At 40.2% G+C, this 144,179-nt stretch overlaps 2 protein-coding genes and 1 pseudogene across 6 annotated transcripts; all 3 read left to right on the top strand.

The window, feature by feature from the left end:
- The first annotated feature begins 66,356 nt into the window (after positions 1–66,356).
- ARHGAP11A (Rho GTPase activating protein 11A) lies at positions 66,357–88,180 on the top strand. Of its 2 annotated transcripts, none has more exons than XM_012465317.2 (12): positions 66,357–67,197; positions 70,364–70,434; positions 73,793–73,889; positions 74,470–74,723; positions 75,346–75,509; positions 75,747–75,893; positions 78,598–78,672; positions 79,485–79,652; positions 82,491–82,620; positions 83,428–83,536; positions 85,278–85,416; positions 85,759–88,180. In XM_012465317.2, the coding sequence occupies exons 1-12, from the start codon at positions 67,069–67,071 to the stop codon at positions 87,342–87,344; spliced, it is 3,069 nt and encodes a 1,022-aa protein (XP_012320740.2). In that variant the 5' UTR covers positions 66,357–67,068; the 3' UTR covers positions 87,345–88,180. The 2 variants fall into 2 exon arrangements, with proteins under 2 accessions (XP_012320740.2, XP_064230894.1); XM_064374824.1 differs by having other exon boundaries at positions 67,109–67,197; positions 73,822–73,889.
- Positions 88,181–90,897: 2,717 nt separating this feature from the next.
- On the top strand, positions 90,898–143,907 carry SCG5 (secretogranin V). 4 transcript variants are annotated; one of them, XM_012465372.2, is made up of 6 exons: positions 90,898–91,024; positions 92,796–93,028; positions 128,271–128,420; positions 132,839–132,948; positions 139,390–139,443; positions 143,523–143,907. In XM_012465372.2, the coding sequence occupies exons 2-6, from the start codon at positions 92,803–92,805 to the stop codon at positions 143,616–143,618; spliced, it is 636 nt and encodes a 211-aa protein (XP_012320795.1). In that variant the 5' UTR covers positions 90,898–91,024; positions 92,796–92,802; the 3' UTR covers positions 143,619–143,907. The 4 variants fall into 4 exon arrangements, with proteins under 4 accessions (XP_012320795.1, XP_012320770.1, XP_012320768.1 ...); XM_012465347.3 differs by having other exon boundaries at positions 90,898–91,083; XM_012465345.3 differs by having other exon boundaries at positions 90,898–91,083; positions 132,836–132,948.
- On the top strand, positions 109,982–110,785 carry LOC105726083 (translationally-controlled tumor protein-like; annotated as a pseudogene).
- Positions 143,908–144,179: the final 272 nt, after the last annotated feature.

The raw sequence follows: 144,179 nt of genomic DNA, 5'->3' as shown, positions 1-144,179 counted from the left end.
ATTTTTATCTGAACATGATCTACTTTATTAAGCCCCATAGCACAAAGAGCAGTTAGTAGGGTGGTGCCAGCGGATGTCTATGGAGACTGGGATAGAATGGCTGAGTGTGTGAGTGCGCAGCTGGGAGCAGCCATGGCAGTAAGGTAAGTAGAAGATAGGCACTGGGGCCGGGCGCAGTGGCTCACGCCTATAATCCTAGCACTTTGGGAGGCCGAGGTGGGTGGATCACCTGAGGTCAGGAGTTCAAGACCAGCCTGGTCATCATGGTGAAACCCCATCTTTAAAAAAAAAAAAAGAAGAAGAAGATAGGCACTGGGAAGCATTAAAGGATAATTTTTAAAAGAGGATGTATTATGACTTATGCAGTTATAGAATGAACATGTGTCAAAGATTTTATTTAACGCTAATTAGTGAGGTAACTAGTAAGATGTTACAACCTGCTCAAATGAGGATAGACAGAGATTTATATTTGCATTGGCATAGACAGACAAAATCCATTTGCATTGGCATATATAGAAATCATATGGTCAAGAAACATTTGCATTGCTATTGGTTTTCTGCAACTTAACTTCTATCTCCATAGAGGTGGAAAATAAGCTTTGACAAAGACAACCAAAGACTAGAGTAACCCAGATAGTTGAGCTAGACAGGACACCCACTAACGTCTATTGTTGCCCAATTCAAAGTCTGCTAAGTTTTCTTAGTAGAAGAATGTAAGCTAATGGAAAGATGTGCTCCAAAAGAAAGACTAGAGAATGCTGGAATAATATTAATCCTAATGAGCACTTACTGAGCATTTAGCATATGCCAGAAAATATACTAGGCCCTTTACACACGCTATTTTATTTTTCTTAGCTAGTAAGGAAGGTATTACAGACACAAAATGGAGACTCTGATATTAAGTAATATGATCAAGGGCACACTGCTGAGTAGGACTGAAAATCAAATTATCTCACTGGATTGTAGTAACCTACCATCCCTACCTCCAACTGTAGTTTCTATATTTGAAGCAACAATAAAGTTGCGGTTTTTAAGGTCACAAATCTCCAATCCCAGAACTCTTTGCACTTGCCACTTTGCCTAATAAATATCGTGGTGAAAAGAACTGAATCAGCCAACAGGAGAGAGAGTTCTACTCTGTCATTATCTAGCTATGTAAACTTGGTCAAGTCAGTTAACCACTGAGATGTTACTTCACTTTTGAAATAGGGAGAACATATCAGATCTACCTGAGTCATAAAATTCTCTGAAAATCAACAGGTAAAATATGTGTGAAACACTTTGAAAATATGAAGTCCAGTGTCGTTATTAGTGTTGTCTATTATTGGGTTTTGAAAGTGAAAAGTGAAGGCAAACACTGGAAATAGGATATCTAATTGCCATAGAAATCACTTAAAAATGTTTATTTATTTATTTATTTATTGCAATAGACAGTAACTTCTGAGAAAAGAGAGTATCTGAAAACTGAAAGGCCCCATAGGAATGCCAACAACATTTCAGAAGTTTTCAACCCAAATTAAAGATGAAAAATGTAAAGTAGATGATAAGCAGAAGTAGCTTCGGTACCTAGGGTCTCTAGTATTTAATTCGTGGTGCTCTCTTGGGGCAGCTTCTGATTCTGATCTAATTGCCTCCCTATGGATCTTACTGGCTCAGGAACAAGCTGAGCCAGCAGCTGTAGTGCAGCACTCGGCTCTCAGATCAGATGGAGGGGATGTACCTGTGGTTCACAAAAGCATTCTACAAGGTGTCTCTCCTGCTAAGGTAGAGAGAACTTTAATAAGCATCTTACCAAACTAAGCATGGAAGAGACTGGCTTAACCCTTCCTAAACATTCAGCACTTTCATTCCCTCCAGGTAGGACAATGCCAATAGTTTGCAGTTCTTGGTCTGGTGGGATTGCTGATTCTGTTTTAGTCCTCATACATTATACATGATAAGTATAAAAGGAATTCATTTTTTTCTGATAAAAAAGAGTCCTTTAATTTTAGGAATGAGAATCGTAACTTAAGTTGTGGTAAAAAACAAAAACTCAACCTGTTATCTTTAAATGCTTTTGGGTTTCTTTTAAGTGAATGAGGTCATGAAGAAGGATGAGTAAAAATCTACTGCTGGCACCTAGTAGTAATTCAACTTTGTGAATTTAAGGAAAGCACCCACTTCAGGCAAATTGCCAAAAGGTGACCCCACTGGAGATGACAAAGGGCATAGTCAACCCTCAGATGAATTAGAAAAATGTGCCCCTTCCTGTGAGCTGCCAGGGACAGAGACCTGGCCCCGAGAGTGGAGGCAGAATTCAGCCCCACCCCTTCCTTCCTCCTCAAACTCATTTACTGCATGGCAGGGCCCCAAACAACACATTTTACCCCTCTTTGCAAAACAAAGTCTATTTCTTAGAATTCAACCTTCTTAGAAGGTCAAGCATGGGAAATGGAGGGCTGTGTAAATAATTACATCTTCTTCCTACTATAACATCATAACTAGCACAATTATGAAAGATCGCTATGAAAATAATCATCATAAAAATGATAATAATGTACTTTAAAGAGGAGGAACAGGTAAGGAATGGCATCAAAGGCTGGGGGCTGAGTAAACTTTAGGAAGAAAAGTTCTTGGCTGGTGGCCACCCAGCTTCAATATCCTGCTGGAGCGGCACATGCATAATTTAGAACTGATCCCTTTCCCTCACCTCTGTTGCCACTTGCCCACACATTTATAGTAACAGATTATACCTAGGCAGAGCTTGTATTGTACAGTGCCAAGTACTGTACATATATACTGACATGAACTGTGAAGTTGCTATCCCCACTTTACGGACAAGGAAAGTGAGACAGAGAGAGGTTAAATAAACAGCCCAAGATTGTAGCTAATGTATTAACCCCACAGCTAAATGGCTCTCCTTAAAGATCTGGAAAGCTGCTGCAAGATGCACTGTCAGAGATGAGGTCAAAAGGAACCTCCTTTTCAGTGATCCAGTATAGGACATTCGTTTAGGCATGGAACCCTGGGATCTGTCATAAATTCTGAAACTTTGAACAAACCATTCCACTTCCACTTCCTCATCAATGAAAGGAAGGCATTAGATGGCATGTTCACTTCCAGCTCTAAAATGCTGTGACTCCACTTTACATGCAAAATAGCTTGTAGATAGCCTTTAGTGTCATCTGAGTGTAAATACCACATCTACCTTTTTGAAGGCATGAGGCCTAGCTAATACTCAATTTACCCATCTATAAAATGAGAATGATAATAATATCTACCTCATAGGGTTATTGAGAATATTAAATAAGAGAATAAATATAAAGCCTTTAACATATCATTTAGTTTTAGTGATTAGTACATAGTAAGTGTTCAGGAAATTTTCCTTTATCACTATCATCATCATCATCATGTGTATAGGTGCTACTTGCCAAGGTGCATCAATCTTAATTCCCTGCAGATGCAATAAAGAGTTGGCATGCTTTATTTGGTTTGCTCTTGTAAAACTGACATTTCAGAGACTTTGGGTAAAGTGACCATTCAAAATAAATTCCCGTGAATTACCCCTACATGCTTCTGCTGCATGGTCTGTAGAAAAAGAATTCATCAGTATTTCTAGGAATATCCCCAATCATAATCCTAAGACTCCAGCCCCAAACAATAACTCGCAACTCTTCAGCAATGAATTACAGGAAGACACACTCTCTTTTCAGCTTTTTGAGAAATTGCACAATGCTATCCTGCTCTTCAGTTTAATTATCTATCATTTAGGAGCAGTACAATATTGTAGAAAAGGCACTGAACTGGAAATGAAGTATGGAGACTCAAATTCCAATCCCAGATTTGCTACTAAGTAGCTCTGTGACCTTGGCCAACTCATTTGCCCCTTCTGTATCCACTTTCCTCCAACAAAATGTGGGGCCTGTACTAGACAGGCTTTATGGTTTCTTCTAAATCCAGGCTTTTGTGGTTGACTCCTAGTAAGTGATTTCATTGTTCTCATGACAGAGTGTAATCTCTTTACCTCTTTCCTCCAGCTCAGGGTATACCCAAATGCCTGAATTCATACCCAGAATCAAGGGCTTCCGTTAAACTCCCAGAACCTTGCTTATACAGAAACCACAGGTCATTAACAAAAGAGATCTCCTGCTACTACTATTGGGAGGACAATGTCAGGGCCATTGGAGATTGAAACCTGCATCCTGAAGAGTCTGTGAGGATGGATAGAATTTCAACACCTACAGTCTCCAGAAATAAAACTGCTGAAGACATAAAAAAATTATTTAAACAAAAGAATGTGGCTCTAATATGTTGAAATTGCCATGGAAACTCACACCAGGGTCATATTATCACTGGAAAGCAAACATCTGAGAATTGCATTATTATGTCTTCTGATTTTCCAGCAGCTGATGAGCTGACTGCTTCAGAAGAATGAGGAGGCAGAAGTCAATACAGTCATAGCAAATGTCTCCTTCTTGTCACTGCTCACCCACACCACCTCCCCATGTGTTGAAAATACCTTGTGGCTGAGCCATCCATGACTGGACATAACCCTTCTTTGAGGGAGGAGGGGGTGTTTTTCTATTCTTGCCCTGACTCATCTAGTGGGTAGGTGTCCAGAAAGCTGGGAGCCCCCTTGGTTTGCAGACATATCACTTGTGGTTCTAGGGACTACTTGAACCTTATAGGAGAGGGAGGCTGGAAAATGTCTTCATGTGCACCCGGGAAGAGGCAGCATGGGTGAACATACAGCAGTGACTGTCCTTTAATTCAGGCAGAGATTCAACATGTCATGAACATATGGGCCAAATATTTTGATGTATGGCTTCCTTTCCTCCTTGAAGTTTGTTTTAATTTGATTCCACCTATGCAAAAGTAACTGAGTTTCCTTGGGGGGTGTAAGGGAAGGGTTTCCTCCTATCAATACTACTATAAATTAATTTTTATTATATAGTTTTTATGACATAAATATATAAAGAAGTCTACTTTGTGCAAAACATGGGCAGGAAGCAGGAAAGGCTGTGGATATAAAGACAGTCCTTTAAAAGAATTTGCAATTTTTATGGGGAATCAAAATGTGCCTCAATAATAAGGAGAATCAGACAGAGGAGTGCTGGATATACAAATGATCAGCCTCGATATTACAAATAGGATTCTGATGATGCAAACCCACTCTTTTAAAGCTTGCTTTTTTAAAAAAGGTAATGTATCCATATGATACAAATTCCAGTAGGAACAAAATGTTTTCAGTGAAAAGCCTCTCTATCTCCCTTTCTCTTAGCCTTCCAGTTCTCATCTCCAGATGTAACCACATTTATAGATTCTTTTATAGTCTTACAATGTTTTCTATACATCTACGTACATGCTTGTATTTTCTTCCTTCTCGTTTTCCTTAACTTAAAAATATACCTCGGAAATATTTCCATAGCTGTATATATAGACTTGCTTCATTCCTTTAAATCAGGTAGGTAAACTATAGACCACAGGTCAAATTCAGTCTCTACCTGTTTTAGTAGATGAAAGTCTTATTAGAACACAGCCACATCTGTTCTTTTATGTGTTGTCTGCAGCTGTTTTTGTGCTACAAAGGCAGAGTTGAGTAACTGTGGCAAAGATTGTATGGTCTGCAAAGACTAAAATATTTTTTATCTGGCCCTTTACAGAAAAATTCTGCTGATTCTTGCTTTAAATGACTGCCTAGCTGGGCATGGTGGTGTGCAAGTATACTCCCTGCTACTCGAGATGCTGAGGCAGGAGGGTCTCCTAAGGCCAGGAGTTCAAGACCAGCCTGTGCAACATAGAGAGACTGTCTCCAAAAAACAAAAAAAAGACTGCTTAAATTCTGTATTCGAATATGTCATAGTTTATTTTAGTAATCCCTTATTAAAGAATATGTAGGTTATTTCTAATCTTATGCTATTATAAATATGGCTGCAATTGATATAATAATATGTGTCATTACTTGGAACCCACCCAAATGCCCATCAATAGTAGACTGGATAAAGAAAATGTGGCACATATACACCATGGAATACTATGCAGCCATAATAAGGATGAGTTCATTTCCTTTGCAGGGACATGGATGAAGCTGGCAACCATCAATCTAAGCAAACTGACACAAGAACAGAAAACCAAACACTGATGTTCTCATTCATAAGTGGGTGTTGAACAATGAGAACACATGAACACAGAGAGGGGGAACATCACACACTGGGGCCTGTTGTGGGGTGGGAAGGCTAGGGGAGGGATAGCAGGGGATGGAGGGATTGAGGAGGGATGACATTAGGAGAAATACCTAATATAGATGATGGGGGGATGGATGCAGCAAACTGCTATGGCATGTGTATACCTATGTAACAATCTTGCATGATCTGCACATGTACCCCAGAATTTATAATACAAATATGTGTCATTCTCATACATGTGCTTATATCTGTATAAGTCCCTAGGAGTGGAATTGCTGAGCAAAAATGTCATGGGCTTTTTTTCATGGATGTATTTGTTAATTTGGTCTTCCTAGTATCAGTGATGTTAAGGAAGCCAGAAGACAAACCAACTGTAAGAAGCAATTGAGGACTGTCCTTTTAGGAGAGGAAATGAAGAACACTATTTCAAAGACAAAAGAATGGTGGTTCCTCTCAGTCATACCCCCAGAATTGGAAGCAGATAGATGGACAATGCATAGGGTAACGCCATTCAAATGAATCTGTGGATATATCCACATTGGGAAACCAAGAACATTCACTCCTGTTAAGGTCATTCTTTGTCCTAATTGCAAACTCCTCACCTCCCTCCCTGTTTGCATTTCCTAAAAAGAGCTGTGTCAGAGCCTTAGATGCAAACATGGGTGGCTGTTGGAACTACTGCTTTTAGAGGCAACTGCGTAGTAGATCACCGAGGGCACCAAATTTGGCTTTGTGTGGACAATTTGCTCAACTTCAACATTAGCCTGAACAGGTCCTTTTGGGGCTTTTGGTTCCCTAGCCATTGCAAGGCAGTTTGAGCTCATCCTTAGGAGGGAGAAATTCTGGAATAAACAAGCATCATTGATGCTATAGACATTCACCTGTAGGAGACTCAGAAGAGTTCACATCTTCCTGGAGTGAGAGCTGGAATCAGGAATAATTCAGACCTCTACTTTCACCTGCTGACTCCTTGTGATGTGCCAGGCACTGTGTTGGGGTAAGTATATACAGATGAATGACAGAACGTGGCCGCCTGCCAGAGGAACTGCAGGTCTATCTGTTTCCCTTCACAAGACCGCCGGTCTCACAGCATCGTGACGGGTAACAGACCTGCAGTTCCCAAACTATCTTTTAATTTTTGGAGAAAACATAGGAATCCTTGACATCTGTCAGACAAAGTGTGAACAACTAACCCAAAGTAGTTCACAGCTTCAACATTAGATCACACTACATCCCTTTTGATAACGCCATATGTTTGCAAAGCTAAGTTTTCAGCAGTTGCTTTGCTAAAAATCAGGTTTTGTGCAAAACTTAAGGTGGTGCTGTCCATTTAATTCCAAGTTTGAGAAGCTCTTGCATGCCCAATGGCTGCACCTATCCATTAGTCAGTAATTGTGGTTATTTAAGAATGAAAAAAATTATTTTTTTCCTTTCAATATATGCATATTTTTCTTTTCAAACAACTACTCACTTGTTAGGACAGAGATATTTATGAAATTGTTTGGACCTAAGCACCTAAGAAATGGAACTGGTAAGTGTTTCTTTTGGTCTCTGTGTACTCTGAAAAAATAACTAAAACATGAAGGACACTGTGAACTGAAAATGCTTGGGCACTTCTGAGATGAACACTTAACACTACTTACACGTTTTGTGACCTTGGAAGTTTACTCTTCAAGCTCAATCTCTGGCTCCACAACTGTAAAACAGGGATAGCAAGACTTAGGAATTATTGTGAAGGTTAAATGAGATAATGCAAGTGAAGAATTAGTGCAGAGCTTGGCACATGGTAAGAAATCATTCAACACTGGCTGGTACAAATCCACAGAACCCTGGCCACTATAAGAGAATTAGTATTTAACCCTAATTACCCTAACAACCTCAGCCTCACGTTCATTTTTAAGCCTACAGCTTGTCATATCAAATGCTGTTGCCATGGTGCCTGCTGTAATATTTGGGATCAAGCAAATCATTCTGAAATCAGGAAATTAACAAACCCCCTGAGGTTTGTCGAGGTACTATTCTAATGACTTCACTGTCAGTCTTTTGTTAGGGTTTTCCACCTTATATTAGTTCAGAGATTGCTTATTCTGTTTGGTTAAAAAAAAGTCAGGGGGAAGGTGGTGGTAAATATAGTGATACTTTAGGAGGAAGTAAATTTAGGATAAATTTAGGATAAATTGCAAGTAAATTTAGGATAAATTGCATCAAAATTATTTTCTGGAGTTTGAGAATATTTCTATGTTTCATATTTATAGAAACGTATTTCTATGTTTCTAAAAGCTCTCATGACTTGCTACAGTATGATTTTATTGGACTTGAGTTTTTTTAAAGCTAATTTTGGATCAAAGATCATCTTCCTTTTGAAAGATAAGTTTATAGTAAGCTTCATGACTCCTCATTTAAAAAACAAAAAATTTTATTTTGGCTACGACTCTAATTTCAAAGCATTCATGAAGATGGTTGTTTCCATAATTAGCCTTCCTGGCCTTTCAGCAAAGCTAGTAACTCTTCTGCCATTTCCAGATGAGTACTAAGAAGTTACTAGGCTTGCTAATTTTAGGAAAGACGGACCACAGTTAAATAAAGGAGGGGAGAAAGTCGACACTCCATTTGTCTAGATTAGTTGTCCTCATATGGGGAGGGAGAAGGATTTTGCTCAGCAGGGGATGCTTGGTAATCCTGGGAGATATTTTTGGTCATTGCAGCACATGGACCCAACGTAAGGGTGGGGAGCTGCTCCTGGCATCCAGGGAGTAGAAGCCAGGGATGCCTAAACATCTTACCATGCACAGGGAACTCCTTACCCTCACGCACAACCAAGAATTATCTGGCCAAAAATGTCAAGGATGATGAGGTTGAGAAAACCAGACTAGTCTAGATATTATCTCTTTTCTTCATTAAGTTACACTTTAAGAAAATGCTTTCTTGTATCTCCTCTTCAGAACTATGGGGTTCTTTTGAATGCTGGCTTTGGAGATTAGAAGTAATTAGTAGCTGCAGAAAAAGATCAGATTTTCTCCAAATCTGTGGTCCTCAACATTTCTGCACATTAGAGTCACCTGGGAGAACATTCAAACTATGTCCATGTCCGGACCCTACCTTCAGACCAATTAAATCCAAATCTCAGGAACGAAGTCTTAATCACAGTGTGTTTCAAAGTTTCCCAAATGATTCTAATGTGCAGCCAGGGTTGAGGACCATGAATCAAATATGAGAAAGGTTATTTTCTATGCCCTCCATGCACGCACAAAGAGAGAAATCAATTTTGGGAGGGGAATATAGCGATGTCTCTGTCAATGTAGAAATGCTTTTTTATTTTCCTCCAGGGGTTATGTTGACTATTTGAATCAAGAGTTATTTGAGATTTTTTTCATTCATGTGGCTTGATAACATAGGATATTTCACTTTTTGTGAATGATCAATGCATGGCCAAAATTTAGGTATCTACAACTTTTCGAGGGTTTCTGTAATCTTCTTTATGAAATTACAAGGGAAAAAGAATTATGTAGCCCTGCTCCAGTATCTCAGAGCTTGACTTTCACCCGTACTTGAATCTGAAGAGGACAGCAATGTTTCTGCTATGGATCTCATGCCACTATTGAACCTGGAAGCTTCTGAGCATCCTGAAAGGCAAAGCAAGGTTTTTCAATTTACTCTCTCTTTGTCCCTTTCACCCCCACTCACCACGCCCGTAGCAAATACTAGTCAAGCAGATGGTTTTGGTGTGATGCCCTGGAGGTTAACAGATGTGAATTCTAATGGAATAAGAGGACAGACATTTTCTGTTGCTGCATTCAAACCAAGCACACGGTCTGTCCCCCAGAAAGACAAATGGTGCTTTAATATGGATGACTTTAAAAAATTCCATGCCAGGGTCAAAAGATTTATGAGTAAGGGGAGAAAAAGTAAGAAACAACTGGACATCACAGGAAATGAACTATTTTTAGTAAACCATCTATATCTTATGTCCAAAGAGTTGGATATTAACATGATAAAACGGGTTCCAAGAAAATGAAAGGCTCAGCACTCAACCCCAAAGAGTAGGTAGCATTTATTGCCGCTTCATGTCCAATGCCCTTCTTGAAGTGAAAGTGTCCCTATAAACCTTGTAAAATTAATCAGAAAAAAAGGAAGAGAAACAAAAATAAGCCAAGCTTGCAGCATGCTCAGCATTAATCACTTGGTCAGCTTGCTCTCTGATTGCTTCCACATAGTTGTTTGGTGCCTATTGTCCTAGGTCAAGTAGACCCTTGATTGTAGTTCCTCTTAACTGCTCTATAAATAGCTAAAACATTAAAAAAACGTTGTTTACTACTTAAAATATTCTTTTGGGTCCTGCATCCCAGTGAAACTAATAACATCATCTGGTCTAAAGGACCCCACTGATGTCAGCTGATCTGAAGGACCTCACAAGGAGGTGACTCACCGAAGAACATAGTTTCCACATCCTGATGATTTCATCCTTCTAACCCTAACTAATCAACAACCTCAATTTTCCAGCCCCTTGCCCTCCATAATCTCCTTAAAAACTTTAGCCCAGAACTCCTCAGGGAGATAGATTTGAGGTCTCCTCCCATCTCCTCACTCCACTTCCCTGCAATCATTAAACTCTTTCTCTGCTGCAAATCTTCTTGTCTCAGTATATTAGTCTGTTATTGCACAGCAGGCTAATAAATATAGGAACCTCTTGGTCCTGTAACAGAACCCTAAATGTTTGGAAAATAGGTTTCAAGAATCCAAGAGTTTTCTTTTAATAAATCTCTTCAATATATGCTGTCATTTCATTCTAAGCAGTAGGTCTAACACTATTTTGATCATCTGAGTAACTACCTTACAATTAAGTTGGCACTTATTATCACTACATGAGGTTGTCTGTGTGTCTGTATGCAAAACCTGCAAAAGACAAATGATGTTACAGAGTGTTGCTCTAAGGATTGGAAAAAGATGGGAGAATGGAGTCATCACATGGCACCAAGCACAACAATCCTACAACGTTTACTTTATAAATGGATACACTGCACAGATACCAGTTGTGTATACTCCACCTCGAGACAACAGGTTATTAACAGTGACCAGAGCCACAAATAGACAATAGAGCATTCTTTTATTCCAAATGTAATTCAAATATTTGATTATTAGGTTACTATGATTTTGTAATTTCTACTTACGAAAACATACATTCTTTGCTTTAGCATTTTTGTTTTAAAATATAAAAATAAACAATTTAGAATTATACCAGAGGCTGGCCAGGTGTGGTGGCTCACGCATATAATCCTAGCACTTTGGGAGGCCGAGGCAGGAGGATCACTTGAGGTCGGGAGTTTGACACCAGCCTGGCCAACATGGTGAAACTCTGTCTCTACTAAAAATACAAAAATTAGCCGTTTGTGTTGGTGGGTGTCTGTAATCCCAGCTACTCGGGAGGCTGAGGCAGGAGATTCACTTCAACTCGGGAGGCTGAGGCAGGAGATTCACTTCAACTCAGGAGGCGGAGGTTGCAGTGAGCCGAGATCATGCCACTGCACCCCATCCTGGGCAACAGAGTGAGACTCTGTCTCAAAAAAAAAAAAATTATACGAACCTACATCTTTCTAGCATTAAACCCTAAATCAGCTGTTTGGTTATGAAAATCATAATTTATCATAATTGGGGTTTATAAATTTAATTTACATTAGTCTTATGTTTTGCTTGTACTTATTGCACAAGTTTCTTTTGGTTTTACATAAGAGCCATAAGCATATTCATATTCATATTTAGATACTATCACAAAATGTTAGTAATTGCTGCAATTCTGTGAGCATTCTTTTTTCCTTGATAAAAGATTCACAAGTTGGTTGATTTTGAGAAACACAGGACTAGAAGATTTTCTTTGAAACTAAGCAGGTTGAAATCACATATTTAGACTCGATCTGTGCTGGGAGTCTGGGTGAGTCAACTTAGACTTACAGTTTCCACTCTGCTGAGAAAATCGGAAGACAGATTTTACCCATCTTTTCCTGCCTTGACCAGAAGGCTAATGGCTATACTTCCTTCCCAATACCCCTAGATGGGCCTGCTGAATACTTGCTCAGGAAAAAAAGAGAAGAAACAAAGTAGTTATATAAATTTTAAATATGAAAATAACATTACAAACAGAAAGAATATAGATTTTAATCTTTATTTTAAACTAATGGTATAGTTTCAAAACAAATGCCCATAATTCTTCGATCTAAAATCTCCTGTAACCTGTTTCACTTCATCATCTCAGCTCCCTGCAAAGTCCTCCTAACCAAATATTGTGGGGCATTCTTAGTCTCACAGATGCTCACAAAGATGCCTGATCTGGTATCGTGTGTTGTTCATGCCCTCACTCCCCTCTCTGCAGTAGCTCTGTAGTAACCAGTCCTCCTGTCACGGCTGCCACTGTGCAGGACACTGCTCCCAATGCTCTGGGCTGTTGAGATCAGAGCAGTGAAGTAGAAGAGAATACCCTCCCCTGTTTTTATGTAACAGTCTGTTAGCAGAACACCAAAATACAGTGGACTTGTGCTTTAGTGTCTTACAGAATTTATTTTGAAGGAAAAGAAAAAACAAAGTTAATTTTTAACCTACAATTCTCTATCCCTAGGATTAAGAAGTAAAATTATTAGATCAAAGGTAGAAAAAAAAAACTATAATTTCAAGGCTATATGAGAATTTAACTTCCAAAAGATAGAAACAATTTATAACATTGTATGAAAATTTGAATGAAGCAGTTTCCTATAGACTTGCTGATACTTAACTCTTAAAAAATGATTTTACTGTTTGGGCATGGTGACTCATGACTGTAATCCCAGCACTTTGGGAGGCTGATTTAGGAGGCTGCTTGAGACGAGGGTTCAAGACCAGCCTGGGCAACAATAGCTAGACATTGTCTCTATAAAAAATTAAAAAATTAGCCAGGCATGGTAGTGTGTGTATGTAGTCCCAGCTGCTCAGGAGGCTGAAGCAGGAGGATTGCTTGAGCCCAGGAGTACGAGTTTGCAGTGAGCTGTGATCATACCACTGCACTCCAGCCTGGGTGACAGAGAAAAACGCTGACTCAAATAATAATAATAATAACCACTTTAGTCTATTTTCATTATCATAATTTATATTTTTATCTATTCACATTAACTAGGAAGTTAATAGTAAGGTCAAAGTCACAGAAACTGATGGTAACGTAGATGATTCTTGTCATGAAAAGGTAATTTGGGCCGGGCATGGTGGATCAGGCTTATAAGCCCAGAACTTTAGGAGGCCAAGGTGGGTGAATCACTTGAACCCAGGAGTTTAAGACCAGTCTGGGAAACATGGTGAAACCCCTTATCTACAAAAAATGCAAAAATTAGCCAGATGTGGTGGTGTGTGTCTGTAGTCCCAGCTACTTGGGAGGCTGAGGAAGGAGAATCGCTTGAGCCCAGAAGGTTGAGGCTGCAGTGAACTGTGTTCATGCCACTGCACTCCAGCCTGGGCGACTGGAGTAAGACCCTGTCTCACAAAACCAAACAAAAAAATCACAAAGGTAGTTTGCATCCGGCAAAATGCAAGTGACTATTACCCTGTAGATATTAACCTGTTTTACACCTGCTAAGCAAATTCACCTCAGCATTTCCAATGGACTTACATATTTGACTGCTCTTTGGATTCTCCTTTGAGCCAACTGCAAAATCTTCATTTCCTCATTAATTAATAAGTGAAATATTTGACGTGCTCTTTTTATAGCAATGTCAAATATTTTACTTATTAATTAATGAGGAAATATACAGTATTTATAGGTGACTGTATTTACATATACCTTTTTAAAAAATCCTTTAGTTCATGTATGTAATCTCAGCACTTAGGTAGGTCAAGGTAGGAGGACTGCTTGAGGCCAGGAGTTCAAAACCAGCCTGGGCAACATAGATCTGTAGAGATCCCATCTCTACAAATAAATGAAACATTAGGGGGCATGTTTGCACATGCCTATAGTCCTAGTTACTCAGGAGGCTGAGGTAGGAGGATCACTTGAGTCCAGTAGGTCGAGGCTACAGTGAGCTATGGTCATACCACTGTCCTCCAGCCTAGGCAGCGAGCAAGACTCTGTCTAAAATGTGTATATCTGTAAAATGTAAAATTTACATGCACACTCACACATCCTTTAATATAGGATTCCCTTGATTATTCTACCAAAGACTGAAATGCTATTTTGCTGTCCTTAGACGGGGTTCAAGAAAGGGGGTTAAAGGGGTGAGAAGGAAGTGGGGAGCACCCTGATTTTTCCAGATTTTAAATCCAGTGGTGGTATAGTGAGAGGAAGACTCCAAGCATGGTGGGGAAGGGAGGCAGCAACCACAGGCTTCTCCAAAGGAGCCTTCAGGGCCAAGCTGAGCCTGTTAGAGTAGGTTGTTAGTCAAGCATGAGCAGGACAGGAGAGGACCCTCACCCCCACCTCCACCCCAACCCCAACCTGATGGATGTCAGGCAACCATCAGATGATGGTCAGGCAGTGGTTAAACTGTATCTCTAAAATAACAATTGGTCACAGCTGGCTACAGGGAAAGGCAGACTCCCAACAGTTAGAAGCAGCTGCAGCGGCAAAGCCACACAGGTCTGCAGCAACCTCAATTCTTGCCTCCTCAGAAGAAGGAATTTGACTGAGGCAAAAGGCAGAGTGAGAGACTGAGGCAAGTTTTAGAGCAGAGCAAAAGTTTATTTAAAAGTTTAGGCTAGGTGCGGTGGTTCATGCCTGTAATCCCAGCACTTTCAGAGGCCCAGGCGAGCGGATCATCAGGTCAAGAGATTGAGACCATTCTGGACAACAAGGTACAACCCCCCTCTCTACTAAAAATACAAAAATTAGCTGGGCATGGTGGTGCGCACCTGTAGTCCCAGCTACTCGGGAGGCTGAGGCAGGAAAATCGCTTGAACCTAACAGGCCGATGTTGCAGTGAGCCGAGATGGCTCATTGCAACCATTGCACCCCAGCCTGGCGACAGAGTGAGACTCCGTCTCAATAAACATATAAAGATTTAAAGCAGGAACGAAAGGGAGCAAAGTACACTTGGCAGAGGGCTAAGAGGGCGACTTGAGAGATTCAAGTGCCCAGGTTGACCTTTGGCTTGGGTTTTATATATTGGCGTGCTTCCAGGGTCTTGCGTCTCTTCTCCCCTGATTCTTCCCTTGGGGTGGGCTGTCCGCATGTCCAGTGGCCTGCCAGCACTTGGGAGGAGCTGCATGTGTAGTGTATTTACCGAAGTTGTGCGTATGCTCATTTGAGAGGTTTTTCCCTTACGCGTCTAGCATTCCTAGACAAGGGTCATCCACCAGTTAAACTACGCCATTTTTGCCTCTTAGTGCACATGCTTGAGCCCATTCCCCCAATTCCTCATTTTTTTTTGAGAGGGAGTCTCACTCTGATGCCCAGGCTGAAGTGCAGTGCCACCATCTCAGCTCACTGCAACCTTCACTGCCCGGGTTAAAGTAATTCTCCTGTCTCAGCCTCCTGAGTAGCTGGGATTACAGGCATGCACCATCACACCTGGCTAATTATTTGTAGTTTTGTAGAGACAGGGTTCCACCATGTTGGCCAGGCTTGTCTTGAACTCCTGACCTCAAGTGATCTGCCTGCCTTGGCCTCCCAAAGTGTTGGGATTACAGGTGTGAGGCCCTGTGCTCGGCCCCAATTCCTGAGCTCTTATCTGGAAACTGCTGATAGCCAGTTTCAGGTGTTTCTACCCATTGAGAGACTGCTGTTCCCTGGCACCAGCTGTGACCAATTATTATTCTAGTGAGACAGTTTAATAACCATCTGACCATCACGTGTTGGTCACCTGACATTCCTGGGATGGGGGCCCTCTCTTGCCCTGCTTGTGTCTAACTACCTATTCTAACAAGCCCAAGAAGAAGTTAGGTAAGTGGGGGGTACAGAATGGAGGCAGTGAACGGAAAACTGTGTTTACAAAGGCCACAGAGGTTTCATGGGTTGAGTTATGTGCCCCTCCAAAATTCACATGTTAAAGTCCTAACTCCCAGTACCTCAGAATGTGATTGCATTTGGAGACAGGGTCTTTAAAGAAGTGATTAAGTTAAAATGAGGTCATCAGACTGAGCCTGAATTCAATATGGCTGGTGTCCTGATGAGAAGAGATTTAGATACAGGCACAGAGGGAAGGCAGCATGAAGACACAGGGAGAAGCCAGCCAGCCATAAGCCAAGGAGAGAGGCTTTGGAAGAAACTAACCACTGCTGATGCTTGGATTTCAGACTTCCAGCCTCTACAACTGGGAGAAAATACACTTCTGTTGTTTAAGCCACCTAGTCTGTGGTACTCCGCTATGGCAGTCCTAGCAAACTACTGCAGGGAGAAAGAGCTTGGGACTCTTGGAAAACCAAAAGTAGTGCTGAGAGTGCTGCTATGTGGTGCCAATCTTACTTTTCTCCAATATCTAGGTGCGATGAAGTGATTCATCAATAATATTACTCAGTACGTACTGAAACATTAGTTCCTGCCATGTCTACTGCAAGTTCAGTGCTTCCTGAGCTCCCATAGGCATTTTTGTTGTACCTTTATTATAAAATTTCTGTCCTATGTCAAAACTATCTCTTTAACCCACTGTTTCTGCTTCCCCATCACTAAACCATGAGCCCCTCAAAACAAGGGACTGTGGTTGTATTAATATTTCAGTCTTTGTATGTCTGGTACCTAACAGATAGGTGGCGCTCAACAAATGTCTGTGGATCAAAGGATTTAATAGGTGACTAAACAAGTGGGGAAAAGCTACTTAACACCAAAATATAACTTGAAGGAGGTTTTTTTTTCCAGGGAATTAGACATGACTAATTAGAGTTATATATTCACCCTTTAAGTCAAGGTTGCGGTGACAGCTAGCTTACAGAGTGGAACTACTCAAGAGTCATTGCACATTTGCCCAACCCTGGTGAGATCATCTGTGCCCTGCCCTAGAAAGCTTTTGGAGGTAAGATGCTTTGAGGTCCACTGCCCTGGGAAATCTTCTATGGCCTCCTGTCTCTGGGATTAACTTACTGTTTAATGCTGGCAAGGGAGATACTAACTGAAGTTAAAGCTTTGCTCACTCAGACACATTTGTTGTTAAAAGGTTATCTTTCCCCTTATGATTTCTCTCTCCTTGGGAGCTAAATGCTTGCTACATAAACATTTTACTCCAAAGGGGATGGCAAACATTTTCTAGTAGTAAACACTTTAGATTTTGTTGCAACTATTTAACTTTGCTGTTGAAGTGCAAAAACAGCTGCAGACAATAGTCAAAAGAATGGGCATGACTGTATACCAATAAAATGTTGGACACTGAAATTGAAATTTCATATAATTTTCATGTCACTAATTCTTTTTTAAAAATTTTTTTTCCAGCCATTCAAAAATGTAAACACTATTCTTAGTCTGTGAGTGGACAGTACAAAATCAGGTTGCAGGTCAGATTTGGTCTGTGGGATGTAGTTTGCCTACGGCAGCCCTAAACCAGTATCATCTTCTCAATCTTGTCTATTTCCCACCACATGTATTTCTTTTGCTTCAGTCAAACTAGAATATTCAAATGTGACTGTTTATAGGAAGCAATAGACTTTCTCATCAGTCCTTTGCAGTTCAGTGCGAATGAAAGGCTGGGGAGAAAATGAAGATTGAGGATGCACAAAAGAAATAAGAAGACAAAGACTAGTTTAATCCAACAAAGCCTTGCCTACAACCTGCAAGATAGATAGGTTTTTTACTTTTCTTCTTGCTCAGCTCAAGTTGATTTTTTTTAATTGAAAAACAATGTCCTTGTTTCTCTCGTCAGAGTAAATGCTACTATTTCAGATAAATCTGGGAAGGTGTTAATGTTGTCTTGGGCCAGCCACATGCTTCTGTGTGTGCCACTTTCTGACCTCAAATTCAACCCCATGAGAGGTTGGTCTGAGTCTCAGTGTGAAGGAGAGAGGACTCACAACCCACATGATCTGGTGTTGTGCCAGTCTGCACAGAATTAGAAGATGGATTATTGTGGATTTGTGTTCTTTTACGAATTAGGGCTGGCACTGGCTTAGCTTCAGCACAGTGAGGTATTAACTGAAATGCATTTCTATCTTAACAGCCGCATCCCATTTAGCCTTGGTGACTTTGGAGTGACTTCCAAAGCAATCTCATCAGAATGAGTTGGCAGATTAAGGCTAACTTCATGTCAGAACTGTAGGCAAGAAGAAATGAAGGGAACCATAATGGTGTTTCCGCTGCAAAAATAAACAAATAAATAAAGCCAAACGGTGTGAGGTGGGCTAACGAATGTTGGGCGAGCTTTCAAATTGATCTTCTTTAGTCAACTAACAGTAAGAAGATTCAAACCAAGACAAGGTACAAATGCTGCCACTTGTGGCTGGCTGTGAACCACGCTTGGGGGCTCTCTAGGTTCACCATCAAGTCTGACTTGAGGCCTTCTCCCCTTTCTCCTTCCCTGTTTGGTCAATTCACTACATTTAATCACAGCAAATCTGAGCACATGCACAGAGTAGGGCTCCCTTTAGACAGCCCTTTAATTCATTTGAGAAGTCACTTCATTTCTGGGAGCCTCAGCTTCCTCATCTGCAAAATCGGGCTTAGAGTTCACATCCCAGGATTGCTGTAAGGGTTACAGGAGATACCATGTGTGAGGACACGATATAAACTCTACAAATAATAGCTTTTGATGTGTCCTTTCCATGCTTACTGACTTGAGGAGAAAAATATCTCATTTCCCCCATTGGGAGCTGCAGAGTGGAAAGTTGAGTAAGTTACCCAGGGAAGAATTGCTTTCTAGTTGTCTTCCTGCCTCCTGTCCCCACCAATAAACACTTATTAAATGATGTATACATTCAAGTAGGAAATATTTGATTTACAAAAACATAAATTTCTTTTTTATTTCTTTTTAAGAGACAGGGTCGCACTCTGTCATCCAGGCTGGAATGCAATGGCATGATTATGGCTCATTGTAGCCTTGAACACCTGGGCAGAAGCAATCCTCCTGCTTCAGTCTCCCGAGTAGCTAGGACTACAGGTGTGTGCCACCACACTAACCTATTTTTTGGAAAGATGAAGTCTCATTGTGTTTCCCAGGCTGGTCTCAACTGTCTGGCCTCAAGCTCCAGCCTTGGCCTCCCAAAATGCTGGGATTATAGGCATCAGCCACCACTGTACCTGGCCCAAAAACATGCATTTCTTAAAGGATCAGAACTGAAAATACTTTTTTCTGATTTTTTTTTCTGATTCAGTTCAAATTTGTCAGTTGTCTCTCATTTTTATATGCTCCATCCTTGCTAGGCCAATTCTTTGAAGATCACCTGTCCTATACTACAAACACACACACAGTCCCACACACACACACTCACACATACGCACACACTCACACACATACACTTCCCAACACACTGCAATGCAAATAAGCAGTACACACATGAAGAATCAGTCTTACAAATAGACAGGCTTGGGAGTTACTCACATTCTGTAACAGAATTGCCAACAAATCTTTTCTGCTATAAAATACCTCTTTACACGTTTGAGATGTATACCCCGAATCCCACCTTCATTTAAACCATAAAATTGTCCCTTTTCCAAAAGAAATATGCTTTAGATAGGTGATATTTTGCTCCAGATATTAATAACTTCATGTAAATTTCTTCATTTTATCTTATCTAAAGTAGGCAGCCAGGAGCTGCTTTGAGCCTATCAGAATGGGGGAGGCAAAGAAATAGGGGCTATGAAAAGAAGGGAGGAGAATACCGTGTCCAACATTGGTTATCACAGTTATATCTTGACTATCCCTGTCTATTCACATACTCTTTTTAACAAATATTGAGCACCAAGTGTAAATTGGGAGTCTTGATTGTAAGCAACACATCAAGCAGATTTAAGCAGAAGAAGACTGAATTGAAGGGATATTGAATAGCTCACAGAATCACCAGAAGACTAGAGAATAAAGCTTAGAAACAAGAAGGAGTAAGGAAGACTAGGGTGCATCCAGGACCACTGGCAAAGGCACACCATAAACCAACTGAGGACACTGCTGGTGCCTCTGCTGACTCCTAGGATCCCTCTCTGGATGTGCCTCTCACTGCCCTACTGCTGCCCTAGAAACTCTCCCCCCATGCACTCTTAACTGTCCCTGCAGCTTTGTGTCTAGTGCACCCTGGGGCCTTCTCACCTGGTTGAGCAGGCCCAGGTCGCGTGCCTATGTCCTACTGCATTGCTGGGGATGTAAAACTGCAATGGTTTTATATTTTGAGTGAGAAGTATGCCCTATCTTACACCAAGATTCATAAAGTAAATAATTCCCACAAATATAGAAAGTGAATGAGATGGTAGACAGCCCACAAAATGACGGATGATCCTGATAGGGTTTGGATGTTTGTACTCTCCAAATCTCATGTTGAAATGTAATCCTCAGTGTTGGAAATGGGGCCTGATGAGAGGTGATTGGATCATGGGTGTGGATCCCTAAGGAATGGCTTAGCACTATGCCCTTGGTGATGAGTGAATTCTTGCTTAGTTAGTTCCCATGAGATTTGGTTGTTTAAAAATGGTCTGGGTCCTCCACCTTCTCTCTCTTGCTGTCACTCTCACCATATGATGTGCCTGCTCCTGCTTCACCTTCTACTATGAGTAAAAGCTCCCTGAGGTCTCACCAGAAGCCAAGCAGGTGCAGTTACCATGCTTCCTGAGCAGCCTGCAGAACCATAAGCCAATTAAACCTCTTTTCTTTTCAAATTACCTAGCCTCAGATATTGCTTTATAGTGATAAAAAATGGCCTAATTGCCTGTGTCAGGCACTATGCTTAATTTCAGGCATAAAATATAGTCATGGTCCCCAAGGAACTGAGTCTAATGAGAGAGACAGACATGGAAATGGAAAACCACAGTGTCACGTTCACAGAGTTTAACATAGGTATAAATAGTGCCATTGCATCCCACTGGAGGGAGCAACTGAGTCCCTAGCAAGAGGAGAAAGGCACAGTGAGCAGATACCATTTGAAATGAGTCTTGAAAGATCAGTGGGATTTGTCTTCTGCAGAAGGGAGGGAGGTAAAGGCTTTGCTGTGTGTAGGGCAAGTAGGAAGGGAAGCTTGTACAGAGGTATGCAATCATGAAAAGTGAACAGCTCAGTATTCTTGGTTACAAACACCTAGCTCTGATTCTAGTGAACTTAATCCAAGAAGTAACTTATGACATGAGTGACTGGTAGCTCAGATCAACAGAAAGTCTAGGAACCAGTGATTGAAAACTAGCAGGATCCAAAGGAAGCCAAAGGGGTGGAACCAGAGCCAAGGCCTCTCCCCAGGGGCAGCCTGCCAGGACCCCAGTGTCGCTGGACATGGACCTCACCACTGCCTTGCATCCTGAATGCTGCTGTCACTGCCACCAGCAGAATGGATTCTCAGTGGCCTCTGCATCTGAAAAGTCCTGAGCCAGAGCACTCAAGTGACCAAATCACATGGTGCCCCCTTGCTTTCAGTGCTGGGGACCGGGAATGTCCTTGTCCTCTCACCCAAACTCACAGCCTGGGAATCACCCCAAATAAGTAAGGGGTTCATAAGCTGAGCAGACAAAAAAAAAAAAAAAGAAAAGAAAAAAGACAGACATCCCCTCCAAAGGATGTGGCCTAATCTGTGAACATTGAGAAATTATATTTGTTAGATCCCAGGGTGCAAGGAACAAGATGAGATTAGAGAGGGAAGGAGTCAAGTTTTGAGGACTTGTGTAACCACCTCATGTGTTTGAACTTTCTCCTGTAGGCAGTGAGAGTCAGTAACAATGAGAGATAGTAACAGCCAAGTTACTGTTTTGCTTTTTCCAAAAAGATAACTTTGGTGGCCATGTAGACATGGAACAGAAGTGGAGAGAGATGAGTGTCTGTTAGCTGGAGGGTCAGCTAGGAGCTTGTTGCTGTATTACAAATGAGATGTAAGGAGAGCTTGGGCTAAGGCAGTGGTTGGGTGGTAGAGGGAAGAAGCTGAATGCATAGATATTTCTGAAATTAAAATCAATGGGATTTGATAAACTTAGGTTACACAGATTTTGTCAGTGTCATTTATCGGCTCGGTGATATTGGTGTGGAGAATACTGTGGAGGACCAGGAAGCAGCTGGAGATAAAGAAACCTTATCTTCCCTACTTATCTATGCCTACTCCAGGAACTGGCATAAATAGGCTGTGTGGCTTTGTGTTTCTCTCACCAAGGACAAGAGCCCAGTGTACTGGGGCTCCCTAAACACTTTCAGCTGCTGAGCTGCACATGCCTAGGAGAGGGGCCGACCGATGGCTTGGCATTGCCTTGCTACACTGCAGTGAGCTCTGAATTTGCTCCACAGTCAGCTCATTTTAGACAAACAAGCAGCCTTTCATTCTCACCAGTCTTGGTCTGTCTTCCAGCTTTCCATCAGGAAGGGAGCTAAAAACATAAGGCAGATGGGTCTGATAAGCCCCAGGGAGAGGAGAGACTCTGGGACCTCAGAGTCTTACTATATCCCCTATCATTCATTTTAATTGTTAATTTAATTCCTACTTCTGACAGAACCCTGTACTGGATTCTATGGGGGTATCAGAAGTAAAACAAGACATCAATGTCACCCTAAAGAAATTCCAGCTGAATGGAGGAGACAAGGCATGAAGTCAAGTTAAGAAATGTCTGTTAACTGTGTATTGTGTTCCCAGCACACTAGAGCATAATTACAATGCTCATATGTCATTGCATGATAGCACCACAAGGATAAGTGATGAGGATGTGAAAAATGAAGGAAAGCAAAGTATGGGGCAAGAAAAATCAGAGAAACTTATTCTTAATCTGAGCCTTGAAAGAAATGTGGGATACAGATTCTTCAGTAGGGAAGAATAGGAGGAGCATTCCACAGTGGGGGAATCTCAGAAGCAAAGGCACTGAGACAGAGGCGAACAGGCAATGGACAAGAAACAGGGCAGAGACTGGCTTTACTCTAATTGGGCGGCGCAATGATAGGGTTGTGAGAGATGAAGGTGGAGAGTGCGGTGGGCCTGGCTGATGAGGAACTTCGAACATCAGGCTGAGGGATTTCTGATGTAATGTTACTGAGAGTTCCTATGTGAATGATAACACGTCCAACTGATATCAAGCAGGTTGATCAAGGAATTGATCTGCAGCATGGCCCAGGACAAGAAGAACTCAAGATCTAACCCCTTAGGGAAATGGTATAGTAATTTGGGGTTGAGTAGTCAAAGGCCTGGAACAGAGTAATGAATGTTTGATGAAGGAAAAAAAAAGTCAAATCTGGAAAGCATATTGAAGGAAGGATGAGTAGTGAGTATTCCTTAAAGAATCAGGGTTTGGATGCAGAGTTTAAAAAGTTAATTCTCGGACTTCCAAGAGCTTTGGAGAATGGTAATGCCTCTGATGATAATAGAGAAAAACCAAGAAATATTCATCAGTGTGGGGAGTAAAGACTTAGAAGGTAAGATTTTGAAATGTCCTGGATGGAAGTAATAAACAACTCTTCTGTATGACCTGAACAAATCACTGCTGAGAACTACAGGTGGTTCTAGCCTAACTGTGAACAGAAAGAGGAAGTTTTATGGAGAAAGAATTATACATCATTTTCATGCTTGCACATTTGATGATAAGACCCTAAAATATTTAGGCAACATGCCTAAACCTGTACACTAGCCCATCATTTCATATTAATCTCTTACATTTGTGACCCACTTTGTATTTTTCAAAAAGATTCCCAATATTATTTCCTGTGAGTTTATAACGACTCTGTAAAATAAACAGGTCAGACATCTCTGAGAATTATTTCTGTTAGAGACTGATGTGCAGGAAGGTGAAGTGACTGGTCCAAAATCACATAGCTAAGAGCACTGGTCTGTTGATTTCTGCTTGCGTATTTTTGCCATTAACCCAGCTGTCCTTCCTCATATGTTATGGTAATACTAATCCTTATCTTATTGTAGCATTACTGACAGCCTAGTATGGCCTGGCTGCTTGTCTATGATTATCCCTTTATATACACTGCCTTCTTTAATTCTCCCATCAACCATGTGGTAGGCATTATTTTTATCCATTTCACAGATCAGAAAACTGAAGTTCAAAGAGTTTTGGTAACTTATTCAATGCTAGATGCCTGTAAGTGGCGGAGGCAGGATTTTAGCCGGGCCTGACTCCGGAGCCTGTATCCTTTATCCCACCGTCTACTGCAAAGTACCACCTCTTGTGACATTGTGCTTGTGTGAACTAAGTTGCCCCTTTGGCTTTCTTTCCTTGACTAAGTAAATCAAATTACTTTAGTTTTCCTTATACGTTCTGCAATATTATCCTTTAGTAATACTTTTGTTTTGTTTTGTTTTGTTTGAGATAGAGTTTCATTCTTGTTGCTCAGGCTGGAGTGCAATGATGCAATCTCAGCTCACTTAAACCTCTGCCTCCCAGATTCAAATGATTCTCTTGCCTCACTCTCTCAAGTAGCTGGGATTATAGGCATCTGCCACTATGCCCAGCTAATTTTTGTACTTTTAGTAGAGACAGGGTCTCACCATGTTGGCCAGGCTGGTCTTGAATTCCTGACCTCAGATGATCCACCCACCATGGCCTTGCAAAGTGCTGGGATTACAGGTGGGAGCCACTGCGCTCAGCTAGTAATACTTCTTAGTATCCTCTGGGACTTAAGCTCAAGAACTCAGAACTAATTGGGATAGGTTGCTGATGAATAAGCATATATATACATATGTGTATATATATATCCACACATGTATATTTATACACACATATGTATACAGATATATATACACACACACATGTATACAGATACATAAGAATATATTTCTAGAAACTTAAAATTTCAAAATAAACAGCAGGTAAATACAGGTGTTTTCTTTTGTCCTTTTAATGTGTGGGCCTACAGAGAGGTTAAATTTTACTGATATATTTTAGATAATGTGAACATTGAGATAAGCTTAAAGAAAGAGAAGGAAGGTATTAATAATGGGCTAGCAGCAATGTGCAATGTGTTTTAGACACATTATCCTGTTTAATCTTTACACCAACCCTATGAGATAGATATTATGCATTTTATATATGAGAAAACCAAAGCTCAAAGAAATTAAATTACTTGTTGCGATTTCATAAATCTAAAAAAAAAGAGGCAGAGTTGGGACTTGAACTTAGGATAGTCTGGTTTCCAAGCTCATGGTTTTACATTATTTGACACCACCACCATATCAGTATCTATGATAATTTTAAAAACAGCCTGCATAAACATAGTGTCACATTGTGAAATGCAGCTGGATTCTGGAGGCTATAGTCTATAACCAAGGGGCTTATGATGTTGGGGGATTTTTTTTTTTAATGATGGAAAGTGTTATGATTTAAACGTATTCTCCAAAAATCATGTGTTAGAAACTTAATCCCCAATGCAACAGTGTTGAGAGGTGGGGCCTAAAGAGATATGATTAGACTGTAAGGCCTCGGCCCTTCTGAATGGCTTAATGCCATTATCAAAGGAGTGGGCTCCTTATAAGAGAATGAGTTGAGCGCTCTCTCGCTCTCTCTTTTTTTTCTTCTTTCACCCTCCCTTTGCCTTTCCATCATGGGATGAAGCAGCAAGAAAGACCCTTGCCAGATGCCAATCCTTCCATCTTGGAATTTGCAGCCTCCAGAATGATAAGCCAAAAAATTTTTTTCATTATAAATTACTGAGTCTATGGTTGTTTTTTTTTTTTTTTAATTAAGACAGGCAAATGGCTTTGGGGAATCATCGGACCTAATGCAGAGCCCTGTTGTAACTAGGCTTCAAGGAACTGGTACTACAGTACCTGGATCTGTGGTGAACAGAGCTCGCGCAGGTACTAGTAAAGCTAACGTTCCAGGGGCTGTGCGCACATGCATGCCCCAGCCCCACTCCCTTTTCTTGAAGCACAGCACATTTGGCACCTTCTGAGGCAAACCTAATGCCAGCCAGGAGCCCAAGGGCACGGCAGCTCTGCAGCTCAGGCACACTTAACCTTTCTCAAATTGCGGCAAGGCTAACACCAAGCCTGTGCTTCCCTCCTGGAATCTACTGCAATGAATGAACTGACACCTAGTAGTGGAGGCAACAGGGAAGCATTCTCTTTTTCAGTCAGGTTTAGAAAAATCCCAGAGGAGAACTTGATTTTTAAGAAAAGAATTTTGTCATATCTTCCCGCTGTATTGTGAATGGAATCAGCAGGACCTCCATCCCTGCTCAAAGGATGTCAGTTTCTCTGCTGACAGGAAAACTCCAGGAGGGCTTGGTGTTTCTACTACAAGGCCTCACAGTCCCAGGAAGCAATCCAAGCACCACCCTAGTGCCCGTGAGGCAACACTACCTACCAGGGGTGCGACAGCTGTCTTCCAACGTGTGGAAGGCTGTCATGGGAGTCACTGCCGATTGTGTGGCTCCAAGGGGAAGAATAAAGACCCACGTGTGAAAATTACAGAAGGGTTTGTTAACTTAATCTGATAAAGGTCTTTGTAAATCTATTGCAGTCAAACAGTTGACAGGCAGTATGGTGATAGAAAGAACACCTATAAAATGGTTCCAGTTGTAAGCTTCTAGAAGCCAATAAAGACTTGGCTATCTTGAGAGGGTAAAAAGGATTCTTTACACCAAAGGATCAGAAGGCAAAGAGATGTTAAATGCTTTTTAACATCAAGAGGGTTCTGCTGTGGGAACAGCACAAACCTGAGGAAGCCAGAGTAGCCATGGACTGAAGATCTAGGCAACACAACCTCTGCCAGAGCCAAAATGTAGTCTGCCCTGATCTGTACATGCCTTGGCTCAGACATGTTCATTAACCTTTCTGCCTTCACCTGTGTGACCTGCCTGTTTCAGCTGTCTGCAACTTATCTGGTGCCTGCGTAGCCCTGCACTATATAATGTCTAACCTGACTCTTCAAATTGGCACTGTCTCAGTACCCTGAGTTTACAACCTGGTCCAGAGGAGTGGTTAGACCTGGCCTAAAATTCTGAGTGGGGGGTGAGGAAAGTAGCCGCTGACATTCAGAAGCTGCCCTGGTACTCTCTAGTAAGTTGTTATTCTCCTATTAGACATAAATAACTTCACAGATACCAGTGTCAAAGGAGGTTACTTTGAGATCAGGATAAATGAGGCTATTTCATAATTCTATCTAAGCATAGACAAAAACAAGGTCATGGTGTCATTTCAAACACCCCTCTCCCAGCCAAAATAAGTGACTGCTACTTCTTTTTTTTTTTCTTTCTTTTTTTGGAAATAGAGTCTAACTCTGTTGCCTTGGCTGGAGTGCAGTGGTAGCAATCTCAGCTCACTGCAACCTCCACCTCCCAGGTTCAAACACTTCTCTGCCTCAGCCTCCCAAGTAGGTGGGATTACAGACACCCACCACCGTGCCTAGCTAATTTGTTTGTATTTTTAGTAGAGACAGGGTTTTACCATCTTGGTCAGGCTGGTCTTGAACTCCTGACCTTGTGATCTACCTGCCTCAGCCTCCCAAAGTGCTGGGATTACAGGCGTGAACCACCGCGCTCAGCTGCAACTGCTACTTCTTTGCCAGCTACGACTTTATACTCATTCTAGTTTCCTCTCCCATCAGATACTCAATGATAGAATTGCTCCTGCAAACAGCATTTAATCTAGAGCGAATTTCCTGCTTCTTTAGGCCCTCCCCAAACCACCCAAAGAGCAAAGCTTATATAATAGGTTCTTCCTAACATTCTCTAACTGAGTCGCCCGAAGGTTCTCTGTAGTATGTGTTGTCCTTCTCTGCAATGTATAGTAAACCCAACTTGTTCAACTACAAGTGTGTTTCTGATGCTCTTTTGCTGGAGTGTACTGACAACTGTTTGTGTAGAGAATGAACACCAAACCTCCTGGTCACCTTTATATTTTGCTTTAAATGTAGAGATAGCTTCATAACATTGTCACCATCCAACAGACTTAAAACCGATCATATTCACACTAACCAGTCTCCTCCAGTGCCCATTTCCACAAGCTGGCCTTTCCATAGTCATGATTCTTCCAAGCCATGCTACACGTATCTGGCAGACTGGTTCTCTTAAAACCCCTCTTCCATCGGGATGTGGGGTAGTTGATGACTCTCATAGAATTATCATTTTTATGGTATGCTTGTTAGCTTTTTTTTTTTTATTTCAATAGGTTTTTGGAGAATAGGTGGGTATTTGGTTACTTGAATACATTCTTCAGTAGTGATTTCTGAAATTTTGGTGCACCCATCACTCAAGTAGTGTACACTGTACCCAATGTGTAGTCTTTTATCCCTCACCCCATCTCGCCCTTTCCCACAAGTCCCCAAAGTTCAACGTATCATTCTTATGCCTTTGCATCCTCATAGCTTAGCTCCCACTTATAAGTGAGAACATACGATGTTTGGTTTTCCATTCCTGAGTTACTTCACTTCGAATAATGGTCTCCAAATCTATCCAGGTTTCTGCTAATGCCATTATTTTGTTCCTTTTTATGGCTGAGTAGTATTCTACAGCATATATTTATATCACATTTTCTTTATCTACTTGTTGATTGATGGGCATTTGGGCTGGTTCCATATTTTTGCAATTGTGAATCGTTCTGCTCTAAATATGTTTGTGTAAGTATCTTTTTTGTATAATGACGTATTTTCCTCTGGGTAGATACTCAGGAGTGGAATTGCTGAATCAAATGGCAGATCTACTTTAAGGAATCTTCATACTGTTTTCCATAGTGGCTGTACTAGTTTTAATTCTCACTAACAGTGTAACAGCATTCCCTTTTCACCATATCCGTGCCAACATCTATTATTTTTTTATTTTGGTCATCCTTGCAGGAGTAAGGTGGTATTGCATTATGGTTTTGATTTGCATTTCTTTCACAGAATTATCTTTTAACCATGATAAAGATAATTAAAAGCAAGAATTCCACATGCTTGGCTATTGTCTCATTACCCACACAGTTGTCATTTCATGCCCACTGACCCTTCAAACTGTGACTGGTTTGGGAAGTCTCCCCCTGTTAATTAGCATGGCTTTCCTGGGGTTCCTAGAGTAACGAGGAAAACAGGAACAGGGTAAATCTTCCAAATCTTAAGATTTACTAATTCCTGTTATTATGGGAGCAAAACATGAATGTCTCTCTCCTTGCTTAAAGTAGGGTGTCTTCGTTTATATAAGTCACCAGTGCCTTTCTCTAATTGCAAAACTTCCTAGTCCCCTCACAGTTTCAACTCTTTTTCACCTTTCTAACCACCTGTTTACCAAGGAAAGCAGCAGGGCAGGTAGCAAATGAGAATTAAAGAGTCAGCCTGTCAATACTACTTTTGCCCCCAATCTGTAGATACTTGTCTTAAATCCTTCTCCTTGAGAACACTCAGTGACATAATTTAAAAAATTCCCCAGCATAACTCAACTTCTGGCACCAAGGTTATCACAGGCCTTCCTCAAAGTCCAGATTCAACAGATCAGACAACTGCGAACCTTACATAAACTCTAAGTATTAACTAAACAGAAGCCAAAAGCAAACAATTCTAACGAAAAGGAAGCCAAACCTGAACAGGCTGCTGTATTGAGTGAATAAGAAAATGCAGAATGATGTAGGAATATAAATGTATTTAATGCTGGAGAACAAACGAAGGGAAGAAACATTAACCTGCAGCTTTAGTTCTAGTCTTGTCTGCTTAATTGAGGAGCTGAGAGTACATTTCCCAGTTTATTTGACATGCATTCAACTCAAGCACGTGTCCACTGTTTGTTTGAGACTAGTGATATGGCTCCTAATTCCTGGGAACCCATGAAGGCTCTTTTTGCCTAGAATAAAGGAAACTCAAGGGGCTGGTTCCTTGACTCCTTTCCCCGGGGTCTATTGTGAGTTGGCTCTTAATCTCTCCACTGCATGGACCTCAGAAACTAAAGCCAAAAGCAAATCTTCTCCTTAAAACTTGGCCACAAAAGCTTCTTTTTTCTTAGACATCACCCTGTTCCTGCTAGGCCCCAGGATGGAAGGCAGGACTCTCCCCAAAGGGTACAGCCGAGCCTCTATAAGAGTTTACATTACTTCAGCTTTTGTCATATGCCAGGTACTATTCTGAGAACTTTATGTGCCTCAACTCATTTAACTTTCACATCCACTCTATAAGACAAATACTGTTATTATCACATTTTACACACTGATAAACTAAAGTATAACATTAAATAGTTACAGGTAGTTAGGCATGAGTGGGGCAGGAGAGGGCTCTTCCCCACCCACTAGGAATGTTGGGTGATGGTTTTGCAATTACTGCCTGTCTAAAAATGATAAATTAGCAGCCGGCGCCAGGGAGGTGCCATTTCCTGGTGGTCCATACCTGTTGCCCTGAAGTGTTAATTGAATGCAGGCACAGAGAGAAGCAAAAAGGAGCCTCTGAGAAAATTTCAGGTATTGGGCAAATGAGCCCAGGCATGTCCACTAACAGACAAAATGAAGGAGTATGACCTTCTGGGAATACTCCCCTTGAAAAGGGAAGAAAGCCTCAGATGGGCATGCATACAACTTCCTTAAACACGCTATGTGTGCTCACTTCCCAAGGGTAAGTGGGGCAATGCACATGTAGGCAGCCCATCAGCTCAGGCAGCATGAGCTAACTTTATGGCTCAATCTGGGAGCACCCTCTCCAGAGAATCCCTGATCTCCCAAAATTTGGTCAAGATCTAAAGTTTATTTTGCTGTACAACTCCTTTTTGTTGTTGTTGTTGTTTTGCTTTGTTTTACTTGCTTCCAACAAGGAAGGCATCATTTCCTGTTTCCATGACGATGGAATGCAGATTACTCCTTTATGGAGTTTTAGCTTGCTCCCAGCAGAGAAGATGAGTTCAAGTTTTTTCCTGCTTCTAGGATGGTAGAAAGCAGTCTTCAGGCCAGTCACAGTAGCTCATACCTGTAATCCCAGCACTTTGGGAGGCTGAGGTGGGCAGATTACCTGAGGTCAGGAGTTCGAAACCAGCCTGGACAACATGGTGAAACTCCATCTCAACTAAAATTCAAAGATTAGCCAAGTGTGGTGGCATGTGCATGTAGTTCCAGCTACTTGGGAGGCTGAGGCATGAGAATCACTTGAACCCGGCAGGCAGAAGTTGCAGAGAGCCAAGATCGCACCACTACACTCCAGCCTGGGAAACAGAGCTAGCCTCTGTCTCAAAAGAGGAAAAAAGGAAAGCAATCTTCAGCCTGAGACCCATCCCTAGGCAAGTAGCTGAATTGGGGTTTTGTCTTGGCTAGAGTTTAACAACCAGCTAGTCTTAATATCTCCTTACTGTTAGCGCACTCAGTAATCATATTGTTGGGGTATTTTTGTTGTTGTTATTTGTTTCAGTCTTTCTCCCACCAGATGTGACCAACTCTACCTGACTCAGTCAAATCCAAGTGAGAATTCCAAATTATGGGTAACAAGACCTCTCTAATTTGGCTAAAATTCCTTGCAGCTGCAAAAGAAAAAAAAAGAGACAACAACAACAAAACAAACGTGCTTGATTTCTGTGTTTCATTCTTGTCTTTAAAAAACAATTGTTTTTTCATTTACTTTTCTTTCACTCTATCCCTCCTTCCCCCTTTGCCATCTGCACTAAAAAAAAAAAAAAAAAATCTAGAGAAGGCTTCTAATGACTTGAACCCCTTTAAAGAATTCAGAACAAAGATGTCCCTCACTCCCTTTTGGGGTGTTGTTTTCTTTGTGGAGTTTCAAAAGTCATGGACAGATTCTTTTTAGGTTTAAAGCTCTGTTTTCCTGCATTACGTGACCTAACCTCTTTGGCTTTGAGGTACCACAGGTGAGCTTGCGCTGTGAGAAGATTTGACCTTGAAATGTATTCTTTAATAAATAAGACATAGATATTAGTTTAAATGGCTACATTTTAAATTTAGTAAGATTACCATAACTTTTAATCTTGTGGCTTTAGGCAGTCTAGTCCACAGGCAGTAAGGTTTGTTATCATCTTTGTTTCAAAGCTAAACTATACACTAAGTTCCTCCCAAAGTTAGTTTGGCCAATGCCCAGAAATGAAAAAGGACAGCTTGGAGGTTAAGAGCAAGATGGAGTTAGTCAAATCTTTTTCACTGTCTCAGTTATAATTTTGCAATGGTGGTTCTATAACTTTAAATGAGGACAATCACAGTTTTCATAAATAATCTAGGTAAACAACTATTAAAATTAAATAAGTAAATGTGATAGGATAAATACTTATAGACAAATTTGTCATAATTTAGAATCTAAAGTTACATTAAATTAAAGAATAGATATTTCATTATTTGGATATTTTCCAATAAAAATATAATTGTAGGAAAACATCCTTTCTAAAAAAAGTGTTCTTTTAAAAAAGTTGAACAATTTTTGTCTAATTCAAAGTTTATTATTATAGGTGTTTGATGGCACAAATCCATGGCTGAACATGGTTTTAAAAAAGTCTTATCTGAGATTTCTCCTATGGAACATAGTTCCATCAAAGCCAGTTTAAAAGCCTATGTAAAAAAATAATTATTCTCACTGCACTATATACAAATAATTAGGTCAAGCATAATAAAGCAAACCAGTCATACCTTGATTTGTCTTCAGTATAAATGGGAAACTGGAGAGATAAAAATTATGTTTCAAAAGCTATAGTACATCTGTTGTTAGATTCTAGTCTTGCCTAATGATTTTTCAGTTTTTATTATTTCCCACAGTTTGGACCAAATTCTAACTTTTCTTGGCTATAAGTCTTCAAATTAAGGTTTTCAATTATTTTCATTTTCCCCATTTTTCCTAATTTAGAATCACTGAAAAATAAGCTTTGCTTTCATAAAGCCCTGCAAACTGAAGCTAGACAACTTAAACTCCACAAGAAAATAACAGCAACCTATTTACATACATAAGCCATTTGCATACCTGCCTACTAATATATGGACTTCAGAGTAATGTGGCCTATATCACTTTTCCAGGATTATTCTTTTGTTTGTTGTTTTTCTCCCTTCCTCCCCTTGTTTTCTCTTATAAGACATCAGACTTTACAACCTTCTAAAAGTGAGCTTTCCTAGTAACTCAGGTCTGTAGACCCCAGGATGAAATTCTTTTCTTGCGAATCAGGACTCACACAGTGAGCCTTTATTGATGCTGCTCACTGTTCCTTTCTGCTATTCTGATTCTTTCTGGGTTCAGTTCAGATCTCCCCTCTCAAACCTGATCAACTCTTGCAGCCAACACAGATATCTCTTATGTCTCTAAACTTCTTTAGCACTTTGGTCTATACCACACAGGTTAACACAAAGTTATATAATATCAGGTCACACTGGTTTCCACTCACTTTTGTGTCCATCTTGTGGCCCTATGAAGATGATAATTCCTTTAGAGCAGTGAGAGCCCCCACATCTTTTTGTAGCATGTGTGTGTGACAAATTATATAACACAGTGGCAAATGAGTTCTAGTCAGTCAGTTAATTGTTTGGATCACCTTATTTTGGTATGTGCTACACATTAGGTGGATGTTCTAGAAAGGTTTCCAAGTTTCTCTAAACATTTTCATGAGGTTTGAAAATAAATAGCCACTCAGTGTTACATGAGCATAATCAGACAGGACAATCATTTGGAAATTTCCCAGTTGTTCCACACTTAATGTGTCCTTCAGTGACTGAACAGTGATGGGAGGGACAAGGAACATTAGTGCCCAAGCTTCTCTTGCTCTCGTGCTTTTAGAGGCTCTAAGAGTGCTCTCCTAAGTAATTCCCTCAATTGTGGTTCATTAACAGCCATTAACAATCCCCTTTTGGCCTTAATTAATTACCTTGCTTTGGAGTTAGAGGGAATGGTTGTCAAGGGCATTATTTGCTCAATTACCCAAAAGCCATAGATAATGCGTGGTAATGAATTAGAAGATGGAACACCATCCCTTCTATAATCATGCAACTGTAAAACCTTGTTCTGCTCTTTAAGTTGTGTTACATTTATCCTTGGAAAGAGCTTGCTTTCAGGGCAACCCTAAATAGAGAGAAAGGACGTAATACCTTCATTTTCCTTCCAGTTGAAACACCAAAATTCCACATTAATGGTAAGACAGCTTTTTAGATAATTTAAGGACCAATTACTGAGGCCCCCTGCTGTTCTCTTTTCTTTTCTTTCTTTTCTTCCTTCCTTCCTTCCTTCATTCCTTCCTTCCTTCTTTCCTTCCTTCCTCTCTCCCTCCCTCCCTCCCTCTCTTTCTCCCTCTCCCTCCCTTTCTTTCCTTTTTTGACAGGATGTCACCCTGACAGCAGTGTGATCGCACTAGAGTGCAGTGCGATCGCAGCTCACTGCAGCCTTGACCTCCCTGGCTCGAGTGATTCTCCCATCTCAGCCTTCCAAGTAGCTGAAGTAGGTAGGACCAGATGCATGTGCCACCACATCCAGCTAATTTTTTATTTTTTGTAGAAATGGTGTTTTGCCATATTGTGCAGGTTGGTCTTCAATGCCTAGACTCAAGCCATCCACCTGCCCTAGCCTCCCAAAGTATTGGGACTGTAGGCCTGAGCCATCATGCCCAGCCTCCTACTTTTCTTTCATTGTCTGCCACTCCTCCTGCTTTTGGCTATTTCATGGCTGTTTCATAGCTGACTTCGTCCATAGGCTAGCTATTTCTTATGTGCTATAATTAGATTTCAGCTTATAGGGCCTCCTGTTGTAAACTCACATATTTACTATGTTTACTTTTTAAAATCATGCTCTATTACAATTGGGTTTATACTTTCAAAGGAATTCTTTCTTCTTTTTCAAGAAAGAAGTAAAGTAATCTTTATTAGAGAGGAAGCAGATCTGATCCTATTTGAGATAATTGCTAAGAAGATAATTGGTGTCATGTTGGAAATATCAAAGTTTCCCAGGATGAAGAGCTAAGGTTAAAAAGAAGTAAGTCAGAAGCCAGGTACCTCTTCTCTTCTCTAGAGGGAAATGTAATCATGGCATTCCCTACTGATATATTTGTATATGTGACTGAGATTGTTCTCTTTTTACTTGAACCAAGGGAACAGAAAGGAAATCCTTCTAATTATATCAGAAGTTGTCAGTAGTTTGTGGCTTCCTTCTACTCACCTATAAAAGATTTTGAACTGACATTGTCTCAGAATCCTAGAATTATGACATTTCTTGGGGCTATGGGTGGGGAGTGCAAAAATGGGGTTGGGTTAAGCAATGGTTGCAAACCACTTTAGAATTTACACCACTTGAAATGTTCTAATTGGGCTCAATTTCTTCAAATAATTATAATAAAATACTGTTTAAAATTGTATGATGTGTATAACAGTAGAGGCCTATCGACTTGCATTGCTAGTACTGAGGAAAGCGTTCCTAATTTTTGTAGTGTGTGTTTCAGTGTGTGTTATGTGTGTGTGATTGGTGTATAAGTGTGTTGCTTGTCTAAGTGTGTGTATGTGTGTGGGGTGCATACGGTGTTTTGGTGGTGGTGGTATGTGTGTGAGTGTGGCTGTGGCTATGTGTGTGTCATTGAGTGTGAGTGTGTGTTGTGTTTATGGAGCTCAGAAAGTAACTTCTGAACTGAATATTGAAGGGTGAGCCAGGAAGGTAAGAAGGATTAGGACCTTCAAGAAGAATAAATAGCACTTTAGTAGCACACTGGACAAACAGAAGCTAGTTCCTGCTAAAGGGTAAAATGTAAGCTAAGAGATGAGGTGGCATGAATGGATTCAGGCCAGGTCACAACTGGCCTGTGTGTCCGTTTCCAGGCAAAATATATCAGACGTGAGGGACAAAGTAGCTAGTTTTGTTTTGGATCAGTGATATACTATTAACCTGGCAGTGTGGAACTTGCCCTTCTATGCTGAGGCTTGGGAAATCATCCCTGAATCTATCTGCTCTCTGCCCATTTCCTTGGTTTCCCTACTATAGGTGCTAACCTTAACCAGTTTGTTTAGACTTACTGGATTCAAACTTTGCTCCATTTACTTGGACTGCTGATTTCTTCCTGGCTTGGCAGACACTTTAGACTCTGACTCTAGCTTGCTAACTGTGAATCTGCTTCTTTGCAGCTGAGAGGCAGATCTGGATCCCTTCTTAAAATAGTAAATTTCTGGATCATTCCCTTTGTGCATACTTTATTTCTGTATTTTTCATATCTTCCTTTTCAATCAAGAGTTCATTCTGGACATTCTTTTCCATCCATGACACAAACTTTAAATGCCTCTGCTTACCTACTTGAATAAGAGGTTTTTAAAAACCCAAAATACAAAACAAAACAAAAAGCAATTGAGGCTGGGCATAGTGGCTCACGCCTGTAATCCTAGGACTTTGGGAGGCCAAGGCAGGCGGATCACTTGAGGCAGGAGTTTGAGACCAGCCTGCTCAACATGGTGGAACCCCATCTTTACCAAAAACACAGAAAAAAAAATTAGCTTGGCATGACGATGTACACTGGTAATCCCAGCTACTAGGGAGGCTGAGGCAGGAGAACTGCTTGAACCTGGGAGGCAGAGGTCACAGTGAAATGAGATCACATCACTGCACTCCAGCCTGGGTAACAGAGTGAAACCCTGCCAGAAAACAAACAAATAAAAATACAAGTGAATGAAAAACTATGTGCCACTGCAGACCCCCACAACACCATTGCCATTTAGGCCAAAAGGTCTCATCGTCAATATTCCCCACTTCTCCATCAATCATGGGTTGGCACAGCTCTTCTTGAATATAGAAACATGAACTTAGAATCCATCAATGTTCCTCCAGTTCTAATGTCTTCATGACTTTATCCCTGGATTGACTTATCTGCAGGCCATAAATGCTACTCACAGTGAAAGATAAATAATACTTTTTCCATGATTTCTTTTCAAATTTTGGATGCCTGTAGCTCATTTTTCTGCGTCGGAGGAAACTATGTTGACATCCTCTCTCATAGAAAGAGTAAACTGTCACCAGGAACCCCCCCAGCTACCATTCCTGGAGGATGATGAGTGTTGATAACATTTACTAGGCATCAAGGTGTCATCAACCCAGAATGCTTGCTTGGAGCTCCCTCATTCTGGGTTGTAATGAAAACAGACAGACTTTCTGACTTCAATCGGCATTTGACATCTAAGAACCTTGACTGTTGTATTGCAAGGCAATTTTTACTTCCCAGTTTCTATTTCATTGTATCGTAACGCCTGGCTCAGTTTTAACAGCTTCACCACTATTGCAGGAGGCATGGCACACTACCATAGCACCCCATTTCCAGATGAATCAATGTACCTGCAATTTGAAGAACGACTGGACTTGTAACATGATGGGTTTGAAATGACTTATCTTTCATGGGTAGTTGAAAGAAGACAACTCACTTATTTTCAGTTATGTGGGTTTGGGTTAAAGGTGCTTGAAGAGAAACATCCTACCCATTTCTAATCACATAAGAACTCCATTTCAGTTCTGCCTCCCTCTTTCTCTCCTTCCCAATCTCTTTCCTTTTTTCTGTTTAATTTATCTCTGTAAACTGCCAAATAGTGTGGCAGATGGATGGATATTAACTAAAATGTTACATATAATTTGTGGATTAAAGAGAAAGTTATCTATAACACTGACCAAAACACAGCTGCCAAGAAGGAAGACCCAAAGTCCAGAGAAGATAGGTGTGAGGCTCCAGAGAAAGTTGGGGAGGATAGGACTAGGGGAGAAGGGTTGATGTTGGAGACTTAAATTATGGGATCTGTGTTTTGAGATTCTACATTATATACCCAGTTGGGGAAAAACAACCTTAAGCAACACCTGCACAAAAGGGTCAGCCTCATAGATTGATTTTTCAAAAGTTTATGAGGCCTTTCTTATCTATCCATCTCCTTGTAAGCCCCAGAGAATAACTTAGACTTTTTTTTTATTATGGAGATGAAAGGGTGAGAGGCTCTACAAACCCATTTCAAAAAGCTTTTTGCCTTCTCTACTTTCTTTTTTGATGTTGTTTTTGTTATTTTCATAATTAGGGGTGTGAGAGGACAGCAAGGTAAGCTTTGAAAAGCCCTAATGCTGGATGTGCGAGCTCACACCTGTAATCCCAGCACTTTCGGGGCTGAGGGCAGAGGATTGCTTGAGCTCAGGAGTTTGAGACTAGCCTGAGCAACATAGTGAGGCTTTTTCTCCACTAAAAACAACAACAACAAAACCCAAAAACAATTAGCCAGGTGTGGTGGCATGCACCTGTCGTCCCAGCTACTTGGGAAGCTTGAAGGGGAGAATTGCTTGAGCCTAGGAGGTCGAGGCTGAAGTGAGCCATGATTGTGCCACTGGACTCCAGCCTGAGTGACAGACTGAGACCCTGTCTCAAAACAAAACACAAAGAAGAGAAAATGAAAGAAGCCCTAAATTTCAAGCAATTCAATTAGGGCTTGTAGTAGCCAGTCTCCAGGATGGCCCCCAGTGATTCCTTGCTTCATTGTCTTGTCCACTCTAACACTGAATAGGGCTGACCTAAAACCAACAGGATTGTTTTGGACTGAATGTTTGTGTCTGCCAAAATGTATACATTGAAGTCCTAACCCTCAATGTGATGGTTTTAGAAGGCAGGTCCTTCGTGAGGTAGTTAGGTTTAGATGTGGTCATAAGGGGACAGCCCACATGCTAGGATGGGTGCCCTTATAAGAAAAGGAAGAGAGTCCAGGGCTTCTTCTCTCTGCCATGTGAGGATACAGCCAGGAAGAAGGACCTCACCAAGAACTAAATCTGCCAGCACCTTGATCTTGGACTTCACAGCCTCTAGAACTGTGAGAGATAAATGCCTATCATTTATCTAGTCTGTGGTGTTTAGTTATCGCTTATAGCCTAAGCTGCAGAAATGATGGAGTGGGACTTCCTAGGCTCAGTCTTAAAAGACATTGCAGCTTCTATCTTGCCCTCTTTCTAGAATCTGCCTATGGGGAAAGAAGCTGCTGTGTTATGAGGATACTTAGCCTCTGGAGTAATGAGATGTACTTTAGCAATGGAATATGCTAACACTGAGCCCGCCTTTTGTAATGACAACATTCAGATGGAGCTGGGTAGCAGTTGCCCCTTTAGGTGGACCATATATTCTGTAGTTTGTAGACTCCACTGGCCCATTTAACTCATTTCCATTTCTTTTCTAGTCATCACAAGTACTGAAGTTTGAATCCTTGTACTGGGCTGTGATCTCCTCTAGATAAGGGGTTCTTTTTATGGCTCTTGCTGTTCCCAAGTGGCTTACTCTCTGGCATACAGTAGGCCCTAAGTAAATGCTCATTCATTGGTAAATGTGTACTAATGATAATTTTTGTACTGCAGATTTTTGCACCTATTTACCTGTACAAAGTGTACTAAAAGTATGATTACTGAAACTCATATGTGGTTGCTATTGTGACAGTTTCCCCTAAAACTTAAATGCCTCCTTAAGTCCCTTTTGAATTTATGTCTACTCTTTTAGCCCTTATAGCTGAAGTTACTAAATGTCCTTTTCCTGGAGTCAGTATAAACTCCATTGTTCTTTTTTTAAAAATGCATATATTCAACATCTGTCCACTTTAAAGAACTAGAAATAATAGATTCCGATTATGGTTACATGGTTTTGTTCCCTAGTAAAAAGGAAAAAAAAAAAGCCTTTTGGAGCGATGTCTGATTCCAGGTCTATGGTAAGAAATGTACAAGATGGCCCGGAGCAGTGGCTCACGCCTATAATCCCAATACCTTGGGAGGCCAAAGTGGGAGGATCACTTGGGGCCAGGAGTTTGAGACCAGCCTGGGCAACACAGCGAGAAGGCTTAGCCTTGCCCTACAATTTCTTTTTTAATTAGCCAGGCATGGTGACATGCACCTGTGTTCATAGCTACTCAGGAGGCTGAGGTGGGAGGATTGCTTGAACCCAGGAATTTGAAGCTGCAGTGAGCTGTGATTATACCACTGTACTACTACAGAAAAGAAAAGAGAAAGAAAAGGAAGGAAGGGAGGGAGGGAGAGAAGGACATGGAAAAAATGTACATAATGGACCTGGAACATCTTGCCATATGAGAAAGCAAAGAAGTTATTCAAGATGATTTTATGGACTGCGTGTTTCTGTAACCCTAAAGTAACCCCCAATGTGATGGTATTTGGAGGTGGGGCCTTTAGAGGTAATTAGGTCATGAGGGTGGAGCCCTCATGAATATTAGTGTCCTTTTTTTCTCTCTCTTTCTCCTTTTCTGTCTCAGGGATGAAGCCCTTAGCAGGAACTAAATCAGCCAGCACCTTGATCTTGGACTTCCCAGTCTCCATAACTGTGAGTCATAAATTTTTACTGTTTAAGCCACCTTGTCTATGGTAGTTCATTATAGCAGGCTGAGCTGATTAAGAAAACTATCAACATTGTAAATAAAAAACTCAGTAGTCTTCCACTGGACAAAATGGGACAATTTGAATATTGAGGAGACAATGAATTGAAGCATATCAAATATGCTAAATCCATGAGTTCATAATGATAATAAGAACCACAAAAGCACAACAACAAAAATAGAACCAATTTTGGCAGATGCTAGGAAATAAAACAATTGGTTTGAAACTGGTAAATAGAAGAAAGAACACAGTCTTTTATGAACTGCGGGAAAGGTTCTCTTTATGGGAGTGTCCCAGCTAGTGTATGAAGAAGTAATAATAGAAAATCCATATTTTGCAATTTCTAATAAAATAATGGATTAGGGCAAAGATGACCAGTGCCTGCTAACTTCACAAAAAGAGAGGCAATGAGATTTTACTTGTCTCCTGATGGAACTATACAATATACACAATACCACTTAGGAAGTGTTATTGCCAAAAACCTGAAGTCGAATCTATTAAGCCTCTAGATCTAAATACCAATTTACAAGGTATAATACAAACAAGAGAAACTTAATAAACAGCACTGTGGCATTGCAATCGACAAGATCAGTCTGAAAGACATTTAATATATAAGTTGCGAGACAATCACCCCAAAACTTGGATGTAAAAAAACAATGGATTATTATTTTTCACAGTTTTGTGGGTTGGATGGGCTCAGATGGATGGTTCCTCTGCTGATCTTGCCTGGGGTCACTCATGGGGCTGCATTGAATTGGGATGATGGCTGAGTCTGGAATATCCAAGATAGCTTGTCTCATATATCTAGCAGTTGGTGCTGGCTGTTGACTAGGTTTTCTTGATTTATCCTTCTCTAGGCTTGATGAGGAAGAAATGGAAGCTACAGTCTCTTTAAGCCTAGCCTTGGGCTGGGTGCTTATTTAAGCCTTGCTTTGGTCTGGGTGGCTCATACCTGTAAATCCAGCATTTTGGGAGGCTGAGGTGGGCAGACCGCTTGAGCCCAGGAATTTGAGACCAGACTGGGCAACATGGTGAAACCCTGTCTCTACAAAAAATACACAAAGTAGGTGGGCATGGTACATACTTGTAGTCCCAGCTACTTGGGAGGCTGAAGTGGGAGGATGGCTTGAGTCCAGGAGGCTGAGGTTGCAGTGAGCCAACGTTGTACCACTGCACTCCAGCCTGAGTGACAGAGCAATACTCTGCCCCACCCCCCACCAAAAAAGTGCTAAGCTTTGAAGCTTTGAAAGTCATACATCATTGCTTCCACTGAGTTCCATTGGTCAAAGCAAATCATGGGGTCAGCCTGGATTCAAGGAGAAGAAAAACAAAGTCCACCTATTCATGAGAGGACTGGCAAAGCCATGCCTCAAAAAGTCACCCAGGTTGGAGACAATCTATGCCTCTATTTGAATTCTTTTGGGAACAAATGTAAATATGATCAATCTTCTAGATCGCACTAACATATAAATTAGTTCTTTCCCTTGTTGGATGGTTTTAGATGTTAGAAATGTCTTCATTATTTTGCGATAAAATCTGCCTCTTTTAAACTCATATCTGTTTTCACTCACATATCCTTTAACACAGCATAGCATAAGTCAATACCTGTACGTTTCTATATCAAAAGGCTGAAATAGCCATATGTCTTCTCTTTTAGTTTTTAGGCCTGTACCTCCAAGAGTTAAAAAAGATTTCCAAAACCCTGTACCACTTCAGTAGTGCTTCTCCCTTAGTGAACTCAATGTGTCAATATATCTCTTATAAATGTGGAGTCCAGAACTAAATAAAAAGACCCTAGAAGTTGCCTGATCAGTGCAGAACAGAATGGGATTATGACTGCCTATAATTTGGAAATGTCCATCAAATAAAATGGTCTAAGGCTGTGTGTTAAGTTTTTGGCAGCTGCATCAGGCTGTTGGTTCAATATTTAGTGAGTAATAAAGAAGCCAAGTTTTGCTTTATAATAGCCTGATATAAATACATATTTGTGCTAAGCAATTTACCATAAATATCTCTTCTTTGTAGAACATTATACGGGAAGACTTATTTTAAAAGCATTTTCTGACTTTTTTTGCTCAGGACTTCAGGCATGCAAGATGACATACATAAATGGGCTGACCAAGCTCTAAATTAAACAGAAATTCAACAAAAATGGAGCTTTACTGCCAAATGTGTATTTCCTGAAATTGTGAAACAAAAAACTTAAGACCAGGAAGAAAACTTAAGGATCATCAAGTAAAACACAATTGTTAGACTGCTGGTGAAACTGAGGCTCAGAGATGTTAAGTGACTATCCCAGTGTCACACAGCCAAATGGAACTGGACTGACGTTGAAACTGGGCCTGAAGACCTGCAGCAAACATATTGTAAATGACACCAGGCTGACAGCATTATTATCTCCACCTGTGTACTCCAAATTTCTCCCAGTATCCCAAGTTCTCTATAGTATCTAAGACTGGAAAGGAAAAGGCTCCCCCAATTCCCTGTCTGACCCCTGACTCTCTCTGACTTTGGCAAAATTCTCACACCAAAAGCATTCCACCTTTTGGATTCTCCTTTAATAAACATAACAAATTGTTTATTTTTCTTTTTTAAATGTATGAAGTGGAGACGGTTTACATAGCATGAAGTTGCCCCTAAAAATTTGTGAAAATAACAAATGGAAGGAAATTGAGAAAAGGTAGTACCCTATTTTGAGGGGAAAGCTAGATAATGTATTAAATACTCAGACTGTTGTGGGGGTGTGTAGTGAAATGTGGAAGTGCCAGAGTAAAACAATACATCCTTTCTGGGGGGAATATAATGGTGAATAAAGAGATGTTATATACCTGCACTTATAATGAGATATTTAAAGAAATATATCAGAAAGTGGCATCTAACATGTATGCAAAAGGATGAAGACAGAGGCACAGTGTTAAATTTCAATGAAATTGTTTTTCTTGTTACAACTATATTCTTTAAACAGACTATCCTGGTGGTTCCACTTCAAACCTTTCCACTGCCGATGGTCAGCATACCCCTGTCAGATTTTTTTCCTGCAGTACCACTTTACCTGGTCACTCTCCTGCTTAAAGGCTGAAAATGGCTGAACTGTCTATGACAAGTCTTTGCAAAGCCACATTTCTCATTCAAGGGTCTCCCTATTCAGAGCTCACTCTATTCCTTCCCTTTTAATACTGTATTTCCCAGCAGAGGGTTGCTCACTGTCTTCCGTATGTCAGTCTTAATCCTCCTTGATTCAGCACGTGTTTTACTCTCTCCACAAGACCTTCTTGACCAATCCAGCCCAAGCCAGTCTCATGCTTCTTAAATCTGAACTCTTAAGTCTGGCTGCAAATCCAAATCTGATAGTGTATTCTATCCAGGACAATAGTTCATTGTTCTTTAATTCATGCACGTATGCTACATTGATATTCCCACCTAGATTGTCTAGGGTCTTAGGCTTATGACTGTGGACAGTCTGCGCTATCATAATGCACAAATGAGCTGATAGAATTCTAAAGGGAATATTGACAGGCCAAAGGAAAATAGCAAACATGCAATAAAGTAATTAAATAGAGGCTAGGCTGAGGAGAGACTGTAATCTGGCATTTGAACAAACAAAACAAGAGGCTTCTTTTTGAGACTACAATATGAAGCAGAAATAGAACATCCCAAGAGCTTATTGTTCCATGCTTGTTTCCAGGGTTTTGGAGGAAAGAGCATTCCTCATGAGCCCTTAGAGAAAGTGAATTGGGCCCATTCTGGATTTCAATAACCATCACTAACTGAGTTAACTGTTGACAATATGATGTCCCTGTTTTCATTTGTGATAGATCAGTTGTCTACTAATTCTTTTTAGTGCCCACTTTGACTCTGAAATGTGTTCTGTTTATATGATAAATTATATATGGTCATCCTTTATGGGTAAGTTGGGGTAACCTCTCTATAGGAAATATCTTTCAGCTGGGAACAGAAAACCAAGAAAGAGTTTCTCAGGGTGATGTGCTGAAGGAGACAGCCAAGTCTCAGTGGTCCCGTAGTAAGCTCATGCAAAAAAACAAACAAGCAAGCAAACAAATCAAAAACAAGATTTAGTATATTATTACAGGCATTTGTGTCACACACAAACACACATACAATCAGCCTAGGAATCCTACGCCATCCCCCAGTCTAAATGCATGAAATTGACTCCATGCCTAACCTCTTCCTCCAGATTCTCTCAAAGGGTCTTCAAAGGTTCTTAGCTCTTGTGATTTCTCCCATTCAGACTGTTTCCTCCAGGAATTTTCTTTTACTTGGTGCCATCTGCATAAACACATGTGGGCCCAGGATGGGGACCCCCTCCAGTGCAACAGACCCACCCTCCTCCATTTCCTGCCTCTGCACAGAAGGGAGAAAGATATTTTCTTTTCTCCTTAGCAAACTTACTGACGGTCAGAACTGGGTGCAAAATGAAATTTTGAAAGAGCATCTGTAATGAAGAAGATAGTCAGAAAGTAACAGTAGCTCAAGGAAAAATAAAATCTTTATGTGAAATAACAGGAATCTAGAGAAGTAGCCTCTCGGATGCTATTTTTATTTTCAGCATTTCAGGGTAACACAGATTGAGTTAATGATGTTTTCCTATAGCTCCAAGGCAACTCAGAAATGGCAGGGCTCAGACTAGCAGAGATGCACTTCCTGCAGATTTGAAAGAGGTGAGGAGCCAAGTCTGGGGTTGTGCTGTGTCCCCAAGCTACAGATACAGAGAAAAGTAGTACCATATCAGGGATTTTCTATTCCACCCTAGGCACGTGGCAGTTTGCACAGACCCTCTCTTGTCAGCTTCACCACTTTGAATCAGCTGCTTCATTTCCATGGCTAATAGGCTTTTATATTGAAGTAACCCCAGAGGTTCAATGATGGAAAATGAGCCATATCAGAGTAGGGGACCATTTAAAAATCCTGAATTCCATTTCACCCATGATGTTTATGTTTTCCATGGGAGAGATAAAAATGTGTAGGTTCAAAAACAGGAAATTTCTGAAACCCGACTGGAATAGTTTGAGATGTTTCTTGCTGTTAAAGAACTGTTAAAGACCAAGGAATTAGCTCAAAGCGAGGTCTGTTTTTTGGATGACTGGTAATTGTTATTAGGAGGTTTTATGTCAACCTATTAAACTCAATGAAGATTGGTAGAGATGCTTTGAAGTTCCAGCTCTTCTTTCCTCTTTAGATACATTTTCTCAACATATGCCTTTTGCAGCATTATTTAATTTATCAACATTGTTTGAACTCTTCAAAATCCTGACACGTAGATGCTTCACCAGCCTCAGCATGTGCATGTGTGTGTGTGCATACTGTCATGGACACACTCTGACAACTGTCTATAAATTTTTGAGATAATTGTCTACCTTGCAGTTACAGTCTTTAGCTTGTAAGACCCCAGAGAGATACTTCTATGTCTGTTAATACTGAACCCTTTTATGTGATACTTTAAGCCTGATAATAGAAATAGGGAAGGGTAGAATACCTTTCCTGAAATAGGAAATAGAATTTCTTGCTTATTCATATTATAATTCACATTGTCCTATTTTGTTACTGTATTTATATGTTATTTGTACTATAATCCTTTTTAACAAAGAAAAACATTTAAACAGATTAGATAAAAACCTTCATCCTGATATGGCCTATAAAAGCCTGAGTTATGACTGTTTAGTCTTCCCATGCAGCCCTTGGCCTCCAGAAAGTATCTAGGCCATGTCAAAGGCATTCCCTTTCACTGATTTTTTTATTATCATAAAAAACACATGCATAAAATTTACTGTCTTACCATGTTTTAAGTGTACAGTTTGATAGTGTTAAGTATATTCATATCATTCTGCAAACAATCTCCGGAATATTTTTATCTTGCAAAACTGACACTCTACACCCATGAAATAACAACTACCTGTTTCCCTCTACCCCTCCAACCCTGGCAACCACCATTCTACTATTGGGGTTCAGAAAGCATTATCCCAAAATGAAGGTCTCAGAAGCAACCTCAAAAGCAAAAGTCTCTCTGACCAGTCATAGAAGCCAGACCGCTTTTCCCCAAAGCCAGTCATAAAACCTAAAATTATTATTCTACCATGTCCCCTGCCTTTATGTGTAAAAACTGGCCATAAAGAAATTATCTGATCTAGCTTATTTGACTGAGGGTCATAAGATACCCAGTTCCAGAGACGGTCCTGCTCCATATCCAGAAGGAAGGAATGCTGCACAGAGAGGCCAAGAAGAATCCAGACAGATGGGCCTTGCTGGGTCTCCCCACTCAGTCTATTAGCAGTAAATCATACTCTTTTTGTCCAATCATATTTCTACACAGGTGTCTTTGTTGTATCTAAGCATAAAAATGATCAGTTTCTCTTGTATTTTTGAGTGTTCTTTCTAAGGCTCCCAAGTCATGTAAAATGATGACCAAATAAATTGTATGCCTTTTCTCCTATTAATCTACCATTTGTCCCCAGTGTTCAGCAAAACTTCAGAGGGCAAAGAGGAAGTTTTCCCTTGGCCCCTACACTAGCTTCTGTTTCTGTGAATTTGACTACTTTAGATATCTCACAAAAGTGAAATCACTCATTGTCTTTTTGTGACTGGCTTATTTAATTTAGCATAATGTCCTCAAGGCTCATCCATGTTACAGCTTTTTTTCTTTTTTAAGACGTCTTTTTTTTAAGACTGAATGATATTCCCTTGTGTATATATAAACCATATTTTGTTTATCAGTTTATTTGTCAGTGGTCATTTGGGTTGCTTCCACATTTTAGCTCTCATGCATAATGATGCTATGAACATGGGTGCACAGCTATGTCTTTGAGACCCTGATTTCAATTCTTTTGAATGTGTACCCAGAAGTGGACTTATTGAATCATATGGTAAGTCTACTTTTAATTTTTTGAGGAAGTGCCATATGATTTTCTATAGCAGTTGAACTGTTTTATAATCTCACCAACAGTGAACATGGGTTCCGATTTCTTGACATCCTTGACAACACTTGTGATTCTCTGTTTTTCTAATAGTAGCCTGCTTAATGGGTATAAATTAGACATTTCTGAATAGCAAATTCTACAACTTCTATTAGGGCCTTTTCAGTGTCCTATAATTGTCACTATTGAAATATCTCACTCTGTGTTTGATCATTGCTTCATTCAACCTTTGTTTAGCACCTACTTTGTGGTAGGGATAAGGAGATACCAAGACTTTTTAAAAAGACATCTTGCCTGCCATCAGAGAACTGACAGTCTCACCAAGGACCGGCCTTCAAATACATAATCATGTGTTTATATGTGATATAATTCATTACACGTACATCACATATGTGATGTGATAAGTGTCAAAACACACTCAGGTACTATGTGACAGAGCATTACTGAGGAGGGGTGCTTAACTGCCTGGGGAAGAAACACCAAGGAGGTGGTGGTTGAGCTGATTCTTGAAGCATAAGTTTCCTAAGACAGAAAGAGAAAGACCTAAGGGACTTGCCTGTGCAAAGGTACAAAGGGAAGGACAAACATTCAAGTTTAGAAAACCACAAGTTGTTTCCTATGGACATAGGATTCTCCAGGGTTTTGTCCTCCATTTTCTGCTCCCATTCTGCACAGTCTGCCTGAGTGATGTCATTCTCTTCGAAAACTTCATGTATTAATCAGTGGCGACTTCCAAATCTATGTAACATAGGATGTCTGGTGGAGTGTGACAAAGGAAATAGCAGAGTTGATGCCAAAATGTAGTCAAAAGCTGAGTATGAAGGGCTTTGTGTGGCATACTGTAGAAGAGGATGTCACTTCCACTATCAGGGAATGTAACAGGGTTGTAGGAAGGGTGGGGAAGATGAGACTGAAGACGAGAAGGACAACTCAGACATTTCAACTGTTTGTATAAGGGCTGAATTAAACGTGTTGTTAATGTATTACTAGATCCAAAAGATACTTAGGGGATGAATATATGGGCTCTGATGAGTCATTTGCTGACACATAATGGAAGACAAGGAATTCAGGATGACTTGCAGATTTCTGATTGGGGAAACTGAGTGGATGGTGATGATATTAACTAAGTGAGAAAATAGGAAGAATAGGCAGGCTCTTGGTGCTCCTTGGGGTGGGGACATCAGAAGATGACAAAGACATAGAAGAGGTTCTGAAGGACCTATACGATATACAAAGAGAGATGTTTAGGGGAAGTGATTTAGAGGGGGTGTCCTAAAGCTCCAGAATGAGGTTCAAACCAGAGCAATATAGATTTGGAAGTCACCACTGATAAGTAAGTGAAGCCATGGGAGGGAATGATATCACTCAGACAAACGCAGCACAGAAGGATAAGATTGAGGACAAACTTCTGGGGAAGCCCAGCATTGACAAAGCAAGAGGCACAGGAAGGGATCAGAAGACAGCGAAAAGAAAAGAGTCCTCTTATTGGTCAGAGAAGTGAGGTAATGACTGACAACTGTCCAGTGAACTCAGCAATCAGGTTCTTGTCATGTCAGAAAGAACACTTTCAGTAGATTAGTAGCCTTCACTCCCAGACCGCAGTGACCTAAGAGAGGCGAGGAACTGAAAACTGCAAGTGTGGAATACTCTTTCAAGGTGCTTGTGAAAGAGGAGGAGAGGGTAGGAGGCAGTAGCCTGAGAACTGGGTTTTTACGTTTTACTTTTTCCTTTTGTTTTTCTGAGGTGAATATGTTTTTAGACTAAGTGATGGAACCAGTGGAGAAGGAAAAATTGGAACTGGAGGAGAAGGAGGAAAACTGATGAAACAAGAACCTGGAGTAAAGAACTGAGTGGGCTCAAAAGGGCAAAAGGAGACTTCAGCATTGGGCAAAAAGAGGTTCTCGTCTTTCTCAAAGGCAAAAAGTCAGAAGAGATGTTGTGGCGTACACACCGCTCTTAGGGACGCAAGTGAAAGCATTCCTGCTTGCAATTTACAGCAATCTTAATTCTCAGCAAAAATGGAAAATGGATCAACATCTTCCTCCACTATTAAAAAAACAACAGAAATACAATCCTATTGACTATTTTTTTATTTCTCTCTTACCGTGTGAATGTCCCAGGTCTTTTGTAAAAATTACCTTTTGTTTGAAAAATCTAAAAGCAATAGAAGGACTCTGGAGGTCTTGCTCCTTAGGAATTCCCAGCAAAACAGGAATCCTGAGTTCATCGATTGCAAGGTTGCTAAGCAACCATATAACTAACATTATCTACCAAAATGGCCTGACACTGAAAATAACCTTACTGTAAGTGCAAATGTAACTCCATGCTTCACATCGATCCCTCTCCTCTTTGCCTCCACAAATTTGGTGGTCTTTACAATAGGGAAAATTTGCCAAAAAACACAAAAGATATTTATTTCCTTAACACTAAAATGTGCTAAGTCATTTAGCCCATGATATAAAAAGAGTTCCTATATTCATTCCAGAACGGAAACCCAGGAAATTCTTATGAGTTGTTAGAATGATTTCATTTAGAAACACTCCCATCTATTACACAGTTACATCATGTATTATTGCTAGGGAACAATAGAAAAGATTTACCATAGAGAATTGTAGTCAATTAGGACTTAAGTATGAACAATTTTTATTAGCTTCAATAGGCCATTTTTTTTTTAGCATAGAGCACAATAAGATGATAGAGAAACACAATATTTATTATTTATGCTATTTACTTTTTTTTTTTTTTTTTTGAGACAGGGTCTCACTCTGTCACCCAGGCTGGAATGGCAATCACAGCTGAATGCAGCCTTGACCTCCTAAAGCTCCAGCTATCCTTCCACCTTAGCCTCTTGAGTAGCTGGGACTACAGCCGTGTGCCACGAACCCAACTAATTTATTTTATTCTGTTTTTTTTTTTTTTCGTAGAGATAGGGTCTCTACTCAGGCTGGCCTCGAACTCCCGGGCTCGAGTCATCCTCCCACCTCAGCATCCCAAAGTACTAGGATTACAGGTGTGAGCCACCTAGCCCAGCATTAAAATTCTTGATAATGTTACTTTGTAAGACTGAGATTTGTAACATTTAATGTTTACTGACTGCCATTTTTTCTAGAAAACAGTTTTTCTAAGGTGGATTGTGATGCTCAAGGGAATGGAAAGATTGCTAATATTGATTGGGTATCCACTGTAGTTTGAGAATCTTGCATAAATTTATCTTCTAAACCTGTGAAATATTTATTATCCGTAGCTATTGAACACATCTACCTTTATTCATTTAGGGAAGGAGAAACCCACTAGAGTTGCTTCCAGGTGTATGTGTGGAATCCAGGATAGTCCCTTTTCTTTTTTCTATGTTTTTTTATTAATAGTAAGACATCATTTCACTCTGGAAGGCCATGTGATCTCAACTAATTAAACCCTCACATTATTCATCAATGCTTATAACTCATCAGGTACTTCTTATTTTATTTATTTATTTATGTTGGGACAGGGTCGCTCGCTCTGTCGCCCAGGCTGGAGTGCAGTGGCGCCATCACAGCTCACTGCAGCTGCAAACTCCTGGGCTCAGGTGATCCTACTTTAACCTCCCAGGTACCTGGACTATAGGCACATGCCTCCACCCCTGGCTAAGTTTTGTGTTTTTGTAAGAAGGGGCTTTACCATATTGCCCAGGCTAGTCTCCAACTCCTGGGTAGAGCTCAAGCAATCCACCCACCTCGGTCTCCCAAAGGACTTGGATTACAGGTGTGAACTACTGCTCCGGCCTCGTACTTTCTAATATTATGGATGCTTTCTTACTTGCTAAGCACTTTCTCTTACTTGGAATGTTTTTACATTCTCCCCACCCCCAGTGATCTAATTCCTACTTTCTCTTTAAAGCCCAGCTAATATTCCACTTTCTCCATCCAGCCCTCCCTAACAGTCCCAAAACACCTAAATTGCCTAATGTGCTAATCTAAAGCCTTCATTAAGACCAGTAACAAATCAAACCTATCTTATCAACTGACAAAACGTTCTGGAACCATGGCATGTCAATGAATAAGATAAGAAGTCCTTCTATCACTACTTGATCTTCCGGAACTGGAACATACCAATATGGATAAAAGACCTTCAAAGCTGCTAAGATGGGTAAGAAACAATGCACACAGCATACCATTAAGGCAAAGAGGATAGTATTAATCCTGTATGAAGAGCCAATGAAGATGCAATTGATGAGTGGACATTTCATTGAAATGAAATCAAAAGCATTTTCCTTCTCTGACATAACAGAGTGGAACTGTCTACTAAGAACACAAAACTGACCAGCCCGACCAACATGGTAAAACCCCCTGTCTCTACTAAAAAGACAAAAATTATCCGTCCGTGGTACCACATGCTTGTACTCCTAGCTACTCAGGAGGCTGAGCCACGAGAATCACTTGAATCCAAAAGGTGGACATTGCAGTGAGTCAAGAACGCACCACTGCACTTCAGCCTGGGCGACAAAGCAAGACATTGTCTCAAAAATAAATAAATAAATAAAATAAAATAAAGAAAGAAAAGAAAAAGAAAAAACACAAAACTGATTATCACTCTATGAGAATTAAATGAATATGAGGGAGAAGTTGGAATAATCTGACCTGTTGGTGGTCTTCATCTTTCCGACAAGAGATATCTCATTACACAATGTATTCTCATTTGTCTCAACTGGATTATTCCCCTCAAGGCGATGTCCTTTTCTGCATCTTTGTGTCTCTAATGTCTAGCATGGGAACTACTCAATATATATTTCAGGTTGTTGACAATGATTGCTGCTGTCTATTCCCTCTAGGTAAGGGTTTATGCATTCAAAAGGCACTTTGCCCTAAGACCTAAATAGACTTTGGAACATTAGCAAGCATCCATCTAGAGGTAAATAACTGAAATCCCAATGGGGTGTGTGTGTGTGTGTGCATTCTGGAACATTTTGCACAGGCATCAGATTATGTTCCCACAACCCCTCTTCATCAAAATAAAGACTTTGTACATCTGAAATACAGTTTGTGAAAGTCAAATTGTTATCCCTGTAATATAGAACAGCCTTTAAAAAGGTACTTCACTGGAATTAAATGATTATTTTTAAATAGGCATCCAAAAATAAGAAAAAAAAAATGATTTTAGCATAATAAAATCGATTTCACAATTGTTTCAAGAAACTTGGAAAATAAAAGTCAAACTGGAAAACTGTGGCCATAAGAATGCATGGAGGTAGTTCATTTTTCTCACCTCCTGTAATTTCTGATCAAAAGTGAATACCTTTGTGACCTACAGGTCTGTTTATTTGCCCTCCATTATACACTGAGATGTTAACGTTTAATGAGCTCACATGGATTCACTGGCTAATAAAAAAGAATAGATTTCAGGACATTGTGCCCTGTTTATGCACAAAAATTACCCTAAACTGAAAGCTGTTTTGTGTTCCTTTACTCCCCTCTGCTGGTAAATTTTAATATAGTTCTTAATTTTTTTTAAGTCAAATTGATAGAAACATTGTGTTTTTAAAACCGTAAGAAAAGTAATGTTGAACATCACAAAAAATGTATTTAATCTTTCCCAAAACCCATTTCTTTCCATTTGAAATTTTCAACGTTATTTTTCAGAACAGGTCATTGATCCGAAAAATTTGTTTCTAGTGTCCAGATATGTTTTTGTTAGGGTCCTCCTCCTCCCTCCTTATACTTGACACATGGTCAAGATAATGAAGCCAGGTGGAAAAGGAGGTATATTTTGGCAAAAAAGAAAAGAACAACTGAATTAATTTACAAATTGAAATAATACCTCAGCATTCCTTGTTTATATTAAGGTATTTACATTGCCAAGCATTCTCACATGTCTCATTTATTTGGTACCATGGGATAGGTATGCACATTGTAAAATCTAGAGCTTTATTCTTCTAAAAAGTAGGAAAGATCACTAGGCTTAGCCCCGGGTAAAATTCTGAAATAGACTCAGATTTGTTGCCTCTGAATATTCCCTTTTTTTTTTTTTAACCATTTCCCTCTCTGAGCCCCTCACTCTCTTCCTCAGATAGCCCATGGTGTAATTCTATTAACTTCTCTCTTTAGAAAATAAAGTACATAAAACAGTTATTCACAATGGGCGTCTCATATCTCAGGATAATTTGTATTTTGAAAGAAAGTAAGAACTAAAACCAAAGCAACCAGCCCCTAATAGGAAATTATGGAGATCACTGAGGGAGGCATTTTCAGTTGCTACTAAAATCGAAAGGTGATTGCTGTCAAGACTTCTCCAAAAGTCACGTGTCCCCGATGGGAAGGGATGGCAATCAGCGTGTGTGTGTGTGTATGTATGTATTAGTTACACTAAGTATGGATTTTGGAGACAGGCACATGCAGACTGGAAACTCCGCTTTGCCATGTAACACCTTAGGACTTTGTACAATTTTCTGAACCTCTCTCAACCTCAGCTTTCTTATCTGTAAAATGGGGATAATGCCCAGTTCATAGATATGTTGTAAGGCATATTACTGCCATATTGTATCCAATAAATGCTAATTCTCTTACCACCTCTTCCCTTAATGGGGTTTCTGAGATGGAAAAATAATTTAAGTTTTATGAAAGATTAGACAATAACACCACTAATAATTTCAGTCATGAGGTTATACAGGTGAATAAGCTCTGTATAGGTAATTTTTTCTTAGAAATGTCTCCAAATCAGGTCCCAGAGCTGCCTCACCTCAGAATTCCTGTAGGTATAGGGCACTCTGTTCCAGATGTGAGAGGGAAACATATGACATAGCGTGATATGTTTTCCTCTGTCCACTCTTTTCCTAGGCTGTGGAGCCACTATTTTAGTTAACAACCACTTCTGCTTGGTATGTGGGTACACAGGAACAGAGTCTTGGCAGAGCTGTCCCTGCTGCATGGTTAATGGAAGGACAGATCACGTTTTGAGCCAGTCAGCATCATAGAGCCATAAATTATATGACCAATGTTCTTGAGAAACCATCAGCATTACCCTAACCGTCAGGCTGGTTTCAAATGTGTGAAGTCTCACCAGCTGGTTCAATTTTCACCCATCTCTAGTTTTTCCTTAAGTCTTCAGGAAAGGTTTCAAAGCAATAACATCTCCCCATCATGTCAAGTTCCATAGAGACAGAAGTCCATGAACACAGAAGGCAGTTCAATAAAGGTAAGACTGCTGAATGAATCTAACTGTATTTTAATTTTGGTGGTAAAAATGCTTTGAGGTAGTTCATTTTTGTCACCCCCTATAAATTCCGATTAAAAGTTAAAGCATTAGGAATGTAATGCCTCATATGTTCTGTGGAGTAAAATGAGGTACTTTACTGTGATGACCTTTTCAATATTCGGTCATTTGACTGATCCTGGAGCTCTCTTGCGTTTACAGTATCACTGACCTCCGCAAAATGCACACAGAATAAATAGATAAACACACTAAACTCTGCAAGGGAAACTTGCAGATAAGGGTCCCCACACCACCATGTCAATCTAGCAGGTAAAGGGGGCTGTTGTCCTTTTCCCTGGTGTTAAGCATTTGGAGGTGAAGTTCAGCAGATAAGGCTTTTGCTGTTCTGAGAAGCAAGAAGAACAATCACATTCAGAAGATCCTGGAGAAGAGTTTTAGTGGCACCGTACATGGTACACATTGTATAGCCTTTCTCCTAACTTTCAGCATTTCATCAGCTGTCAGAATTTCCTGAGAGCTGAGACTTTTGACTTTGTATCAGCTAAAAGTATCTGTAATAAAAATAGTTAGCATTTATCAAGGTGTTTGATACTGAGGTGTCTGAGAATAACATGATCTAAGTAAGAATATTACACAGTTCACGTGATTCACATAACAACTCTTTGAGATAAATACCTTAATAATTTCCATTTTATAGCTGATGAATTTGGGGCTCAGACAAATTAGGTAATTTTTCCATACTTAAGTGGTAGAACTAGAATTCAAACCCAGGGCATCTGACTTCATTCTCCATGGTGGCCATAAAAAAATGCACCAGTCAGATTTCCTGCTGCAAAGAGCATGGTTGACTGAAAGCCCTAGCTGCTGGTCTCTGGATCCATCCCTGCCTTTGCACTCTGGGCTGCCCCAAGCCAACGGCTGAGGGTTACTAGTGCTGGCCCATTCCTGTTGGATGCAGAAATCCTCTAAAATGGGACTTTGGTGGAGAATGCCCTATCAACCTGTCCAAAATTTCTTAGAAGGATGCTGAGTTTGAGGTTCAATCCTCCTTCCTTCCCTTTTCTTTTCACAGACGTCTGAACTACATCATGATCTTAAGGCTCTCCCTGCCTACTTCTGCACCTTCCTTTACCCTTCACAGCACTTTCTTCCAGTACATCTCTTGCACATCTAATTATGTCTTGGCGTCTGCTTCCTGGGGACCCAAACAACACACTACTCCTGTGTTATTCTGGAGAGTGGCATAAAACTCTCTATCCTTGTTGGCTTACTCCAAGGGTCAAGTAAGAATTGCCAGTGACATTTTGGATTGGTGCAATATCTGTCTTTGGAAGGTGTTCTGATGGTTTCAAACCATAATGTCCTTCATATCCATTCTATCTTTTCATTCTTTTAATGCAAAACATATATGGTCTACAACTAAATACAAATTTTTTAGGTCTGTGGGATCACAGAAACCTGTTTGACTAAAGCTTGGTGACACAGTATGAATACAAAGAAAGCCCAACAAGTATCAGAAGAGCAGCCCTGAGGGGTATTCTCAGTGGGTTTATATGAACACACTGAAGCGTACACCAAAGCTCATTCCCCAAACACCAGCACCAAAGTGCTCTGAAATAATCAGGAAAAAAATTCAGATAGTCCCTAACACATGATCATTCAACTTAACCGATTTTTTGACTTTATGATGGTGCAAAGCTATTCTCTTTCTCATTTTCAGTATGGTATTCAATACATTACATGAGCTATTCGACACTATCATAAAATAGGCTTTGCATTAGATTATTTTGTTCAACTGCAGGCTAATGTAAGTGTTCTGAACAGGCAGGCTTACAACAGACTAGGCTAAGCTATGATGATCAGTAGGTTAGGTGTATAAAATGCACCTTGGCTTATGATATTTTCAACTTACAATGGGTTTATCAGGGTGCAACTCCATCATAAGTTGAGGAGCATCTGTGGTTCAGCAGTCAGATACTAGGTATCTAGTAATCTGTGTAATTCCATCCTTTTATTGAAAAGTCCCAATGCACAATAGAGTACTAAAGGCTCCTAGAGATCCTGTGGCAAGGAAACTGGTTTAAGTCCCCCTCTTCATTTGACAAAGAGCCTGCTTTCAAACATCTCACGGAACTGGGGATCTGGAGTCAATGCATGGAGATACTTTGATCTCTAGGTGCCCCTGCCTTTCTCTGACCCCAAACCTAGAATCTTTTAATTTTTATCCTCGAGGCGTTTTCTTGCATTTTTTGTTTGTTTACCCTACTCTATAAGAGTGGTGGCTGAAAGCTTTTCTTGTTAATAAGAATTTGTCATTTGCTCAAAAAGAATTCACTGTAATCTCAGCACTTTGGGAGGCTGAGATGGGTGGATCATGAGGTCAGGAGTTCAAGACCAGCCTGGCCAAGATGATGAAACCCCGACTCTACTAAAAATAGAAAAATTAGCTGGGTGCTGTGGCAGGTGCCTGTAATCCTAGCTACTCAGGAGGCTGGGGCAGGAGAATCACTTGAACCCAGGTGGCACAGGTTACAGTGAGCTGAGATCATACCACTACACTCCAGCCTGGGCAACAGAGTGAGACTCCGTTAAAAAAAAAAAAAAGAATTCACTGAGAACTTTATTTAAAGTGCTGAGCTACACTCTGCGGGAAGTGAACATGAACCTGGCCCCTGCCTTCTGGAGGGACTTAGACCTAGAGATGGAAAGGTAAGGTGTGCAATAGATCATCAAACAGGGTTTGTTCCTGACAAGGGCCCATGTGTTCTACCTCAGAACCATCAGGGAAGGCTTTATGGAAAAGCCACATTTGTGCTGGCCTTCCAGTGTCATCTTCCCTCCCTACAGTTCCATTTCACTTTCCACATGGAAAAGGCTGGGGACAAAAGACAATGGCCTAAGTTCAAATGTATTTTTTACTCTGGCTTATTAAGTGGAGAAACCAAGCAATGTTTTGTTGTGCTTTACAATAATCAAATTAATTAAACAAACAAAAAGGAGAAAGCTTCCAGCAGAAAGCATCATTACTTTTTAATGATTATAAAGTAACATGTGTATCAGTTTACTAGAGCTACCATAACAAAGTACCACAAACTGAATGGCTTAAAACAACAAAATTTATTTTCTTACAGTTTTAGAAACCAGAAATCTGAAATCAAGCTGTGGCAGGGCCATGCTGCCTCTGAAACCTATAGAGGCAAACCCTCCATCATCTCTTCCTAGATTCTGGAAGTGCCTGTCGATCCTTGGTGTTCCTTACAAATGCAGCACTTTAATCTTCTACATTATCACGTGACATTCTCCCTTCATGTAGCTGTGTCTCTTCTCTTCTTAGGAGGACACAAGTCACATTGAATTAAGAGGCCCACTCTGCTTCAGCATGACCTCATTTTAACTGAATTAATTACATCTGCAAAGACTTTATTTCCAAATAAAGTCACACTCTGAGGTACTGAGAGTTAGGACTTCAATATATCTTTTTGGGGAACACAATTCAACTGATAACAATATGCTCATTATAAAAAATTCAATGGTAATAGCAGAAAGGCACAAAGAATATAAAAATCACTTGCAGTGTTATTGATTGAGATAACCACTGTTAAATGCCTCCATTTTTCTTTGCATATACACATATAAAGTACAACAATTATATATACAATTTTCCGTCTTGCTTTTCCTCAAGTTATATCCTGTACATCTTCCAATCAGTAAACAGATATCGTATATGTAATTGTTACACAATAATTTATCTAACCCAGCTTCTACTGTCTATTTCTTAGCCTCATAAAAGAAAGAAATCCTCAAATGTCTATGTACTTAAATATTTTATTTAATCATTTTTTATCTATCATTATTTTTTATCTCATTTCCCCACCTGCCAATAAAAGCAACTGAAATTTCTTGCTTCAGCAAGAATGTGTGTGTGTGTGTGTGTGTGTGTGTGTGTGTGTGTATTTAGAGAGAGAGAGAGAGAAGAGATAAATTTTTATCTCTTTCACCCACAAGTCCCAGAAGGCTATTACCCTATGTTTGACATTTTTTTGTCAGTCATTTCAGAGTTGACTGTTCACAAGTCCTGGCCTATTATTTTGGATACCAGCACAGCCTACAAGGCAACCTTAAGAGTAAGAGAAACCCCTGTTACCTGAAAGACTAGACTACAAAAAATTGTCTAGTCAGATGATCAAGTTTCTCCTCTGGATGCTTTCTATTTTTTGTTTATTTAATTTGCATGTTATAAAGCAAAACAAAACATTGCTTGGTTTCTCCACCTAATAAGGCAGAGTAAGAAACATTTTTAAACTTCGGTCATTATCTTTTGAGCCTAAACCAGGGCTTCTTAAATCTTGATGTACAAATTTCCTGAGTATCACAAAAATGCAGATTCTGATTCAGTAGGGCCTGAGTTACTTCTTTTCATGCACCATATAACAATTTTCAGTCAACAATGGACCATATATAAATACATATTTATGATAGTGGTCCCATAAGATTATAATGGAGTTGAAATATTCCTATTGCCTAGAGATGTTGCTCTAGCAGCATCACTGTAGCACAATGCACTACTCACATATCTGTGGTGGTCTGTCAGGAGGTATTCCAGAAGAAGGCATCGTTATCATAGGAGATGACAGCTTCTTGTGTGTTATTGCACCTGAAGACCTTCCAGTGGACAGAATGTGGCAGTGGGAGACAGTGATATTGATGATCCTGACCCTGCATAAGTCTAGGCTAATGTGTGAGTTTGTATCTTCGTTTTTGTTTTGTTTGTTTTTGAGACAGGGTCTTGCTCTATCGCCCATGCTGGAGTGCAGTGTGAGATTTCAGCTCGCTGCAACCTCTGCCTCCCGGGTTCAAGAAATCCTTCTACCTCAGCCTCCCAAGTAGCTGAGACTACAGGCACATGCCACTATGCCTGGCTAATTTTGATATTTTTTTGTAGAGGCAGGGTTTCACCATGTTGTCCAGGCTGGTCTCAAACTCTTGGACTCCAGCAATCCACCTGCCTTGGCCTCTTAAAGTGCTGGGATTATAGTTGTGAGCCACCATGCCCAGCCATGTCTTAGTTTTTAACAAAAAAGTTTAAAATATAAAAAAAAGGAGAAAAAAATCTTATCAAAGATGGATAGAAAGAAAATATTTTTGTACAGCTGTACAATGTGTTTGTGTTTTGAGCTGTTACTACCAGAGTCAAAAGTTAAAAAAAACTAAAAAGTTCATGTAGTAAAAAAGTTATAGTAAGCTTAGTAAGCTAAGGTTAATTTATTACTGAAATTTCTTTTTAAATAAACTTAGTGTAGCCTAAGTATACATTGCTATATAAAGTCTATAACAGTGTACAGTAATGTCCTACGCCTTCACATTTACTCACCACTCACTGACTCACCCAGAGCAACTTCTAGTCCTGCAAGCTCCACTCATAAGTGCCCTATGCAGGTAAAATTTTAAATCCGTGGCCGGGTGCCATGGCTCACGCCTTTAATCTCAGCACTTTGGGAGGCTGAGGCGAGCGGATCATGAGGTCAAGAGATCGAGACCAACCTGGCCAACATGGTGAAATCCCATCTCTACTAAAAATACAAAAATTAGCTGGGTGTGGTGGTGTGCGCCTGTAGTCCCAGCTACTTGGGAGATTGAGGAAGGAGAATTTCTTGAACCCAGGAGGCGGAGGTTGCAGTGAGCTGAGATTGCACCACTGCACTCCAGCCTGGGTGACAGAGCAAGACTGTCTCAAAAAAAAAAAATTCTGTTAGATACATAACTACTTGCTATTGTGTTACAATTGCCTTCAGTATTCAGCACAGTAACCTGCTGTACAGGTTTGTAGCCTAGGAGCAATAGGTTATACCACATAGCTAGGTGTGTGTGTGGTAGGCTACTCGATCTAGGTTGATGTAAATACACTCTGATGTTTGCACAATGACAAACATGCCTACCGATGCATTTTTCAGAAGGTATCCCTGTCATTAAGAGACACGTGGCTATAGTTTTCAGGAAATACCTATGCCGTTGGTCTAATCTATGCACCGTATTTGAATAGCAAGGGTCTAGTTTAAAGCACTGTTTAGGGAAAACCATTGGCCCTTTATCTTAAGTTGGGTTGCCTGAAAAACAAATACTGAGACAGAACTTTCCCCATAGGAGGCTTACTTGCGAAGGCTCTTAGAACAACACAAGTAAAGGAGCAAAAGAAACAGGATTGGACAGCCTGTGAAACAGTTGCCGCTGTCTCAGCTGCCCCTTCAGGAAGCTCTAGAGCTGGGAGGTCCTTCAGTTGTCTTGAGATAAGGGGGCTAGGCCTATGAAACCCATATTAACCAGGCATGGAAGGTAGACTGCCCAGGGGAAGGCATCACTTGGGGTGAGGCAGGTCCTTTCCATGGAGTAGTTCTCAGAGGTGGTTTGGCTGTGAGCCATGAGGAGCCAACACTCCTGCAAGTGGGGCGAGTGAACACCTCAGCCTGGAGGGGGATCTAGGTGAAGCCCTGCAGTGTCTACTACTCTGGTGATAGCCCAGTGACCTAGGAAACCATGGTACTAGTTTCCATCTTAGTCCACATTTAGGACAGAATATGATAGACATTTCCTCAAACATTTCTGTTGTATTAATAAATGAAGCAGTATGTCTGCGGAGTGTGCCAGGCCCTAGAGGCAGTGATTCTAGGAGCAATCATTTTGATTTTACAGAAAAAAAAAACTCTGACCTAATTTGAAATTTGCACATATCATCTTATTTCAAGCAGGAATCCAGGTAAAAGGTAAGGCCCTCAGGAAGGACCCTTGGCAGACACTTTATGGATTGTCTTCACAGAAACGAGAGCTAACGTTTAAGCTTTCTTCACTTTTTTTCATTATTTTTCTTTTTTGTTTATGACTTGATAATTTCAAATGAACTGTCTTTGGGTTCACTAAGTATTCTGCTTGATCAAGACTGCTGTTGATCCGCTTTAGTGAATCTGTGTATTTTAGCTCCAAAATTTCTGTTTGGTTCTTTATAGAGCTTCTGTCTGTTAAATTCTTATTTTGCTCATGCATTGTTCTCCTAATTACATTTAATTGTTTTTCTGGGTTATCCTTTATAGTGCTGAGTTTCTTTAAGATGATTATATTGAATTCTTTGTCGGATAATTCTTAGATAATTGGTTTTTTTTGGGGATTGATTCCTAGACATTTTTTTCCCTTTATTGATTCATGTTTCTCTGTAACATGTGCCTTGTTATTTTGTTGTGATTTTTGCATTTAAAAGAATAGCCAGCCCCCACTCCCCCGCCAAAAAAAAAGGAAAGAAAAGGATGTGTGCCATCTAGTGGCAGTAACTAAAAGCACAGCGAATGCTTAACCAAAGATTTCCCTTTTCCTAGTCAGGGAACTCAATGAGGCTTTCAGTATTGTTTTGCTACTTTTAGAAGTAGGTGTGGGAGTTCACTAAGGGAAATAAAATTACAGTGTCTAGAGCTGGATAGCTGTGTAAGGAAACATATCAAATTAGATCCATTCTTTCTACACTGGATGAATTTCAAAATTTAAGGACTGGTCGCAGTGGCTCACGCCTGTAATCCCAGCACTTTGGGAAGCTGAGGCAGGCAGATCACCTAAGGTCAGGAGTTCAAGACCAGCCTCGCCAGCATGGCGAAACCCCATCTCTACTAAAAATACAAAAATTAGCTGAGTGTGGTGGCATGCACCTGTAGACTCAGCTACTGAGGAGGCTGAGGCAGGAGAATCATTTGAACCCAGGAGGTGAAGGTTGCAGTGAGCAGAGGTTGCACCACCGCACTCCAGCCTGGGTGACGGAATCTCAAAAATAAAAAAAGTTCCAAATTTAATATGGATCAGAGATCTAATATTAAAAAAGAAGACATAGCAGTACTAGAAAATTAAGTGCTAGAATTCACAAGAGTGAATTCCTTTATAACTCAGGAGTGGGGAAAATACTCCTATCTATGATCAGAATTCAGAAGCTTTAAGGGAAGAGATTAACCATAATTTAAACAAACAAAAAAGAAAAGTAAAAACAAAGGCAAAAAGTCTAAAAAATATGCAACTTAAATCATGAGGGGCTAATATATAAAAAGTCTCTAAATTTTTTTTAAAGACCATCCTGATAGAAAGTATGTGAAAAATAGACAATTTAAATAAAAAGAAGTAAAAATTGCCCTTAAACAGGTGAAAAGATTGATTTATTGCACTGCTTTCCATTTTAAAAGTTGCATTTACATTTTATTATTATTATTATTATTATTATTTTAGATGGAGTCTCCCTCTGTCACCCAGGCTGGAGTGCAGTGGCATGATCTCAGCTCAGTGCAACCTCCACCTCCTGGGTTCAAGCGATTCTCCTGTCTCAGCCTCCTGAGCATCTAGGATACAGGCATGCATCACTAATTTTTGTATTTTTAATAGAGATGGGGTTTCACCATGTTGGTCAGAATGGTCTCAAACTCCTGACCTCAGGTGATCCGCCCCCCCGGCCTCCCAAAGTGCTGGGATTACAGGCGTGAGCCACTGTGCCCCTCCTTATTTTGTATTTTAAACATGTTACACATTTATAGGGTTCCAAGTTTATATATAAAACAAGATATATTCAGTGAGGTCTAGCTTCCATTCCTGTCTTGTCCCTCATCTGTTCTTGATCGTCTCCCATTGTTCACCATTTTTATTAGATTGTGGTTTACCTTTCTATTGTTTATTTTTGAAAATATAAGTAAGTTCCGTTTGTACATGTATCTCTAACACCCCGTATACCAAAGGTTGCATATTATGTACACTCTTTTCTGCCTTCCTTTTTCACTTCACTTTATAGTCATGTATCTTCTATATTCATTAACAGCTTCATAATACTTTGTTGTATGCATGCATCATTTGAAAACATGTTCCACCTCATTCACAAAGAGATATATACAAAACTATACTGAAAGCCAGGTGCAGTGGCTCATGCCTCTAATCCCAGCACTTTGGGAGGCTGAGGCAGGTGGATTGCTTGAGGTCAGGAGTTTGAGACCAGCCTGGCCAACATGGCGAAACTCAGTCTCTACTAAAATTACAAAAATTAGCTGGGCGTGGTGGCACTTGCCTGTGGTCGCAGCTACTCGGGAGACTAAGGCAGGAGAGTCACTTCAACCCAGAGGCAGAGGTTGCAGTGATCCAAGATTGCACCACTGAACTCCTGCCTGGGCAACAGAGTGAGACTCTGTCTAAAAAAAAAAAAAACCTACCCCCCAAAAACAACTAATACTTTGATAACATTTCCCACCTAACCATTTAGCAAACATCTAGGAGTTTGACAATTCATGCTATTGGAGAGGCTGCAGAGAAACAGGAAACACTGCTGGTGTGAATACAAAATTGCACAACCCCTATGAAGGGGAATCTGGTAGTATGAAACAAAATAACATGTTCTTTTACCCTTTGACCTAACAATCCCATTCATAGAAATCTATGCTAACAACCCACTGGCAAAAGCATGTTATATATGCAAAGGAACCTGTTGTAATAGCAAAAGACTGGGAATAGTCCACATATCACTAGTAAGGGCCTGGCTAAATAAACTACAGTAAATCCATATATAACCAAAAAGAAGAATTATGTCCAGTTCATTTAAAACATAGTATCTTGACTGTACATCCCTAGTTGGATACAGTTTTAGACAAAGAAAAGGACATGCAACGTTAAGCTTATCTGTCTAATGTTAGCCATATCACTATTGTTGTTCTGTTTTTAGTTATTTATGCTGTTATTGCTATTAGTTATTGTTATTATATACCTGTTAGGTAGATGAAGCAAATAAGCTTTATGTTAATATCATTAAGAACCAATATTTTCATTGCCTCCTTTGTGTAGAAAACAAAGAACCAATAATTTCATCTTAAGAGAAAGGAGACAAAAACCAAAGAGCTCAGCTTTAAAAAAGGATTACGACATAGAAGACACAACATTCAAGATTGTCATAGGTCTTTATGAAAAGGAAATTTTAGACGGCTAAAACCCAGAACAGTGTGGAGTCTGGGGAAGGGATGAGGCTAAAGAGAGTGTAAGCAATTTTATTTATTTATTTATTTATTTATTTTTTGAGACAAAGTCTCGCTCTGTCTCCAGGCGCCAGGCTGGAGTGCAGCGGCGCGATCTCGGCTCAATGCAACCTCCGCCTCCCGGGTTCAGGCAATTCTCCTGCCTCAGCCTCCCGAGTAGCTGGGACTACAGGCGCGCACCACCGTGACCAGCTAATTTTTGTTATTTTTAGTACAGACGGGGTTTCACCATGTTGGCCAGGATGGTCTCAATCTCTTGACCTTGTGATCCGCCCGCCTCGGCCTCCCAAAGTGCTGGGATTGTCTGAAGCAAGAAGAAAAGACAAGGAATAGGTTCAGTTTCATCTCTGATACACCATTTCTTGCTAAAATTGATGTTTCTTTCTGCAGGCATTTTCTTCCTGAATGATGGTCCCACTCAGCCACCCACCTACACTTTCTACCAAGTCAATTTATACTAATTCTTTATATCAGTTATCACTGGTACGTTTCCCCTCCCTAGTCAAGGATCTTTTATTATACCCTATCATAGAATCATATTCCTTTCCTTAGTGCACTTCTCTCAATTGATAAGTACCCCCATTAATGTAATTACTTGATTAATATCTGCCTCCCTTTCCTCTTCCAGGGCCGAAATTCTGCCTGGTTTTGCTCATCCTATAGTATATAGCAGGAGTTCAATAAACATTTGCTAAAGCAACATATTTAACTTCCATTTTGTTCCCATCTCTTCACTCAGAGACTTTTCTTTGGATTAGGAAGGGTAAAATACCCGAAGACTTGAACTCCGAAAGAAACAAAATGATTCTATACAAACGTTTCCTACTTAAAACTCTTTTCATTGGGCAAATATTTAGCCCCTGGCACTATTTGGTAATGGGAATACAGCAGTGCATATGGCAGATGAAGTTCTGTTGCTGCCCTCCCCAAGTTTACGTGGACGTGAGATGTGGTGGTAGTAAATGTATACTATATTATCTGTATTGAAATCGAGTCCATGTCTCCCGTCCTAAATCCCGCCTTGGGATATCTTGAAGGGATCGCTGATGTTTCAGAATGCACAAGCATCTCAGGGCGTTTGCAGTCGTGCAGGTCAACAAGATAACCAAGCCTAGCAACGTCTGAACCGGAAGCTGGGCTCCTCGTCTTCTGACTCTAAATCCCATTGAATGAACCTTCTGCAGCTGCCACCTCCCGGAGACTTCGCATTTCTTCCGCACTTTCCTTTCGTGACAGGTCTTCTTTGTTGTACTTAATTTCCTATGATTGTACTTAAATTCCTATGTTGAACTTAATTTCCAATAAGATTTCAGCATCACCATCAGTCCCCCAAACAAAGACCAATCCCCACAGCCTAAGTTCCCACCAAGGGCCATGAGTTAGGGTTACTAAAATCAGCGTTTATGAATCCTGACTCAAATTGTCTCACATGCGGTTCCGTAGAACAGATTCACGTAAGAGGGCCTTCAGCGACAGCCGAGCTCGTAAAAAAAAAAAAACACGGGAATAAGGTGTCTATTACATTTCCTCAAATACTGTGTAGGGTCTCAGGCGCAGGTCAGGTGTATTTAAATATCCTTTAAACAGTATTCCTCCGTCCCAAAAACTAGCCTTGAAAGAACAAGTGAAACTCATCCTGTTTTTCATGTTTGCTGGGTTTGCCCATTACACCCCTTCGCCCGCATCTACCTAGACAGGCAGCTCCTGGCCACCCTCCTGGGTCCTGATTTTGAAAAGAGCAGTGGACCAATCAGATACGGAGCGCTGTTTGGCTCTGCCATTTGAGCCTGGGCTGAAACTGTGGGTGTGACGGCCGCGGTGGCCCCGGGTGTCTGCGGAGGAGCTGGGGGCGGAGGCATGAGGCTAACGGCTTGGCTTCAGTGAGCGCACCGCGATGTACAGGCCAGGAGCCAGAGGCAGGCTGATGGGGGAGGGAACGAACCGCCTGTGAGACGGGGTGACGGCGGCGACCAGCCCGGGCGGGCACCGGGACTGGAAGAGTTACCTGAGCAGCCGGCTGGTCCGGCGGCCAGGTTAGGGCGAGGGCGCAGCGCCCAGCTGAGCCTGCTAGGGCTGGAGGAGCGAGAAGGGTCCTCTTCACATTTCAGAGCGAACCAGACGGGGACAGTCGGTTTGGAGGAAGGGGGATCGTTGGAAGTAGCCGGAAGTGGTGAGAATCTGGCTATAGGCGAGGAACCGAAAGAATCAGAAAGGGAAGTCTATGTGAGTAGCTGAAAGGATTGGGTGACCATAAAGAAGGTCGGTGTAAGTGAAGGAAGAGTGAGGTGTTGCTGGATCAAAGGGCTAAGAGAAGAGGGTCTGCGTAGGTGGATGTGAGTGAGGATCAAGGAAAAGCAGTGGAAGTGGCCAGGGGTCGAGGCTGCGGGAGTGCCAGACGGGGCCGGAAGGCAGGCGAGCGGAGTTCAAATTTGAGAGCGTGTGGAAATTGGAAGACTTGGTGGCGAACAAGGGTCGGGACCCGTATCCTGTCTCAAAGAGTGGTCGACTTGTCCGGGATGTGGGATCAGAGGCTGGTGAGGTTGGTCCTGTTGCAGCATCTTCGGGCCGTTTATGGCATTAAGGTCAAGGGTGTCCGTGGGCAGTGTGATCGCAGGAGACAAGAAACAACAGCCACGGAAATAGGGGTAAGTTCTGTGAAAGGGGATTTAGGTTTAAAAGAAAGGGCACACACTTCATAATCACTTATTGCCAGGTCATGCTGAAATAAAATGTTCACTCTGTATCAAAAAGAGAATGTTTAGATGTGTAATTCAGTTCGGATGGTCAATTGCTGGTATTTAAAAAGTGGCGTTCTTGATTTTTTTCCAAGGATTTTTGATCATTGAGAGAAAGTTGCAGGATTTTCCAACCTCAGCACTATTGACTTTTTGGATTAGATAATTTTTGTTAGGGGGAAGAGGATGTGCTGTTCTGTGAATTGTGGGATGTTGAGCGGCATGTCTGGCTTCTACCCACTAGATGCTGGTAGCATCTCTCAGTTGTGACAATTAAAAATGTCTTCAGATATTGCCAGTTTACTGTGTTTTGAACAGGTAGTACCTACCCCTCCACCTTTGTTATAGAGTAAGGTTTGTAGAGGGACAAGGGAGACCAGTGCATTTTCTAGATGAATCCATAGATGACGAAGTATGACAGAACATTAGAAATAGACTTGAAATGATAACTGCATATTCACTAATTTGAGAAACAAGTTCGGTGCTTGGTCATGTCATACTTTTGAGATAGCTTTTTTTTTTTTTAAATGTGAGTAAATTGAGAAGCCAGAGTGGAATAATTGAAAAGTTGCTGGTGTTTTGGTGGTTTAGGTAAAGGGATTTTGAATGAGATTTTAATAGCTCTGTCACATAATCAAGAATTTCATTGTGAAAAGTAAACTGAATGTAAAGCATTTTAAATGTATGTGCCTAATTTATATGGGACTTCCTAGTACTTGGAGACAGGCTAATAAAATTAATGTACATTGCTCTTAATAGTTTAAGCTTTCTAAAAAAAAATGCTTGGAGAAGAAAACCACCAACAAAAGTAATATGTGTACCTCTTAATAGCCAATAAACTTTGGAGAAATTATTTTTGTTGGTCGCAAATTAATGGCAATACATGTACTTATATTTAAAAAGCTACAGTGATTTCTTCTGATTGTAAAACTGGCTTTCCAAGATCTCAAATGTAGCTGATTTTGTAAGTATGTGGAAGAGTTTGTATGTGAACTTTTTTTCACCCCTTAACAAGGAAAACTGATGCCTGCTTTTAGAGTCACATAGACCTGAGTTTCAGTCCTGTTCCAACCCTACTACATCTGTATACTTGGGCTGCTTGTTTGATTTCCTTAAGCTTCAGTTTTCTATTTATAAGGTAGGAACAGTGGTATTTCTCCTTGGATTGTTTAGGGATTTTTAAAAAGTGAAGGGCTTTATATAGGCCTAGCACAGTGCCTGTCACATGCCACTGACAACCAGTGGTCTGCCTCCTAATTGGTAATCATGCTATATAAATTCAGCTAGAAACACTTATAAGAATATTCTAATGAAGAAATATAGAAAATCATTGTGTTATGAGATCTAATGGGATAGGTAATTTGTTTGACAAGTTTCTTTAGCCCATTGGTGTTTGTTAACTAATTGTAGTTTTTCAGCTTTTAAATAAAAGTACTTTATAAATCTTTTTTTAAATGATATTGTAGGTGATATTCTATACATAAAGTTTTAAAAACATTTTATGAGATTATAGTGGTTACTTGTGAAGCCAGTTATTTTAAATAAGACAAGGGAAAAAAACATGCTGAATTCTAGTTATATATAACAGAAGTAGACTTTTCAGCTCAAGCATCTGATTTATTTTTGCATTTGGTTTGGTTGCACAGTATCAAGAAAATTCTGATTTACCCAATAAAGGGGTTGCCCGTAGTAATATTTTTTAAATAGCTCAGCTTAAAATGATAATCATAATATTAACAAATATTTTTCAAATGCTTATTCTATGTCAGATACTGATACAAGTGTTTTTTGCATGTTTTAATTCATTTAGTTCTTCGTACACTTAGTTCTTCCTATACCTCTATGACATAGAATCTGTGTGAGGATACTGAGGGACAGAATGTTAATTTGATCCAGATCACTGAGCTGATACAAGAGTCAAGATTTAAAACCTGGCGTTTTTGCCTTTAGGAACCTACTCTCAAGTACTCATTATGCCATACTGTCTTTTCACCTTACAATATTTGTAGATTAAATGGAGCCAGGTGGTTGAAAGGGAATTAGTACAATTTTGTTACTGTGTTGTGTCATTAACAATGCTGACTGATTTTTATTGTAAATATAAAGTTAAATAAAATGCTCTTAATACATAAATGCTTCTTGCTTGATAACTTGTGACATCAAAAAAATAATAATATTAACGGCATTCACAGAGCAGAGGCATGTAAACTAAATTAATATGTGAGATTATGCATGTCCACTTAATTTTGAATAACCAGACATTTACAGGCTTGAATTTACCTTTCAGTGCCTTGCAAAACTGCAGACTTCTTAATTGGTGACGCATTTTTAAGAAGTTCGAATGTATGCACAAAGATAGTGTCAGATTCTTTATTCTTGAGTGTGCAAAATCATTCAAGTTAACCAACACACAGCTTTACTCTTGGGATCTTCAATGTATTAAAATTTGAATGTGAGGTTTTAAAAATGGGTTTCCAGGTAGTAAAGTTTGACTTAAATATTTGCACACCCCTGCCTTGCTTACCTCAGGGCATGGTTTGAAAAGCTCTCTTCTGTTGAAGGTGGAAAATGTATTAGGTGTGAAAATAACCTCTTCTGATGTAATTTTAGGAAGACTCAATGAGTGACAGAAATTATTGTTTTGTTTTTCAGTTGACTTAGCCTTTTGTGTAACTATTTATAAGAAGACCAAAGAAAGTATATAGTCGGTGTTTATAAGGTCATTAAAAGAACATATAGTATTTTGGGGAAAATGTTAGTGTTTTAGACCAAATTCTGTTTTAAGAATTTACTAAACACTAACCAAATTAATTTTTTATGATCAGATTGGAAACTGAGTTTACTAGATTATTTGAGGGGAATGACGTTATCTTGGTCATATTTGTGTTCCCTGCACTTAGCATACTAATATAGTAATTGTTATCGAATGCACTTGAAATAATTGCTTTTGTCTTGATTGATAGTTATTTATTTCTGATTTTTTTTTATTTCCTGGGGTTTTTAATTTGCCTGAAGTTTAAGAAAACTGATATTATGCCTAATATTTGTGTTAGAGTAACTGAATTTGTCATTTTAGGGTAAAATATTCGGAGTACCTTTTAATGCACTGCCCCATTCTGCTGTACCAGAATACGGACACATTCCAAGGTAAGCAGAGTTTGAAATCAAGAAGGCTGGGCACAGTGGCACGTGCCTGTAACCCCAGCATTTTGAGAGGCCGAGATGGGTGGATCACTTGAGTCCAGGAGCTCAAAACCAGCCTGGGCAACATGGTGAGACCTTGTCACTACAAAAGATAGAAAAATTAGCTGGGTGGTATACACTTGTAGTCCCAGCTACTTGCAAGTCTGAGGTAGGAGGATCGCTTGAGCCCAGGAGGTTGAAGCTGTAGTGAGCTGAGATTTTACCACTGCTTTCTAGCCAGGCAAATGAAGAAGAAGAGGGTAAACATTTCAAACTGGTTTTAGAGATTTTAAAAAGAAATAATTGATTAAAACATACTTGTTTAAAACCAGCAAATGATTTTATCTCATTAGCTAATGTTAAAATTTTTTTTTAATTTTATTTTTTTATAAAAATTTACCTGCCAAAGTCTCATCTGAATTTTTTTTTAACTTTTACATATTTTAAATTTAAAATTCATACTCATTCTCGGGATTGAATTTTAAAGTCTAGTAATGAGTAAATGTTAGAAATCACAAATAATTTTCGTTCTGTCAAGTCAGTTTTCAGTTCTATAGGAATTCTTTTGTCACAAGTCAGATTAAGTAATTACTGAATTACCAGTTCAGTAATAATTTTGACTTTTTTTGTTGTTTGCTTAAAAAAGATAGGACAGGAACAGTGCCTCAGGCCTGTAATCCCAGCACTTTAAGGGCCAAGGTGGGAGGATCGCTTGAGTCTAGGATTTCAAGGCCAGTCTAGGCAACAAAGCAAGATTCCATCTCAACAAAAATCTAAAAGAAAAATCATCTGGGCAAGGTGGTGTGCACCTGTAGTCCCACCTACTCATGAAGCAGAGGCAGAGGATCGCTTGATCCCAGGAGTTTGAGGCTGCAGTAAGCTATGATCATTGCCACTGCACTCCAGCATTTTCAACAGTGTGAGACTTGTCTCTTCAAAAGAAAAGGAATATTGGATAAAAGAATATTTAAGCTAAGATATTAGAGTATTTGTGAAAATATTGGTATTACTTAAATAACTTTTTGTTCCTTTTTTTTTTTTTTTGGAGACAGAGTTTTGCTCTTGTTGCCCAGGCTGGATCGCAATGGCGTGATCTTGGCTTACTGTGACCTCTACCTTCTGGGTTCAAGTGATTCTCCTGTCTCAGCCCCCAAGGAGCTGGGATTACAGATGCCCACCACCATGCCCAGTTAATTTTTGTGTTTTTAGTAGAGATGGGGTTTCATTATGTTGGCCAGGCTGGTCTCAAACTCTTGACCTCAGGTGATCTACCCACTTCGGCCTCCCAAAGTGCTAGGATTACAGGCATGAGCCACTGTGCTGGCCTATTCTAACTGCATCAGAAATTAGTAGGAAAGTTATGTTTTAAGACTATAATTTTAAAATGCATTTGATGAAACTTATCACTTGATTATTTTCCCCTCCATCTAAAATAGAGTTCATTTTGGCTACTATAGACTGATAATCTAGGTTTTTAATTGAAGTGTCATCCAAAAGCAGTTATTGAACACCTTGCTGCCTTAGGACAGTTTTCCCCCATTCATCCTATACGTGTAGATTCATAGTTTTCTTAGATAACCACTTAACCTATTTGCTTTTTAAATGACTTATGAAAGGCTTGATTTTCTTATAATGAAAAACCTATAATGATTTTCTTTTTTTTTTTTTTTTTTGTTTGAGATGGAGTTTCACTCTTGTTACCCAGGCTGGAGTGCAATGGCGCGATCTCGGCTCACTGCAACCTCCGCCTCCTGGGTTCAGGCAATTCTTCTGCCTCAGCCTCCTGAGTAGCTGGGATTACAGGCATGTGCCACCATGCCCAGCTAATTTTTTGTATTTTTAGTAGAGATGGGGTTTCACCATGTTGACCAGGATGGTCTCGATCTCTTGACCTCGTGATCCACCCGCCTTGGCCTCCCAAAGTGCTGACATTACAGGCGTGAGCCACTGCGCCCGGCCCCTTATAATGATTTTCAACAGACTGGGCACAATAGCTCATGCCTATAATCCCAGCACTTAGGGAGGCTGAGGTGGTAGATTACTTGAGCCCAGGAATTTAAGACCAGCCTGGGCAACATGGTGAAACCTTGTCTCTACAAAAAATAGAAAAATTAGCAGAGCATAGTGATATGTGCCTGTAGTGTCAGCTAGTTGGGAGGCTAAGGTGAGAAGATCACTTGCGTGCAGGAGGCAAAGGTTGCAGTGAGCAGTGATCGCACCACTCCAGCCTGGGTGACAGAGTGAGACCCTGTCTCAAAATAAAAACAAAAACAAAAAAAATTTAGAAAAAAACAAAACAGATGTTCAGCATCTGGAATTGCAAAGTAATATTCCCAGGAATAATGACTAAATCTTCATTGTAATTTCATGACCTACTTATTTAAGAAGACTGTTTTGTCAGTTACCTTCTGTAAACAGGGCTGACATTCAGCCACTGTGCACCAGTACAACTGTATCAGTTATTTGTAGCTGATATTCATTCTAGTTTGTGGATCCCAGCTGTTCTTCTAGGTATCTAAAGCCACCATTGATTGAGGTTATTGTTGAAAATAAAGAAATTGAGCACATTCCCCTTAATATGAAAAGGCTTGTAAGGATTGGGATATATCCTACTTTTCTGAGGGATAATGTTGGGGTGAGGGGGAAAAAACTCTCCCTGTTTTGGGGCAACATAGGAGATGAGAAGATCACCCATGGAGAAATAGTAGATAAAAGAAGGCATTAGATGGAGCCCTGAGTTGTCCAGTATGTAGAGGTCTGGCATAAGAGGAGTGAGAAAAGAAGTTTGAGAAGGAGCAGTCAGGGAGATAGCAGGAAAACTGAAAGAATAGGGAGAAAGTATTTTTAAGATGAACAGGGAAGGGACCAGGTGTGTAGATCAGGCAATAGGAGGACAACATTTTGACTATGGATTTGGCAAGGCAGAGGCCATTAGTGAGCTTGAAGAGAGCTATTTCTTTGGAGTAATGGGGGATGAGAATGATTGGAGAAGGGTGAGTAGAGACTGAGATATCAAGAAGTAGAGGCAGCAAAAAAAGACAAGTCTTATACTCTGAAGGGAAGCAGAGAAATGAAGTGGAATTGAGAAAGATCAAATTTCATGGGCACATTGGCGTTGTTGTGAGTAAAAGGATGAACCTTCGAAAAGAATTTGGGAAGCAAGTAGACAACTAAAAGTAACATTTTGTCTTAAAGACTACAGGGATTTGTGGCTTTAGAGCTTCTGAAAGGTGCGTAGTGCTTGGCCTGCTCATGTATGTTAGGAGAGGAATAGGGTTTGATAAGATGTGTATCTAGCCACCTGAAAAAATAACTCTTTCAGCTTTCTTGTCGATGCTTGCACATCTTTAGAAGAACATATTCATACAGAAGGGCTTTTTCGGAAATCAGGATCTGTTATTCGCCTAAAAGCACTAAAGGTAAGCTTATTGTTGAACTATCATTTTTCATTTGAACCATTTTCTGATTTGGTTTTTAAAACTGAAATATTTAGAACTATTATATGAGTAGTTGACAGAAATTGAATTTGCATATTTTCATGGCAGAATAATTTTTTTCCCAAAAGAAATGGTATATTATTTCTATTGTGCTATAAAAATTTAATAGAGTACTTTTAAATTTATGGTTCTTATTTCTATAAACTATTACATAAAATGAAAAGATTTGTTAAGTTGTATTGTTTTTAGCCTTCTAGAATGAGCTGTACAGCTGAGTGTGGTGGCATGTGCTTGTAGTCCCAGCTACTTGGGAAGCTGAGGCAGGAAGATTGTTTGAGCCTGGGAGTTGAAGCCAGCCTGTGCCACATAGTCTGCATTACATTTGTACAAAAATAAAAATAAATTTAAAAATCATTAAAAATAAAAAGTAATGACATATATTAAAATAGATTTAAGAGAAATTTATTATAACTCTCTAATTAGAGTGTTAACAAAAAAGATACTTTATTCACAATAAACTCTTAAGTTGCCAAAATATTCAAGATTATTATATTTATTTCAGAATAAACTGGATCATGGTGAAGGTTGCCTATCTTCTGCACCTCCCTGTGATATTGCAGGACTTCTGAAGCAGTTTTTTAGGGAATTACCAGAGCCCATTTTCCCAGCTGATTTGCATGAAGCACTTTTGAAAGCTCAACAGTTAGGCACAGAGGAAAAGAATAAAGCTACGCTGTTGCTGTCCTGTCTGCTGGCTGACCACACAGTTCATGTATTAAGATATTTCTTTAACTTTCTCAAGAATGTTTCTCTTAAGTAAGTGGTAATTAAAACTCTTGGCAAATAATAGTTGAATTTTTCAACTAACTAATGTTTTATGCTTGTGGATGGAAATTTTTCTTTAAAAATTACATCTTTACTGTAAGGCATGTACTCTGTATAATTTAAGAAATAATATACCAAATGATTTAATATTAAAGTCATCATTATGAATGCCTTGATGGCTCATTGGTGTTTATAAGATTCATTGTCTACTGAAAGGCTTTGATTACTGGGTTTTTTAAATATTTATGTTTTGTTTTTCAAAATTTCCCTCTCCCTGTTCTCAGCGAGCCTGCTTATTCTAGACGTATTTGCTGACTTCTGATACTTCCAGCTTTTTATATGTAGGTTTGAAGCTCAGATAAAGATGTTCAATTTGTGTGGAAAAGCAAAGTATGAACTCTAAGATTGTCGGGGTTTTTATAATACATATTTAATTACAGAGAGGCTATATATTTCTGGTTCTTTCTTGTGTTCACGCCAATCATGTAGATGAAGGGTAACTGTTTTGACTTGTGTGTGACTGATAGATGTCTTCAAAATGTACTACATATGTTATTTTAAATCTTACATTTTTACCTTTGGCTCCATCTAATAATGCCTTTTTTCACTTAAGATCCAGTGAGAATAAGATGGATAGCAGCAATCTTGCAGTAATATTTGCACCAAATCTTCTTCAGACAAGTGAAGGACATGAAAAGATGTCTGCTAACACAGAAAAAAAGCTACGATTACAGGCTGCAGTAATACAGACTCTTATTGATTATGCATCAGATATTGGTAAGATTTAGTTGCATTATTAACAGAATTTGTTTAAATGAAGAAGATCTCTGTTTATTCCAAAGGTACTATGAAGGCAACTGTTAGAAAGTTGGTATATTACTGATCTCACCCCAACCCCAGCATACCCACCCCTCCTGCAATTAAAAAAAAAGTTGGTATATTACTATCTAAACATTTTAGGGGAAGAGTGGAGGAAGGATAATAATTGTCTTACTTGTGAACATTTTCATTTAGGACGTGTACCAGATTTTATCCTGGAAAAGGTACCAGCTATGTTGGGTATTGATGGTCTCTGTGCCACTCCATCACTGGAAGGCTTTGAAGAAGGTGAATATGAAACTCCTGGTGAATATAAGAGAAAGAGAAGGCAAAGTGTAGGAGGTAAGTGGCAGTCCCATTTTATGGAGGTACAGTGATTTGATTTAATCTAAAGTACATTTCACATAAAGAAGCATGAACTGTGGTATATGCCTTTTTGATGCTTACAGCACAGCTGGAAAGATAGGATATATGCATGTAAAAAGTTGAAATGATAGTACAGTCTAATATTAAGTGCTAAATCTTTAGTGCAAACATAAAATGTGTTAAAAGGAGAAAAGTTCCCTGGATTGTAATATCAGGGACTCATCAAAGAGAGTCAAACTGAACCTTTGTGAAGAATGGATAGAATCTAGGGGGATTGGGTGGAGGATCAGAATACTTGTGTCCTATTCTAGATGAGAAGGATGCTATGAAGAAGGATTTGTGTAGGGAAGAAGTATCCTATGTCTAATGTAAATAGAGTGGTATGACTTGAGTGAAGGGTTCAGCATAAGGATAAAGGATGGTAAACATAATGCCAGGCTAAAGAATTGGAATATTAACCTGGGTGTTGGTGAATCATTGAAGATTTATGATGTGAGGCATGATATAATTTTAAAATTTTATAAAATTATCTGACTTGAAGAATTGAGACTTGGAAGTAGGGAGAATGGTCAGCAATGTGTGTCAGTGGTCTAGGCATGAGATTGTTGTTTGAACTTGTTGACATGGATTAGTTAGTTAGGAGTATGAAATAAATAATGAAGGAAATATTATCAAGGAAGAATCAGAAAGACCAAAAGTTTTATGATGGTGGAGTAGATAATAAAACTTGTAATCTCCTTGATCAAGAATTCAGAGGCCATTATTCTTCTAATTACTTTAAGAAATTTCTTATCTTGTGAGTATCAGAACCAAATATTATTAACTATCCCATTCCCTTTTTAATGTTTTGGCTTGTTATTGAATACCCCTGTTTCTTCTTTACCTCCTTTGTAGATAGGATAATACTAATGACTTGTGTATCATCTTTCTAGGGCTACTGTAGCAAAGTACTACAAACTAAGTGGCTTAAACTAACAGAAATTTGTCTCAGTTCTGGAGGCTAGAAGTCTAAAATCAAGGTGTTGGCGGAATGCCTGAAACCTGCAGGAGAGAATCCTTTCTCCCCTCTTCCTGGCTCCTGGTAGTGGCTGTCAGTCCTTGGCATTCCTTGGATGTCATTCCATGATGTTGCTCTGTGTCAAAGTTTTCCTCTTAGAGGGACACATTGGATTAGGGCCCACCCAAATGACCTCATCTTAACTCAAGTACATCTGTAAAGATACCAATTCCAAGTATGGTCACATTCATAGGTACTGGGGGTTAGGACTTACGCATACGTTTTTTGGAGAGCACAATGCAACCCATAAAACTTCCTATCCCAAATGGAGATATTTCTCAGATGCAGATCATCTTTATTGCCCTCTTTCCCACTCCTGTAGCTTCAGTTATCGCATCTAAGTAGATGACCACCACATCTGTACCACCATTACCTTGAAAATGTCAGTTCCACTTTACTAATGGCTTGCTAGACACCATCACATCTGCTTTTCATCGGTGCTTTAAGCTTAACGTTTTGAAATGACCATCTCCATCCTCTTTAATCTGATTCTGTGTGAATTTCATTTTCTTGTCACAGCACCACTATTCCCTAGATACCCAAGCTTTAACCATGGTTCTACCTCTTTCTCTACCGTCTATAATTAGACAGCTTTCACGTTGTATAAGATTCTATCTCCATAGTGTTTATTGCATCTTTACTGTAAGAATCTTCTTAGTTTTTATGCCTTCTTAAATCTACCCTATGTATTGCTGTTAAGGCACATTTTTTTTTTTTTTTTTTTTTGGAGGGGAGATGGAGTCTTGCTCTGTCACCCAGGCAGGAGTGCAGTGATGCTATCTTGGTGCACTGCAACCTCCACCTCCCGAGTTCAAGCGATTCTCCTGCCTCGGTCTCCCAAGTAGCAGGGATTACAGGTGCATGCTACCATGCCTGGCTAATTTATATTTTTAGTAGAAATGAGATTTCACCATGTTGGCCAGGCTGATCTTGAACTCCTCACCTCATGTAATCTGCCCTCCTCGTCCTCTGAAAGTGCTAGGATTACAGATGTGAGCCACTGTGCCTGGTCAAGGCTTACATTTTAAATGTGTAACTACTCAAGTATCTCACACACATACCCTTCAGAAATTGTAATTGATAATACTGATATTTATAGCTTGGCATTAAAGGTTTTTCATAGGATTGCTCTAGCATACCTGTCTACTATTTCTTGTCTTTGAGCAAATTTAGTCAAACTATGTTATTTATTGTTTTCCACACACTTTATTCATTTGCTTATACTATTTATTGATATAATGTTTTTACTTCCATCTCTACTGATCTTTTAAATACTTTTATTCCTGCCTCCATTTCCATCATTCTTGCCTCAGTTCAGACTGTCATCTTTTGCCTCGACATATAATGATTTCTTTTTCCCTACCCTTACTGTACATTATATGTATTTGTATTACATTTCATTCTGTATTTTTTGGGGGGGGGATATGGAAGTATAAGTGGGAAATCGAATAAAAATATATCCTTTAGTATTTTTCCTGTTTTGAAATAATTCCTATTAAATAACTTAAAATGTATAAGCTGATATGAAGTTAGATGTTGAAAGAAGACCACAAATATTAATATGAATTGTTGGTGAAAGACAAGTAAATGTTAACTTGTAATTGCTTATGCCTTGCATTTCAGATTTTGTTAGTGGAGCACTAAATAAATTTAAATCTAACAGAACACCCTCTATTGCACCTCAACAAGAAGGGATTGGTAGGTCTTTACTATATGCATTTATTTAAATGAAAATTTGTGTAGTATTCTACAAAATATAATTACAGTAATGATTACCTAACTTATTTTAGTTAATAATCAAATTTGGTTTAAGCAAAATATTATTTTTAATAGAGATACTGTACTATATATACTATGTATGTTGTGACATTGCTAATTACATAGGCTATAATGAACTCAAAATTATAGGCAAAAATTTTTTAGTCTGTTATGTCTTTAATCTTCTTAATCATGCTTTTCCATTGTTTGTAATTTAGATGGTATCTTGAGCATGTGAAAATAGTTCAACCTCATTTTTATCTTAGGACTAGTAGTTCATTATTTTATATTTCAATTTTTTATCCTAATTTGCTTGTGGCTGAAATTATTCAGCCAGTAAGAGGCAACATGATCTTTTGTTTTGTTTTCTAGAGTGAAGAAATGAACTGGTTAATACTCATTTATAATGGAAAGCAAAAATAATATTTAAATTAGTTTCTGTTTCAACTCCTTGATTGTAATTTCATTTTTACATTAACAATCTTTAATGTATAGCATGTGCATCTTTTAGTCTATTAGATTTAGGTAACTGATGTCTCTTAAGATCTTGCCTCTGTGACTTCCTTATTTTCATTTAAATAGTAGTAGAGTGTTTCAGTTAAATGACATCTGTTTAACTGATGATGTAAATATAGCCTCATTTTTTCTTTAGCTCTAAGTAATAGCTTTATAAGAAGAAATTATGTAAATCTTTTGTATTTTGTCAACTCTGCAGTAGAAACAAGTTGGTTTTGTTTTGGTATTTTTTTCAGCCCAGCTGTCTGTATCACCAATGATTCTTACACCAAATGCTAAGCGTAAACTGCCAGTAGATTCTTCTCATGGTTTCTCAAGTAAGAAAAGGAAGTCTGTCAAGCACAATTTTAACTTTGAGCTGTTGCCAAGTAATCTCTTCAGTAGCAGTTCTACACCAGTATCAGGTAACAAATAGAATTTATATAAATGGATTGTAAACATTAAAATGAGTGCCTATTCTGGGCAAAATGCAATTTCATATTAATAATACCACCCTTAGGAACTAGAACTTTATGTTTTAACCAATTTATGAATTTTTGTAAAACTCCCTGCCTTTTAAAATAGACACTGTTTCTATAATGTGTGTGTGTGTGTGTGTGTGTGTGTGTGTTTTATGATCACATCTATTGAAAATTATGATAACCCAGAGTAGTTTGGGCTTCTGGTGATAGCATTGATGCTTAGGTTTTATGTGAGTAGACATCCTGAATCTTGCTGTAGTTACTTCTGGATCTATAGCTGTAGCTTTATTGCTGTCATTTGTTGAATTGAGGTTGCCAGATGTTTGATCATCTCTGATTCCCAAGTGGGAGTGTTAACCATTGCAGGTTATGGTTTGAAAATGGGACTATTTTTAAAGTTTTAGACTCAAGTACCTTTTGTAAAAGCTTTAGAACTTTGTTGGCACTGTTCCTTGTGCCATGGCTTCTGGATCCCTTACCAGCCCAGCCATTTCCTTCCAAATTAATTGCGAGTTCTAATGTGGCCAACCAGAGCTTTCAGAGAATTAAAATAGAGTATGATCATGCTAATCTGAAGACTAGTCTGGGTCTTAGATACAGTTGGCTTTTAACATATACAGAATACAAGTTGCCTCATATTAACCTTATGATCAACCAAAATTGAAATGAAACTCTAAATAAGACCAGGGTCCTCCATCTCATTTATCTTACATTTAGTCAAAATGTGAGTGTTCTCTGATTATTTTAGATTTTTATTTTGTTAGTTTCAGACAATGTTAAAAGTTTCATTTTTAATTCATTATCTGAGTCATATGAGTTCTTCCTAAAAGCCTCTCTTTTCTGTTATCCAAAAGAGTACTTATTTGTTTTATTGAAAAGTTGAATGGAATAGCAACTCGAGGTTTTCCAGAAGAAACCACTTCTTCACAGGTTCTCTAGGGCTCATTAAAATGTGGTGATAGTAACTCTGAAGCCTATGTCTGTAGCTTTTTTAGTGTTCACAGATTGGAGACTTAAACTTTTTTAAGTAACATAGTTCAGTTTTTTTTTTTAATATTTAAAAGTCTTTCCAGTTTGGAGGACTTTTTCCAAATGGCAAATGGGAATTGTAGTTCTACCTGCCTTTGCTTATTAGCATTACATCTTCCCCAAGGAATAAACATGTTGATTCTGTCTTCTCCTCCTCCAAGCTCCCAAAACAGAGGTTAAACATTCTTGTGCTATTTTTAGTTAGAGCTTGCCTAATCAGTGAATTTTCTTTTTAAAAAAATTAAAAAGTTCAACAGTAATCCTATTATTTTTACACCATTTTTCTTTGACCCTACTTTCTTAGCCACAATTCAACAAATTCCATTTGCAAAATTAAAAATAGGTTGATTTCTAAGTTTAGAGATTTTCTTATTTATGTGATAAATTTGCATCGTCCCATGTATTCTGACTGTGCCTCTTGCGACCATTGACACTTTTTGTTTTTTTTAGACAGAATCTCACTCTGTCTCCCAGGCTGGAATACAGTGGCATGATCTTGGCTCACTGTAACCTCTACCTCCCAGGTTCAAGTGATTCTTGTGCCTCAGCCTCCCAAGTAGCTGGGATTTCAGGCATGCACCACAATGTCCAGCTAATTTTTGTATTTTTAGTAGAGAAGGGATTTCACCATGTTGGCCAGGCTGTTTTGAACTCCTGGGCTCAAGCAGTCCGTCCACCTCAGCCTCCCAAAATGCTGGGATTACAGACATGAGCCACTGTGCCCAGCCTGACACATTTTTAAAGTGACTAGACTGCAGCCCTAGAGTAAAGCTACTTATGTCACATTAGATGTATTATATTGGCTTCCAAAATTTTCTTTAGCCAAATGCACCCAAAAGTTACTATAGTGGTTGTATTTTTTTTGTTTGTTTTCATAATTGAAAAAACATGAATGTCTCTGTTTGGGAAACTTTGTGAATTCTTTATTAATAACTCTGATGAATTGAGAGGGTTCATGATGGTTGAATGTATCCTGGGTATGATTCAAATGTAAGTCAAGTGTATATGGAGCCTTTGTTCATAACTATTTTACTTCTTTCAAAATTTTTTAGTATAGTTGATTTCATAATACAAATAGTGTTAAATAATTAAATTGAGCTTCTCTTGTGACCAATAATTATTTGCATGGAACACAGCAGCAGTCAAGTGATTAGGCATGTGTTATAGAATAATTAGTTTTTGTTTACTTGCCAAAAATATTAGACAAATTACATTCTGGAGTCAGGTGGGTAGCAGTTGGCCAGCGGGTGTCTCTCAAATACTCAGATTCCAAACTTGTTTGCCAGTAGCTTATTTTTGATAATACCATTAATTACTATTATTTACTAGGTACTTATTAAACATTTTATATAGATGACAGGAATATTCATCGTAGAAGTCCATTTTAAGAGCCTAAAGCCATTTAGTAAGTGATGGAGCAAACTCAAGCCTGTCTCCAAATCTTGTTCTTTCTCCAGTCTGCAATGGTGCCTACCCCTGCTTTGTATTATTAGAAGAAGTTAAAGAAAAGCTGTAATATAAAAGTATTGCTTAATCTGACCTTTAATTGGCAACTCAAAAGTAAGAAATGAATGCTTTTTCTTAGCTGAGTTGGGTTATTTGACAATTGAAGTTTCTATCCCGAAATTAAGTGATTTTGGTTGTTGCTTGGGATAGAAATTAAGGCTTTGAATCTAATTGCTGCTATTAGTATTTTATACTTTAAAAGGAAAATAAGTATGTGTGGTATATTACATGTGGTTATTTTTATAGTTCACAATGATACAAGCTCAGAAGGGTCATCTCAGAGTTCACTGTCTCCTGTACCCATTGGTGGAAACCATTTGATCACTACAGGTGTGCCAAGGCGAAGTAAAAGAATTGCAGGCAAAAAAGTTTGCAGGTACTTTATCCAGGATATTTTGTTTTCATAGGATAAATATTTGGTGTACACATAGTTAATAAAATGTTTCATCTTTCTATCAAGAACCATATTTGAGTCATAATTTTTTTAAATCCCTTCTGCCTTTATAGACTTATTAATCAATTGCCTTTTCAATACCCACCAGGAAAAATTACTAATTTGAGGCCACTTTGCTTGCTTAAAATCCTGTTTTATGTTGATGGTGTAATTTAAAAATTTCCTATTAGAGGCTGGGCATGGTGGCTCATGCCTGTAATCCCAGCTCTTTAGGAGGCCAAGGCGGGTGGAGCACTTGAGCTCGGGAGTTCAAGACCAGCCTGGACAACATGGACAAACCTCATCTCTAATAAAAAGTACCAAAATTAGCCAGGTATGGTGGCACACATCTGTAGTCCCAGCTACCTGTGAGGCTGAGGTGAGAGGATCATCTGAGCCCAGGGATGTCAAGGCTACAGTGAGCTGTGATCATGCCATTGTACTCCAGCCTGGGTCATACAGTGAGACCCTGTCTCAAAATAAAATTCTGTTAGGTTAAAAAGCTAGTCTATTCTAATGATCTTGATTTATAACTGACTAAATAACTTTTAAGATTAACAGATCATTTTTATGTGCAAATACAATGTGTTCATATATAGCATCTTCAAGTTGAATTAGTTTTAAAGAATTACTTCTCTGCCCAATTATTATCAATATGATTTGCTGTGAACTCTTTCTCAGATTTCATATTTCAAGTATTTCTCTGGTGTTTATGTTATAAACTGACATTTTAAATTCTGCTTCTTCTAGAGTGGAATCAGGAAAAGCAGGGTGCTTTTCTCCTAAAATCAGCCATAAAGAAAAGGTTCGAAGATCTCTTCGTTTGAAATTCAATCTAGGGAAAAATAGCAGAGATGTAGTAAGTTTCTAACCATTTTATTGATCTTTATATTAGCGTAACGCTGTAAACTTGATACTAAAAAACACTCATAACTCTGCCTTTCTTCCAGTGAGTATCTCATTCTGTTCTTTTTATACAAAACTCTTAAACTTGAGTTGATATCAAATTTCCTTGCATTGGAGTGCTCAAAGCTTAGTCCTTGGACCTTCTTTTTCCCTCCACTCACTCAAAGTGATCATCAGTTTTAAACATTATATACAGATTGAGTAGCCCTTATCCAGGATGCTTGAGAGCAGAGTGTTTCAGATTTCCCATTTTTAAGGGGGATTTTGGAATATTTACATTATTCTTACCAGTTCAACATCCCTAATCTGAAAATCTGAAATGTTCCAGTGAGCATTTTCTTTGAGCATGTCAGATGCATAAAAGCTTTGGATTTTGGACCATCTAGAATTTTGGCTTTTCAGACTTAGAATGCCCAACCTGTATTTACTTAAAACTTCCAAGTTTATGTTCTCTAGTCCCACATGCTCTTCTGAACAACTTGACTGTTTCTTAACATCTGCTTTTTTGACCCTCCTACTTGGATGTCTAATCCAATAGGCATTTCAGATGTAACCTGTCCCACGCAGATGCATTTCTTTGCTGCGGCTATCCCCTGCACCAAACAACACTGTTACCTGTGGTTTTCCCTATCTCAGTTATGGCAATTATTCTTCCAGTCACTTAAACCAGAAACCATGGTCACATCCTTGATTCCTCACTTTCTCTGAAACACCATGTCTAATCCATTAGAAAATCTTGTCTAACTTCTGATTTTAGAGTATCTCCAAACTGACTGATTCTCTCTGTTACTACTTTTCCCACTTTCTCTAAGTTCTGTCATCTCTCAGCTGGATGACTCTAGTAAGCTCCTACTAATAGTTCTACCTTCTCCTACCCTTGCTGCAGTACTGAAGCTGAAGTTGCTCTTTTAAAATCTGTTAGGTTATGTAGTTCTCTGCTCAGAACTCTTCAGTGACTCCTCATTTCACTCTGAATAAAAGCCAGAGTTCTCATGTGGACCTGCAGTACCTCACATGATGTGTTCTCAGGCTGCAGTTCTGCGCTCTCCTCCAGTCCCCCTTGCTTACTCTGTTCCAGTCTCAGAGACGGCACTGGCATTCTGCTCTTTCTGTAATGTTCTTCCTCCTTAAATCTTCATGGCCTTCGCCCTTGTTTTGTTTTACTCACAAATCATCTTCTCATCACCCTATTTTAAATTAAACCTCCACTCTTCACCACTCCATATGCTTTTTACCCTGTTTTACTTTTCTCCATAGCACTTTTCACCTTGTGTGTTATATTTATTCAATATAATTTACTGTTTATCTTATTTAAGTCTAAATTTCCCCATCTAGATAGAATGTAAATTCCATAAGGGTAAGATTTTGGTCTGGGTACCTGCTGCCCCAGCTATTTGTGAGCAGGCCCTAGCACAGTCAGAACACACACAAATATTTTTTAAATTAATGAATATGTGAGACTGTTTTTAAAATAGATCATAAAATATCAACTAATAGCCAAATCAAATGATTACAGTTTTCATTAACAGGCAAGAATATTTGTCATTGTTAAAAATTGTTTCTCAATTATATATGCCTTTTAAAATCAGCTAAAGATTTTGATCACCACAAAAAAATTTATTCTGTCTTTATATTTTGAATTAACTAGGCTTATTTCTTAACTAAAACTTTTTCTGTTTTTCTTTTCTGTACAGAATGGATGTTCTGGTGTCAATAGATATGAAAGTGTTGGTCGGCGACTTGCAAGTCAACAGAGTTTAAAAAATAGAATTGAATCTGTAAAAACAGGTTTGCTTTTTAGTCCAGATGTTGATGAAAAGTTACCCAAAAAAGGTACATTTGCATACCGCTATTAGAGTTTTACCTAAAAATCCTGCTTTAGTTGCTTTTTTAATGGTAAAATATATTAATTAATTTACTGTTCTAGAGATTAAAAGTTCACATATGAATAGTGAAAATATTAGAATTGGCAACGTATTTTTTTAATCAATAATTGGGAAATGGTTATACATGTAAATATGAAAATGTTTGACATTTTTATGTTAAAAATTATTTCTTATAACACAAATACTTTATTAGAATTAAATGCGTAGTGACTTATTTGCCGTGTGCTTGGATAATATTTCAAAACAAGGTTAAATACAAAGGATTAAGCACTGAACTGCTTTATTTTAGGTTCAGAAAAGGTTAGTAAGTCTGAGGAAAACTTACTAACTCCAGAGCGACTAGTTGGAACAAATTACCGGATGTCTTGGACAGGACCTAATAATTCAAGTTTTCAAGAAGTAGATGCAAATGAGGCTTCTTCAATGGTGGAAACTCTTGAGGTAGAAAACTCTTTGGAGCATGATGATATGGTTGAAAAGTCACTTGCTACTTCATGTGAACTCACCCCTTCCAATTTACACAATAAGCATAATAGCAACCTAACAGGAAGCTCTCTTAGTGGGGATGAAAATAACGTGACCAAAGAGACTTTGGTGAAAGTTCAGAAAGCATTTTCTGAATCTGGAAGTAATCTTCATGCACTGATGAATCACAGGCAGTCATCAGTAACTAATGTGGGGAAAGTAAAATTAACTGAACCATCTTATGTAGAAGATAGCCCAGAGGAAAATCTATTTGAAACTAGTGATTTGACTGTAGTAGAATCAAAGGAGAAATATGAACACCACACTGGTAAAGGTGAAAAATGTTTTTCAGAGAGAGACTTTTCACCCCTTCAAACTCAAACATTTGATAGAGAAGCAACTATAAAATGTTATTCAACTCAGATGAAGATGGAACATGAAAAAGATGTTCATTCAAATATGCCAAAAGATTATTTAAGCAAGCAGGAATTTCCCAGTGATGAACAAATAAAGAAACAGCAGTCCCCAAAGGAAAAACTAAATGATAAACTAAAGGAGAATGAGAATATGATTGAAGATAACTTACCGAAGTGTGCAGCACGTAGCAAGGACGAGGCTAGATCCTCTTTGTCACAGCAGAGTACATGTGTTACAACAAACTTGTCAAAACCTAGGCCTGTGAGAATTGCTAAACAGCAGTCATTGGAAACACGTGAGGAAACGGTTTCTGAAAGTTTACAAATGACCAAACATAGAAAGGTTTCCGATCACATACAGTGGTTTAACAAGCTTTCTTTAAATGAACCAAATAGAACAAAAGTCAAGTCACCTCTTAAGTTTCAGCGTACTCCTGTTCGTCAGTCTGTCAGAAGAATTAATTCTTTCTTGGAGTATAGCAGACAACCTATAAGGCATAAATTGGCGAGTCTTGGTGATACAGCTTCTCCTTTGGTCAAATCAGTGAGCTGTGATGGTGCTCTTTCCTCTTGTATGGAAAGTACATCAAAAGATTCCTCTGTTACGTGTATCAGATCAGGTCCTAAAGAACAGAAGTCCCTGTCATGTGAAGAGTCAAATATTGATACAATTTCAAAGTCAAACATAGAGTTACCTTCGAAATCTTTCTTAAAGATGAAGCACCCAGATTCATTGAATGCTTCTCTTGGGTCTACTACGGTTTGTAAACAGAAGATGTTATCTGATGGCCACGTTAAGGTTCCCTTGGATGATCTGACTAATCTTGATATATTAAAACCAGTTGTAAATAAAAATATGGGCATTTCTTCTGGGATAAATAACAATGTCCTTAGGAAACCATCAGAAAGAGAAAGGGTCTGGTACAAAGGTTCTCCAAAACATCCTATTGGGAAAACTCAATTACTACCAACAAGTAAACCTGTAGACCTGTAATTGGTAAATGTTATACTTGTCATTAATGTAAATAAAGTGAGCAATTGTTGGTATGACTTGCAGGATAATCTACATGTTAGTTGTAGCTCAGGATGATTGTTGCCCAGGTTGGAGTGCAATGGCACAGTGTCAGCTCACTGCAACCTCCTCCTCCCAGGTTCAATTACTTCTTTTTCTTAATGTTGGCTGTTTTTAAACTTTAATTTTATTGTGATTTCTCAAAGCAGAGGTTAGACTTTACCTTTCTAAAGAAATTGTTGACTGGATTTGTAATAAGTTAATTTTTGAAAATTACATATTTTTGTTTGATAGGAAGAATGGAGCAAGTTGTGCCTACTTCCTCTAAGTCAGATAAGGTTTCTAAAATAAATAAATTTCTAGCTTGTAAAGGGTAGAGATAAACCCTGCAAATCTTATGTCTGGAATTCTATTAATGTTTATTGTCCTTGCCAAAATCCCTAGAAATTAATTTGCTTCAATAGCATCCTAATTCTCTATTTTTATTTGGGGCAGAGTAATTTGGTTTATATTGCCTGTAGGTGTACCATGTGTTCACTTGAACTAAGAACAATGGCTAAGGCAGAATAATGACTAAAGTATGTTCATATGTTATGATGTGGAAATAATTGATAACTTTTAAGCCATACTGTGTTTTTAAAGATAATTTGCACAAATACATTTGTGTCTGTTTTGTCCAATATAGATTTGGCATTTGTTAATCTTGAAAAAAATTAATCAAGGTGATTTCTTATATATAGATGCTCGATTTTGGAATTTGGAATAGTAGATGTACCTCTTCACCTTTTTTAATTGGATAAAAACCTATGATGATTTTGTCCTGTGTGTGTTATTTATTTAGCATAGACATTAAAGATAACTTTCTGGAAAATGACTTGACTGAGGCTTTCATGAAATTCAAAGTGCCATTTAGAACTTGCACCAAATTGTCAAGCAAATCTGTCTAAATATATATTTTAAATTATTACAAATTACATATCTTTGAGGAAAGAATATTATGAATACAACATATTCTCTAGGTTGTAGAGGAATGAATAAGCAGACAGAATTAACCACTAAAGATAGTTTTTCAGATTGGTTGTTGGAATGCCATGTTTAGATGTTGGAGCAGATTAGAGTAGCATTGCATGCCACTTGGAGCAACCAGACTTACGGTGTAAGTATGTATAAGGAATTTCAAATCCTCTGATGTTTGGTTGGCTAGGTTCTACTTGATGACAATACATCCATTTTATTTCAAAGCTATTTCCTGTTCTGTATTTATTACCTGGCAGTCAATCCTTTCTCAGAATTTGTATTTGACTTACGTAAAATGTAAAATATTTGTAGATAAAAGCTTGTTGTTATCAAATAGGGTTGGTAGATGTTTATGGTATTTCTAATTGTAAGTAGAGACAAAATAGTCATATGCTCAGATATACGTTGTCTGTTTTAAACAATTTTTTTTTTTTTTTTTGAGACCAAGTCTTGCTCTGTCGCCCAGGCTGGAGTGCAGTGGTGCGGTCTCAACTCACTGCTACTTCCACCTTCCTGGTTCAAGCAATTCTCCTGCCTCACCCTCCCGAGTAGCTGGGATTAACAGGCTCCAGCCAGCACGCCCAACTAATTTTTGTATTTTTAGTAGAGATGGGGTTTCACCATGTTGGCCAGGCTGGTCTTGAACTCCTTACCTCATGATCCAGCCGCCTCGGCCTCCCAAAGTGTTGAGATTACAGGCATGAGCCACCACTCCCGGCTTGTTTTAAACAATTTTTAAATTTTAAAAATGCATTAATATCTTTTTATATTCATGAAGGGAAGGATGAAATGTTGAATTTGAAGACTAATTCAGTAAGAAGTCATAGGGGTTTAACTGTACATACCACCTGAATTGGCTTTTCTGAGAAATGAATCAATAATGAAGATTGTCTGTTTAAAAAAAAAAATACCACATGTGACTACCATTTTAGTTAGCTGAAAGCTGCAATACAAAGTATTAAGGGAAAATCAAGGTGAATAGCTTGAAGATATGGTAATTGGAGAGTCATAAAAGTTTTGTTTTAGACTTGATTTAATGTTTATTTTTTCTTATACAAATTAGAGATAATGTTGCTAACTTCATGGGATATTTGAGGACAGGATATAAATATACAAAGTTTAAAGTGGACGTGCAGTAACCTCTTGGGTTCTTTTCACTTTGTCTTATACTTGTAAATAAAGATCTAATATTAATTTGGTTACTTGCTAAGCAACAAACACTAAATACATAGAACTTAATAACTGGCCACATTCTATACTATGGTCACTAAGAATTTAATGTAGGATTTTAATAATCATGTTTTTTTAATTGTGGCAGAATTTAGACCTTAATTTTGTAATCTCTTTAATATGAAGTTTTATTTTTGAAATACCAAATTTCAGATGAAAATAGGCATTTTGATGTATAAGCAGTAAATTATAGTGACTTCATTTTTTTCCAGCCACAAAGTGGTAACAAGGAACAGTACCAAAGTAAAATTCAGAAATGAAAGAAGTCTATGCATCAGTGAGCCTGGAGCCATTTAACGGATAATGTTAGTCCTGTTGATTTAGCATGCATTGAAACAAAAAGCAAGAAGCAGAAGAGCATCCATGGAAGAAAAGTCACTGAGAAAGAGGCTTGGCTTCAAAATGAAAGGCCATGTGTCTCATAAATGAATTTTTCCAGCCTCTATTCATTGCATAAAATTGCTGTAGATGATAATGGGTTTGCTGTCTAGGATTCTACATCAGATTTCTTATTGTCAGACCCTAGGTACTTGACTCATCCTCCATCTTGATGAAATTTGCAGTGCCATATTTATTGTATGGCTTTACGTTTCAATTTCAGTATTTGAACAAATTTTCATGTTCAAGATTGCACGTAGTAGGTGCTCCATAAACCCTCATTTAAGAATCTGGGACTACCTGGGCATACTTCTGTAGTATGCTAGCAGTATGGTTTCTCTTCAGGCCAAAGTGGAATTTTACTTGATGGTTTTTTTAAACAAAAATTTAAGATACACTTTTATTTGTGTGGAAGTTTAGAAATAACAGAGCTAATATTTCTACAGATTTTCAAGTTTATAACTTTAAGGAAAGCTTCTAGCTTCTGGTATTAAATATCCCCATAGTTTTCCTGCTCAGTAAGAGGCCCCTCAGAGCAGTATGTACCTTATAGCCACAATTAAAAGTTCTTAGGACTTCATCTTTTCTTCATCACTCTACCATTCATTGTCTCTTTCTCTCGAAACTAAAAGACTAAAAAGAAAAAACCCAAAAAACAAACAAACCCTGTTCTAGAAGTTGGCAAAATTAAAGGTGTGCTATAGTGGTGACCTGGCACATCGTAATTGAAATGAGAAAGGAGGTGAATGACTTCCACAGAGGTCGATGGAGGAAGAGGGTCTCTAGGAAATTTCATAGTCAAGGGGTTTGTATGCAGAATGTGTGGGCCGAAACGCTGTGCGGCTCCTTGGTGAGAGGCACACTTATCTGAGATGCAGTCTGAGGAGTCCTGACGAGGCAACTTCCACCTGCTGGAGGAGGGGCTGGGGCGGAGCTAAGATGCGGAGGAAGGTGACGCACGAGCTCACCAGTTCGCCCGCTCCAGGCCTGACCCCACCAGGACCCATACCGCAGTAGCCTCCTCGGGCTGCCGCTCGGTGAGTACAGCTTTGATGTCGCCTCGGCCGCCTGCCGCCTGCCGCCAGCCCGAGATTTGGTATCATCGCCAGTGGGGGAGGGCGTACTGCTAAAATCCTTGAGATGGAGGCTGGGGTCAAAGGATGGGTGGGGGATTCGAATGTTTGGCTGTCAGTAAGGGGAAGGGAGTACCGAGGGAGGAGATAGGGTAGTTCGCCAAATCAGAGCGGCGTTTGCTAGCATGGAAGTCAAACAGGCATCCTGCATTCAGAGCGGACTAGGGAAAGATGGAGATGGAGAGCCTCGCGCCTGCCTCCAGCCTTTTCCATCACAACTGTAGATTTTGCTGTTAAACAGCTACTCAGCTCTTTGGAGAGCGAGGTTTTATATCTAGCGGCTAGAAAGGGCCTTTGCAGAAAAAGAAATGGCGGAGTATTTTGTTTCAGTAAAGGAAATCCGCGATTTTCCCTCCTCCCACCTCTCCGTCCCCCATCCCCAGTAGAAGAATGATTAAAAGGAGGGTTTGCGCTGGGCGCAGTGGCTCACGCCTGTAATCCCAGCACTTTGGGAGGCCGAGGCGGGTGGATCACCTGAGGTCAGGAGTTCGAGATCAGCCTGACCAACATGGCGAAACCCTGTCTCTATTAAAAATACAAAAATTAGCGGGGGGTGTTTGTGGACGCCTGTAATCCCAGCTACTCGGGAGGCTGAGGCAGGAGAATCGCTTGAACCCGGGAGGCGGAGGTTGCAGTGAGCCGAGGTCGTACCGCTGCACTCCAGCCTGAGCGACAGAGTGAGACTCCGTCTCTAAAAAAAAAGGAGGGTTTCCAAGGCTGCTGCCTGAAGCATCCGTCCAAACAGGTTAAGCAGCAAGGATAATGTTCCCTTGTTTTGCAGACATAACCATAGAAGCCAACATTTAGGACAGGTTGACCCTCCCACCCCCAAGCTAGTTTTTTCCCTCTCACCACCACTGCCTCCCCAGATTCTAACCTCCAGAACTGTAAGTTAGTGTTACCAACAATAATAGCAATATAGGGGCTCATTCTGTGCCTGGCACACTCTTACCAGGTATTTACACACATCCTCCCAACAACCCTGTAAGGTAAATGCTTTTATTATCCCCGTTTTGCAGAGGAGGAAACTGAGGGACTTGCTCACGATCGCTGAGCATGTTGCTAAGCAAACATACTTCAATCTACCCCAGCAGATTGCAGGGCGGGATCTAAGCAACGTGCATTTTCATTCCTTTCAGGATCTCCAACGTGTTGGATGTCTGCTAAGCTAAAATGTTTTCCTGCCATCACTCGCAACCTTCCTGTGCTGCTTTACCATTTGTGTCTTCCTGACTCCCTCCTGTTAGTCTTTTCTTCCCTGAGACTGGGAAAACTCAAGATGCCACTATCTGTTTCTCAGAATTGAAGCAAGTTTTGGTTTATTTGTTTTAATAAGAGAGGGAGAGGGTGGTGAAGTTAGGAATAACGCAGAACTTTCAGGGAGCTACAAGGATGATAAAAATTATGAGTGAGAACTGCCATTCCAGCCTAGCTTTTCCAAGAATGCAAACAGAGGGAATTGGATACCCGCAACTGTTTTGTTTCATACCTTTCTGCAATAATGTCCTGCCTAGCATGGAGACTTAAGACAAAAGCAACCCTCTAAGGATTTCTTATTACAGTCTCTTTCTGGGGGGTCCTTGAACCACAACCTGGAGTGGTTGCATCATCATAATTGTATTATCACAACTGCCAATTGTAGCCAATTAGTATACATTTGGTCCTTAATCTGCAGGTTCAAAATGGTCTCCAGGATGGTCCTTACCATGCTATCTGGTCTACTGTTTTTGCTGGCATCTGGATGGACTCCAACATTTGCTTACAGCCCCCGGACCCCTGACCGGGTCTCAGAAACAGATATCCAGAGGCTGCTTCATGGTGTTATGGAGCAATTGGGCATTGCCAGGCCCCGCGTGGAATATCCAGCTCACCAGGCCATGAATCTCGTGGGCCCACAGAGCATCGAAGGTATTTACTGTGTTCTGATGGTTTGAAGTTTGTGTTGGCATTTTAAATAATATATTTGCACACTTCTCACAATAACCTTATAAGTAGATGCTTTTATTATCCCATTTTATTTTTCAGAGAAGGAAGCTAATTTTTAAGAGACTCTACTTTCTCATGGGTTTCCTTTTCTTCTTCTACAGTTTCTACATAATTACAAATACACACCCACATGAGAATATGAGTCCTGTGAGAGCAGGGACCTTATCTATCTGATACACAGCTGTAGGCCTAGTACCTAGCACAATGTCTGCTACATTATTAGTGCTCAATTAATGTTTGTTGAATGAATGAAGGAGCATCTAGTGTTATCGCTAAAGAAAGATTAGAACCCAGACCTGATGTTTTCTTCACACTGCTGATCTTAGGGAAATTGTGTCATTAGATAGCTGCTTTTTGAGTTAATGCCAGCCAGTACTTGAAAAAGAGATTCAACATGTAGAACCTACAGGATCTGACTTGATTCCTACGAATGACTCCAGTATACCCAGGAAGAGCCAAAAGAGGTATTGACATTAAGAGTGTATGCTGAAAGCTTTTGAAAATATTTTAAAATCTAACAATTTTATTAAATAATAAATTAAGAATAATTAAATTCTTTTAGGGTGGCAAGAACATTTCCCCCCTGAAGTTTTCCAGGTTTCTGGTTGTGGTCATAATACTTATGTTAAAAAGCAGTACTTCATTTATTTGTGGTTTAATGATTTGTTTATAAAGAGAATCTAGCTCCTATGCGCTGGTGATGCAGCATAGGTTCCTTATTTCCATGCCTTGCTTTTTATCCTCTGATTCTGAATGATCTCCTTCTTCACTAAGGCAGAATCCTAAAGAAGCAGCATGGTTAACTTAAGTGAAATGCAAGGGAGCGTTTCCTTAGAGTTCAAGGATTTGCCCATGGAGTGGGTCCGAAGGAAAATGAGAATTTATCTCCAAAAACATACCAAGCAAATGCTGTTTGTTCCCTGCAGATTGATTATGCATTATTTTGCCTGAGTCTGTGATTTTCTAAAAATGCCGTCTGCCCCAGAGTTCTGTGAATGCCAGGAATATTGTTGATATGTAATTCTCATTTTTATCTTGTTACCCATAGAATTAAGCCATTGAGTAAAACTAATTCTGTGAGATTGTGGTTTGTTTAGGTTGACATTTGATTTCAAAAGTGGATTAACACAAATTAGTTGAATCAGCAAGCATGCAAACCTGGCACACGGCTTGAATTAGAACAAATCAGACAGCTTCCTGTTATCCTTTTTGGGGAGAATCTCAATTCTTCTCAGCATCTGTCACCTGTTGCTTCAAACCCACCTGTATATTTCAGGCCAGCTCTTTTGAGATAAACAGTATCTACCTTTTTAAGGCAGGAAGTGCTTGATTATTCACTAAGCTGTTGTCATGGAGAAGGCTCTCCAAGTTTCCACTAATACCTGAGGCCTGATCAGTTGTGCTGGAAAAGAAACAGCTACTCCCAGGGCATCAAAAGCCTGTGTTTATCCAGAGACCCCATTCTCTCAGTATCCAACAATCTACTACCCATGATATATTAGGCACTAGGCAGGAGGCTGGTACAGCTCTGCCCTAAAGATTCACGGTCTGAGGGTGGAGAGGAAAGCGGGGATACACATCAAAAGTTATGACAGTACACCCTGGCAAGTGTTTTGATAGGTGTACACACAAGCCGCTGCCGTGAAGCAAAGAGAAGGAGTAATTTAATCTGCTCAGGAGTGGATGGGATGGCTATAAGGGAATGCTGCTGTGAAGAAGCTACATTTGACCTGGGTATTGAAGATTGAGTAAGAATTCATCAGAGAACTATGAGTGTAAAGGCATGGAAGTACAACTGTTATGTACCCACAAAAGCTAAAAGAAAATAAAAGGCATAGAGATATAAAAGATCATGGATTAGGACAATTCAGAATTTAACTCTGTTTCCCTTATAACCCTGGGAATAATGTGCTAACATAGCAATCTTAAGTCTCCCCTATCTGTCTGTGGAAAGGATGAATACTGACTTGAATTTTAGTTTTCTATTACTGTGTAACAAATTACCACAAATTGAGCAGTTTGACACGGCACTCATTTATTATTTGAGTTTTCCACTGCTCAGGAGTTTGGTGTGGGTTAGAGTTCAGGTGCTGACCAGAAACGCCGTCTCGGCTGCAGCTTGGGTCCTCTTCCAAGCTCGTTAAGGCTGCTGGCAGAATTCCATTTGAATTATATTGGAGGACTGAGTTCCCTTTCTCTTGCTGGCTGTTGGCCAACAAAGGCCCCCCTCAGCTCTTAGAGGCTGCCTCAGGTTGTAAGCCGGATGCCTTCTCATAGCCAGGAGAATATCTCTTTAGTCTTCTGCTTATAATATGATCTCTTTAGCCTTCTGATTATAATATGAGTGACTATCCCATGACCCTTTTCGTATAACAAGGGACTGATATCTCATTATACTCCCAGCAGGTAGGAATCTTGGGAGTCATCCTAGAATTGTCCACTATAGCTAGGATGAAAACTAACAGAGAATAGTCCAAAGATGATTGGGGCAAAAGCAACAAAATAAGAAGCCTAGGCTTTTCTCAGTCTGGGACCTTGGCATTTAATTTGTTGGGTGGTCTGATCATTTATTCATGTGAGTGAGTTACTGTTTCACCTCATCCATTTATTTCCACTATCTTTGCTCACACTCCCTCATGCTAATTCCCTCTGACAGACTCATGCAGTATCTTCCATACACTTCCAACACGGATTTTAGGATTCTATTATGAAGAACCAAGTTGGAAAAGTTTATTTTTAATTGTTACAGAAAGAATATACATATTCTAGTATCATACTGTATGGCAATACTGTATTCTGGTGTGAATTTCAACATAGATTTAACATGGTGATTGTGAGCACAAATTATTGCCAAAGACACCTGAATTTGAATGCCAGCTTCATACTGTATTTTGTGAATTTCAACACACATTAACATGGTGATTATGAGCACAAACCATTGCCAGAGACACCCAAATTCAAATGCCAGTTTCATTTATTACTGATATGACCTTGGGTAAATTACTTAACTCCTACAAGCTTCTGTTCAGCTTAGGGGTAGGATTTAAATTCACTTACCTGTAAGCAGGTAATGTTCCAGTCCAGAGAAGCAATCATCATCACTTTAGATAATTACTGGACGTTAAGTTCCTTGCAGGCAGAGTTGTTCACTACCCAACACATGGTACTTAGAAGACAAATATCTGTCTTATTTTGTCTACTTCAATAAATTAATCGTATCATCAATGGATTTTGACAAATGTGTATGTTTGCTCTCAAATATAAAATTATAAATTGGCCTTTTCGTATAGGAATATACTATCAGTATAAATTACTGTTAGGTCAGTGAGGTATCATATAACCCATTAAAAGAGATTTTCTTCTTTGATTCCGTATCTCTTCTCGTTACTGTACCATTTTTCTGCTGCCTTTCGCAGCAACCTTTCCTCACATGCCAATTGTCCTTCTCCACCTCTCACTCTGTCCTGGTCCACTGTAGCCCACTGTTCTCGCCACTCATTCATCAAACCAACTAATGTTTACTGAGTGCCAGGCACTGTTTTAGGTACTGAGGGAATCAACGTGAACATCAAAGTAGCAGGGTGAGGAACCGTAGTCCGTAAATAAACAGATAAGTATTGGGCTTTCTTTTTTTCCTTTTTTTCTTTACCCATTTCTTAGTTTCATTTGCAGGTTTCTCTGGCTCCTCTAATGAGGCCTCTAAATGTTAAGTTCTCCAGGGCTCAGTGCTGGGTCCACTTCTCTTATTTCCCTCAATTCTCTATCTACTTGATCTCAGTCATTCTCTTGACTCTCAATCCATTTTCTGGCTGGTGACTCCAGTGTTTGTATTCCAGCCCATGTTGAGAAATACTGAGTATATGATAAAATATATTGTTTGCTAAGAAGAACGATAGCAAGGAAAACCTGGTTGCCCCCTCCCCACGCCAAGCGGAAAACTGCTTGGGGCATTCTAAAGTAGCAGACAGATGTATATCATACACAGGTTAAAACAATTCTTTAAGCGCGGGATATGTGATTCTGCCCCCGTGGCTCCATCGTGAATACTTTCTGGTTTGTCCTTGATCAGTGGTGAGCAGGCACCAGCTGCCTACCTAGTTTTTCTTGGTTCTATGAGAAAACACAGGACACCTGCTGTTAATAATAATCACCTGTTCAGGGAGAATAAATACGTGGGTCAGAGTCTGCTCGAGGCCCTCAGCCCAGAATGCTGTCGGCCCCTGAGACTCTCAGCTCTGAAGCCTGTTGGTCCCTGGATAGTCCCACTTTGCTGTTCTATCTGGGTGTCTGCTTTTTTAATGCCTTCAATGCCGCGTGGGTGGGGGTCTCTATGGCTGAGCTGGTCTCAGTAAGCCCACACTTCTTTCTTGTATATCCAGAGGCTTACACTAATTGCTAATTGCCAGGTCTCAATCCTGATTTCTCTAATACCACCTTCCCCAACCTGTTCATATCTGTCTTTTCTGTCTAAATAAATAGTGCCGCTGCTTAGCCATATAGGCAAACTAAATACCTACAGTAATCCTTGATTTTCTGCATCACACTTCATGCCTCAATTTTAAGTAATATGTTTCATTTATGTCTCTAAAATACACATGCAGTTTGCCTGTCTGCCTCTCCCTAGCTCTACTCCAGACACCCTGGTCCAAGATACCATCGTGTCTGGCATGGAGTTTTGAAATCGCCTCCTAACTCATCTTCCTGCTTCTATTCTCGATCTGTTTCCAATTGTTCTTTACTGGAAGGGCAGAGTTTAACGTTGAAAGTTTAAACCATATTAGTGTCACCTCCATAGTTACAATTCCACTGGTGGTGGCTTCCCATTGCACCCTGAATAAATATAACCCTTCTTGCTATGACCTGTGAGGACCCACAGCTCCTGTCCATCATACCCCCTACTTTGTTCCATGCATCCTGGCCCTGAGTCACACCGGCCTCTGCCCACCTCAAGGCTATCAACACAGGCTGTTCCTCCCACTCTTTGTGCAGCTGTATCCTCCTGTTGAGGTCTCAGTTTCAAAGTCACCCACACAGAGCCTGCCTGACTGCCCTGAGTAGCACCCTCCTCCATTCTCTGTTGCAGTGTCCCCCCCTTTTTTAAGCTCCATAGCATTTTTTGTCATTTATAATCATTGTTTTCTTATTGTTTATCTCCACTGGCATTTAAGCTGCACCAGGCTATATCTGTTTATTAACTGCATTATATTCCAGGTACATAGTAAACGTTCAGTAAATATTTCAGGAATTAATATACACCATTAGGGGGAAATATATCTAATGGGAGTAAGGATGTAAATCCTACTTTACCTCTGGATCTGGGAAGACTTTTTTCCTTTAAGTCCAAGGAAAATACTCCATTTCTATTCTGTGTTTTTAAAGATCTCTGCCTAGAAGTTTTTGTCATGAGCTCAGTGATAATGTGCTGAGCGAAAATGTCTGTTACCTAGAATTGACTGTAACTGTGATCACCATGGTGCAAGGTTCGCGCCCTTTGTACAGCACTGCCCAAGGGGCCGGAAGGACTTTTTGCAGTCCTGGCACTAAACCAGCAGAGGGCCAACTAGACAAGAAGTTTTGGAAGACTCCTCAACTCTGGTAGCCAGCCTCCTGGTCATTAATAGCTCTAAGGGGTAGAAGCCTTTGCCAAAACATCCAGAGAGGATTTGGGGTTATGTTTAACTTCCCCAAGGGTGCCTTAAAAACAGCTTGCTAAGGAGCATCTTTCAAATGTGTAAATTCTTAATCCAAAGCAAATAAAAACACAAAGACAAACAGGGACCTACTTGGCATTACGTGAAGAAAAGAGTGTGTATGTTTACGGCAGAGAACTGGGGTTGAGCTGTAGCCATACTATTTTCTAGCTGTGTGTAATCTTGGCAACTTTCTAAGCCTAGTTTTCTCAAATAAAATAGGCTTCTCTGGTTCCAGTTGGTGTTTGAAAAATAAAAATAAAATGAGGTTCCATCCCACTCTTAGATGCAATCAGTGGATGCCGTTAGTAACTGAATTACAGGCCTTCCTCCTCTCACTTTGTGGATTATTGACAACATGTTTCAATCTTAAGCGGCTTGCCCCAATCTTATTTTTAATTATTCATTAGTTAGCAATACAGTTCAGACATGCTTCCGTGTGTCCCGTATTTCAGCAGTAACCATCTTCTCCCAAGCCCAGAGTTGCTCACTGGTCTCCAAGACATAGCTAAATGGCTACTGCTGTTGCATTATCCCCAGAAACAAGTGAAGCCACCAGCTGTCCAAGGGACCGATTCGGAGAACCATGGGCCGTGACAGGGGAGCTCCTGGGAGTCAGAACTGGTCGTGCCAGCTGACACTGATAATGGCCTTGGATGAATCCAACCAGAAAATGTGTTTTCGTTTTCAGAACATTAACAGCCCCAGGTAAAAGATGGGCTGCTCAGTGCCAGCTGTTCATTTTCCCCACAGTGCTAGGCCACCAGCCACCTAGTACTGTGATAACACAGATATCTAGCCATTAAGATAGAAATGTATCAACATTAGCATTTGATGGCTCTGAATAATTTAAAATCCATATTGCCAAACATTAAAATACTCTGGTTCTTTTTTATAACACTGTTGGACTTCAAATTTTTCACTTAGAAGTAGAGACCCAAGGTTATTTTCTTAATAAATATCGAGTAGAGAAAGAGTCCTATAGAAGATAGGCTACTTGAAGAGGCAGATCCTAGGAGCCTCTACTCCACCAGGCTCTGGCCTTGGTAAAGAAGCTGCAGTGCCTCTGCTTTGCCACAGGGTGGCAACAGTTGCCTCCCATTTGAGGATAGGAGGGTGAAGCAAACCTTGAAGAGTAGGGGATTTATAATGTAAATCATTAAAAAAAAAAAAAAAAAAAGTCGGGGATTCAAGTTTCTGGTTAGGTTCTCTCTGCAGTGCCTCCGCTTTGCCACAGGGTGGCAGCAGTTGCCTCCATTTGAGGATAGGAGGGTGAAGCAAACCTTGAAGAGTAGCGGACTCTGTTTCTGGCTAGTCTATCTCTGCAGCTGGAGAAATTAGTGCAGCTGACTCTTGACTCATACAGCTTGACTAAAATCTGTTTCTAGGTTATCCCCTCCCTGGAGGAACCAATGAGAACATTGGGTTTGGTTTGTAGGCCAACTTTGAATCAACTGGGCCCCCAGTTTGGCCCACGGCTTTGGGGTTACAACTTCAGTCCTGAAAGTCTCTGGATGATTTTCAGTTTTCTCTGTTGAGCAATTGTGTGGATAGTAATGAGAAATTTAAAAGAAACAGAGGAGGTTCTTTTTGGGAGGGGGACAGGACAGGAAAGATGAACATGATGACATGTTTGTGTGTGTTTGAGGTGCCCTGGGTGTCCAGAAGGCACTTAGATGTATATGGCACAGGAGGGATGTCTGGGGAAGGGAAGGATTTCAGAGTCATCCCCGTGTTAGTGGTGGATGATGCTGCAGGAATGGATGGGGTCACCCTGGGTGGCTATCGAGAACAACAGGGCACCTAAGACAAAGGCCAGGTAGATGAAGAATCCACAAAGGAAACTGGGATAAATCAGGCAGAAAGGAGAAGAACCAGAAAGAGTGTAATGTAAACAAGGGGCAGTGGTTGCCATTGTTAGGATGAGCGGAGAGGTCACGTGAAATACTAAGAACCACTGAGTGTCAAGTGTTCACTGCGGGTAGCAACACAGAAGTTACTACTTTGCGGGGGCTTTGGGCAAAGCCGGCTCTGGGGAGTAGAGGGGGCCGACCCCACGCTGCAGTGCACTGAGGGGACAATGGGAAAGAAGGAAGAAGATACAACGTATAAATGTGTTTCCAGAATGTCCGGTAAAGGGGAGATGAATAATAGCTGTGGAAGGATTAGGGGAGGGTGAGTGATTTAGAGCTGAGGAAGGTTTCTGTGAAGGTTGTTGTTTTAGGATGTGAGAGATTGAACCTGCTGAAGTGCTAATTGCCAAGAACCAGCAGAAAGGGAGAGTTGAAGGCGTGGGATGGGAGCAGACAACTCAGGAGGTGGGAGAGGACGAGGACTGGAGCACAGGGCAAGGTCTGGGTCTCAGGTCTTTCTTTCCTCCATTGGGAAAAAAGGAAAGTGGCAAAGATGTGCTGGCGTACGGAGAAGTTTGGCGGTGTCTGCAAGCACTGTACTAATTCTCGCCACCTGTTCAATTAAGATAAGCATACAAGAATGAAATGCAGTGTCCCAAATCTCTTTTCTTTGCCAGCTTATGCATTTCATACCCCTTATTGATACGTCTTTTGATGTTTTAAAATTTTGGACAACACTATTTTTAACTTTTATAATTCTATTAGTTATTCACTATGGTATAAACTTTTAATATTTACTTTTTATAACTCCTAGTTATCTTGTAGATCAAAAGATCTAAACCGTTGCATCTTTGTCTATTTTATATCTTGCTTAATAGTAATTAATGTTTTAGTGAAGCATAAACCTAGAACAAAAATAGAAAATAATCGTAATAGGGTGTTGGGGAATTTTATATGAACATTTTATGTGTCTTTGAAACAGTGCAATATAAAATGTTAGTACGGTATTATTGAATGCACAAACTGTGAAGTAATGTGAATCTTCCACAAATAACAATTTGTCAAGAATCACAATTTCAAAGTAGTAGGCTTAGTAATTCTAAGTAATGACTAGCAGAATTTGTCATCATTCTCAATTAGGAAGGTTCTTGAATTTTTGTGAATTTGCAATCACATGAGATCTTTAGTCCATTCCTTATATAAAATGTGACTATCTCAGAATGCCAAAGAGGGACACAGAAAACCAGATAACAACTCCTGAAATTAAGTTTACTGTATAGCAGCTATTAATTGCTATGCCAGTTGTCTGTAGAATAATGCTGTGAAATGTTCACTTCTATATGGGTTGGAGCCTGGGCAAGTCTGAGCCCCAGTATATTTTCCTGGAACTCACTAGAACCAGATGTAAATCCTGAGTTCTCTAGAGAAATAGAGAAACAGAACCAATGAAACGTATATATAGAGGGAGGGATAGTTAAAGAGTTGGCTGATATCATTGTGGGGGCTGGCAAGTTGAAACTTTGTAAGACAGACTGGAGACTGGGGTAAGAGTTGATGATTTGAGTCTGAAGACAGTCCAGAGGCAGAATTCTTTCCTTTTCAGAGGACCTCCATCTCTTCTCTTAAGGCCTTCAGCTGATTGAATGAAGTCTACCCACATTATGGAGAGTAATCTGCTTTTGTTAAAGTCCTCTGATTTAAATGTCACTTATTTAAATACCTTTACATAAAAATCTAGTGTTTGGTGTATGACTACACAACTGAGTACTATGTCCTAGGCAGGCTGGCAAATAATAGGGTGTTGGGGAATAAAATTAAGTAACACAGTTGTCATCAAGCCCCCATTTTCTAAGGAAAATTATTATACCCCACATAAATAACAGTATTTTGCTTTTGAATCCCTCTTTATGCAATCTGGTTCTCAAACTGTCTTCATGCACAGTGTCATGCTTACCCTCACAAACACTTCCAGGAGGCAGGAAAGGAGGGTCAGTACTCCTTGCCAACTTTTACAGATGTGGAAAAAGAAACTGAGAGAAGTGACTTATCAGGGATACAACTTGTCCTATGGTCTGTTCAGGCTGCTATAACAAAAATTCCATAGACTAGGTGCCTGAAATAACAGACATTTATTTCTCACAGTTCTGGAGGCTGGGAAGTCCAAACCAAGGTGCTGGCAGATTCTGTGCCTGGGGAGAGACTGCTTCCTGATTCATAGATGGCTGTCTTTCACTGTGTGCTCACATGGCAGAAGAGATGAGAGAGCTCTCTGGGGCCTCTTTTATTACCATCACCTTGGGGATTAGGCTTCAAAGTGTAAATTTTAGGAGGGACACAAACATTCCATCCAGAGCACAGCTAGTATTTGTGGGATCAGAACCTGAGCTGAACCCTGGTGTTCTCCTCTTCTGTCTGTCCAGCACATCACACTGTTTCTTTAGCTAGTTGATCTAGTTGATTATAGGTACTGTACAGATTCAGAAAGGGTTAAACGTTGACCAAATTGTGGTCAAGGTTTATCCTTAAGGATGATCCTCACTCCAGGGCTCATTGCTGATACTTCTTTGTATTTGCTGCTTTAGCCTCATTGTGAATTGGCATTTATGATGGGGAATGGCTTGCCTTCCTCACTAGACTGTGAGATTTGCAAATGCGCACACAATGTCTGCCTTGCTTTTTGTGTCTGTAGTGCCTAGACAGAGCCAGGCAAATAACACTCACTAAATATTTGTTGAAACAACCTTGGCATGTTTGCTCCCTTGAAACAACCATGGACCCCTGAGACACCAGCAAGTGGGGACTAGTGTTATTCCAGTCAAGATTATCCAGCCTCACAACATGTAAATAAATCTGGAGCATTTTGACAGTAATAACCTAAACGTCACTGGCTTTTCTCATACTTTGTCCCTTAGGACTGCAACTTCCTGGAAAGTGCCCTAAACATTTCTGGAGATTATAGGGCATATGCCATGTATGATCCTGAGCATAATGAACTGGTCCACTTCCGTGGGACAGTTAACGCATTTTCCCCTTTTCCTCCCCTTGTCCCCTTTAAGTCGGGCACCACCATGCCCTTCAGCCATGATTGTCTCCCATTACAGCTGGTGGGTGCCCCCAAGCTGTGCAGCCTCAGGGTGTCCTATTGTAGTGGGTGCTGACTTGGGAGGGCGATGGGAAATCCCCTCAGCGGTCTGAATGTTTGTGTCCCCTCAAGTTCATATGTCGATACCTAATCCTTAGTGCAACAGTATTAAAAGATGGGGTCTTTGGGAATGATTAGGTCATGAGGGCTTCACCCTCACAAATAGGATCCGTGCCCTTATTAAAGAGGCCAGAGGGAGCTTGTTTGCCTTTTCCACCATGGGAGAACATAGTGAGAAGGAGCCATCTGTGAGGAACAGGCCCTCACCAGACACAGAATCTGCAGGCACTTTGATCTTGGACTTCTCAGCCGCTACATTGTGAGCGATAAATTTCAGCTGTTTGCAATCACTTGGTCTAAGGTACTTTTTTACAGTAGCCTGAATAGACCAAGACAGCGTGCCTTGACACCCCCAAATATTAGAGAGTTTTTAGGGAAACAGCTTTATTTTTTTGCCCCTCTGCCCCACAACTTTCTGTAGGATTCACATGGAGACAAAGCTAAACACTGGGAACCACAGGTACTAAACAATCCCTTCCTTCCCATTGACCACTAAGGCATTATTTATTGCCTGCCACCTCGGGGTTGGCAAGCCAGACCCCTCTTTCTTTCAGGGTGAGCTTTCTCTGGGAGGTTTCTCAGTTCCTCATACAAATAGGCTTCTGGCAGATGTCCTCCCAGACATATCTATTCAAAACCCAGAGCGTTCAAGCTGGGACCCTGTTTCATGTCACCTGAGGTATGCCATCTGGAAAAAGAGGGAGGCAACAGGAAGTGTGCTGAGTCACCAGGGAAGCCACAATCAACAATTTCCCACAGGTAATTGACAAAGTGGATCCGGCACATGTAGGAAGTGGAATTGTGGTAACTAAATTTTATATATTTTATGGTTTGCAGAAATACTTTTCTATATTCTGTCTTATTTGATACAGCCTTTAGAAAGGTTAAAAAAGTTTAACATTGCCCACAATGGTGCAGCTTGAGCTTTACAAGTTCAATGTCCTGTTGGCAGGACAGCTGTGTTAGGTTTAAATGCTCCCCCTCAACCAGCTGCCTTCTATCCTAGTAGTGTAGTACAATCCTGTGATACTTAGCTGAGAAACTATAGCGATGCTGGGAGTCGTGGTAAACCACATGTGGATTTGGGCGGATGGTGTTTCAGGGACGTGCAGCTTCTGGAAGCAAATTTTCTGACAAACTGCCCTCTTGGAACCAATTGGTGCAAATACCTTGGGCACCACGGTTCATAAAAAAGACTGTTGAAGGCGGCTGGAAGGGTTTAGCAGACCACAGTTTTGTACCACAAATATAACTGAGCGTGCACTTTTGACCATGGTGTGCTGTGTGATGTCAGTAGAGGAAGGGGCACTGGCGGTGGGGGCTGTGAGGGAATGGGGTTTGTACAGCATAGCAGGAAGAGCACTCAGGCAGGATGCCCTGGGTTTCGAGCACTCAGGCAGGATGCCCTGGGGTTCGAGCACTCAGGCAGGATGCCCTGGGGTTCTAGCTCTAGCTCAGACCAGCTGTGTGGCACTGAACAAGCCCCTTCAGTCCTGCAAAGTTTAGCTTCCCAATCTAAAAATGGAGATAAATTGTCCAGTCTATCTCACAGGGTTGATAGGGCAGTCAAATTAAATAATGTATATAAAAGTATTTTGGAAAGTATTAAATGGCACACAGGTGCAAAGCATCATTCTCATGGTCCTTAATTCTCTCATCCTCCTAGACATATTTCCAAGTGTAAGTGGCTTTGGGATTGGAAGATAGTCCTATCTTTCTATCTTAGGTTCCCTGTGTCCTTCTCTTAACTGTGGCCTCAGAAAACTGCCCCCAGTAGTTGCATGTTAAACTTTGGCAGAATCAGTTTCCCGCCTGGCCGTGCTCTGCCCTGTATTGGTGTTGACCTTAGCAGGAACATGTCACTCTAGTCAGGATGGATGCTTTCTGAACACTCACAAATAGCAACTTGTTCGTACTCAGATTTGCTCTGTTCTCTTCCTGCCCTTGGGACTTTACAAGTGTTGTATTCTGCCATGAAATAGGTTACGGAAGCAGGTTTAAAGTGAAGGAGACCATGATTCAGCTGCCAAGCCAAAAGTGAAACGTGTCCATGTGGATATAACAGATGTCAGTGGAAGAAAGTTGTGCAGAATTGAAAAGCTTGCTCTCAGTGGTTTGAGAACAGACTGTCCTCTTGCGGGCGTCTCTGGTAGCCCGTAATGAATACGTTTCCTTGAACAGAATAGTCTATCAAAATATTATCTAATACATTTCCACTTTTAGTTACTCAATGAGTAATTATCGAGTGCTTACTACATGCCAGGAACTGTGGCCTTGATATGTTTTAAAACCCGTAAACATGCATCTAGCTTATTTATATAGGATCTCCATCAGACACTATCTTCTTTTAACCTTTCAGGAAAGGTTAAACTCTGACCAGAGGAATTCAGCATGTTTACAGAAAATCAGGAATGGAACAGAATTTGACTGCTTTCCCCCTTGCTTTCCCATTCCCTGACAGCGTGTTCCATTGGTACTTGAGTCTAGTGGCATCCAGAGGTATAAGAATACAAGAACACAACAAAGATCGGGGTAACAAAGTGTTTTCATGCAGCGCCTCACCCCAGGGAGGTGGGCCAGCTAAAAGGATGTGATACAAACTGATATCCAGGGAACGGCAAAGAGGAGTAGCTGGCCCCGTCCATCATCTCTTACCATGACTCGCAGCCCTTGCTTAAGGAACTTAAAGCCTAGGCGGGGAAAGGGGCATCAAACTTAAAATGCACAGCTGCAATGTACTAGATAGAAGCTGAGAACCCTGTATGTGGATCAGACAGTCACCACTGGAGTTCAAGAGGGGGATAGGGCATTGGCCCCAGAGAAGACGTCACAGATCAAACTTGAGCTGGACTTCCTTGAGGAGGGGTAGGATGGAGATGATACAGATTCAGCTTCAGGCAGGGAGAAATGAAAAGAAACATACTTTTTAACCAGTGTGTGTTGAGTGGAGGGTGGTTATGGGGAAGGGAGGGTGGCAGGGAAGGCTGAACACATTTAAGGCTTGTCTCCAAGTTTCTCTACTTTCTGGGCGCAGGGGCACATGGTCTACATTACTCAGGGCCCTAAGCTCACCTGGGAAGCTCCAGCCTCCCTTCTGCACCTTGCCTATAGAATGTCCTGTAACACCTATCTGTCCTTGCAGATAAAAAGGCTGCCCCAAATCTAGGGATACCCTCGAAGTCAGCAGGGGTGGTAGCAGTGGTTTTGGATAGGACGGTGGGTTGGCTATTTCCCTTTGTATTGGCCAAATGCATGCACAGATGGCACCAGCACCATTGGGATCTCTGGAGATGGAGGTAGGTATTTCTTCAGTGACTCAGCACTTACAACTGTCAGAGAGATAATAAGAGAAATGTGCCTCCTGTACTGCACAGCATGTGCTGGATAATCTGTGAAATGATCTTTCCTTGAGGAGCGCCACCTTTTCCAGGTGATCGTTCACTTGGACATATTTGATTATAAGCTCCCAGAGTGTCAGACACGGACCTCTCATGGCAAGTTAGACCATCCCATGTTCCCAGTGGGTGTCAGTGCAGTGAGTGGCAGGAGGAAAAGTTTCTGACCAAGACAGAGTGATACTTATCCAGGGCCAAAATGACCATGGTGATAGGCCTTGCCGGAAGGGATCTGTGGCAGGCTCCTGGCACTACTGGTCATTTCTCCCAGTGGCCTGTTCAAGTTTTTCTTTGCATGCGACAGAGATTATGGCTGAGGAAACAGCCATGCCAGGAGGCTAGCCTGCCCTGCAGAGGCCCAGGGGACCTTCCTGATGCCATCTTTCTGGTACGACAGCTCCGCAGGCCTGTGTCAACAAGCCCTGCACGGTTTGGACAAGATATGAGTGACTAACGTTTTCCTCCAGAGCAGCAGGAATGGATGGGCCTGCTGGGAAGAGTCCCTTTGCTGTAAACGACCTAAGATGCTTGTCTCCTGAATTGCATCAGTGGATTCCTTCTCTGTATCTTGCTTGCTTTCCTTTAAAAAAAAAAAAAGAAAGAAAAAAAGAAAGAAAAAATCCTCAGCAGATGATGGGAGGGACTATTTGCTGAGTTTGTCCAGACTCTGAATCGCCCTTGGTCACTGAAGTGTGCAAAAACATGGCAGCAATGCAGGTGCTATTGTCTGAAAATGTTTGCAACAGAAGGAGAGGAAACAGCAGTTATTCTGACAGTATATGATACATAATACTAATATTGGAAGGATTTTTTTTTTTTTTTTTTTTGCATGTGTGGTCAGCGAATAGAATTTTTGGCAGTCATCTATCATTTAACTAGGTCTGTATACAGCACACTGGAGCCTGGTACGTGCCTCTGGGTTTTTTTTTATAGTCAGTTTTGGTGCCTAGGGGTCTGGGCTGTGGACAGGCAAGAGGTACCTGCTGGCAGGGAGTGGTCAGCTTACTCCCAGCTTGCCAGATCCGTGGCTCTGACAAAAGAGAGTTATCAGTACCTCCAGACCTTCCTCCTGCAGCCTGCCTCCCCACCCAGGTCATCTTCTGACCCTGCCCCAATGAGTCCATGCTCCCAGGCAGGTCAGATCACCTCCCCCACTCAGTTTGGACATCAAGGAGACTGTGTGAATGACCACCAGCTTCTCCCCAGTCTAGCCAAAGGAGTTGAGAGATAACTGGCAGAATGGCCCACAGCTCTATCAGGTATCCAGCACTGTTCTGATGGAGAAGCAGTAAGAATGAACCTAGCTTAGATCTATTAATAGAGCTCATTCAGCAGAGGAAAAAAAATCCAACAAATCCAGATGACTGCATGAGCCCGAGGTCATTCACATGTAGCTTTGGTGGGTAATGAGAGGCACACATCATACCCATGCTCTTGTCCTTCAGTGCCCTGCACCCCTCTCGGGTCCTCTCCAGACTCAGCCCTTCTGACTGCAGGGCAGACCCCAAAAGGAGGTCAGCTTTTCACCTCGATTACCCCTACAACTTAAGACGTTTGTCTCCATGGGTTTTTGGCAATCAATATTGTACAGCCAGTAGTTTAATTTTTTCATGGTATCAACCTGATATTAAAGCTCTAGAATCTGGGAAGAGCACAGCAAAGCTTACCTGACTAACTCCACAATTATATTTGAAATGGATAATTGAGATATAATTGAAAATGTAGAACATATTCTTTCTATAATTGCAAAAGTTTGCTATAACTAGCAAAGGGAAATACCAAATTGAGTCATAGTGTTGTAGGAAAAGGAAGCAAATATTTATTTTGTATCTACTATGTGCCAAACACTTTATATGTTGTGAGTTTGCCCTCGGAAATCATATGCAGATGATTCTATTTTACAAGGAAAAGTTGAGGTTTAGGGTGGGTAAGCAGCATGCCAAGATGGAACAACTTAGGGGCCAAGGACCTGGGTTCAAATCAGGGCAGGGTTACTCCCTCAGCACCATTTACATTTGGGTCAGATCATCCTTTGTGGTGGAGGCTGCATCCCTGGCCTCCACCCACTAGATGCCAGTACCATTTCCCCCAGTTGTGATAACAGAAAATGTCTGCATGAGCAGACATTTGTCAGATGTCCTCTGAGGATCAAAACCAGACTCCCTATAGAGACCCATGGCTCTAGAGGCTTTATTTTTTCTGCCAGCACACACTTGGAGGGAAATTTGGGGGTATCTTTAAGGATGCTATATGGATTACTTATGTTTCGATATTTTTTTTCTTATGATGAAGATGATAAAAGCTGTTGTGGATCATTTAGAAAATAAAGATTGTTTATAATCTTACCACCTAGAAATACCTACTTTCAACATTTGGCTATGTTTTCTTCCAGTCTGTTTTCTATGCAAACATAGGTAGTTTTTAAAATCATACAGTAAATCTTTGATCTCTATTTTTATACTTAATATGATATCAAGAGCCTATTTCTATATTATAACAAATCAATGTCATTATTTTTAGTAGCTGTATTCATTAAATGTTTATGCCTCAATTTACCCATCATTTTTCCAAATGTTGGCCATTTAGAGTTCTTCCAGTTTATCCCATCATAAACATGGCTTCAATGAACATATTTTGCATAAACTTTTGTGTACAGTCTTGATAAATTCTCTGGGGTATATGTTTCTATGAAAAGAAGAAGACTTTTCCGCCCGCTCCCCGCTCCCCGCAGCGCCGCTCCGGCTGCACAGCGCTCGCTCCGAGCTTCGGGCTCCTGCTACGCTAGCGCCGCCATCCTCTCCCGTCAGCTGCCATCATGATTATCTACCGGGATCTCATCAGCCACGATGAGATGTTCTCTGACATCTACAAGATCCAGGAGATCGCAGACGGGCTGTGCCTGGAGGTGGAGGGGAAGATGGTCAGTAGGACAGAAGGTAACATTGATGACTCGCTCATTGGTGAAAATGCCTCCGCTGAAGTCCCTGAGGGCGAAGGTACCGAAAGCACAGTAATCCCTGGTGTCGATATTGTCATGAACCATCACCTGCAGGAAACAAGTTTCACAAAAGAAGCCTACAAGAAGTACATCAAAGATTACATGAAATCAATCAAAGGCAAACTTGAAGAACAGAGACCAGAAAGAGTAAAACCTTTTATGACAGCGCTGCAGAACAAATCAAGCACATCCTTGCTAATTTCAAAAACTACCAGTTCTTTATTGGTGAAAACATGAATCCAGATGGCATGGTTGCTCTGTTTGACTACCGTGAGGATGGTGTGACCCCATATATGATTTTCTTTAAGGATGGTTTAGAAATGGAAGAATGTTAACAAATTTGGCAATTACTTTGGATCTATCACCTGTCATCATAACTGGCTCCTGCTTGTCATCCACACACCAGGACTTAAGACAAATGGGACTGATGTCATCTTGAGATCTTCATTTATTTTGACCGTGATTTATTTGGAGTGGAGGCATTGTTTTTAAGAAAAACATGTCATGTAGGTTCTCTAAAAATAAAATGCATTTAAACTCATTTGAGAGAATGCCTTTTAGTTTAATACATATTTAAACTAAATTCATCCTGTAATGTTCGTGGAGAAGCTAGAGCCTGGTTGTAAGCTACTACTAGAAAGAATAAGACTCATCAATTAACTTCTACAGTGGAAACTACTTCTGGGACTGGAATATAAAAAAAAAATCAAAGGTTTTGACTGTGAGTTGCAATAAAGGGAAAGACTATGCTCATAGCAGTGCCGACATCTGAAGTGAGGCCTTACCCATTTCATCATCTACAACGGAAGTAGTAGCTGGAGGAGATTACCAAGAGAATAAAAAAGACTAATTCAGTTGGAAAAAAAAAAAAAGAGAAGAAGAATTGGGTCAAGCTCTGCACCTATTGTTTAGGCTCCGTTTCCTACATACTGTCCGGTTGCTTTCTGTGAGAGTTGGATTTACGTGGCTGTGCTCTCTCACTCATTCGTGGGCGTCTTGTCTCACTTGTTAACTATGAGTATTACCTTTTTAGGCAAAAATGGCATCTCATTGTGTTTATCTGATTACCAGTGAAACAGAACGTCTCTTCCTATTATATAGCTATTTGCTTTTCTTAGTCTCTGAGATGTTTGTTAATACAATGCATTGCTTCTTTATTAGATCTAATTTGTATCTATCCACTTTAAGATTCGTTTCTTTCCATCTTCACACGTAGACTTAAAACTACAGTTCTTTAAGCTGTTTAGCAGCGTAGAGGAAGATTGAGGCAAGAGTTTAGAGGAGCGATGAAAAGGAGTGCTTCCATATAAATTGGAGATTACCTCAACTAGAATTAACTGAGACCTGAAGCTGGAAGAACAGGAAAGAATGGCGAGAGAGGAGGTAGTGCGGCGGTATCCCAAAAGGATTTCCTGTGATGGCCACCAGGTGGTGCCATCTGCCCGGGACGATGTGATGTCTCTGGTGCAGGGGAGCTGGAGCGCTCGGGCCAGTATTAAAGTGGTCACAAGTGACGTGGTTGGAGTGCCATTCATACATGTAATTGGGCCTCTGTAATTAACCTGCCAATGATCATGAGTTGGTGCACGTGTCTTTGTGTGTAGCATGGGGAAGAGAAAATTAGGGCTGTTAAAATATGTATATATACACACACACACATATATATAATGTATATATGTATATATACACATATATTTGAATGACAGCTTGAGATATAATTTACATACTATATAATTCAACAATTTAAAGTATACAATTTAATGGTTTTTAGTGTATTCACATAGTACAATCAATTTTAGATTTTTTTTATTGCCTCATAAAGAAACACCATTCTCCTTAGCCATTCCCTGCATCTCTGCCCCCTTACTCCTTCCCTCAGTCTCCTTTCCCCAGACCCTGGAAAACACTACTCTACTTTCTATGTCTGTGAATTTGCCTCTTCTGGACATTTCATATAAATGGAATCATAGAATAGGTGGTCTTTTGTGACTGTCACTGCTTGTCCTAACCAATGCTACACCAGCTTGACTTTGTGGCACAAGGCATCAGGGTAGCCAGAAAGACTTGCTGTCTTAAGTGATACAGCATTTCCAGGCTCAGTAGGACAGAGAAAACTACCTAGAACAGTAATTTTCCTACCTTGTGGATCAGCAGAATCACCTGGGAAGCTTAAAATGAAAGATTCCTGGCCCCTAATCTCTCCAGGAATTCAAATATGGTAGTTCCAGGGACTCTGGGCTGCTTGGGATTTTTTTAGTGCCACCAGTGATTCTAATGACTGCCTAGCTGTATGCAGTGGGACTCAAGTTTTGAACAGAGGCAAGAGAAGAAAATGGCATTTCCCTGCAGACGGGCTGTACCAGCTGCAACTTCAAGTCCAGTGCCTCTCATGGGAAAGGAGCTACACCCTTATCATTCGCCATGTCTACATCTGCGATGCTGGTTCATGTCAGACTGTCATCTTTGACTCGGTATGACAACAGTGCATATTTGAAGGCCATCAAACCAATGACATTAGCCTTATTTACTGTTGAGCTGGAAAATACCTGCAATGTGGTATAGTAAGAAGAGCACTGAGTCTGAATTCTGAAGCTCACCAGAGTGTTACATTGACTAATCTCAGGGCTACTGTAAGCACCCACTGAGAGTGGCCATGAGAGGTGACACACTGCACAAGTCAGGGTGCTGGAGTCATGGGATTTTAGAGAATGTCTTGTCCACCTGCCTCATTTCATAGTAGAGAAAATGAGGCCCTGAGAGGTACAGTTCTTCACTGAAGGTCATACGCCGGCTATTAGTAGGGCAGCCAGCACCAGGGTGTCCAAGCCTTTGCCTCCTTCTGTTTCTCACTGTGCCCTTCTTCCCCACATTATTCTCTTTTGGGATCTGAGGAATCGTATTTAATCACCTTTCATTTTCAGAAATGAGGAAACCCAGGCCTCATTTGTCCATGGCTACAAAGCTAATTGATTTATATTTGCTTTGGATGACTAGGAGTCAAAATAATGACAGATGAAAAATGCAAGATGGCATTTGTACACAGCTTTTAAGAGGAATCCACAACAGATTCAAGTTCTGTGAGGTCTGAAACTCATGCAATTTGAAAACTTTTTTAAAGAAAAATAACACACAATTGCAAATGAAAAGTTAGGTTCCAGGCCTTGGAAGCAGTCTGCACAAATAAGGGGCCCTCATTCACTTCACTATAAATCTACCGCTGGGAACAATAATAACGAGATCCCTAGTCATGTGTGTGCTGCTAGGTTCTTCTGTTTGTGTAAATAGCACGTGTCCTGCTAAGTCACCTCCACTCATAAAATGGAGGCCATTCTGTCAACAAATACGTATTGAACATCTGTTCAATAAATAAGGAATACTGAAGGGAACCAAGAGAGGAAAATAAGCTACCGTCTCTAACTCAGGAGATGAGGCACAAAGGCAGAAAGGAGGACCTCCCTCCCTACTGTGGCCTGGGCCAGGGCGCCTATGCGAGCCCAGCCTCTAGTAGGTCTCCAGTTCTGGTCTCAGAGAATCTTCCTCTCATAGTCGTTCTTCTCCCTCTGCCTATCAAATGGGGAGGTGGATGTTGACATGAGTCAAACCCTTTGAGGTTTTTGGATGAGAAACTTTTAAAGATTTACATAACATTTTTGTGGTTGTGCCTACCCAAAAAAAGTCTCATATCTCAAATTATCGCCTTTAAGTGAATTAAAAGTACATTTATCCATCAGGGCCACATTCCACTAAAATGTACCTAATAGCACTGAAACAATTAGAATCACATAGGTATCCTGAATAATCCATGCCTCTTCTCAATAAATTTTTTTCTATTTTCATTTTTGTAAAACAGCTTCTTTGTCCAGTGTGTTTATTTAAATGATCACATCAGCATTAGGTTCTGGTTTGGGGTGTTTTTTGTTTGTTTGTTTTAAGCCTAGTTTCTGACTGTTTCTGAAAGATACAACATAGACATAGGCCAGGAGGGAAACTAGTTTTAGTGTGTTCTCATTATATTCATTTTATTTCATTTTTTATTGGTAGGTTTACATTATTGAATTCCTGTGGAGAAGGGCGGGGGGTTAGAGCTGTGAAGAAGTCTTAAGTCCCGTTAGGTAAAATCAAGTACTATTTGTCTCTAATCAAAATTGCCCTTTCCATTGATGGGAGAAATGATGGGGCCGCCGCATCACCCAGAGTTCATTTTGTTTTTCATGGCAGTTTCACTGTCTTTGGGAAGTGAGCTTTTTGAAATGTTAAAGACAAGGGGCATGAAAACCTCGGCAGGGTTTGCAGCATCTCCTTCGAGTGCAGAATGGAGGACCCCAGAGCTGGCAGTTTGAGGAATGGCTGGTGGCTTCTCATGTCACAAATAGAGCTGTCACTCATGTGTCCCTCCCTGTTTTGAATCATGGATCTCAAACATCCTCAAAAGCTCTTCCCTGGTAATTTCAAAACTCTGAACAAATCATTCCTAAGGAAAAAAATAAACAAAAATGCAGAGGAGCAAAAGGATATTTAGGATATGGTTCTAATTAAAATTTTTAAGTTTTCCTTTTCAAAATCCTGTATGAGCTATTAAATATGAAAAAAGAAACTTCTGAATAGGAAAGCAATAAAGGCCATTACCCTTAGAGATTTTGAATCTTATAATAAACAAATAGGTCTTCTTTTCCCTGAGTGTTTCTTCTTATCAACACAAGGGAGCTGAGTGGTGGCTACAGCTCTAAAATACTGAACTTGGCTGCCTACTGAATTCAGCATACATACGTAGGGATATGTTACATAAGATGCACATACAGACTCTATTTCTACTAGCCTGTGAAAAAGTAAACATACCTGCTGTTATGAAGCTTCTAGTAAAGGAGCTACAAAAGAAATACATCTACTGGGCGCTCCCACACTGGCTGAGGTGGGTTGGAACCATCTGTATGCTTGCCTGTGGCATAGTTAACCTCGTGACTATCCAGTTTGCCAATTATCCAGGCCCATTTAGCTCTGCTCCCACTCAGCGAGCCCTTTGGCTATTTCTCTGTTCATTGGCACCTAAAGTCAAGGAGAAAGAAATGAACATTTATTAAGTGCCATGTTTGTACCAGTTAATCTTCTCAATGGATATTATTATCACCCCTGTTTTACAGAGAAGGAAACTAATATTCAGAGAGGTAAGATAACTTGTTCAGTACCACATATGTTTTTAAGTATAGAGCTCATGCATTATAAAGTGACCACCCCAGCTAACATTTATTAAGCACAATATTTGCCAGGATTCTTACAAAATGTCTTACAAGGACTATTTTATTTTATCCTCATACCAACTGCTTAAAGATGGTATTACTTAAGTATTCTTGTTTTACAGATGAGGTCATACAGCTAGTATGATGGAGCCAGTGTTCAAAGTCAGACATCTGGATTGCAGCCTGCACTTTTGACCACCATGCCTAACCTCCCCTATACACCTGCTCTGCTCGATTTGGTATTCACCAGGCCCACGAGGCTACTGAACACCTGAAATACAGCTGGCTCAAGTTGTGATATGCTCTAAGTATAAACTACACACCTTATTTGGAAGACAACATGAAAAAATGAATATAAAATATCTCATTGGCAATTATTTATATCAATTACATGTTGAAATGATAATTTGGTTATATTGGGATAAAAAAATTATTAAATTTAGTTTCACTATTTCTTTTTACTTTTTGAATTGAGAAGACTAGACAATTTAAAATTACAAATGTAGTTCACATTCTATTTCTATAGAACAGCACTGCTGTATACAATTTTAAAATATATAAAGGGGGACTGGAATTGACTCAGGCCAACATTACTTTTCATCAGTAGTTCTAGTTAAAAATTGGGTTGGAGTGGGTGAATGGGAAGGTTGAAGCCATTTTTCAAGATAAGTCTGGTGTTTTCATGAATTTGAGTTACGTGTGCTTTCCTCACTCCTTTTACCATGTGTGGGTAAGAGAGTTGCCATTTTTAAGGTTCAAAAGAATTCCGTGAGGTATAACTCCGGTGTCTCTGTGGAGTGCTTCAGCTGTCCGAGTGTATTGCCAGAGGCCTCTCTTTCGGACTTTAAGGCACAAATTGCTCACCACTCTTCCACACAGCTTTCTGGCCACCTTTGAGTCTGTCTCTTCTAACATAACATTGAGTTCTGGCTTCAGGTATGGTTCCTGGCATAAAGTTGATAATAAGTCGTGAATGCTTTTTTGTTTGGTTTTGTTGTAGTTTTATTCTTTTTTTTTTTTGAGATGTGTCATTCTGTCACCCAGGCTGGATGGAGTGCAGTGGCACAATCTTGGCTCCCTGCAACCTCGCCCCCCAGATCCAAGTGATTCTCCGGCCTCAGCCTCCTGTGTAGCTGGGACTACAGGCGCCCACCACCACGCCTGAATAATTTTTTTGTATTTTTATTACAGATGGGGTTTCAACATGTTGGCCAGGCTGGTCTTAAACTCTTGAGACCAAGTGATCTCAAGTGATCTGCCCGCCTCAGCCTCCCAAAGTTCTAGGATTACAGGCGTGAGCCATTGCACCTGCTTTATTCTTAATACCTATTTCCAGGCAGAGGTTGCAGGGATAAAGAGAGAAATTGGGAATATTTGTATGAGATGGGAAACCATAGGCCAGGAACATACTACCAAAGGGTTGTACAGGATTTAGTCTGAGCACCACCCTCTCCCCAACACACACACTACATGCCCTCCCCTCTTGAGGCTAGAATTAATCCCCACCCTCCCCCAAAACAGTAATAACTACTAGGGACTCAGAAAAGAATTTTCTACAATGAGATTACTCTCTGAAACAAACGTTTATTCTAGTCATTTATAAAAAACACTTAAGGATTTATAGCAGCTTAGGATAGAGAAAAAGAAGTAGGGGACTGGTGATTGCTGCAGGTCCAAATCTGTAAGACCAAGTGAGAATCACGTTCCTTGTCATGAACCAAAAGGCCTTTCCAAATGGAGTCTCCTCATTTTAGTGTACAGACATATGGAGAGAAGTGACATGATGGACTAATTACATTCCCAAGCTATGTACCCCCAATCTTGCTAGGGCCACTCCCCTGGCCAGTGCAGAACCAGGCCAGTTGAAGGAAAGGGCTCTGAGTGAGCACAGCGCTACCAGGCCCTGCCACTCCCACCTCATCGCATCCAGAATGGGCCCAACACAGTTCCTGCTACCCCTTATTCACACCTCTTCACCACCCATACGTCCCCAGTGACCTGCTTCCCTCTGAAGCCCAGGCTGACTGGAAGGTGAGCCTCAACAGAAACCATCAAAGAGCTTTGGGTCTGGGTCAGAGGGTCACTTCCACTATGACAGTGTCTTGGTGCTGACGTCATCTGTTGGCTCAGCCATTCATTGCTTCTCTCTTCCCTAAGCTCCTGCAGATCTCCTTTACTTGTTTCTTTCATGTTGGAAGCTATGTCCTTGGATGCTGGATCACTAATTATAAACGTCCTGTGCATTTACCTGGCTCTGGTTTGGCCCCTGTTGTCTTTGTTTCTGCCTGCAGGATTGTCATCGCCATTGCCCCTTTTCCTTACCTAAGAACCTGGCATACCGTGTTTATCCTTTGAGCTGGCACACCGGGAGCGGGGAGGGGGCTGGAATTCCTGTTGGTGAAGTCACTACTTTAAGAGAATTATCCCAGAAATCCTTTAAGTTGCAAACATATCATACAGGAGCAGAATACCACATGTTTATTAGCACTCATTACCATGTTAGTAGAGAAGCCTACCCAAAGGAATGATACAGAGGACCTGTTATGTCATTGAGAACAGAGAGGTGGGGCTCAGGTTCTGGACAAATGATGTCATCAGTAAGTATAGTTTCAGAAAGGAAGATGAAGTGAGGGCTTTAAATAATTGGAGGCAGTAGGCCTGTATGTGGAAGCAGATGCTAGAGAGCCAAAATCCATATTTTTACTTTTTCACAGTTCCGTGTCCATATCCTCACCTAATCCCATCCATCACCACAATTCTGTATCCCATTATTTTTTCGATAATAACTGATACCTCAACTTAAGCTCCAGTCTGACTCCCAGCTAAGCCATATATTTTCAGCAAGAATTATAAAACAGTTTTTAAAGGACACACACAAACCTTAACCTTACTATAAAGACATGCTTAGCCTCCATACAAATTGCCAAGTTGAGACTTCATTTCAGACACCAAATCAAAGTTATATGAAGGAGCTAAAAGTGCTATTGCAAATTACCTATTCGAAATGTCTTTTTCAAAACCTGTTAAATTCACAGCTCTCCTAAAAATGCTTCAAGTCCAAATTATTTTATTTTGGTGTTTTGTGTGTATGTGTTAGAGAGGGCTGGGGTTTGCGGCGGCTACAGAAAAATTAGTTAAATTCATAGGATAAAATTTGAACTTTTGCAAATGAGTAAACAGCCAAAACAAACACCACTTCAGAAAAAAAAAATACATTTTCTCCTTTTGGAAAGCAAGCAATGGTTAAGCAAAATACCTTAAAAGTGAACTAAAAAGCTTTTCTAAAATAAACAACTCCGCTTGTGATCCTAAATTGGGACCACATGTAGATGTGAAAGCTACAAATGCAGTGCACAGAGAATTCACGTCTGTGCCTTCACTGTTTGCGTGCCTCTGAGTAGATGATGATAATGCTGCCTTTGGTCCCCAAGGAGCTTGAGTTTTTCAGATCCCAGTACGAGGGGAAAGGCAGAAGAAGAAAGAAAAGGAATGAAAACAAATGCCTTTCAAGACAAAATATCCGAATGGGTTTCATTTTGCTTATCTGCCAACAGGCTCAACCCAATTTAGATCTCTCCTACAAGGCCAGGCTAATGCCAGCCAGGGTGTCTGGCCTTGCCGGCTATGTGGGGCAGTCCCTGTGAGGAACCAGGCTCGAATTCAGAGCAGAAGGATCACTCCAGCAAACTGCCTGGGCCAGCCCTCTGCCCTGAGGCAAGTCAATGAATAAGCCAATTCAGCACAGATAGAATCATTCCTTTGTTTTTCTCAATTACCAAATGCTGTGTGCTTTGGGGGTCACTTGTCCTGTGAGTTTAGAGAATGTGGATATTGCAACATAAACCCTCACCGTTCTAAACAGCTTAAACTAAATTCTGTTCCCAGGGAGGAGAGCTGAGGTGATAATATCCATCTCTAAGCGTGAACTATTGTGTGTTCCTTTTCTCATTGCAGGAGACACATTTATCTTCTAGTGCTCGTGGTCGCCTCCACCAGGCACAAACATCAGATATGTGTTATGTGGACATATTTTGTCCCGTATTGGGGGGCAAGCTCCTTAAGAGAAGGTATTATGCTGCCTGGATTTGTAACTTTGTTAGGCAAAGCAGGACTGTATTTAGTTTTGAACTGATACAGAGGCACAAATGTTAGTAAAAAGCTCAAATGTTCTGAGCCCTGTTGCTCAATACCTCAAATACAGGACCATGATCACCGGAATGAAAAATATGTAGCATCATTAATTTCGAACCTGTTAATTGTGCTATTAGGAAATATTGACTAGACAGTAAAAGCAACTGGCATTCACCGAGTGCTTATTACACACCAGGTACTGAGGTAACATTTTATATACAGTATCTGATTTGATCCTCCCACATGCATGTTATCCCCAGGTTAAAAGGGGAGAAACAGGTCCAGTGAGACTGGGAGGGTATGAGAATCCCATAGTGTGTGGCAGAATGTGGCCTTGAACTCGGGGCCCTAACAACAGGAAGCTATCAAAGGCCCTTTGTATAAAAAGTCCTCTCGTTTCTGTGGGTCCTCAGTAAATGAAAATAGTTGCTTTTCATAAATAGGTCTGGATGTTAGGACTAATTTCTCACCAGAAGTCAAGGCCAAAAGTTCTTAATACATAGAGTGAATCTGGAGAAAGGATGTGTGGAAATGACTCCGTTCTTTTCTTGTGTCTCCCTTCAATTACTTGGGTGGCAGGAAGCAGAAACATCGGGGTCAGACATCTACAATTTTAGGTTTCACCCTCATGTGAGCCATTTCTTTCAGGCTCCTTTCCCCATTCATAAGGCCCCATCTGTTTGTCCCTCTCCTGCTCTTTCTCCTTGCCTGCGTCTTCTTCTTTCCATTGGGGACATTAACTGTGGTGAAATTGCCTGAGTGCTGACTGAGAAGGAGAAACCCAAGGGCGAATTATATAGAAGCTGACTGATGAGCCCTCTGGTTGTGGACAAGTGATTGCGCATTTTGTAAAGTTGTGTATATGTTGACCTCAAGTTGTGAAAAAAAAAACAAACCCAACACTTTTGTGGCAAGTTGGACCTTAGGCAGGAGATTGCTGGGTGTCGGGGCTTCTCTCAGCCCCCAGTGCCTGGTGCCTGTGGCCGGTGTCGCCTCAGGGAGTCTCAGGCTGTTCTGTGGCCTCCAGAAGGAGCCCTCGCCCCCCTCGCCCCCCTCGCCCCCCTCGCCCACTCCACTTTGCCTTCCCTGGCCTGGGGAGCGCTGCCGCCTCTCCGCCTTCTCTCTGCCCTCCTCAGGCTCTCCGCTGCACCTTCAGCTCTGTCAGAGTCTGAGGGGAAACCAGAGGCGGCCAGGCGCTGTGTGGAGTGCCAGACCACTCCCGGACCGCTGACAAAAGGAAAACTGGTTGTCGCTTTCTGAGTGATGTATCGAGACCGCAGTGTATTTTTAGCATCTGCTGTTTGTGGTAACATAAGTGAAAACTGCTGGACCCGTTCCCTTCAGCTGAATGACTGGTATTCAGGGGAGAGTGCCCACTCCCTGCCAGACGCTCCTCACGGAATTCCCTTTTTACGAGGTGGGCGACTGGCTCCCTGGCACCAGGCTGCCCCGCCGCAGTTCTCTTTTATTGCCCAGCGCCAGTGCCCCGTTGCGTGAGAACCCAGGGCTGCAGGCAGGGTGAGGGTGCGGATGGGACGCCGCTGGCTGCGGGCTTGTCTGGCTGTTCCCAAGTTGTGTGGCAGAGTCTGCAGGGCAGGGGCTGTCTGGATGTTCCAGACCTCGGCGTGAGGTTTGGAACACTCAGGTGCAAAGGAAACGTGGGCACTCAGGTGTGAAGGAACCGTGGTGGCGAGGCCGACAGGTGGCGTCCTGTCTCAGAGCCATTCTGCCAGTGCCTGGCTCTGCAGTGGTCGCTGACACTGGGGGTCCCCTGAGTGACCTGGAAACTATGAGAGACCCCAGCTTCCCCGACAGGTCGTTCTATCAACTGTGGCTCTGGAGATCCAGCCCATCTTTGGAAGATGGAAACGCACAGGAAAGGGTATGAATGGACGCAGCCAAGGCCTCGTGGGGGCTCTCCCAGTACCACTGTAGAGCGGACACAGGGCTGGAATCCAAAATAGCACTAACTTGCTGAGTGGCTTTAGGCAAGAAACTTTCTCCCAGGACTCACTTTCTCACTTAGCATTATGCATAGTGATTCTTGTCCTACTGACCTCACTAGGATGTTTTAAGTAAGGATATAAAAGCATTTTGAAACCGTTGAAACCATAACATTACAAAAAAAAAAAAAAGAAAAAAAAGAAAGAAAAGAGGAAGTAGCCCAGGTCCCATTTATGTTCTTAATTTCTGACCAACCTTAACTTTCATCAAAACTGCCTCCACTGGCCACAGCCAGGAGAACTCTTGCATCGTAGTGGACATCATCAGGCTCTGCAAAGGACCTCGCTTATACCGTGAGAACTCACTTTCAAGGGAGGTGTTTACCTCTAATTCCCACAGAATTGGTGTAAGTGAGAAATGGGGTAGCAGCATCCTTTTCTTGCAAAGTGTGAGCAAGTGCCTCTGTAGAGTAAAACCTTAAGTAAAAGGACTACAACTGCAATGACAGCTCCTTTCTATGAAACTGCAGACTTTTAAGAAGGTTCTTAGCAGCCACACTGGATGTCACAAATTCCATAAGGCAAGATTGGCTTAGGTGCTCTCCCAGAGCTAATTTAATTTCATTTTATATATAATTCTAATAAACCTGGCTCTCTCATTTTCTAGCCCCTTGCTACTGAAAGTGTGGCTCGTGGACCAGCAGCATCTGCACTACCTGGGAACTTGTGAGGAATGCAGAACCTCAGGCCCCACCCTTCACCTTACATCAGATTCGACATTTGGATAAGGTCCCCGTGTGTGTGTGTGTGTGTGTGTGTGTGTGTGTGTTGTGGGGGGCAGGGCCTAGGTGCACTCTCAAGTTATTGTATTTCATCATGGAAAAAATTTGGGATGACTAGAATTAATAGCTTAGAAGGAGTGAGGTGACAAAGAACATTAAAAACTATTGCATCTGGGACCATTTAATATAGTTTTATATCTTAATGCCCTTTAAGACTCTCAGAATACACTGTTACAACAAAAGTCATATCCCCAAGCTGCTGTTTAAAATATTTACCTAATATTCGTAGTGGAACATTTTCCTTTAAAATGGTTAAATAAATCTGGATCCTAAAGCGGATGCTTCAGCGATCTGAATACTACATGAAACACCGCATTCTCTAGTGAAGAGATAAGTGAGATGTTATTATAATCAGAAAGCTCAGTTAATTCAGATTGTTTTATGCACAACTTTTGGAGAGTCAAATGACATCAAGATAAGATGTGATAACAGAGATTTACTCCAAAACTAAACAATGAAAAAAACCCAAGCAGTGCAACCGAAAGGCCATGACTGTTCAGAGCCAAGAAAATTTTGGGGGTCAGAAGGTATTCAATTTTCATATTTCTGTTTACTAGATACTAACAACTGACCTTCAAAATCATGGAGACAGGAAAATGGATTCGAACCCCAAGGGAGTTTTTAAGTAACCAGAAAAGTCAGTGTGCCCTGTTCTGGACAAGCGAGCATTGGAGTTGCTAGACTCCAGCTGGTGGTCCTTGGGGATGCTGCTCAGGGCTCTGTTGACACCTAACAAGACCGTAGGTGGCAAAGCCTGGAGCTGAGGTTGATCAGATTACCAAGGCCAGGGAGAGACTGAAACCAACCAGGTCGACTTCCCAGCTGAATTGCCAACCTCAAAGGGATACATGCAGGAGGGAGAATGGGAGGCACATAGCAGAGGATGGGAATGCAGAGAAGAGCAGGATGCTGTCGAAAGATTGGCAGATTTTTACGCAGGGTTCCAGCACAGGCCAAGAAGGAGATTGAAGGGCTCTGACTCAAATAAGACCAACTCTCTTTATTTCTCACTCCCTTGACAATTATAACTGAGTGCAACTTTATTGCCATGGCAATACAAAGAAAGTCTACCAATGATTTGATATCTAGAGCTTGGAAATAAACAGCTGCATGGTACCAATTTTATTATATAAAGCAACGTTTATATAAACACAACTGGGCTTAAAACTCATTTGGCAAGAATTAAATATTTTCCATTTATTCTAGAGACATTTGTAGAGTGCCATGGCTGTGGTGGAAACATAAATAAAGCATCATCACAGGACAGAATTAATTAATTGCCTGAAATAATTTTAAAGCTGTAAGTGAAAGATCCTATCTTTATTAATGGCATTCTTTTCTCAAATCAGCAGATTTTGAAACCTCACAAACTTTTGACTCATCTCTCCTGTGCACTGCTAGAAATCTTATTTGACTCATGTTGCAGCCACTCTAATTCCAATCCTTGTCACTTCACTCCTGAGTTTCAGCAACACTGTTAGAGCAGAACTTCTTAACTTCTCTCCAACCTAGCTAGTTTTATACAGTGGTCTGTTTTCTATACTGTAATACATTATGTTGAGGATATATCTTATTATATAATATACTACTGGCTTATTGTGTTAGTCTTGTATAACCACTAGAATGAAGAACCAACTAGAGAATAGGAACTATGACTTTCATGTTTATATCTTCTACGGCACCTAACATAATTATTGGTACACAGTATGTTGCTACAGGAAGTCTTCCGTGACGTAGATCTGGGCTAGATACTTCTCTACACAGCTGTGACACACTGCTGTATCCCAGTTACATTATAAGTGCATTACAACTGCCTGTATTATGTTGGTTTCTTTTTGTTTCTCTATAGACTATGGGAGCAGAGCCTCTATTTTTTTCTGGTTCATCATTGACTCTCTAGTACCTAGTCCAGGTTTTGATTATATGTTATGTGCTCAATAAACATTTTTAGATTGTTTGATTTGTTGTTGGTTGTTACTGCAGTAAGACAGTTAAGGAGGCTGGGATGAACAGAACAAATGGCATCCATAGCATCATTTTATTTTGTTTGACTTGGATTTAGGTACAATAGATCAACATAACCTAAATATTATACTGATCCAGATAACTAGCATTTGGCTGTATTTGCAACTGTACAATGTTAAAATTATTGTATTTTCTATACCTGTTTAATTGTCTAAAATTCCAGCTCACAGAGTGGAAAGGACAGCATTTTTTACTTCTGCGTATCTCCCTCACTTCCTACCTCAGTGAGTGTTTCTTGATTTGACGTCGTTAAATGCAGTTTAAAAAGAGTCTGTGTTCTAATGTATCTGCGTAGTGCTAAACATCTGTTGCTTCCTAACAAGTGCTGCATTCATTTTAATGGCACTGGTGCACAGAGGTAAACAGAGCCTTGGCAGGCCTTCCATAAGGGAAACTGTGTTTGCTTCCTTCATTAATTACTAATGGAGCATTAAGACACGCATTTTGCCTTGAGCCAAGTTGGATAATTCCTGGCACTTAATGCTAGGGTGCTTTCAAAAGTCAAGACATGTATTGACACACCAGAGAGCCTGCCCTATAGCAAGCACAGTGGGGGCTATAGTGCCAAGATTATATAAAGCTTCAAATATATCAATACCAAGTGTACCGATGTGTCTGTTTAACCTTTGCAGCTATTGGGTTAATGTGGAATAATATGTATCCCTACAAAATCTCTGAAGGTAGCTACCACAAATGAACTGGATGAATCATCAGAAAGATACAGAAAGGTTAAAAATAAAAGGATAGTCAAAGATTTACCAATTAAACACAAATCAACAGAGCGAGAGTGGCAAGCTAATAAAAGAAATACAAACCAACCTATGATTTATCAGTTTATATTTAGCAGCCAGTTACCAACACAATTAAAACGAAACATTTATACACTTGGATATGCCAACTAGCATAGCATCAAAATGATAAAAGTTAAAAATGGTAAGAAATAAGAGAATGACAGTCACTTATTGATAGTAGTAGATTTTAACATATAGCTATCAGGTTATGATAGACTAAAGAGATAAAATATGAATATGCATATAAAATAATATAATTTAAATGTTGATAAATTGGCTATAGTTAGATGTTTATAAGTTATGTAAAATACCTTATATTAAATATTCACATGGAAAATTTCCAAAAATAATGATATGGTAGTTTACAAAAGAAATTCCATTTTTTGTAAATGCAGAAACTTTATAGTTTCTCTCATTACAAAGCAGTGACCTAGATTTGGGCTAGACACATCTCATTATTCTCATCACAAACCACTCTCATCACAAAGCAATGAAATATAAGTGTAAACAAAACAAACACCACTGATGTCTGAATTTGGGGGCTAGAGGAATTAGCAGAGGTAAGATTGTCCTTTTAAGGTTAAACGTTAATCAATACAGCACACAAAGACAGAGTGATGCAATGTCACTTCAGAGAGACAATATGATTCCCAGGACACTGAGATCTAGTCATGATTCTACTGAATATATTAACATTTCCAAGGGGAAAAAAATGTGTCAATCCAATGAAGAGCTGGTTCAGCCGAAAAAACAAACACAAGTGCCAGTGTTCATCCAGGGACAAGCGAGCCTCATCCAACTGGACTTAAATAATCCACCTGTTGGCAAGATCCTCCTCCTTGAGAAGATGGAAGCATGGCATTATTTTTGCCTGATTTTGCTCAAATTCCATGAACACCAAGGCATCTTTTGATTGTAAACCAGCCTCTCCTGTATAGGACTGTGTGCACCGTGATTGTGCATTGAGGGAACTCTGAGTGTGGGGCTTCTATGTCCCCAGGGAGTTGATAAATATGAAATCCTTCTAAGAAATGGTCTGCTCTGGTGCTGGAAAAGGAAGCTTCATGAGCCTTATAGAATGTTAAGACTAAAAGAAAAGTAAGTCCAGAAATGAACATGCTGTGTAGTAAAACAAGCTATGCAGGATAAGTTGTTCTTATTCACTGCTGTGCTCTGAGTAGGTTTTGGTATGTATGAGACACTTAAGTATTTGTTAAAGACATGAAACAAAGTAGGAAAAGACAGAATTATTTAACAAATGCTGGTGGGATAATTGGATAGCAATTTCACATACACTAAAATAGATAACATGGATTGAAGAGTTAACTTGCAAAGAGAAAAATTAAAAGAATCATCCAAATGTCAGTAGTACTTCTGAAGGGGCAACAATTTTGTGCGTTTAGAAGGATAAGAAGAAATCACAAAGGAGAATAAAAATGACAAATCTGACTACATAAACAAAAAAAACGTATGCTAGCAAAATACTATAATAATAACCTGAATTCAAAGTCAGACAACATGGGAAAATATTTGCATAAAATGTGACAGCCAAAGGTCATGTATTTTTATTATGTAAAATGTTCATACAAATTGATAAGAGAAACACTGAAATTCCCAAAGCATAAACAAACAGCTCACAAAAATGAAATTAAAAATAGTAAACACATGGGAAGATATTTGACCAAGTTGGTAATAAAAGACATTCAAAATAAAACAGTAATTTTTAAAAAATTTGAATTAGCAAAGAAAATGTAAAAATTAATTTTTATAAAACAATGCTGGTGAGAATGTTGCAAAAGTGGTATTTCATATTTTGCTGGTGATGGTTTATAAATTATAACTCCTTTTTGGAAAACAGTTTGGCAATACAATATCAAGAGTCATTAAAATGTTTTATAGCCTTTGACCCAGTGATTTGACTTCTGGAAATTTATCCTGAGGAAAATTAATCCAAAATATGGGAAACATTAAGTGTCTAAAATGAATTGGGAAACACTAAATGTCTCACAATAGGGAGTGGTTAATATGTTGTGGTACAGCCATTGGACTAAACACTACATAGCCATTTATAATCACAGGAATAGAGACCATGCAGCCAAATGGAAAGATGCTTGTGCTTTAGTATTAAATAAAAATGAATAGATACTTTGTATAAAAAGATACATAGCAAAGATTGGAGTAAATACACCAAGTTTGAAGTGGTTGAGCTAAAATAGCAAGATGACCGTGACTTTTTTCTTTATCTTTTGTCATAATGTGCTTTCAGCCTGTCTAGCCGGATGGCAGTTGCCTTCCTTTCTTGTCCCCAGTCCTGCCCAAGCTCCATGCCCAGCTTCCAGCCCTACCCGTCTGTGTTGGTGTCACTCAAGTTCCAGCTTTTCCAAGAAGCCCTCCCATCCCATCAGCCCATCAGCCAAATGGAACTCTCCCTTTCCCATGTGCTTTTTTTTTTTTCTTTTTTTTTGAGACAGAGTCTCACTCTCTCACCCAGGCTGGAGTGCAGTGGTACCATCTTGACTCACTGCAACCTCCACCTCCCAGGTTCAAGTGATTCTCCTGCTTCAGCCTCCTGAGCAGCTGGGATTACAGGCACCTGCCACCATGCCTGACTAGTTTATATATATATATATATATATTTATATATATATATATTTATATATACACTTTTTTTTTTTAGTAGAGACGGGGTTTTGTTATGTTGGCTAGACTGGTCTTGCACTCCTGATGTCAGGTGATCTGCCTGCCTCGGCTTCCCAAAGTGCTGCAATTACAGGCATGAGCCACCACTCCCAGCCCCTTTCCCATGTTCTTGTAATGCTGTATTAACATTTCTTTTACAGGACAACATACAATTTGCCTTGTATGGAAATAATATATGTACAGTGCGTGTCTGTTTCTGCAACTAAATTTTGAAATCCCTAGAGGGCAAGAACCATTTCATTTCTTCTTCTCTCCCCACAGCAGAAGGCACAGGGCTTTTCCTGTGTGATATACCTGAATAAATATTAGTTGAAATTAATTTAATTGCACTGCAGTGAACTACTTCTGATTCCCTCACAGGTGGAGCTCATGAAGGACTTCAGCATCTGGGTCCTTTCGGCAACATCCCCAACATCGTGGCAGAGTTGACTGGAGACAACATTCCTAAGGACTTTAGTGAGGATCAGGGGTACCCAGACCCTCCAAATCCCTGTCCTGTTGGAAAAACAGGTAACAGACATGCCCTTGGGTTCCCATGGAAAGTAGGGCTTTGGAAGGAAATTAGAAATTCTAACATCAGCTACAAATATTACCAGAAATTGTATTTCCATTCTGATGGGCCCATGCGTATTTGTAAGTAGATGGGAAGGGGAAACTTATTCCAGAATTTTTGTGTGAGTTCTGGTGTTCAGACACACCCACACAGGATTTCCCTTGCCAAGGCTTTACCTACTTTCTGTGTCTCCCCTTGTTTGGGAATTGATGCACTTTTTAGCACTTGCTACTCTTTTAATGAAAAGGGGAACATATTTTTTTCCTTTTCCATGAGACAACTTCTGCTGATTTTTAATGTCTTTGGAGCCGGTTAGTTTGTGGATTATACCTGCCTGTTTGTTTTCCGCACTCCTTGTGACAGTCAATGTTCTAACAGTGTCATGCATCAACACCAAGTTAGCATCTTTCCTAAAATCCTGTCTATTTGGGGGCCAGGAGGTGGCACAAGAGAGAATGGGTTCAGGAAGAAGTTGGTTAAGGAAGAAGGTTGAAATTTTCCCTGTTGTTCACTTTCTGCCCACTTTCCTACCCCCTAATGCCAAAGAGCACATTGACTGTAGTATGCCACTTTCACTTTCTTGAGCCTTCAACTCTTCATCAATGGAAGGAAGACATAGTCAGTGCCTTAAAAGAGCACACAGTGTAGTTCTAGCTTATCTGAAAACAAAAACAAAAACATAAACTCACACAGACCTATGGAATCAAGCTCTAGAGCATGGGCTTCCCTCACATTGGTCTTTGAGCAGCTGACTTTGGTGGTTAGGCGTAGCGGCTCTAGACTCTGACTACCTGAGTTCAAACTCCAGGTCAACCTGTGTGACCTTAAACAAGTTAATTAACCACTTTCTACCTCAATTTCCTTATTTGCAAAATGGAGGTCATTGTGGGAAGTAAATAAAATTATCCATGTAAAGCATTCTAGCACAGCACCTAGCATAGAGTAAGGACTCTTTAAGTGTCATCCTGATTATAATTAGCTTTGCTGCCCCGAGTAAATAATGCACCTCTTACCTTGGGCTTGTGTTAGCTTCTAGCACCAGAGTAGTCTTTTTCTGCAAGCCTAATAATAACAGTTTGTATTTATCAGGTTGGTGCAAAAGTAACTGCGGTTTTTGCCATTGCTTTCAATGGGAAAAACCACAATTACTTTTGTACCAATCTAATATTATTTCTACTTTACATTAAGAAAACAGAAGCTTAGATTGTAACTTGCACAAGGTTATCCAGATAACAAGTAGCTGAACCAAGACCCAAACCCAAGTCTACCTGATTAATGGCTGTGTACTCAACCACCGGGACATATTGCCTTTCTCTGAAAATTGTGATAATATTGACTACTCAGCTTTATTGTTTTTTTTGGTTTGAATGGAGTCTAACTCTGCTGCCCAGGTGGGAGTGCAGTGGCACAGTTGTAGTAATTTTCTCTCTCAGCCTCCAAAGTAGCTGGGACAACAGGTGTGCACCACCATGCCCAGCTAATTTTTAAATTTTTTGTAGAGATGGGGTCTCATTATGTTGCCCAGGCTGGGCTCAAACTCCAGAGCTCAAATGATCCTCACACCTTGGCCTTCTGAAGTGCTGGGATTATGGGTGTGAGCTACCACGCCCAGACATTTTTTTCTTATGATACCCAGAACTGGTCTGACCTCAGCTTTTCTTAAACACAATGCAGCCTCTCTCTGAAAGAGACTCTCTTTAAAAAGATGCCCCTCCTTTCATTTAGGGTGAGGCCTCTGTTTTCCATGGGGCACAAAGCTTCCATCTTGAGGCGAAACAACCAACGTAGTTGGATGTGACCAAGCCAATGTGTGGCTGCTGGGCCAGGAGGGCAGGAAAACCTGAATCACTGCCTGGCTCTAATCATTTCAGCCACCTTTTACTTGCTTGTAGGGTTTTGGATGGGTAGGAAGAAAGACCAGATCAGAGTTTAGGGAGTGACGTCTCCATTGTTAAATCCATTGAATGTGTTACAGTGCAGTGGTTCTTAAAGTGTGATTCCAGCACCACCACCAGCAGCAGCAGCACCTGGAAACTTGCTAAAAATGCAACTTCTCAGGCCCTCCTCTCTGATTTAACCTATTGAATCAGAAATTCTAGGGGTGGGACCCAGAAATCTGTTGTAACTAGTCTTCCTCATGGTTCTAGTGCACACTGAAGTTGGAGAATGTTATAGGAGACTGGAGATCTGAGCTCTGCTGTTGACTGTAGCATGCCACTTTCACTTTCCTGAGCCTTCATCTCTTCGTCTCTGGAAGGAAGACATAGCAATGCCTTAAAAGAGCACACAGTGTAGTTCTATCTTATCTGAAAACAAAAACAATAAAAATATAAAATCATACAGACCTATGGAATCAAGCTCTAGTCCGTGCACTTAGGAGCTCTGAGAGACAGCAATCAAGCTGGCCTGGTAGAACAGGACAAAGTCCCAAATCCAGACACTTTCTTGTCACAGATTGTCTGCCATTTCCTTTGCCCTCCTTAAATTAAACTAACATTTTCCTCATTCTTTGTTCTACCACAATCTGCATTCCAAGAATGAAATCGCTTGCTACATTTAGCCTTTATTTGTGAGGAATTGCTTGAATCATGACACGGCACAGCACAGAATAAAACCTTGACTTCTCCTTTCATGCTGTGCTCTCTCTGAATAGTGGCCCACTCACCCTGGATAGAACAGCAGAGCTCAGAGTCCATCTCAGCTTCAGAGATAGGATGTGAATGCTCGGGCACATTTTCAGCCCGGGAGTCACCTTCAGTTCCCAGAACAGGCTTTATCTGCACCTCAGTCAGGGCCCACTCAGAGGTACAGCAGAAACAATTATGAAAGGTTATAAAGGTACCATATGCAGACTGCCTGAACCCTCTTGAATTGGTATATTTTCCTACATGTTAATTGCTATATATTGTAAAAGTTAGATAAATAGCTCACTGAAAAGTAGAGAGCCACATGAGGGATTGTACAGAATGCTGATGACTTCCACGTTAGCTGCATGCTACTAAGAGCTGAGAGACTGCATGCTGAAAGCTGCTGGGAGGCTTCAGAGCAGTGTCAAGAGCTACACAACCTGGCTAATTGTAAATAGGCCCCCCTTCAGCGTTGATTTTGATGTCTCACTATGTCTTTAAAATGAGACCCTCCTTCCTCCCGCTAACCCTGCACAAAATTCACGATCCCTCCTCTGTCCCCCTTCTTATTGCGTTGTCTACAATACATTAGACATGGGGAAAAGGACTCACTTTTAGAACATCATGCCTAGTCATGCTAGAATTTAGATAAAAACAGCATCCAAGAGGGATAGCCTTCTTTCTTTGGCTTGACTGGAAGACATGCTTGATTTCAAAGGGCAGTCATAGTATAAACCATCAGTTAAAGGGAGATGCTGGGGAGGGAACTAAAACATATTGCAAACCTATTATGTGCTGAGTGCTCTAAATGCAATCATCTCTCTTCCTCAGGGCAATCCTGTATTTAATTATTTGCATCTCACAAATACATAAATGAACTTGGAGAGACCAAGTCAACTTTGCAAAGGAATTAAACCTATCTATATCTTAGGAGCTGGGATTTGATCCTTGAGCTCTGCTCTTATCTGACTCCAAAGCTTAAGCTGTTATCACAGTAAAACACAACATCAAGCACTGTGTGGAGATTGATGTTGTTGTGTAATGTACTTTCTCCAAGAAGCCAAAGTAGTTTCTAAAGTGCTTGCTCAAGAGAAAACAAAGCGGGTCATGTGCAATAGAAGTATGTTACTTATGGAAACACTTGCTGTTGTAACAGATAAAAAAATTTTTATGGCTCAACGCAATAGAAGTTTATTTTTCACCCATGTGAAGTCCTGCCAGAGGTGGATGAGGCTGTGTTGGGTGGATGGTTCAGCACCCCAGACTGCCATCTTTACACCTGACACCCACAGTTGCCCTGGCGGCATGTAACAAGCTGATCAGCAGATGGGGATGAGGGATGAGGAGAAGTAGAACATGGTATGAGAGGTTTTTATGCTTTTAAATGATGTATTTCACTTCCGGGCCTGGGAATGGAATACATGACTTGTGCTTACATTCTATTGGCCTCAACTGAGGCAAATGACTCCACGTGATTGCAAAGCAAGGCTGGGAAATTAGTCTAGCTGTGTGCTAAGAAGGAAAGGGAAGTGGGTTTGGTGAACAGCCAGTGAGCCTCTGCACAGGAGTGGGGTTTGCGATAAGCAGTCCTATCTAACTGGATTCTAGAGGGAAGGTGGCTTGTAGTGTTCCAAGTTACTACTGATGTGAACAGATTCTGACCTTTGGATGTCTAGTGATAAATTAACTCTTAGAATAATGATAAATGTCTTGGCTGTTCCTCAAAAATCTTTGGCTGTTTGCAGTAGATGATGGATGTCTAGAAAACACCCCCGACACCGCCGAGTTCAGTCGAGAGTTCCAGTTGCACCAGCATCTCTTTGATCCGGAACATGACTATCCAGGCTTGGGCAAGTGGGTAAGTCCTATCTCAATTGTCAGTAGATTTTGCACTTTGGTACTCTGAAGGTGCTGATGGCAGGGATGAGCAATATGGGCAGAAGGAGAGAAGACAAATTATTTAGAAGCTAATTTTTCAGAAATCTCTGGTTGCGAAAGCTTCAAGTCATTACTATTCAAAACCACACTCGTATGTCCAGGCAGCAGTATACCAAATCCATCCAAAGAGACAGCAACCTAACACTGGCCGTAGTCTCCAGAGGCTTCTACTCTGGTGTACTTCACAGCCTGTGTCATACACATCCTAAATTTCACCAGTGTTTCATGCATCTCTTATAGGGTTTTATCAAAGGATATGATTTTTTTTAAGTGACCAGAAAACTTGCAAACTTGATCTCTAAACTAAGGGAGATAATCTCTGCAGAATCAAGGGAAAAAGGATGCCGGAGCTTAGAAACAGAAATATGTAATTCTGCTTCATGGAAAGAGAAAAAAAAATTCAAGATGTTTAGCAGTGAGATTGTTGTCAGTCCTAGGTAAGTGCATATAGCTGTCAGTTAAGGGAGCTGTTTATAAGCACTTGGAAAGAGAAATCATGACCATTTGGCATCGATGTGCTAAAAGCAAGTCTTGCCAATCTAATTATTTTCTTCCATTTGCCAGCATTATTCATTTATTTGCCAGCTTGATGAGGGAAATGAAGTGGGCATGGTGCATTTGGACTGTTGCAAAGTATTTGACAAGATCGTTTTATGTTCCCCTGTTGGAAGAAGTGGTGAGATACAGCCTAGGAATAGAATATCACCAAAGAGGGCTTGTTAAAGAGTCCATGTAGATAGGGAGGGAGATTTCTCAGGGTATTCTGTGTGTCTGAGCACTACCCCACTCCACATTTTTATCGATGTTTGTAATAAAAATATAGAACATGTACTTATCAGATTCCCAGAGGATGACATGAAGTTGGAAGGGATACCATCAGATGACAGAGTTGGGATTCAACAAGATCCCAGCAGACTAGAACAATGAGCCACACAAGATCAGAACTGAAGGGGGATATGTCTGTGTTCTGTGGTTGGGCTTATGTAAGCAGATGCTGAAGCCATGTGAGGAAAGTGGGAACTACCTAGGAGTGTTCATTCACATGGAACAGTAGGTGGCCAATATGTCTGTGGAATGAATGAAAGAGTGAATGAGCAAATATTCCAACTCCCTCAGCCCTCATCTCTTCTCAGCTCATTATTGACAGATGGCCTTGCGTCCTCCTTCACTGGGAATACAGAAATTTCAAAACTAAACTCCCTCCCTTTCTTCTACATTGTTTTAGACAAAGATGTCTCTCTTCATTAATGACCACTTTTATTTTTTTTCAGCATCTTGCTTTAACATTGCATTGGCAGTTCCCTCTGCCTTCAACATACACACATTTCCTGTCTTAAAACAACAAAGCAACAATAGTTCTAGGTTAATTTTGCTTCTTCCAGTTTGCATTATTCCCTTTTCCTCCTTTTTCATAAACAGTTCTGTTTACAAGAATTGGTTTGTGGAGCCACTCGTAGGCCTGTTAGTAGAGCTTAAACATGAGTTAAATAGAAAATCATCTATAGGTTCTCGAATAAGAGACTGAAATAATAAAAGCCTTCTATAAAAGAAGTTATTTTGGTGGCATACTAAAGGATGAAGTAGAAGGAGAAGAGACTAATCTGAGCCAGGAAGACAATATGGGGAGTAATTTCAGTTATGATGACTGTGAACACAGTGAAGAAAGGTGAGAATCCAAGACATTTTAAAGGGGGAAAAACTAACTGAATTAGTATATGGAATAAATATAGCATGAAGAGGAAAGGAGATATGTCAGGTTTATATGAAATGGAGAGCATGAGCTTTTTCTATGGGTGCACTTTAGAAAGAGGAGAGGATTAGAGGGAGGAAGGAGGTAAAAAAGAGAAGAGAGAGTGAGGGAAAGAGAAGATTACTGAGGAGTACTGGGAAGGGATCCATAACAGATGAGCAAAGCATTCCCAAACAGAAGCAAAAGCCAGGTTCAACAAGACATAAAAAGAACAGATTGAGCCCTCTGTGTTCTAGGCACTGTACTAGATGCTCAGCATACAGGAGTCATCAGGATATGATACTGTTCAGAGAGTTTACAGTCCCATGGTTGAGATGAATTGCATGAAAGTGAAATGAACCCAACTTAGCACCATTCAGCTTCATGTTTTGGCTGTATTCTGAGGGCCAGAGGCAATTATTAGGGAAGATGGAAGACGAGCGTAGGGTACGATCCAGGACTGAGGACTGGTGTGGCTGATTGGGACAGCAGCCATTGAGGAAGTCAAAGGCACTAAGGAGAGCAGCGCTGAAGTCTCAGGTGGGACGGTGTTCAGCTTAACTGGTAGGTTAGAAATGAGAAAGAAAGGAGGGAGACTGAGTAAAGGTGTGAGTGAAGGCAAGAAGCCCAGCTGGTGGTGTGACAAGGTGGGAGGGATGAAAGCATCTCTTTTCCACTTTCTTCATCTCTCTTTGAAAACCTTCAGATTTCTCTCACCAAATTCCATTCACTTCCAGTGCTCCAGTATGAGGCCAACCACTGTCCTTCATTCTCTGCGCTTCCTTCTCGAAAGACTGACTTGAGATTCCCTCAGTCTTTCCCATTCTTTGTCTATATTAGAGCTAAGACTAGAATCTAGGACCAAACGTAAAAGGAAGATATTAGAGATCAATGACCACGAACAATGTTTAGACACCTTTTGTCGTCTGCATTTATGTGTTTGCTTAAACTTGGGTTTCCTTGTTTATTTTCTCATTACCACCTACCAGTAAAACATGATTTCCTTGGTTTTCACATGGAAGTGTGAATTGAGTATGTCTTGCTTTTCTAAACTGGTGACCCTCGGACCTTCCTCAGTGCTTATGTGGAATGACAATCTCAAGCTTGTCTTCAGCCCAACCAGCCTTCAAGTTAACAGAGTCATCATCTTTCGTGATAGAACAGCATTAAGACCCTGCTTCCTTATCTGCTGATAACACTTCCTTGTTTTTGACAATAGCTGGAGCTGAGCTGCATCTTTAACAATGATTCGCATATTACACATTTCAGTGTCTATCTTGTTTTCTGCATTTCTCTCTCTTTGTTAATGCACCAAGACACATTTCTTGAGGGCACGTTATATGCCTTCCAGGCATGGGAATGAGAATACAAAGTTGAATAATAATAGTAATTGTATTACATAGTACATAATACTATAATACAGTAGTAAAGAGTAATATTTATTGAGCACATACTAGATGCCAGACACCTTTCTAAATACTCAGTAGTCTCATTCAGTCTGCCCTTGTCATTCTCACTTTCCAGATGAGAAAATTCAGGCTTGGGAGCTGAGGAGCCTGCTCAGCACACAGAGCTGGGATTTGAACCCCATCATCTGACTCAAGAGTACTTTACAAGCTGAATCCGTTCCCCATCTTTTCATGGCTCATTGCTCCTAACGTGTCCTGAGTGGTAGCCCTATTGAGTCCTATCGAGGGCTGGCTGCTTTCCAGACAATGTGTGTGACTACAGCGGTGGTGACCACACTGGCTGGCTACTGTACATGCCAGCAACCCACCCCTCCTTTACACATTAACTGCTGAGTGATATTCACTTAAGAAAAAGTTGTCTCAAAAAGCAAATGTTTCTCCTTTCCAAATGCTTTCATACCTTTTCATGAGCAGCTGATCACAGCCAGAGCCTGAGCCACAGAGATATGAGGGACTACAGGCCCCTTCCTGACTTTCTTTCTCTTTTCTGACCTTAACATGTTTGTTGAGTCAAATGCTCTTCAGTGTGGATTTGACTCAGGTTTCCAGATTAGACCTGAGTTATGCCTTTTTTAATATGTCCTCCTTAGTATTTTACATCTGGAAGCACATGATGTCACTTTGTCTCATGACTGGTAGCGTTAACTTTGTTCACTTTGTTAAAGTGGTGCCCTCCAGGTTTCTCTGGTGTAAAATTCCCTTGGAAATTAATAGTTGATCTGTGAGAAGACGCTTTGGGGCTGTGTAAGTATTCTGCTCCCTGTTGAACTTTTAACCAACAAATACAGCATCCATTGATGACGCTTACCAGATTCAATGATAATGGTGATAGTTGCAAAATGATTATTTTCTTTCTCCACTATTCTTCCTGCATTTACTAGTTGACATTCTATTCTAAGCAAGAGTTTCCCCTGCTTCTCTCTTTATTTATTCATAAATCTGTTTATTTATATACTATAAGTATGGATTCATGGATTCCATAATGAACATCATTATGTATTTTGATGTTCAAACTGCCCTCAATTTGGCAAGTGGGAATCTCCTCAAGCTGGCTTTTCTTTCCTTTTGACAAGTCCCCGTCATTTTTTTGAGCACTTCTTTACTTTCTGACCTAATTAGATATTCCATCTTCAGCAATTCTTATCCTTTCCTTCCTAGCGCTAGAATCAGGTATTTCTCCAGGAAGCCCTCCGGTTCCATTTAGGAGTGTAATTTGAAACCAAGATCTGGACAGTTGTCCAAAATCTTGATGGCACCATGGAAAGCCCTTTTAATGAACTTGAACCTGCTACTCACATGGGAAACAGGCTCATCACTCCCCAGAGAATCAACAAGGAATGGATGTGAGGAGAGATAACTGATTTCCTTTCTTTCAATTTGTATGCTTCTCTTACCCATACCATACCCGCCAATCTCTGCCTTCAAGTCCATACAATAACAGGGCTAATTAGGAATGTCTCAGACACTTTCATGCAGGGATAGGGAAGCACTATCCTGCTAATCCTAACCCTAGCTCTTAAGGAGATATGGGGACTATCTTTGAAAGGAAGATTAGCCAGATCTTTTGCATTTCTTTTTGAATGAAGACTTTTATGGGTATGATCTGCCCCAAGATCTTCTAACGGAGAATTAACTGATGCTGCCTTTACCTAGCTGATGGCACAGGGGCCCTCTGCCAGGGCTGGTTGACAGTCTCACCCCGTGGTACTGGCTCTCAGGTTCTTCTGCACTCCGTTTAGCTCAGGCAGCTGAAAACGATGGTGCACATGAAGAAGCCATTGTCCTCAACCCTTCCCGGCCTTCCCAGCTCTAACACCAGCTCTTCGGACATTCTTTGCCTCGAGTTTTTACAAACACAGAAAGGCAACCACAGACTGAAGAGAATGAGCCTCGCAGCAATATCCTCATTCCTCAAGGAAACGATCTGCAAGTCTGCCTTTTCTCCCTTCTGATATTAAATTGATTCACTCCCCAAAGTGAGCAGGAAATAGAGGTTGTAGCCAGTACTGGCGTTTTTGGCAGTAGAAGCTTCTTCACTCCTGGTACCGCCTCCCTGCATAGTTGAGGTTGGGCAAGAGATAAGCACTGTAAATTGCAGGTGGGGTGGATTTTAATGAACATGAAAAATGATGAAGCTCATTCTTGGCATTTGTCATTTTCAATTCCAAATCTACCACTGAAAATAAATCTGTATAAGTGGACAGCTCAGAGGATACATGTTGTATAAACTTGTTCCTTATCAGAACACTGTCATTGTCTTTTTTTTTTTCTTAAATCAATGTCAGGATATTTTATTTAGAACAAAATGAATCGCCTCTTTTATACATTATTTTTCTCCAGATAAAAAAATCAAATAAATAAAACAACACAAGTAAAGCCCCCCCAAATCCCCTTCTCCCTTTCTGCCTTCAGGTTAAGTGTTCTGTCTTTTATAATCTCAATAGAAGGGAAATCTGTTGAGCATGTGTCTGATATTCTAGAGCTCATTTAAGCCCACTATGTGTTTGAAATACAGCAATATGTGGAAACACTTATACAAACTGTGGTAACAGAGCCCTCCCCCCAACACAGCATAACTTTCCTTTCTGCCAAGAAGTTTTTTGGCAGTTTTTAAAAGGTTCACTCTATTAAAAATGTTATAGACCAAATGGTTTTCCAATTGTCTTGACTGGGGGCACTGACTTATGCCACAGACGAAATGGTTGCAGAAGTCAGAATGTCTCGTTTATTTACACAGGGGATTGTTGTTAATAGTCAGACACTACTCTAGAGAGCAGTTTATGCGTACAGTTTATAAAAAGGGAGTTAGAGACAAAAATAAATGAGATAAAATTATTTGTTTTAAACAAAGGCTGTTCAAAGTGAGGAGATGGGTTTCCAGCACCCCTCGTGTTTTAAAATGCTGTATTTCCCTGTTTATGTGATTGTTGATGACACTGGTGTGCCTCAGGGCATTGCAGAGGACTTTATTAAAAGCTGAACCACTACCAGCTTTTCTCTTGTGATCTATCTTTCTGACACAACATTCCTTTCATCTAGTTTTGTTTCCAAAATATGTGTATGCAAATATCCAGGGGACACACCAAGTATTGCTTTTAAAACAGACATTCACCAAATTTGATCCATACTTCTGCATTTGTGTTTTCTTTTCTCCCCATTCTAGAACAAGAAACTCCTTTACGAGAAGATGAAGGGAGGAGAGAGACGAAAGCGGAGGGTAACACGCGGCTGGCTGGCTTGTTGCTGGGATGCTTGGAGTTTTCTGAGTGGGGAAGCAAACAGGCTGGAACCCTCACTTGTTGGGGAGTCAGAATCCTCCCTTGTGCAGTCCTGAGAAACACTGGTCTCTGTGATGAGGGCCACGCCCAGAAAGTCTGTCCTTGGTTTCTACAATGGCTTCCCCAAGCTTTAGCAGATGATTTTTAGTGGAACGCCCAGTGTGCGGTGATTCCATCACCTCCATTTCGTTCAGGAATGTGTATTGCTTCCCCCATCAGTGTGGTATATATCTGGGGAGACATGAGGGTCTGTCTGCCCTCCCAGGGTCTGTAGGCCATTGGGGAAAACTAATCACACATCTGTATCAGTTCTATAAAAACACAGGACAGAAACAGGGAAGTGCTGAGCTGCATGCTCCAGGAAATAGTCTTGAAGGAATTTGAGAGTAAAAGATGAGATGAGCAAACCTTATTTCTCCTATATATCTTTTTTCTTGGCCTAGCCTGACTGATGTAAGATCTACTATATCTATAATATGTGTTCGCTGTCTGTTGAATTTACTACAGGCTTAGTTTTAAGCCATCCCAGGACTGCCCAAGGTAAGAACTTGGTCTAGGTGCTCCACATTTAGCTACTTCATATACAATGTTGCCTCATATAAAACCCAATATCACATTTGCTTTGGGTTTCCAGTGTATTTTATAACATCAAGACTTAATAAGTGATCAAGGTCCATTCTGCTAATCCACTGGTACCTTGTGAGGCAGAAGGGCCTGGCCACCTGCCTCTTTTTTCTGATCGGATGAAAGTGGGGGAAAAATCACCCTGCTGTTACATGGTAAAGTGCTGTGAGATAGTGACCATTTTAGTTCAAATATACAAACCTAACCATGTACTCAAAGCCACTGATTATTTATTAGAAGAGCAAGTGCCTAGAACCTCCCAAAATGTGGGAATCTGGGAGGTGGTAATTGTGGCCTTTCTGAAGGGTTTTGCCAAATCCATTTAGAGATAGCTTCAAGAGGTGTGGATTTTCTGGCCTCAGCATCAGTCCTCGAGCTCCCACAACAGAAGGTTCAAGCCCCTGTGCCGCCTGACAAAACACAGAGGACCTACAGCAATTTTCAATGCAAGAAGTAGAACATTTTTACCTCTGGAAACAAATCTTTTTTGAGGAGAGTTAACGGAGTTATTAAGGGTTTTTGTTGGTGATGACAGCTTCCAATAGCAGATGGTGACAGAAAGGGTCCAAAGGGGACAATGTGGTCTTGAGAGAACATCAAGAAATTCTATTCCAGGAGCTCAAAACACACATAATTTACCAGTAACATGGCTTGAATATCTCCCTACAGTGCAACAAGAACATTTCTAGATAAGATCAATGACTGACCCAGAATGAATAACTTAACTTGAAGCTTTAATTGTCTCTACTTCCTGGCCCACATTCCTTCTGCCCTAACTCAGTGAATGACAATGGGTCATGATTTAGGTCATTTTTCCATGAGACTAGTGATTACCAAAACTCAGAATGCTGGCTAAGACACATGTTATAAAGGATTTTACTTTAGTCTTAATTTCCTCCACATAGGAAAGGCTTAGAATTTAGGAAAAGAAGGGTCACTTTGATCTAGAGATATCAAATTCTTCCTATTCTTAGGCATCTACAAAGACCCATTCTCATGCCATAAACCATGGCCTGATAAACCATGGATTGATAAGGAAGCAATTTGGCCCTGCCCAACATCAGTCTCAGATACTGTTCCCATCTTGATTGAAGACCTTAACATGCCCCCCCACCCCAAGTGCATGAATCAATATAAAGAAACTATAAGCTTTCTTTTTTGAACAATGAAGTCCTCCTCCAGTGAAGCTCAGCATCTGCTGTGAGTTTCCAGAGGACATCGAAAGCAAAGATCCAATCCCAGTGGTTCTTCCAGTTGTGAAATGGGAATAATGTTCTCTGTGTACCCTACAAGTCTCTTGCCCAAGTGAGAGAAGATAAATATAGAAGTGCCTTGAGTTCTTCAGAGCACAATTATAACCAAGGCTCGGCTACGCATGGTGGCTCATGCCTGTAATCCCAGCCCTTTGGGAAGCCGAGATGGGTGAATCACCTGAGGTCAGGAGTTCTAGACTAGCCCAGCCAACATGATGAAATCCCATCTCTATTGAAAAAACAGAAATTAGCCAGGCATAGTAGTGTGCTCCTGAGGGAGGAGAATAGTTTGAACCCAGGAGGTGGAGGTTGTGGTGAGCTGAGATTGCACCACTGCACTCCATCTTGGGCGACGGAGTGAGACTCCGTCTCAAAAACCAAAAAACAAAAATCAAGGCTCATTATTATTCCTAAGTGCTGGATTTAATACTCAGTTAAATATTTATCAAAAAAGTTCACCTGATTCCTTTTTTTTTTCCTCATTAATTTTTCCCCTCTCCTCCAACCTTTGCATGTTCTAGGTCTGGGCAGGGCTTTCTCCCATGAGAAATATTTCTTTTCAACGTTGCAACCAAGCCCCATGTGGCTTTATGCAACTTTATGTACTTACCCAAATCCAGTTGAATTCCTAATTGCTTCACAAATAAAAGGTCAATCTACCTTTAGATGACTGTTAACTTTTAAACTTTTAAGCTGTACCTTGTTAATATTTTAGATCTAATATTTATCTTATTTAAATAGCTTATGAACATTTTAATCCCATATTTGATCAACTTGAACATCTCATATCTTCCTTTAACATATTAGAATTTTTGGAATAAATATTACTAAACAAAATGTTTCTGATACTGAATATGCTTTTTCAGTCCACACTCGCTCCACTTACCCAAAGATTCTGATACGATCCCCTAGGGTAGGCCAAACCACTGTAATTGATAAAAGGAACTTTTATCATTTTAAATATTTTTAAGATGAATTATCAGCAAGGTGTTGTCTTGTGACATGTCACTTTTCAGATGTCTGAGGACATTGCTGACTTTGTAATTCTCACCTTCTTTGGATGCATCTTTGCAGAGTGAGTTGGACCTTTCATGATTCATGCGTTTACCAGTCAGAATGTGAAAGAACATTTGTAAATGCTAAACTTCTCTTTTGGAGAATGTCTGCTCACCTTTCAAGGCAATTGACATAGACAAGAGAGCTCCACCTGTAAACAACCTCCATTCATACATGGGAATCTAGCGTCCAACAGGGATTGCTGATCATTTGTGACTACAGCTTCTTTCTTATATTTTTGTTACGTTATTTGAAGGCAATTTCAATATACAAACATCTTCCAAAACTTTTGAATTTTTTTCTGCTTGCTAAATACTATTTTGTAAAGTTTCAGTTACTAGTTCAAATCCAAACCTCAAAAAATAGACATGTATTAGAGAAGGAATGGAAAAATCTTTACTCATTAAGAATACCAACACATGAAAGTCATTTCAGAGTACAGAGTCTTCAGTCAAAAACAAAGGAGTCTTCTGGGAAGCTTCCTTTTTTCTTTGGTTTTTGAATTTGACTGAAGGAAGGTGGAAATGATTGCTTGAGCCCCTAAGGAATTCTCTTTAGTAAAATATTGGCATGGAAGAATCAATCTCAGCAACAGGATGATCTGGGACCAGTCTTCAGATGCTAATTCCCACTTGACCCTACTGTTCTCCTTTAGAACATTCTTATTGCAAAATATAATTTAATGCATTTCAGATTCGCCCTCCTACCTAATTAGGGCCGTAGAATAATACTTATCTTTCTAACGGATCTTGGTATTTATGTTAGTGGCAAGGACTACTAACAAAGATTTGGTTTACCCCAAGAATAATAATTTTTTAAAAGACCACATTGCATATGATAAAGAGCTCTATAGTTGTATGGAAAACACAATTAGAGACATCTATCAGTGAGAAAATGTTTCATAGACCACTGAAGTATTAATTGGTACACTAGAATAATTGTTTGGTAGTTGGTAGGTACAAATGGTATATTGTTGCTAACCCAATAGGCCAGAAACAATTCTTGTTCATTTCTTTTCTGAGATGTCTATATCTGATGTTCACATATAACACCAAATCACGTTTTTTTTTGTTTTTTTTTTTCAGAGTATCAATCCATATCTACAAGGACAGAGACTGGATAATGTTGTTGCAAAGAAGTCTGTCCCCCATTTTTCAGATGAGGATAAGGACCCAGAGTAAAGAGAAGATGCTGGATGGATAAAAACCCACATTACCTGTTAGGCCTCAGCATGGCTTATGTGCACGTGTTAGTAGAGTCCCTGTGAATGGCAGCATGTTTCTTACATAGATAATTATGGATAAAAAGCAGCTGTATGTTGATAGTGTATTGTCTTCACACTGATGGCCCTGCTTTCTGCTAAATTAGAATAAGAGCTTTTCTGGATTTTTTTTGGTTTTTAAAATGTGAATCTGAAATGATCATAAAAATTAAAATGTGAATGTCAACAATAAAAAGCAAGACTATGAACGGCTCAGATTTCTTGCAGTTTAAAATGGTGTTTGAGGTTGTACTATTTTGGCCAAGTCTGTAAAAAGCTGGCATTTGATTTTGATTATGTAGTTCATCCAGCCCTTGGGCATTGTTATACACCAATAAAGAAGGCTGGACTCAAGAGAAGGAGCTGACACATTTCACTTGGCTGCATCTTAACAAACATGTATGTAAGCATTGGCATATGAAGTTTTCTTTTTAAAGCATTATAAAGAACAATTTCTTTGTTTACTAGAACAACCTGATCT

The sequence above is a fragment of the Aotus nancymaae genome, unplaced genomic scaffold (assembly GCF_030222135.1).
Source record: "Aotus nancymaae isolate 86718 unplaced genomic scaffold, 86718_ANA_hifiasm-v0.15.2.pri h1tg000011l, whole genome shotgun sequence".
In the NCBI taxonomy this organism is placed as follows: domain Eukaryota; kingdom Metazoa; phylum Chordata; class Mammalia; order Primates; family Aotidae; genus Aotus; species Aotus nancymaae.
The sequence above is the reverse complement of the archived record's forward strand: the minus strand, read 5'-3'. Positions and strand labels throughout refer to the sequence as shown.

Excerpts from the sequence above, each read along its gene's own strand:
- ARHGAP11A (XM_012465317.2), top strand. The coding sequence starts at position 67,069 with ATGTGGGATCAGAGGCTGGTGAGGTTGGTCCTGTTGCAGCATCTTCGG. Across the intron at positions 75,894-78,597 it reads GAGAAGGCAAAGTGTAGGAG|ATTTTGTTAGTGGAGCACTA; the intron begins GTAAGTGGCAGT and ends CTTGCATTTCAG. Across the intron at positions 83,537-85,277 it reads GGAAAAATAGCAGAGATGTA|AATGGATGTTCTGGTGTCAA; the intron begins GTAAGTTTCTAA and ends TTTTCTGTACAG.
- SCG5 (XM_012465345.3), top strand. The coding sequence starts at position 91,040 with ATGTCGCCTCGGCCGCCTGCCGCCTGCCGCCAGCCCGAGATTTG. Across the intron at positions 128,421-132,835 it reads CTGTCCTGTTGGAAAAACAG|TAGATGATGGATGTCTAGAA; the intron begins GTAACAGACATG and ends GGCTGTTTGCAG. Across the intron at positions 132,949-139,389 it reads ATCCAGGCTTGGGCAAGTGG|AACAAGAAACTCCTTTACGA; the intron begins GTAAGTCCTATC and ends TCCCCATTCTAG.